Source organism: Phodopus roborovskii, unplaced genomic scaffold (genome assembly GCF_943737965.1).
Source record: "Phodopus roborovskii unplaced genomic scaffold, PHOROB, whole genome shotgun sequence".
Lineage (NCBI taxonomy): Eukaryota > Metazoa > Chordata > Mammalia > Rodentia > Cricetidae > Phodopus > Phodopus roborovskii.
In genome coordinates, this window is record NW_026126602.1 from 1,844,885 (window position 1) to 1,982,916 (window position 138,032).

Sequence of the window (138,032 nt, forward strand, 5' to 3'; positions counted from 1 at the left end):
TCTGTGTGTGGTTCATAACGAACATGTATATCCCTTACTTATTTATTTTGCTTCGCTGTCCTAATTGTGTCTTTCTTAGAAACCAGAAAGCTCGTTTGGAAATTGCTTTCTTTACCTCAGTAGGTAAATTATTTCTGTTTGAAGTTCCCAGAGGTGTAGGAGCTTGATTGGCCGGAGGACACGGCAGGGACCTGTCCCAGGAGTGTTGTGTGGGTAGCCAGGTGCTGAAGAGTATTCACTGGTCTACCAGCAGCAATACAGCCCTGTCCCTCAGCTCAGCTGCCCCGCCGCCCCCACCAAGTTCAGGGCTCCTGAGCTGCAGAAACCTGGGCACAGTAGGGAGTAGTAACACGATACACCTTGATCTTCTAGAATCCGAGCCCTGCTGCGGAGCTCCTGGCGGCCGGAGGCGCTGCAGCAAGGCTGCACGTCCCTGCCAGTCCGCGTCATGAACACCATCGTCTTCAACAAGCTCGGGGGAGCCGTGCTTTTTGAGGACCGAGGCACCCCAGAGCGGGAATGTGGCAGCCGGCCCTATGGTGGTGTCCTGGACAATCCACACACACGCCCGGAGGTGGGCATTCCAGATGGCCCGCCCCTCAAAGACAACCTCAGCCTGAGACACCGGAGGACCGGGTATGCTCAAGCCCTGGGGCTGGTGCCCACCCGGGAGTCCGGAGGGGTAGGGGCAGCGAGTTGCGGGGGGGGTGGATGGGGATGTAAAGTACAGACTAAGATCTGAGGATCAGGAGTCTGCAGTTTACCCCAGGAGGACAGCTCTATTCCTCCTGGACTGGTACGCCCAGTTCTTAAAGATTTACCTTCTCAAAACTGGAGGGATTAATTTCTTAGAACAGTTCAAAAGAGTCTTGGTGGAAATTGAGTTGGCGCCGAGTCCCTATGCCCAGTGCTGGTGTAGTTTCTTGCTTTCTCTGCATATCGCCAGAGCAGATTGAGCGCTGTGCTCTGTGACTGGATAAAGTCAAACAGACGGGCCCCAGGTAAGGCCTCGGGGGCTTCCTCTTCTGTGGCCAGAGGATCTCATCTTGGCCTCGGGGTTCCCTTGGCCTGAGTCTAGGTCGTTCCCGTAAGGCATTCCTGATGCTCACAGCTCGGCGGGGCCCGCGGCGAGCCCGGAGGAGTAGGCGGCGGACCTGCTGGCTTTCGGTTTCTGGGGGTAAGCGGGCTGTCGTCGCCCAGGAGCTCCGGGGTGAACCATCGGCTCCAGACTCGGGCCTTGTAGGGCAGCGTGCGCGTGGCCAGGTCCTAGAGGCTCCTAAAGGGGCCGACCTCCTCCTGAACCACAGCATAAGCTGCTTGTTTAGCCGCACTAATACTAACTAATGGAGACTAGGCTTCCCCAAACTGTTATAACCAGGCGGCGCGGCTGGAATTGCATTTCAAAGGGTTCGAAGAAGCTGACTCCCGGCAGGCAGGGACGCAGGCGCACGAGCGGGGACTGGGGCTTGGAGCGCTCGCAGTTGAGGGGCGACACCTCCCGGAACCTCTCGGGAGCGCATCACCCCAAATCGGCTCTAGAGTGAAGCCTGTTTTGCTTGCTTCTCTTGGAAGTCGGCTTTCTTCAGGGTCTTTTACAAACCTTTACCTGCTGGGACGACGTTTCATACTTTTCACTCTTCCTAAAGAGGGAAAGAGGTCCTAGACTGCTTTGTAGGGTCTGCTGTTTTCCTAGCTCTCCATAAGAGCATCATACGAAATCAGAGAGTTCAGAAACCTAGGCAACCATCATACTTTGCTTTGTTTCTGCAGTCCAGTGTATGTTCTCTGACCACTGGAGACTTGCAGCCCCAGGACCTGAGCAAGAGAAATTGGAGGGCGGCCCTCCTCCCGAGGCCAGGGCCGCTCAATGCCCTGGGTCACTTAGCTCTGGGTCCAGATCTGCAGTTTAGAGAACACTTTTCCAACCACGTGATGTTTGTCCCTACCCCTGCAACACTGCCTTACTGGGATCAAGATAACTCCCCACTTTCAATATAAATGTAAGGCTTCACTGGCACAGGACCCCAAGACCAGCAGGCTATTCGGAGACATGCACAGGAACCAGTGCTCCCACGGAGAAGTCGTGGAGTTTCCATTTCTTGCTTTGCCCCGACTGGGGGGGCTCTCAGAGTTGAGGTGCATAAGGACAGACACCCTGGATCGGTGGGGATGGGGTTCGCTTAAGCCCAGGTTGGGTGCTGACATCGCAGAAATGTGACCTATCACGGAGGTCCTTCAGGCCACCCAAAAGGTGTCACTAACACATCCCTCTCCTTTCCTCATGACCCAGGGCCCGGCAGAATGGAGGGAAGGTGAGGCACAAGCGACAGGCCCTGCAAGACATGGCACGGCCTCTTAAGCAGTGGCTTTATAAGCATCGTGACAACCCGTACCCCACGAAGACCGAGAAGATATTGTTGGCCCTCGGTTCACAGATGACGCTAGTGCAGGTAAGACTCTTTAAACCGGGTTCTCGTTTCGCTGCCAGCAGGCGAGGAGCAGAATCACCATGGTTCCTCTCACTAGGAAGGATGGAAGGATGGCGCTCAGCTTTCAAAGGCGGGTCCAGATTCTCTGCCTTCTGTTTCCGAGGAGGATGGGGGATAGGCACAGGTGACAGGTCCTGTGGTGCGTGGAAAAGAGATTTCCACCCCTATCAGTGCGAATGATTGGGCCGGAAGGAGTCTCAGTGATGCGCTGTTGGGGTGGAGGGGATAGAAGATCTGCTGCTATGTGAGAAGATGGGTAGGAATTTGGATTCAGGAGTCATGATGGGTAAGGATGGTGCTACCCACCGTGATTTTCAGTCTTTAGTGTGTATCCATTACCAGGGAGTCTACTTGGAGCACAGATTGTTGCACCCTGCTCTGCTCAGCTTTCCTGATTACGTAGCTTTGGGGCGGGGCCATAAAGTGCATTTCTAACAAGTTCCCAGGTGGTGCTGAAGCTGCCTCTTCAGCTTTGAGAAGCCTGGGCCTTCGGTGCTTATTGGACCCAAGTTAAAGCTCCCCATACAGATTAAGTAAAAATAACCATTATTCAGAGGTAAGCCAGAAAACAGTAAAGGTGGCTTTTAAACGCTGCCTCCTCCCAGCACAGCTGGAAGCCACAGCGCATCATTAGTTTTCTCCTGGCTAAGGAGAGAAGATCCTAGAATGTGAGCGGCCAGTTCACTTTGTCAGCTCTAGAGAAATCATGCCAGCGTGTTTCTTTTGTAGTGAACAAACTCTGCTTTTTATTTAATTAGCTTTTCTGAGCACAATCATATTTGCTATTCCCCCAAACCGTCGGTACAGAGCAGTTACTACCAGTTTTACCGAGGAGCAGGGTTGCTGAGGATAAGACCTTGGTAGAATCAAATGCTTTTCCATCACACCAAAGTTCTCTTTACTGAACATAGAGATATAAAGCTTTGTGTAAACAACAGATTCAGAAAGAGGAGGTCACAGGAGAACCTGGAAACTCCATATCCTACAGTAGCACAAGCGAGAAAGTTTACGCATTTTGTCAAACAAACAACAAAAGGACACTTCGAGATCCAAGATAAAATTGCACTCGATAAAATAAAAATCTCCTTCCAGAGTATTTGCAGTTTCATTTAGGGATTACTGGAAAGTATGACAAAGCATTGTGTTGACTTGTAGCAAGGCCCCACAAAGTTCCAACATGTATTTTTCTGCTCATTTTCAGAATACAGTTTTAGAGAAAACCATCTGCTTTTTCTTCCTATCAACAGGAAATTGTAATAACGGTGATTTGCCACAGCACTGGAGGCAAGAACTAGTTCTGTATTCTTGGCTTGAGATCTGTTTAACACAAAACTCTGAACCTTACAAAAGCAGTTTCTATTTAGATTGTAATAACTATTTAGTTATTACAATCAGAAAAACTTGACTTATGAAAATAAATGCATATGCTCCAATGTTAACTTAAACAGGCCTGTTACTTATCCTGGATATATGCCTGCTTGCAGAGGTGCTTGGATACTACTAGTAAGTTCAACTAAAAAACAGTACTTTGCTTGATCACGTGGCTTTGCTACTGCTCATATGTAAAGCAAGTCTATTTTACATGTTTTTAAAAACAGTGTTTGGTGGTTAAAAAGCAACATTTGTAGTTATATGACAGAAATTTAAATTGTTATATTTTAATTATTAGCTTGAGTGACCTGAAATACAGTTATACTTTTAACTTAGTTATATAGTTACTTGCCACTTGTAATGACAGTTTTCTATATAAATAACTGCTTTCACACTTATATCTTGGTAATATTATTACATTTTTCTAACTTCTGTGAAATTACCATTTAAAATTTTTATTTTATAGCATTCAGAGCATAAAAATATATAATTCTTAATTGTAGCAAGGATTGCAATAAAAGATGATACATGTATAACAATGGCTTTTCTATTATTGTCAGTAAGATAAATCTCTTAAATTTTAAAATGATCAGTGGAAAAACTTGAAATGCATAAAATTACCACCCAGGAACTTTAATTATAACTCATCTTGGGTTCAGTTATTTTCAACTGTACACAATGGCATATGCAAAAGATGGATGTAATATTCGATGTATACCCACACATGCATTTATATAGGAATTTATATAAGTCAAAAATGAATTAGACATCCAAAGCATATTCCAGATTTATGGGAACTGCATAAATTATGCAAATACTTTACACTTCTAAAGAAAAAGCATAGAGCTGTGGTATGAGTCAAGCTTTTGATTCTTGCAAATTAGACTCCTCCGTGTCCTGAGTCAAGCTGTCCCTCTGAGTCACTTTATCCTGTGGAGTGAGCTTCTTGAGAAGAGTGGTCATGTCTTACTCATGGGGTTCACCCCATAGGATGACTCTTTCCATGTAGCACACTAGCCCTACATGCCTGTAGATCAAATAGCTTCCTTCTGGGAAAAGGCATCCGAGTCACACATAGCTCTCCAGAATGTCTTTCTGACAATTACAGGATGTCTTGAACTCTGGTTTTAGTTTCAGAACAGAGCAGAGAACACGCAACTTATCAGCTCCATCCTGTAGCATGAGTGTTCAGAACATGCACAAGTCTGTCTCACTTTATTTTCTAATTGTCTACCATATATACCATACCAATGTGTGTGCCTGCAGGGAGATGAGAAAAGCTGCCCTTGCTTCTGTCTGAGCTCTTGATTCTCGTTCACTACAGGGTCTCCTCTTGTTTCTTCCTCACGGTTTATTACAGCAGGCTGTCGCCATAACTATTTTATTCCTCAACAAAAATATCTTAAGTTTGGGTATTTATTTTGCATTTAACATTCCTGTGAGTATGTGTCAAACTTTTCCTAGACTGTACTTTTCCTTTCCTTTGCTCCTCTTAAACTGCCAAGAGAAGGGGTGAAACCTAGTCAGCAATCTCCCCTGAAGCATGGAAGTAAAAAGATGGAAATATGCTTTAGTACTTTTTCTGATACATAGAATCCCAGAGGACATTGGTTGGTACCTACAGTTTTTCATCCCTGAGAAAATGAAACAGAAATGAATGAACTGACTATGTGACTCTCATTTACTATTTATTATTCATTCACCTTAACAGTTTGGTTTTAATTTGCTATAATTGTGTTTAACTCTTACTGGCACATGCCATCTCTATGAGACCACAAGAAGCATTTTTATCAAAATTAAGGAGAATATTTCTGTGTGGCATGCTTTGATGTCAATCAAACAGGATCTTATGCTGGGCCTGGTTCCCATCACTAACACTGTTCATATAGAAATGTGCTCTGTACTCCTGAAATAGGAATAGCTTGTGTTGTCATGGAGCATTAACAAGTAATTTGAGGTGGAATGTCTGTATTATCGCCAAGGTGTGTAGGTTACCAAGGGACAATGCTTGAGTGTTGGTACTTCTGGTAACACAATTTTACATTCCTGTGATGTGCTTGTGTACACTTGGTAAAAATCACTGTATTACAAAAATTTGTTTCCAGTATTGGCATAGCTGTTTTGTTTTGTTTTTGGGTTTTGGTTTTTTTTTTTTTTTTGTAGTTGAGTATGAGTATTTATTCTGGAGTAATACTTGTTATACTTGTTACATATTCAACAATATCTTCGATGAGGCCTTATATGTCATTCCAAGTGTTATAAATACATAAGTAGATGCCCAATATTTACACTAATAACTCAGAGTATGCATGTTAATTTCACATGTTCAAAACTTCCTGTTCATTCCTTTGATTTCACACTGCAGTTTCTCTGTTCACACAACAAATCCAAGCACCTTTGGTAAAGATGTGTGGAAAACAGTTTTCTCTTCCAGCTCTTAGAGATTTGGCTCTTTCAGCTTTCACTATAAAATGTGCCATTTTAAACGCACTTCTGCCATTTAAATTCTGTTCCAGAAGCTTCCCTTGGTAAGAGAATGTGCAGGACAACATGGAGTCCATAGTAGATGTAAACTGTAGAAAATGTGTCTATATTTTACTGTCAGTGACACAAGAAATTTATATGAAATCAATGAGAAAAAATGAAAAATATACAAATTCACCAACCACTAGTATTTCTGTTGTTCAAAAACATCAATATTAAATACTGCAATCTAAACCTCACTATTAAGTTGTACTGTACGTTTCTGGTGATAAAATACTGGCAGTGTATGTATGCTAGTAGACTTGGTGTTGTTCAAACTTATGAAACCAGTTTAGAAAAAGCCTATGTTAATATCACTGACATTTCTGGAAAATTCTCCTAATGTCATTATATAATGGGTTGAGAACTATGAATATGTAAGACATTAAAAAGTAGATGATCTCTAATTGTGAAAAGCCAATTAATTCCCTGTGACATTTAAATGTTCTTCCAATTTTACACATTAGACTTATAGTGTACTAATGTTTGGCTTTTTTTTTTTTTTTTTAACTGACAGGCCATTCCACTTTGATTATATGAAGTGTCATGAGAATTGGGTTTTATACTGTTCCATATGGGTATAATGCAAGTTAGTAAACACTAGTTAAAATATAACTGATGCAATCTGAATTAAATGTTGTTTAGTAAAGATGTAACCAAAGGGGTTTGGTGCTGGGTCCTGGGAAATGTGTTATGAATATAGGAGCAGATGCAGGCTGGCCTCCTCTTTGTGAGAGGGGCAAAGATGGGCCTCACATGAAACTGATTTAGAAGGGACAGTGGTAAGAGTAGGAGGCAGGATGGACAGCTAGCCATATACAAAGGGATTGGCTGGCATGTAGACAGTGAAGGCTGTTTCACAGCTCTGTTTTTAGAGTTGATAAAGACGTTAGGAAATGTCTGATCCATTACAGCAGGTGAAGGAATTGCTGGTTTTTTTTTTCCATGCTGAATATCAAACCCAGATCCTTGCATGCGCTTGGCAAGTGCTCTACCACTGTGTTACATCCCATCCCCCCTGGATGAAGTACTCGGAGTTCAGGAAAAGTTGGAATGAATTAATTAACTTTACATGACATACCATATTTCTAGATAATTCATGATAGGAAATCAGGCCACTTTTCATTATACCAGAGTCACAGGACAGCAGGATGTTAATGATGACTTGAATAAGTAAATTGATTAAGTTAAAAAAAAATGCATCATATTTGAATTTGCTAATGGTTGTTAAGATCCATTTAAGAGAACAGAATGGAAACTAGGGAAGTTTGAAAGAATTTTTCAGTTCATGAAAATTTGGGCAGTGAGTTAGAGAACCAGAGGGGAGGGAGGGAAAAAGAAGAGACCAAGGGCTCCCTGCTTCCATGGAGGATGACTGCCCCGGGTATCAAATTATTCATGGTTATAGGGGTTCAGGTGTGTGTGTGTGTGTGTGTGTGTGTGTGTGTGTGTGTGTGTGTGTGTGTGTTGATATGGCCTTGCCAAGGCCTGCACATCACACCATAGCTAGTATACAATAGCTACTCACTGTGTATTCGTTGGATAATTACTCCTAGACATTGCCTATGTGTTGAGGATGGAGAGACTAAGAATTTGAAGCACTGAATCATAGTGATAGTAGTTCAGTTTAACTGCAATAGAAGTTGATGAAAACTAAGGTTTTTGAGGTGGTCTGGTACACACCGAAAGGAGCCATCTTGTTAAGGCAGAAGGGGGTAATATGAGTGTAGTCAATGATGACTTTATGTGAAAAAAATAACATGTTAGACAAGGAGGAAAATGTGGTTTCCCTTTTTAAAGAGCAATCAATATAGTTTTAATAATAATTAGATATTGGGCAATTTGCAATAATACTTCTTTTGTATTTATAACACTGACACTGTACTATAACTACCCTAAATATATTGATAGTATGACTAAGAAAGGAAAATGAAGAATCTTCCACTGAAAACATTGCCACACAAGCCATTATAGTAATAGGAATTTGTGTTCTGGAACAAATTCACAGAAAAAGTAATGATATTTATATAGTTCATATTTTTAAAAGCAAATATAGTCCTTTAATTTTTTTCAATTGTAAAAACTATATGCTATTGATATACTGATAGCATAGTATTTTAAGAAAAAGGACATTTTATCCTTTAGGAACTCAATGGCTCCTTGAAGAATGAAAATTATTCAGATGTCACTTCTTTGCCTTTACTGATGTGTTCAACAGTAGACTTTCAGTTTCAAGCAGGAGTCCTGGCCTCCCCATTACCTCTGACTGTACCTTCAATCATTTTGCTAGCTCCTCTTTAAGTGTCCAGTCTCCTTAAGTGGCTCCCAAAGCTTGGCTCTCAACTCTCTTCAGTTCATCTATTCACAGCTTAGCCTGAAAGTGAACCTCTAAGCCTGTAACTCTCAAATCGAACCCTCCCTTCCTTCAAGTCTTAGGTACACCTTTTGTTTTCCTGTTGGACCTTCATCTGTGTGCGTCTCTAGTGCCTTAGCTTAGATATTTCTCAAACAGGGCACACAGGCACATCCTCAGATTTTTCAAAATCTCAGGGCAATACAAGTTGGTCGACTCAACATCACCGTTAACTTTTCTGCTCATTGTGTTTGTGGGTTCCTGCACCATTCACCTCCCTCTTCCTTTACCCCTCCCCATCTCTTTTGAGGTGATGCTTCCCACTATTCCCCAAGCTGAACCCAAAACCTAGATTCTCCTGCCTCGTCTCCGAAGTACCTAAGACCACAGGTGTATAGCAGGAACCCTGGTTTTGGATTCTTTAAGAGAAAGTAATTGCGTAATCGCCATGTCTTAATGCTTTGTTAATTGAAAAACTAATGCCATTTTAGGTGTCAAATTGGTTTGCTAATGCTAGACGTCGGCTGAAGAACACTGTTCGTCAGCCAGATTTAAGCTGGGCCTTAAGAATAAAGTTATACAACAAGTACGTGCAGGGCAATGCGGAGCGGCTCAGCGTGAGCAGCGACGACTCCTGCTCGGAAGGTTCGTTCAGCTTTTTATTTTCCTGTCGTTGCTTTGCCATTGTAATAGGTCCACCCTAGATGCTGTCTTAGTGGTTGACCCCACAAGATATTGTAGTGTCACAGATTTGTTTTTTATTGCCCGAGGTAACCTCACCTTTACAGTTTTATAAAGCAACAGGATTATAGCCATTCCTCTGTTTATAGATTTGTCATGGGGTGGGGCGGGGGAGTGACTGAGCATTTTCATTAAAATTAAATACCCTATGGAACAATTACATAGGTTCCTGCTTCCTTTTACCTAAAAATTAACCTTATGTATAAAAAATAATCTTAAATATGGCATATGCTCTTGCATTGTGCATATTTTAATGACCAAGTGTGACAGTTGAGCAGCTGGGGAAAGTATGTGCAAGTACTAGTTGGTGATATTTTTTCCCCCTCAGATGGAGAAAATCCCCCAAGAAATCACATGAACGAAGCAGGCTACAGCACCCCTGCCCATCACACTGTGATTAAAGGGGAGAGCTCAGTGATAAAAGCTGGAGTGAGACCAGAGTCAAGGGCGGCTGAGGACTATGTGTCACCTCCCAAGTACAAGAGCAGCTTGTTGAACCGCTACCTTAACGACTCTTTGAGACATGTCATGGCCACAAGCACTGCCATGATGGGGAAGACAAGGCAAAGGAACCATTCTGGATCTTTTAGCTCCAATGAATTTGAAGAAGAGCTGGTGTCTCCGTCATCATCAGAAGCTGAAGGCAACTTTGTCTACCGCACAGGTAAGCCCGGGCTTTGTTGTAGTGACGGTGACCTGAGTGAGACAGACAAAAAACTGTGGCAGGGGGATTTATTATAACAAATACAAGAAAGCCGTAAGATACATTGGTTGCTGTAATTAATTCTGACATAAAGCTCTTGATTGGTTTTAAACTGGCAGTAGATGTATTTGTTAGAAGATGATGGTCTCAGCCTGAGATATTTTGCTCTGTAATAATTTGGATAAGAGTCTTCATTCTTACTGATACTTTTAATGATGGTGATGTGACAACAGAATAGATTCTTCACCGTGTATGGACCCATGTGTGCTGCCATGCTCAGCTTTATCCCCTTGAGATTTGGTCTCTCATTGGACCTGGATCTAGGCACTGGGGTTACAGGCACATGCCCCATCTTGCTTAGCTTTTTCATGAGGGTGCTGGGGATCTGAGCTCAAGTCCTCATTTTTGTGCAACAAGTTTTCTTTCCCTCTGAGCCATTTCACTTGCCTGATGATAACAATATTTAAAGGATGTATGTGCTCCCTTTCTGAGTAATCCATACAGTGGAGGATTGTGCTGGATTGTGGCCAGCCATGCAAATGTTTTATATACCACCTTTTCTTTTTACATACTTTGACTACTAGAAGTGATAGGAAATGAATACAAATTAACACACGTGCCAGCATTTTCAGAAAGAAAAACACAAACCTGGATTCACTTACTTTGGAAATTTCACTTTGGTTCCTGGAAAGTACAAGTAGGGCTGATAAATGGCTTTGAAATTTTTTATATTCATTCCAGAAATATTGAGCTGATTTCTACCTGTCCAAAGCATTCAGATGGAGTAGCACGTTGGCGAAGATTTCTATCTTGACTTTAGCTCAGAGAAATTTGCTTTTAAGGAGTATTTGAGCAGGGATACTTTGGAAGAAGGGATAGGTGAGATCTACATCTGGTATTGATGCAACCTGACTCCTGGGAACACCGGTGAATGAGCCTGATGTTAGATCTGGAGACAAGAATGCACTCAGCCTAGCCAGTTACACCACAGATGAAAACACCAACCAAGAACACAATGGTTCAGCATTGGCTGAACAGCACAGCAGGGTCTATACAAGAGCTTCCAAGAGGGGAACCTCTGCCAGAACTATGATTATATCTACTATCACCAGTAGCTATCCTACCTGCCTGTAGCTATCCTACCACCACCAATTATTGCCTGTAGTTACCCTACCATTAATCAATGCCTATAGTTACACCACTGTCTATAGTTACTCTACCACCAATCAGTGTCTGTTGTTATCCTTCTACCATCAATCATAGCTTGTAGTTAGCCTACCACCACCAATCATTGCCTGTAGTTATCTTACCACCACCAATCATTTCCACCATTGACAATAATAGTATTTTCCCCAAGAATTTGTTGAATACCATGTGCCCAACACCATGGCAGATGTGATATCCAATGATAACCTTAGAGAAGAATGAGGCAGATAATTTCCTGTCCCTGGAGACTTTTCCAGTAGGATTTAGTTCAAGTCTTTTTTACATTATAAAACTTATGTTTCAAGGTATATTATATGACAGGGATCAAGTTAGAAAGACTACAAGGTGAAACCTGTAGCTGAAGTGAATGACCTAAGTAATCTTCTTGGAGGACCACCCAGCACACGATGGCAGAAAGAGAAGATAGAGATCTGAAGGTGCTACCTATCCATCAGCTCCCATAATACATATGTGGCTTTTGTGTGGCAGGCTTTTCTCTGACTACTGGGCTCCTCTCCTTGAAATAAGGGTATTTGTTTAACTCTTACTGAGTAGTTAACCCACTATTCCCAGTCATTTACTGACTAGTGACAATACACTTGGCCTTGCTATAAGGACTACATACCTCTACACAAACTAACATTGTTGAGGTGCCTGACTTGGCAACAGTGGAGTTTTAGGAAGGAATCCACAGTTAGTACACTGAGTACTGCCTTCTGATTGATTAGCCTGAAATCTCCTCAAGTGTCTACAGATGTGAACAGCATTATCATCCCAAAAGTGTCAGGACATCCTTAAAGAGCTGAGTCAACATTTTCAATTTTCATCTCTAACTCCCACATAAAGAATCCCAAGCAGGCAGATATACAAAAACAGCCTCAGAAGGAGGAAATGGCTATAGGAAAAAGTTAAAATAAAAAGACACGCACATACACACACACACTATCCTGAAGTGCTGCGAACAATTGTTTGACAGTATACCATTTGTAACTGTGTATATGCCTTGATATTAGCCTTGAAAATAAATGATAAATTCATGAGTAAGAAAGTTTTATAAATGACAAATAACTGGAAAAATTTAGGTTTTTAGTGAATTTGGTGTCCCCAAATTATGAATTGATTTTTTTTCAAACTTTGAGTAACTAAGTATTAAGTTTAAACATTTTCTGGAACCTTTGAAATTATATCAAGTGCTTCAGTTGTTTTAAAAAAATGTAATGTAATTCTAATCCCAGACCAGATTAAGATCATATGAAAGTCTTTTTATGATACAGAGCACTGAGTGAGTTGGGGAGATTTTTTCAGCTCAAGCTATGCAAACTGCAGAAGCATGGCATACAGCTATGACAATACAAACATACACATACAGGTACAGCAAATGCAATTTGAAGAAAAGTGCAGTTAATGAGGTGAGTTAGGTAGCAACTGTTTATTTAGAAAAGTTTCTTATGAACACATTTATGTTACCCAGTAAAAGCAAGATCATATGCCTGTAAAATGCCCGATCATGTTGTTTGAAAATGTGTGCTCTTCAAAGGTGACAGAACGGTTCGAAGGAACACTGTGCCTGCAGTTGATTCTTTTCAGACTGAGATACTTGGGCTGTTTGTTTTTCTTAAACCATTCCAAAAGTACTTGGTCCATATTAAGCACCATTCTGTTCGCCTGCCAGCTCTCTAGAAATAAAGCCCATTCTCACTGACCCAGTCAGTGAGAAAGCAACCTAGACGCGCAAACTTTTCATACATGTGTGTAAACTCTAAAAGAACAGCCTGATTTTTTCCCATAATGTCCAAACTTAAAAAATTAAGAGAGAGTCCAAGGGCCTGAAAGTGCTGTGCAAAGGTTCAGGCCAAACAATAAATGGCTGTCTTCAGAGGGACTGAGGGATAGCACCCTCATAGCCAGGTTACCTTGAGTGCTTTCCGAGTGACCGCTGTGGCTTCCTGGCATCTGAGCCGACTCCAAATTCTTTCATTTCATCTGGTTATGTCTCTTTCCTCATCAGAACAGAAATGTTTGAAGTCTGATAATCACCCACACTCCTACCTCACCTTCTGTATACAAAGACGTTAACTCCATTTAAAAAAGTACACGCTAAGTGTGGTTGTTCTCTAGGCTCAGTGATTACAATTACATCTCCCTGCCTTTTTCCCCTTAAGAATATATACTTCATTAAGAATATGGAATCCGGAATTGAAGTGAAAGTTGGTGTGTGGAAGGATTGTGGGGCACCGGTGAAATTTTATTTCACTAATTCCTTTTAAGACAGAGCCTTTCTTTGTAAACCAGAGTGGCCTGAAACTCACTGAAATCTATCTGCCTGTCTGACTTCTGGGTGCTGGGATTAAAGTTGTTCACCACCACACCTGGCTTTCCCCATTCTTGTTAATCATGAGAGGGAGGAAAGAGTGTGTGGATTATTAAGCAGAAACCGTCAATGCATGAATGTTTTGCTGGTTTTTATGTAAACATTATTTCTCTGTATTTTGCAGACTTGGGCATTATGCCAAAGCCATAATAAATCCTCAGTAAATATTCACTGAAACATTTCCAATACAACTGACAAGAACCCCCAATGTTTTAAATACAATTAAGTGACGCTGGAGGCAGGCAGTCACTCAGTGTGTTCATGGGACGAAATTCCATGAATTAAAACGAGTAGGGATTTTCAGATGTTTGCTGGAGCAAACCTCCAACACAAAGTGGCACCCAAGTTTCTGGTGCTGAGGTGGTTCTGAGGCATCAGGATAAATGTCTCTAGACATCATTCTTCCTTATGCCTCTCTCTCTTCCTCATGTTCTCCACACAAGACCAACCAACTATGCCACCTTATAAAACAAGTCCTCATTAGGTCCTTGCCTAGAGGATTTAAGCCTGTCTTATGCCTCAAGACCAAATCTATTGAATTTTCTTCTGTACAGGAAGAGGGAAAGAAGTTTCTAAATGTTGTGATTAGAGGACATCAGGAAAGCCTAGAAATAAAACTTAAGGACTTCTGCTTTCCACTGCTGGGGAACAAAGGGTGTGTCTGTCTGTCTGTCTGTCTGTGTCTTTGTGAGTGTTCATAGCTCACAAGTGAATCTCTTTAGGAGTGACTGGGACATTCAAGCATTTTTCTGAGCCCACTGTCAGTAGATTCTCAGTAATTTGTCAATGTAGCCTTCTCCCAAGAGGCCAAGCATTTCAAGTTCATCTTGTTAAGCTGACTTAATTAGTCACATCTGTCCTAGAAAAACAGCCAGACCTCTGGGACTGCTCTCTGTGTGATGTGAATTAATCATATTTAGCCTTTCCTGCACTTGACTGAGGTGAATATCCCCAGTAAAGGGGCAGTTTTTGATGGACAGCGAAAAGAAACCATGTTCTTGGTACATGAGACAGACACTTTGAGATGTAGGAACTGTTTGGACTGCCTGCCATGGTTGCAGAGCTAGAGCCAAATGAGAGAGCTGGGCAGTGGAGCTGCTCAGAAATCCACAAAATTTTGTGGAGGATGAGCGCCAGCTGCCGCTTCTGGGCGTTTGTCTTAGCTGAAGGTGATGCTCGGAGGGCTAAGACATTCTTTTCCCTCTCATTTCCTGCACACTCCTGTGTGTTAGAATTTTAGCTGGTGTCTGTAGTAAGGTCCAGGTGTGCTTGTGAACCCTGAAAACTACTGGGTCAGCATAGGATGTATCCTCACTCCTGGTTTAACGTCTTGGGAGTACACTCTGAATCTGACAACTGCTGAGTGCTTCTCTTCAACAGCTAGTCTGTCCTGTCTGAGGGTCTCCTGTGCAGAGTCATTCCCACATCGGGTGTGGGTGCCAGGAGCCCTGTGCTTTGGCCAGCCACCTTCTGCTTTGGATGCATTTTTAGTTCATTATTATTATCATTATCATTATCATTATTATTTTGGTGTTGTAACTTGCCTGCTTCTTGTTGAGCTTTGTATTTTGAATTACTTAAAACAATGCTTTCCTGACAAGGCAGTAACAGTTGATAGACTACAGCAGAACATAGTGAGATCCAGCCAGTGGCATTTAAAGGATATTTTAAAGTTTACCCAGTTGTTTTTTGGCCTTATACCTTACTTATCAGACACCACTTGGAAAGGAGGTAGTCACCATGAGTGAACTTCTAAGATCACATAAATTTAAGGATAGATGAAAAACTACAGAATTGTCTGCTCCTCTGATATCATAGTTTTAAACACTGCATTCAGGGTGTGTTTTAAGGACTCTTCTCTTCTTACGTTTCCTGTCTCCTATGAGAGCTCCATTCAGTTCTTATTCAAGGCTAGGATCAAACCAAGGGCCTTTAGCAGTAGACCCCTGGGCCACACTCCTATCCCCACAATGCTTCTAAAAAGCCATTCTGATTTTTCTAGTCAGAACCCTTAGGGTTGCTACAACCCTAACTGAACCCTAACTTCTTTGGGTAAAGAGCAATAATTTCTTGATGGATTTTGAAAGTCAGAACTTTCCTACTTGCTAATTTCACAGTAATAATATTTCAAATGAGATTTGTAGAAATTGTGATCATTAGGTAAGATTATGACAACAGTAGATGATCTATAGGTTCTTAGTAAACACTCAATAATAGCCATCATTGCAAAACTTACAGACTCACAGAGCTTATGTGGGGAATTTTAAGCAGATTGGTATTTGAATTTATATCAACTTTATGGATTCACTTGAAAATAAAAATGGAGTTACACAAAGTGTCCCCCTATTGTGAAGAACTGAAAGAGACACAGGCAGGAGAGGGAGGGAGCAGGGAGAGAGGGAGGGAGGGGAAAGGGAGGGAGGGTGAAACAGACAGACCAACAAACAGACACAGAGGCAGAGAGAGACAGAGACAGACTGAGACTCACTCACTCCCTGAGTGATTCTTGTTGTCTCATGGGTACCTAAGAAAGCTAAAATGAAGATCTGAGACTCTCAGCCTCAGCAGCAGCATGACTTGCAGGTGAACACAGAAAGGCATTTTAGCTTGAAGAATGTGTAGGTTTTGTTAGAGCTGAGTTTGGTTCAGATACATATGTCTTATTTTTACATTATATTATTTATAACAGACAACAATACTAATTTCATACTTGTCTGAATGCAAACAAAATTTTGGGTGTTTTTAATAATCTGTGTGTGTGTTTGATTCTCTCCTTCCACCTTTATGTGGGTTCTAGAAATTGATGTATGGTGACCAAGGGTGACGTGCAGGCTCTTTTGCCAGCTGAGCCATCTTGCTGTTCACAGAGTGTTTTGAAATGCAGCCACATTCTGTCTGTTAGGTACAGATTCCCACTGCCTGGCGTGCATTACAAGTTCTTAGCGGTCCTGAATTGGTGCTGTATCGATTGAGTTTTTATAGGCTCACTAGCACTTCAAATAGTATTATATCTGCTACATAAATATTTCTTAAGTGAATTAGTTGGTGTCTTAATATGTTAAGCGTGTCTATCATGACAGACATTCAAATGTGCATAGGTGTGTACTGGTCTTTATCACCATGACAAGAGAAAGAAAAAGACCCAGAATAAGTTACAGTTAATAAAAACCTAGATTTTTGAAACCTGGCAAAGCTTAAATAAAATCAAGCTCAAAAGAGATTGTAAAATGAGAATAATTTGATTTTAAGTAAAAGAGAAACTTCCAGGAATTCGTAGGTACTTAGCAGGGAAGATTAGCTAGTTTGAAGAAAATCCATCAATGAAGGAACATCTAGCAGGCACATTTATCACAGAGAACATAGTCTTGTAGACAAGGCTTCAGAAACAAAGTGAGATTTTGACTGATTCATCGCTGGCATGAAGCCAGAACAAAGTTTTCCCTTTGTAAGAATGACTGTTCAGAGTTGAGAGTGTAGCTTAGAGTTCATGCCTCCCAGATAAAGATTTAGGGTCTGCCCACCCCTCACTCCAACTTACATCTTAGAATAGGAGGCAGTTATACAGAAACCTATGTGTCCTCTCTTCTGTGTGTAAGAATGAAGAAGCGAAACGTTTCCCAGGTTTTCCTACTAAAGACAGGTTATGAGTGGGAGACTTGGCCCTGCAGAGGCATTCTCTGTGTTTTGTCCTGATTCTTCTGCTGGCATCTATCAACAAATCCAGTGTGACTGGTTTCTGATGCTCAAACTTGCCACAGCAGCCAGTCACCTCCGGGGCAGTCCCTTGGATGTGCTTGTCCATGTTACTGTGTTTAAGACCGTGTCAGTGTTTCCATTAAGAGACTTTTTCATTCCCCAGGGTTTCTAAATGTCGTTAAAATTCAAGCCAAATTCAAACCTTGGTGTAAAAGAGTCTTTTTCCCCCTTCTTCCCCCTTCCTCTATGCACGAGGAATATAAGCCAACAACCCCCACTAATTCTAACTTTAGTTTTTTGCTTAAACTTTTTGCACACAGATAAGACTAAATAAGAGACATTGACGCCTCTGTGTAGCCTGAGATTGAGGAAGATGTAAACAGAAGATGCTTACTGACTCTGAAAATAAGATGTTCTGTTTAATGAACATGGAGGCGTGTGCTCTGCCCCCTTCCTGCCCCCATTCTGTCTGTCTGTCTCCTGCTCTCCGTCCCCATTCCTTGATTAGTTAGTTATAGGTGGTTCCCCTTCTGCTTCCCTACTTCATTTCTAAAATTCAACAGGTATTTTTCTATCTAGAATTTTCTGTGTAGCGAAGGTGTTACAGAAGTTTTACTCTGGGTAAATATGCACTTTCTGCAAGCCCTGAATAGTTTGGATCTTTGAAGTTTTCAGGCGTCATGTTCTTGTTGCCTATGATTTATTAGATTGTTGATAACCGTGAAAGCAAAGGGGAAAATAAATTTGTTTACCCTAAGCAGTTGCTTTTTTTGTTTGTTTCTCAGAACTTTTTACCTTGTTTTTCAGGTTGGGGGAGAGTGGCATATTTAAGTGGCAGTTGTGTACTGAACTGGTCCCCTGCCACAGCTTTGATGTAGTTTCTCAGTGTGGAGCATTAAAGGGGTAGGTGCTCATGGACTTTCCTAAAGGGCCCTTGCCAATCCAACCTCTTACTTCATGATGAGGAGATGGCTTTGTGTGCTACCAAGGGAACAAGAAGATGCATTTTAGAAGTGAATTGCTTAGTCTAATCGCTTTGAGTAATTCCAGGTAGTTAATTGATGTTTGCTTAAGAATTCTTGAATCATTAATGTTGAACTTTTGACAAACTAGAGTGAGTGTGTGCACATTTCTACCAATTTAATTGAAACTTCTAAAAATCGTGTATTATTATTCTGTGTGATAGGTTGTGCAAGTGTATTCAAGTCAAGGCATGTGTGTGGGATGTGTGTGTATATGAGTGTGTGTGTTTGCGTGTGTAGGTCAGAGGACAATTCTGTGGTCTAGATTCTCTCCTTCCATGTTTATGTGGCCTTAAACTCAGATAGTCAGGCTTAGTGGCAAACATGTTATTCATGGAGCCTTCTTGCTGGTCCAGTTTCTTTCTTTTAATGGCTGTTGTAGATGATCTTCAGTTATAATGAGGAAAAAGGAATGGTTTGTAGAAGATCACCAGTAGTTAACAGTGGTGGCTGCAAGTCTCTGTGGGGTGCACCCATGCACTTGCTTGTAGCAGCAACATATGTTGAGCATGTGGGAGAGTGTAGTCGCTTTTGAAATTGACCAGTACCATCTTCTATTTACCTTTACACCATGGGAGCCTGGGGTCACCACCAGGAAAAACTCCAGTGCTAATAGCATCCCGATTTGCTGCTACTTAGATGAGGCTTAGTCTCAGGTTTAAACATCAGCAGCATTCCTCTTCTGCCTCTAACAAACCTGAGACTTCTCAATCAGACAAGTGAAGCATGAACTTCCTTCTGGTCCAGTAGGAAGAAGCCGTTGAGGGCACCTGAACTTCTGGGAAGGAATTCCTTATGGGCACTTCCCCAAATGGAGAGTGCCCTATCAGGTCAGGTTAAGAACACTTTCCCAAGTCTGTTTGGGAGCACTCTGTTAGGTTAAACTTGGAACTCAGATTGGGGGCACTCCATCAGCACCTTCTAAGGTCAGGGTCTAAGAAAACAAGAATGAAGTTAAACGTCACTGGCTCAAGACACTAGGCAGCATCTTTCCCCCGGCCGTGTAGCCTTGCTGCTTTTTAGTATCCTCCAGAATTGTTGGACTGCAGACAGGGTTAAAAACTACCTCATGGCTGACATTTGGAACATTTTCGATACAGTAAGAGAAATAAACATTTCTGGTGGAAACAGTGTGTGGAGGGGGCGCACACACACGCGTGCACACACATGCACATTTGTGAGCACTTGTACAGATGAGTGTCATAAAACAAATTTTGCCTTTGAATAGTTTTCATTCAAATAAAGAAGTGAGTTATTGTTTAGCAATTGCAATGCAAAGAGGAGTGTATTGTGAATGTAAAAACTAAAATGAAACCACCGAGAACTCACATGAAAACCAAACATTTTAAACACTGGAACGTGGTGGGAGACGACCATCCACACAATGAGGTTTCCAAGGGACAGACTGCTCTTACATTTTCACATAGCCGCCTGTGCAATAAGAACGCATTGTCCTTTCAGCCGAGCCAGACTTGGGCGATGGTGGACAGGGCTCAGTATGCAGGGCTGTTTGGAGTAGGAATGCCCTGTTCTGCCAAGACTGTCATTATGACCCCGAAATTTGCCCTTTCCTGAAGGGCCAGAATTCAGAGACTGTCCTTCCAGCTTCCACATTGATTTAGACAGCAGATCCATTAAAAGGCAATGTGGAATTTAGAATCATTTGTCATATGGCTTCAAGGCAAAGGGAAAAAAAAAAAAAAAAAAAAAAAAAGAATGGCTATCTGGCCAGAGCAAGAATTCCTTAAGTGTTACTAGGTCCTCCATTTCTAAATGTAAAATCCCAGGCTAGAAGTCATTGGGTGCCAAGGACCTTTGCTGTGATGTCTCAGCCTAGTGTGAAGCTGATGGCTTGCTGTTGTGGCTGCTTGCGGTCCACATGGCTGTCTTGAGTTGCAGCTGAAGCCAAGCCTGAGGATATTATTGTTTCCCATGTGCACTTACTGTTCTGGTTCCATCCACAGAGCTTTGTTCCCTTCCCACCCATCACTCTCTCATGAGCTGCTGTTCTGTCTAGCTGGGGTGAAGGTCCTGTCACGGCGGTGTCAGGAGTGTAGCTGCTCTCATTTAAGTTGTTGTTGAGCCTCCTGGGTTCCTTTGTTTTTGACCTCTTAAGATATATGGCCCCAATCCAGATTTTTTTCACATCTGATGGGAACCACAGTTTCTCTCACCTGTCTCCTTCTTTGTTCAGAAGATTTTTCTTTAAGTATACTTCCCCCCCTGCAACTCAGCTTGGAAATATAAATATAAATCATTTTGAATAGTAACGGTTAGTTATGATAAAAGATATTTCAGGACTATTTTACTGTGTTTGAAGCTATGAAATTACATTTATATATAAATAATTTTCCTCTCATTAGAGAAAAAAAAGTACCAAAGCTCATTGTTGTGATTTTGTGACCTCTTACCCACTTTCAAATGCCATTCCTACTACCACCTGGGGACACATGAAGTCTAAGGCATTCCAGGAGCCAGAGAGGAGCCCAGAGAGCAGGCTCAGCCAGCACCCAACCTCACTTGTCCCTCACTTTTATTAAATGGCAGTGTACACATTCCAAGTTGAATCGACATTTTTATTGTAGTTAAGACGCCTTTAGCCTCTGCTAAGTTTTGGAAAACAACATCCCAAGGCACAGACTTTCTCTCCTGCTAAAGGCTCCTTACTTTATATGAACCAATGAGCTGATTGTAGGTCACAGACTGCAAGAGCAGAGGTAATGTCTGAGGCTAAGGACATGTGTTCTAAGGTAAGCCTCCTTATTAACCCAAACCTTCAGTTCCTTTTGCTGTGAAGTGAAGGAACATGATGATGTAATCCGTGAGTGACATACCCCTGAAATCTGTGGCCCTGTGGTAGGCATAGGAGAGAAGGAAACACAGAGCTCAGAGAAATGCACAGGCAGAGGCCTACCACGTCACCCACCCTGGGAGGACATGCGGCCCCAAGGATGGCTTAGGGAGCTCAAAGGGCTCAGTGGTGCCTGTCTGTCATGGGGACTCCGTGTGATGTGTCATTTTATAAAGATCTAGCCCGAGTTTAGACATCTGCTTCTATGTTTTCTCTAATATTTTAAATATTAGATAGCTTATACGCTATCCTTTGAATTTATTTTTGTAAATTATATGAGGTAATGACCTGACTTCTGTGTTTACTCTTTTATTTATTTTCTGGGTTTTTTGGACAGGGTCTCACATAATTCCAAACTCTCTCTTGCCTCTTGCCTCTCGCTCCCAAGTGCTAGTATTTAACTTGTATTTTCTCCCCCACACAATTGACTGACTACGGCAGCAGTTCCTAACTGACTTGAAAGGCTACCTTTACTATATACTAACTTCAGTAGGATGCCTATTTCTAGATGCTATTACATTTGACCAGACTTAATATACTCAATGTATAAGAGCAGACCACCCTCCCAACTTTGGTTTCATAGAGCATTTTGACGTCTAAGAGCATATGTCCATTTTTGTTTTTCCTCCAGATATTATCATCTATCTTAAAAATTACTAAAATTTCAATTTCCAGCTGAACTTTTTAGTAAATTTGACAAGTTCCCTTAAGAAATATATTCTTTTTAGAAATTAAATTTGCTATCACTGTGAATATTAGTCTATTAGCATTTAGTTTGGGGAATATTTTTTGTCTTTACTATATCAAGGCTTCCCACTAAGAAATGTTTATTCTGGTCAACTTTTATGACATTCAACAAGTTTTCACACTTTCCATTTACTTTGCATATTTCTCATGAAGCTAATTACTAGATGTGTTGTGTGTTCTTAATTGTTTCATTATATGTAGTTTTTACCAGTTACATGTTATAGTAGTTAACACTGACATGTAGAAAAGCTATTGTATTTTGTACAATTTTCTTACAGCCAAGTGGACTTTCAAAGCACCCTGTGCATCTTGTTCAGATACCATTTGGTATGTACCCCTCCTCTCCCTCCCTCCTTCTGTGGTGTCATCTTGGCACTTCTACAAAACGCCATTGAATAGCAAACATTAAATGTCAATGTTCTTGTATTTTACCATTAAGTATGTACTTGCATACAGAATATGGAAATTATTGAGTAAAGGAATTCTTCAGTCATTCCTAGAACAGTTAGTAGGGGAACCCCCTTCCCCCCCCCCCCCCGTCAGCAAACACAGTGGTACATGTTCCATTTACAGATTGCTACCTCTAAAGTTTTCTCTAGTTATCTTTTGATCTATTTGTGTTGTTACTTTAAAAAAAGAAATTTTTCTATACTGAAATGTCCTTGGATTCTTAGGAAATTTTTTTTCAGCTCATCACAATTTAGCATTCTTTCAATATATTTCTGAATTCAGCTTCCATTGTATTAGTAAACATTCAAGTTATTGATTTTATATCAAAAACCTCTAATGAGACTTGCCCATAATTTTATGCCATTCTGATTTTCTTATGCAGCTTTAGTAGAAGAGTTATGTTCATCGTGTGGAAAGAACTGGAAACTATTTTGCTTTTTTTATTCTGAAAACTTGTAAATGATATATTAGCTCTTCCTCATGTCGTGAAAATTTGAAGAAATTTACCTATGAGATGACACTGGCCTGTGAGTCACTGACATGGCCTTGGGCTGTGATCTATTGGGATGAGCTTGGCCTTGAGTCATTGAGAAGAACTTGGCTGCGACTCATTACTGCTCTGCTTTTCCTCATTCATTATTCATCTCTCTCCTGTATGTCCTCAACAGTTTCATAACTTGATCTTTTAAGTTTGGGCTCCAATCCCATCCCCATTTATTAACCAGCTTTATACTGAAGTTGATCTTTTCTATTTTAGTATCTTATTTTCATTCTCCAAGAATGTCATCATCTTTTTAGCTTCTGTTACTGTGTGAACCGTAAATTCCCCTCAAAACTCATGTGTCAAGGTGGGGCCACCAGCCTAGGGGAAAGGGTGGGACTTTTCGGAGATGAGGCACAGGGAAGGAAGGGAGTTGGGCCATTAGGGACTTCCCTTGAAGAGGCCTGGTAACACTTTCCCTCTTTCTCTTGTTTCCTTGCCTCCATGAGGTGAACAAATTTGTTGCTCGAGGTATTCCCTGCAGTGATGTTCTCCCTTTGCACAGGCTGTGAACCGCCAACCAACCTCGGATGGAAACTCTGAGCCACACAAATCTTTCAGCGTTTGAGTGTGGTTTTTCTTCATGCATTTTATCTTAACGATAAGCACAACCAGATATTATCATATTTTCATAGCAGTTAAGAGAGCAGAAGTTACTTGAAAATATTTTCAATCTCTCTCCCTATCTCTTCCTCCCCCCCTACTCCCTTCTCTCCCTTTCTCCCTTTCCTTTTCTCTCTGGTGATTGAACCCAGGCCTTCACACAAGCTAAGCACATACTCTACCACAACACACTGCCCATATGTAACTCTTGATGGTTTTAAAGACCTTGTGAAGAGTTCTTGCCTTTTCAACAAGTCTACTGATTTGCTTAAAGACTGTTTGTGGTCAGGTGACCCTTTAAACTCTCATTGAGTCAAGAAGGCAGAAAAGGCATGGCCTTCTTCTGGTGAGTGTCCTGTAACTAACAGGTGACTCTCCCAATCCCACTTGCATTCCCTCAGTTCTCTTTAGGAACTGCTGACCTGTAGTATATTCTGCGCTCTGTTGGGAGAAGCCGCTTACAGCTTGTCTACCTGTTTAAGTAGTAGTGCCCTATTTAGATTTCTGCACTAATGTGATGCTGTACATATCTCTTCTTTCATGAATTTATCAACTTCTCTGACTTGACAACAATTACTGTGATTGTTTTAATGCACTGCTATGTATATATTTGATTTTAAATATACATTCTATAATATGATTTTAATATCATTTTTAAGGACAAATGAGTCAAACATTCAGTGCACTAACTTAAAGAAGAAATCTGTAAGACAGATTTAGTAAAATGCTTTTATTATTAAAAAATATGTTTTTTATTTCAGGTAGTTTTTAAAGTGAGACATTGGACATGCTAACAATTGTGCATACATATGCAATGTCAAGAAATAATAAATTCAGAGTAATTGTCTGAACTATCACAGAATTACTAATAGGGGGACAGTAAAATGCCTCAGCTCATGAAAGTTCTTGCCAAGCAAGCCTGACATCATGGTTCAATCCCTACAATTGATGTAGCCACTGACTGGTGGTTCAGATCAGTAATGCCAGCACATCTATGATGAGACAAGAGGTGAGAACAAGAGAATCATCTTGAAGCTTTAAGCAATCAAGCCTGGGGGATGCAGCACAACAAATAGCAGGGACCCTACTACATCCGGGTGGAAAGAAAACCAATCTCCAAGGTCCTCCGACCTCCACACATATATCACGGTACACATGTGCCGTGGCATACCCCATACACATGCATAATAATAAATGTTTTTAATTAAAAGTTTCCTGGAGAGAGGAGCTTAGCTGTTCCCATTACTTGCTGCTATTCCAGAAGACCCAAGTTCTATCCCTAAGAAGAACCTAAGTTCTGCTTGTAACTACATGCAACTCCAGCTTTAAGAAATCAACACAGCCATATACATGTGGCACATGAACACACACACACATATAAACTCACACATACACAAACACACATACACACACACACATCATAATACACACACATACACACACACATGCAAACTCACACACAAATACACACACACACACACACACACACACACACAGATAAAACCATTTTTATCCTTAAAAACATTACTGATAGGCTTCATCTGCAAATGCATGGCTTGTTCTGATATCAAAGACTTCCTAATTACATTATTTCTATAAAAACTAAGTATAATTGAATTAAATAGACATGCCTATAGTTATAGCAATGTTTTGATGTGGGGCTTCTTGGCAGTAGCAGTACACTCCTTGCAATGCTACTGAACTTGGATGGACTGTTCACTCTGTAGTTCAGCATGTGTTAGGACATGCTAGGAACTCACTTTTCTTCTTGCCTTTCCATGGAAAACTTTAAGTTCTTTGAGGGGAAACTGGTGGGAACTTTTAAGTGAAAACAAGGAACTATGAATTCCACTGCTTTTTGCCAACATTTCTTTCAAGCAAAATGATAAATAAATGGAGCATTAAATATCATATGCTTCAAAATGTTTTTTTACCCTTTTGTGCTTGAGTTACTTTTATGATTTTAGCTAGTGCTGTGAGTGTAGCTGATAGAATGACACAGAGAAAGCAATGGAAGGGAAAGAATTGTGGTGCGTGAAAGCATTGTTTGAACTATGTGGTATGTGTGCTTGATTTGTTTTGAAAATGACAAAATTAGATTTGCTTTCCATTAAGACTTATATCACTTCTTTCTCTTCCTCCCCTTTTTTTCCTGACAACAACGTGCATTGTGTCTTTCCAGAGCACCTATGCTTAGATTCCCCTCTGTTGGTTGACTGTGAATGGTCCAAGGAAGTATTTCACAGTAATTCTGTGTCTATCAGCAGTGATAAATGGGTCTCAGGATATTTTTCGGTGTGTTTTGAGTCTCCTTCTCTGTTAACACACACAGCCACAGCACTGCTTGCAGTTTCAAATAGGCCACTGTCCCCAGTTCTTTCTGAGACTGGCTCTTTCTTCCACTTGAACAACTGACATTTCTAGTGCCCTTTAGCAGTGAGACATTGTCATCTTTTAGTGGCATGTGTTTTATCAAAGGAGTCTTTCCCTGAGTTACATTGCTTTGGTTCATCCTTGAAGACTGATGGCGCCCAAGGACTTTGCATGTCCCATCTGAGCCATTGGTCACAGCACTGACTCACACCTTTATAAGGTACAATGTTAAATTTGATACATGTATACACATGGTACAATCAAATCATGCTCACAATACACGTATTACTATTATAAAGAAATGTTTACTATTTCTTTGTGGTGAGAAAAATTAAAAATCTCAACTCTTCTGACATATACTGCACATTATTACTAACCACAGTTGATTCTCAATCTTGGAATGGCTGGATCTCATGGTAATTCTAACAAGGCCTTTTTTGGACTTTCATGCTGTTTTCCCTGATGGCTGTAGTCACTACATGCCTACAACAATGCACAAAGGGCCCCTTTGTCCATGGTGTCTCTGATTTTTATATATATATATATATATATATATATATATATATATATGAAGGGATTTCTCTTGGCTTTAATCTTATGCTTAGGAGATATTGAACATTTCTTAACATTTCTTAAAATATTTTTGGCCATTTGTTTATCTTCTTTTGAGAAATTACAATACAAGGATTTTGTTGTTTGTTTGTTTTTTGTTTTGTTTTGTTTTGTTTTAATGTTTCATGGATTTGTTTTCATATGGTTGAGTAGTTAGCATTCTTTCCATACTTTGGATATCAGAATTTTATCTGACATGTGATTTGAGTTTTTTTTTTTCTTTATATTTATGATCTGTCTCCTCCCTCTATTGTATCCTTTGCTCTGTGAAAATATTTTAATTTGCAAAAAAATCCCAAACTGGGTGGTGGTGGTGGTGTATGCCCAGATTTTGAATTTGAGAGGCAGAGGCAAGTGGATCTCTGTGAGTTCAAGGCCAGCCTGGTCTACAAAGAGTTCCAGGACAGCTAAGACTTGTTACACAGAGAAACCCTGTCTTTAAAAAAGCAAATCAAACAAGCAATTAAACCCCACTTGTTTAGTTTTTTTCTTCATCGTCTGTGCTCTAAGGGTCATATCCAAGAATCATTGCCTCAATATGTCATGGAGCCTCCCTCAATTTTTTTCCTCCCAATGATTTCATGGTTTCTGGTCATCAGTCCTAAAGGGTTTTCTTTCTCAGTAACCCCACACACTCTTTGTTAGAGATGCTGCTTGGCCATGGCACATCCCAACATTTATCTTAAAAGAAGAGAAAAATAGATTCCCAAACCAAGAAGAGTAAGGAAAATGCCAGAGGCTAGTTTCAAATCGTCACACACATGTCGCCAAGAAGAAATGGCTTGCGTGACATGAGGTAGCTGAGGATGTGAGGCATTGTGTGTTACCTCCATAACAATGTGGGGCTTGTGAGTCTATTTACAAATAAAAGCGCAGTGTGTGGCTGAGTGTTAGTTCTCTACTTCACATAGTAAGTTCCTATAGACATTATAACTCAATGCCATTGTATGACATCACAGTTCTGTAGGTCAGGAACCTGACAGAATTACTGGAGTCTCACTCCACTCAGGGTCTCACAGGCTAACTAACATCAGGAGGTCAGTTATTTGGCTCCTGCTGGTAGCACAAGCAAAGAACCCACTTACAGAGTTATTCAAGCCATTGGCAGAATTCATTTCCCTGTGGATGTAGGACCAGGAAACCATTTCCTAGAGTGTTCCCTTGCCCCCTTCTGTGACTTCTTGCTTTTTTTTCAAACAGCACATGGACTCCCTGCCAAGTGTGAATTTCTCTGACTCACCCTTCACATTTATCCATCAAAACCTTTGCATTTACAAGTTGCCACCACTATTCTGAACCCACCTATAGGACCAAGAAAAATCGGTCTGTTTTGGGGTCAGCTACTTGTTCATCTCAATCAAATCTACAAAACCCATTCTTCATATAATATAACATACTCATGTGGCACCAAGGACAAAAGTTCCGAAGGGCAACATTTTGCCTTCCCTAATGTAGAACACATAACAAGGAGATTTTGAAAGGTTGGTCTTATCCTTCCTCCAATGTACAGATGATAAATATAGTATTATTAGCAACTGAGGCCTTTTAATTATAAATTGTCAATAAATATGCTGCTTACATGCTTTAGGTATGGACAATCTACAAACTGAGTAATGAGAACCCATCTAGATAAGGAGATACAAATTTATATTTCATTCATTTGTGCTCATTTATCTGCATAAAAGCCCCACCTCTCATCCTTATGTGCTTTCTATATATCTGGCTCATTTGACTTTATTAAAAGTTATATACTATCTCACACCATAAAGTGGGAAACTGGACATGCAGTTGAGCACCGGGCCATTAACAATGTTCTTCTGAGCAAGCTGGATAGGTAGTTGTGGTGGCCTGAGGGATGCTGAGTGGTCAGAGGAGTGCTGACTTGCACCTTCGCCCTAAATTTAAGAAAAGCCCAAATCTTAAGAGTTGAAGCTTACAAAACATTCAAGTTGAGACAGGCTGATCATAGGACAAGGGGCTTCATTGCAGGGTTATTTGAAAACATTATCTGTACTGGCCTTGAAACTTAACCTCATTTAAGCTTTTCAAAGGTTTGGAATCTAATTTTGATTTGTAGAGAAGGGCATGGAAGTTTTAAGTTGAACCTACAAGCAAGACAGGAAGCAAAGCTCTTGGCCCCGGGCCTGGTCTGTCCAGGCCTGCCCTGGGTATCCTGTGGCCACTCTGAGAAGGAAGAAATACCCCTGTAGGACAGTCCCTCAGCAGACTTGCAGTCCCTTGCAGATAAGCAGTTGCCCTTCTAAGGAGCCCGGCACTTTGATCTCATGTGATGGGCACCTTGCTTATTTATTTTCTTCCCTGCTTTCCTCACAGTTTTGGACCGGATAGTTCTCTGTGGAACTGCCACTGCAGGCAATCCCCTCCCTCTGCTACTATTTAGGGTAAAGCTGCATGGTCAGCTGTCTTCAATTACATCAGTCACTGTGTCAGAGGTAACGCTTGCTAAAACTTTACATCCCAGGTTTAAAGTGTGACAGTAATACAATACTGAGTGGATAAAGTATGGTTGCTCTAGTTGAGAAACCACGGCAGGGTTGTCTCCTTGTGTGCTGTGTGTTCTAAACTCAATCCTCCCATATCAAGGACCATGGTTACTTTAAGAGGACTAACTTTTTAAAATTCTGATGCTGTTTCCAATGGTGAGACTCAATAGCATTCCTTTGAAACTACTTTCACTCTTAATCTATAATTAAAACCAACGTTTTCTTTTGATTTTAAAAGCTTGTCCTTGAACCAAAATAACACGGAACATTTTAAATCAGGGCTCAAGCAGCTGTAGATACATTTCATTTAAACCACAGAGACTGCAGTTAGATTTCTCAGTGCCAAACAGACTACAAATTATAACTGCAGCCGAATCAGAAGTGAATGAACTTCTGGATACTGTAGGACTAGTGGGGCTGGTTGAGATTTTTGGAGTTGTCCCTACCTTTGGGTGGTACCCACGGATGACTGAATCTTTGCCTGAGAGCTAATGGCATGTCCTTTGTCATATGGGGAAGCATGTGTAGTCTCCTTTGCCCCTCATCCCATCCTTCACAGATGATGTGCTCACCTCCAAAGGAAGAGGCTATGTGGAGAAAGCTACCAGACAGAAGTTGAAAAGTAAGGCCAGAATACACTGAAACTCCAAGGCTTGGATGTGTGATAAAAATATCATTTAAAGAGAAGTTGGTTGCTTACCATGGCAGGAAAAGGGGTTACAGTCCATGACTGAACTGTAGAAATATTTTTACTAAGTTTGTTTTCATACTTACTATTCTGGTATTTGATTAGCAAATCCTATGCCAGATTAGGTCTAATAATATCTTATATTGTGTTGCACTGTGTACTGCAGAGTGCATGAACATCTGTTATTCTATTTGATCCTCATTATGACTCTATGAGGTAAAAGTATGGATAATTATTCCCACGTTCTGCAGAGTGGGAGGGAGGGATCTGCTGCAGCTACTTAACAGCAGAGCCAGAAAGAGAAGTGAACTCTCTCAGCGCCTGATCTGGGCTCTTTCCGTCCAATTTTATGGTGTTTTCCATCCTGGCTAAATGGACTGAAAAATTAATAATAATTTGCAGAGAACTCTTGAAAACAGTGACTGGGAGCTTATCTGGAGGATTTTGGTGATGGTGTGGGGGGGGGGTAAATGGTCTCCTTTGAAAGCTTGGTAAGAGGTTCCAGAAAAATGCACAGCTACCTCCTGTCCTGCACTTACAGCTTATGCAATGAAAGTGTCCCAGTGGCGTCTCCTGACATAGTGTGGGTTCGTGCTATGGAGGGTTTAGGGCTGTTCTGTAGCATGCTGATCCAGAAACAAAATGAGTCTCCTTTTCCAAGTGTCAGGAGCCCCTACTCTCCAAGGTAGGCACACAGAATAGTGGGCTAGATGAACTACATGGAGAACATGCATAAGGGTTCCTCTAACACATCCTCCTGCCCTCCACCCTCCCCTGTGCTTGGGATTCAGCAATCTCCCACAGCCTAAGCACATGCTAGACCAGTGAGCTGCATTCCATCCATGCTCTTGTCCCAAAGTGTCTTTTAGTCTTCCTGCACAGGGCGCTTGTCCTCTCTCTCCATCCCCACATAGCCTCACAGCATCTCATTAAGTCTACTCTCCACCCCTTCCTTTCCTTTACACCCTGTTGTCCACTCCAAGGGTGTGGTGGAGCGAGAATAGGGGGTCTGGAAGTCTCTGAGTGTCCATGTGTGTAGATCTGTCCATTCTCTTGGGCAATCAAGAGATAGAGGTAGTATAGAAACTTCTAGTAAAAAAAAAAAAAAAAAAAGAAAGAAAGAAAAAAGAAAATAAATAAGACCAGGCAGAAATAACTTTGACTTATCCTTATCAGTCTTGTCCTTATCCTTTATTTTAAAAAATGAAATATGCATTATAAAGAAAATGAAACTGTTACAGGAGTAGAGAATGGTATAAAAACATGACATGGACAGGGAAGGCTATAAAGTGGCTTTAAGTTTTACTGGATATTTATTTGAAAAATTAAACATAACATTTTAACTATTTGAGGTTTTCTACATTCATATCATGTATCTTTATCATATTTACTCCCCCCACGCACACTTTCCCCTCTAATTCCTCCTATATCCACTCCCCCACCCACCTTCCCTTCTTCATGCCCCCTTTGTTTTTCTAATAACCCACTGAGTCCAATCTGTGCTGCCCAATTTGGGTATATGGGTGTGAGCCATCCACTGGATAAAGGTGACATACCAGGGACCACACCTGGCAAACAGAACAGATTTTCCCTCCCTCCTCCAGTGGGTATCAACTGTCAATAGCCTCAGGTAGGAGTAGGGGCCTATAGAGTCCTTGCTATCCATGCTGGGATGTAGACTGGATTGATCTTGTGCAGTTCTTGCGAAGACAACCTCTGGAAGACACTATTACACTCCAGTCTTCCCTGTCTATACCACAAGGAAGCTTCTCTGCTGAGGTCCGAGAGCTGCGTTAATATATGGATATAGAGAAATGAAGTTAGAAGGCAGTTTGATGCTGTGTCCATTTAGCAAAATAATATTAGTAGGTACACCCCTGGATCCTATGAGCCCCCTAACCATTAGTTCTTGGCCAGATATATAGTAGCAGTGCTTCTTCCTGCAGATTTAGGACTCAGACCCATTCAGAAAGTAGTTGATTACTGTAGCACCCACACTATAATCTGTTTCACTAATAGGGTGAAAGCCTAGAGATTTAAATAAAAGACAAGCACCAGGGTCATTCATGCAACAGGAATGCTGGAATGCCGAATGCCATTTATTGAGGGGAAGGTGCAGGCTTATATACTGACTCACAGAACAGTGGAAAACAATCAAGGGTCAAGAGTGAAAGCTCTCGGGCTTAGTTCCTCCCCAGCAGATGTGTGTTAGCAAATCAGGAAGAGTATCAGTAACAACTCTGGGGCAAGATGTTCCAGCCAACAGCTTCAGGCTTGCTCAAAGTGCCTCAGGGGTCCATGCAGGGCCCTACAGATTACCTCCATAATATTCATTTCACTATTGCACACACGGGCCTCTTTGGCCAGGCTGGTCATTGTAGCTCACAAGGTTCACAGCTGAGTAGCACCATCAGGTACTGTGGAAACTACCCAGCAGGGAAACAATTTTTATCTTGTAAGTATGAAGTTGATTTCTCTTTGTCCTGTGACCAACTTATTTTTTATCCTCAGCAATAAGGTCTGATAATCAAGTTCTGGTGGGCAACCAGGAGCAATGGCACCAGCCCATATTCTTCAATGATGGATGTCTTAGACAGCCTTAACCAACAGATACCTTAAGGGCAGGTATACCATACTGGCATTGGGTGTTTTATTTGGCAACTTATGCCTTCTGGGAGGAACAATCTCCCCTGTAGAGTAACTCCAATTAAGGTACTTTATATATCACATATATATGAAGCTTACAAAACAGAAGGTTTCTGTGGGAAACCCTGCAAGCTCTATTGCTTGCAGCAAAAGAATCTGATCTGCAGAGAGGCAAGAAGGAAGGCTCTATTCAACTCAACTTAGTTAGCCAGGCTGGATCAAACTTCTGCAATCTGACACCAGACAGTTTATTTTAGACATGTTTATTTTCCTGATAACAATTATCCCAATCCATGTGCACAATAAAGCTTAAGGTGTGACTACATCAAAACTCTTTTGCAAACTATGAAGTTTGTAAGCAGAAGTTTCCTGTCCCAAACATGCAGTCCCAAATAACCACTTTGAGGCTAGTATTAATTATAAATGCTCTGCCAATAGCTCAGGCTTGTTACTAGCTAACTCTTACATTTTAGTTTAAAGTTTAACCCATATTTCTACGGGTGGGGGGTGCTTTTTTTTTTTTTTTTTTTTTTTTGAGAGGGAATTTCTCTGTAGCTTTGGAGCCTGTTTTGGAACTCACTCTGTAGACCAAGCTGGCCACGAACTCTCAGAGATCGACCCCCCTCTGCCTCCCAAGTGCTGGGATAAAAGGCACACTCCACCACTACTCATGTTTTTCCACGTGACTTTACCTGTCCTCCACCATGTCTTTCTCCCTTGGCATCTCCTGGCAACTCCTCTGACTCCTCCCATCTTCTTCCTATCATTCTCAGTTTGGCTCTTCCACCAACTTTATTCTGTTCAGCTACTGGCCAGTCAGCTTTTTTTATTAAACCAATCACAGAGGCAAATCTTCACAGTGTACAAAAGGATTATTCCACAGCAAAGATGGGTCCTATAGCTTAAGGGCCTAGCATCTGGTGTGATCTCTGACCCAGATAGTATAGCAGTCAGCAGACTGGAAGTTCATGTGACATCTCCCCTAAGGATTGGTCTTACTGACTGAGAAACAAACCAAAGATAAAGGTCTGGGGAGGGACAGTCTGGGATGAACATTCTGGAAGATTTGGGTGAGGTCTGGCTCTACAAATAGCAAAGGTCACCAGGTCATTAATATCCACCCCAGCCTTCTGCGTGGAAAACAGGTATTCATTTCTTCTGTTGAGAGACAACCCTGCATGACTAACATTCCTGGTTTCTCTGGCGCTTGTCTGTGAGCACTCATGTCTTCTATGGGTTTCCAGGTTGCTTTTCAAAGTGCTGGTCCTGCACCACCCTACCCTATATCCCTCTCCTCATTTAATCATCTCTCCCCATTACCCTCCTTCCTCCTTTCACACTCTCTGAGGTTGATATTGGTTTTTAATTACATTTGGTTTAAGTGTGAGATGTTCTTCTAATACAACTTCCTTCCTCAGCAGTGAGAATCTGTCCTAAGAGATGCTGCGGCTTCATGTTTAGCATTACAGAAAGATCACCATCATCCTGTTTGAATAGCATTCTTGACTAGCACCTGTCACATTCTGAGGGAGACATTTAGAACAGTGAGGTGATTTACTGATCCAAATGCATCTTAAGAACCTGGGTGACTTGTTGTCTAACCTTATGCTTCCACCTCTGCCTTCTCAACCCCTACTGATAATGGGTATCAAAATAAATTAGGAGGACTTTGTTCCTCTGTTGCAACACATAGGGCAACATAGTTCACAATTATCCAGTTAGAATTTCCGAAGGATTAGACGACTCTGAAAATGAAGCAATGGAAAGAAAACAAATAGTAACTATCCTAATTTGACCAGAACATGCTACACACCTGTGTTGATATATCACCACACCCTATAAATAAATACAATCATTACTTACACATACTGTGTTAGTTACTTTTCTTGTCATTGACAAAATACTTGACGAACACAGTTTAGTGGAGGAAGGACTAATTTTGGCTCATGCTTTCAGGGTATTTTGGTGCAGTGCTGGAGAAGATGGGGCGGAGTGGCTGTGGAGCAGTGGCTTGTTCACATGAAGCAAACAGGAAGCAGAGAAGTTAGCTAGAACCAAGGATAGGTCTGCAGTCCCAAGGTCCAACTCTAGCGATCTACTTCTGCTAGCACCGTCTTCTAAAGGCCCCATAGCCTTCAAAATAGTGACACAAGCTGGGGGCCAAGTCAAAGCATGAGCTAGGCGGTCCACATTATTATTAATAATAATAATACAAAACAAAAGTCAACAAAGGGGAGGAAGGAAAGAAGCAGGCAGGCAGGCAGGAAGGAGAATGTAGAGAATTAGGGATAGACAACAAGCATCACACAATTGCAGGTTCTGAAGTTGAAGAGGTAGAAGTAATTGAACTGGAGTTGGGTTCTGGCCCTGCTTTGGAGTGTGCTCTGGAGCCCTTGGGGCTTTGCTGTGTGCAATGGCTGTGCTATTAAATGCCAAAGCATCCCGGTGATTTGCAACATAGTTTGTCTGCTGTAGTGAACTTATGACGATCAGATTCATCTCTTTTATTTCTTCCCAAGAAAACTTAGCCAGGGTCAAGGGCACTGGATCGTCTCTTTATACCACTCAAATACCACTGAGCATTTACGTTTGGGTAATTTAGGAAAATTATGTGTCATTTTCTTTCCTGGAAAATATGGGGTGTTTTCATCATCGAGTATAGGTCAGATCAATCTGCCTTGATATTGGAGTTGGAAGATCTGACCCAGGGTGGTGGTGCATGTCTGTAATCCTGGCATTCAGGAGACTGAAGCAGGAGGACTGAGAGTTTCAGACCAGCCTGGGCTATGTCATCAGACCCTCTCTGAAAAAACTAACAGAAAATTTGGAAGATCTGATTTTGAGACAGAACAAGCCAGAACAAAGCATAAGAGGTAAATACAGTTACCTGCAAGTTGTAATACATGCTGGTAGCTCAGAAATAGAAAGACAGAAGAAACATGATGGGGAAAAAACCCCAGAGTTGGGAAGTTACAGCCTCTTAGTGAGGTAGAGAAAAGTGCATTTGAAGAGTTGACTAAAGGAATAAACTAGGGAAGAAAAGGAGAAATGGGAACCGGAGAAAAAGAAACTTTAGGGATTGGTCGTCCTACATGGTAAGGATCAGAATGTTTAAGTACGAGGAAGTAACCATTGAGAAATGGGGCGGAATGGGCACTTGAAGGACCTGCAAATTCCATGCTGAGGAGTTCTGGGCAAGTCCTTCGGTAGGATTGTCTAGTGCACAGCAATATAATGTCTTCGTGTAATAGATACAGTATTTTACTTTAATACTATTCTTTATTGAGTATATGGTGCTTTCCATAAGCACTACACAGTCTTCTCCCAGAGTCCATGAGTAAAGTACATAAAAGGGAAACCATGCAGAGGTGTACCTTTAGTTGGCTCTGCTGGGAAACAGCTCTGTTCCTCTCAAGCATGAGCTAAAGGTGCAATGTCAACGTAGGTAATCGAGGCACTATGAATCCAGAATGAGAAATTCTTTCAAGACCTAGTTGAAGAAATGGAGAGATAAGGGCTGGCAAAGATACTTGCCACCAAGTCTGAAAACCTGAGTTCAGTCCATGGACCCATGTATTAGAAGCAGAGAACTGTTGTGTGCCAGCTTTCCTTCGGGTCTATTTCTCCATCAAGTTAAGAAAAACAGGATGAGAAATTTGCAATCGACTGGACACAGGATTTATTGCAGCAAATAGTCCACCCACAGCACATACACAAAGTCAGAACCCCCTGAGCAACACAGGGGTGAGGTGTGTGTGTGTTGTGTTATGTATGGAGCAGAGCTTGGCTCTATTTTTCCTGCCAGAATGCATTTAGATGGTTAGGTCATGTTAAATGACAGCAGGAACCTGACAGTAAAAGTCAGTGGTAAGGAGCCTTTGAAATCCCCACTAAGACGAAAGCCTGCCAAGCCCACAGCACAACAGGGATAGGGATGGGGGTAGGAGAGTTAACCTACTGCCTGGGAGTTAGCCTGGAAGCCTGCTGGAGAGAAAGGGGCTGAGGAAAGAGAAGAGTTATTTTGGACAAGAGTCGGGGTGAGTGTTCCTAGGATCTCCCATCTAAGGTAGGAGCATTCACAGGTTAGAGGTCAGGCTGATCCCATCCTGAACCTCTTTCCCCAACTATTTAACTCCTGTTTTTCCCCAGAACCAACTCCTGCAAGCTGTCCCATAGTACATGCCACCCTCTCCAACAAAATAAATGAAAATGTTATTTTAAAACTCTTCTTAAAAGTGGGACGCTATGTGCATGGCACAAATCAAGATGAACCAGCTCTTCCATTTTTCCATTACACGGTGAGTTCAGAAATGTCTGATTCCACAGAGATGCTGTATGTAAAAGATGGCAGACCTTCCTAGAGATTTCACTTTATAAGACAACTCTTATGCGGTTCTGTGAGTATAAAATGTCTGGAGTAATCAAATTCATAGAGACAAACAAACTGTTGCAGGGCCGAGAGACAAGGAGCTATGGGGAGATGTGTAATGAATGTGGACATTCAGTTTGGGAAATTGAATAGCTTCCTGAGATGGATGGTGGAGGTGGGTGGATTATATCAGTGTTCTTAATGGAACTGACTTGAACTCTTAAATATGGTTAAAATGATAAATGCTGTGTCAAGTATGTTTTACGCTGAGAGGGGGGAGGGGGATATTCATCAAAACTCTTCCTAAGCAGTATAAGGAAGAGCTAGAGTCTCTCCTCTGATTCAGTCCTCTTACTCATAATCAACAGGTAAAGAAAAACTGGTGATCACAGGTTGTATTGCATCTAGATATCAACAATAAAATGATTACTTTGTTTCCCCTGGAGGTAGCCGCCGGTACTTGGGGTATGTTCATATCGTGTAAGATGGTGGCCTTGGAACTTTAGTCACTGTCTACGTCTACTAAGATTGTGGTTTTTGGTTTTGAAATAACTGGGTTCCAGTTTTCTGCTATTGTTTACTAACTATAAAACACTAGCAAGCTCATCTAACTTCCCTAGTTTATGTGTGTGTGTGTGTGTGTGTGTGTGCAAAAATAAAACTATCTCACAAAGCTATCATGAGGGTCAAACATGCTTAAGGCCTTGACAGCTAGTACTAAGATGTGCTGTCTGTCACATTCTCCCTCCTCCCCTATGGATACCTCTTTTTCTGGAATTGTAAAAGCTGGATTCCCCGTTGTGGCTCTGAGCCTTTCTGTAATTGTACTCACCACCCGGTTTCTACATGCACTCCAAGTTTAGAAGGAAAAAAAAATGCTTTTTTAATGAAGAGTGAATTCTTTTGCTGACGTTTAACCAAGACATATTCCAAACCTGAGGCTTCTTGTAAGGTTAAGAAAATGTTGGTCACCTTCTTGTAAAAAGGTGAAATAAAATGTGTCTGTATCTCAGCTTGTGCTTGGTGAGCTGGGACCAAGTGCACTGGGGGTTGTTACTTTGTGGTATTTCAAAATTCTGGGAAAAACAAAACCAGAAAATAGAGGAGATTTTTCAAATTTTTGTTGGGAAGCTTTTCCTTTTTTTATTTGTCTTTTTCTCTTCTCTTTGATTTTGTTTTTGTTTTATGGTGTCTTCTCCAGCATTGCTTAATCCTATGAAAGTCATAGACCTCCAGTTGCACGCAGATACTGGGCAGACTAATTCTGGTTACTGATTCATGCCTTTTTCTTCTGAATTAATGGTTTTAGAGAATGAACTGGAGTCTTTTTCCTGTCTGAGACACAATGCTGATTCAGGACAATTTCAGTGAATGGAAAATAATTTGCATATATAGGATTTTTGTGTTTCCTGTCATGAGTGAGTGAGTGTCCATATCAGGTTTCTGTCTGGAGTTATATGACCTGATCCAGTTTGGCCAGCCAGCAAGAGGACTCTTCACTTTTTTTTATTTTACTTTTATTTTATGTGCATTGATGTTTTGCTTGCATGTATGCCTGTGTGAGGCTGTTGGAGCTCCTGGAACTGGAGTTACAGACAATTGTGAGCTGCCATGTGGGTGCTGGCTTCAATTTTTTTAAGAAAGTAGTTACATAGTTTTGCCCATCACTGCCTTCTCAGCCCTCCTGGCAAGGTGAGTGACCACTGCTTTGCCAGTCCCCATGTTTCCTCCCCAGTCATGTTACTCCCTTGAGACAACCCCCAGGCTGTCCAGCAGAGCTGTAAAATTGAGTTTTTCCAGAGAAGCAGCCTTGTTCCTGATGGCTGGCTTCTTCTCAGGGCTAGGCTTTGGGAGAGGAATTCACATACCCTCATTTTCCAAAATCTGGTTCTGTGACTATAGTCAGAATCTGAAGAATCTTCTAGATCTGGGAAGACTTCAGATCAGTTTTACATTAAAATCAAATGAGGCCTCACTGCATTGTTGCTCAGAAATGGGCATGGGTATGATGTCCTTGTCTTCCACATGTGTTGCAGATTTGTTTGCTGATACTAAAGGCAAGCACACAGGAAAACACAGCCTCTTTTATACAGGGGCATGTATGATCTTTTATAGCCTTATATAGTCACATATAAAATACTGTATTTTGCTATCTTATGTGTATCATATATATGTATATACGTATATACATATATACATGTATATTTGTATATATAATCCTTATACATCATCGTATATGCCAGTTCATCTATTGTGGACCTCCGAGCAAAGGCATGGGGGAAAACAATGTGGGAATGTGCTGTGAGACTCTTTTGGAAAGCCTCTGTGATTGAAATGCAACAGCAGTTGCTCTGGAGTAGCAAGGCTATTGCCTCATTAGCCCAATTTACAGAATGCTTATCTAAGCAAAGTTTGCAAATTAGGGTAAAAGTCAAAGCCATCAAAATGAACCGTCAAAAAGAATCAGTCGAGATGCAAAGCTTCACAGCTGTGGTCTGGATTACCAGAGCTGTAGTGGCTGTGACCACCATTCCACAGAATGGGCTTTGTTCACTCAATGGTGTAGCAAGTGTCAGGGAAGAGAGGAGTTTCTGAGGAGGGTGGAGGAGGGACCCTCTTTATAATTTTAAAATTAAAATGAACAACCAAGGAAATGATGGTCTGTGCTCAGTTATGACTTCTCCCATTTGTTATGCTTCATGCACTCCCTGTCTCCCCGTGTTGGTGTTCATGGAGCGAGCTGTTAACAATAGCAGTGCGACATGTCTGTTGATTGATGGATTTGTTGATGGAGCACTGGGGAATAGAGGCGCTTCCACCTTGTCTTCTGTCTCAGTTTGGAGGGGGAAGTGTGCAAATCGTTTGGTGTACAGATCTGACAACAGGCAATGTAAATATGATAGACCAGAGAAAAACATCTCTTCTAATTAAGAACAGAGCCTATGCAAAGGAAATGGTTTATGTTACCGTAAAAGCAAAAATCTGCCTTTAGTGTCAGATACGCGGTAAGACCTGGAGCGTTTGCCTTCTGCCCCTAGTGTAAACATGATTCCAAGATGCCTCTGGAAGTCATTTTCTCAATTCTTATTTCATATGCATGTTCTGTTCTGGGGCTTGGTGCAGAACTTGATGGAAAGTTATTTTCTTTAAGTGACAGCTTGTTTACAGAAATTCCTTGAAATCTGGATGGCTATTGAAAAGACTGAAATAAATGTTGCTTGCAGCTGCCTGCAGCAGAGCTCCACCACACCTTCCAAAGTGGTCCCATGCCTCGCTAGTAAATCATCTAACATCCATAAAGGTCATGGAGACGGCTCCCTTTGTAATATGAAGTATTTATGTTTCTTTTACAGAAAATAAAAAAAAAACATACTGTGAATCATTTTGGTGTTTTTAGGTTGAGGGTACATAGTAAATTATTCCAAAATTATGGGGGCCAAATGCCATTCCCTCCAAAAGTTTGTGTAATATCTATTTATCTGAGGGCAAATGACTGCTCTGGATAACCAGTGGCAGACTTTGTCAAGTTAAGTCTAAGTAAACACAGCTGAATGTAAGCAAGTTGGAGTACATGGATTTCTTGAGCTTTGCCAATAGCATATGATCTTGGAAAATACTGGGGTTTTTGGGGGGGGTTGTTTTGTTTTGTTTTTTTGTTTTTTTTTTTAACTACAATCTGTTTTCAGTGAAAAAAGGAATTCTTTTTGCTTCAAATTAACAAGTGATGATTAGAAGCTTGTTGTGTTCTAATTTTTAGATGCAAGACAAATGAACATGGGTACATGCACCGAGCAGAGCTGCTCTCCTGGGGAAAGCTGTCTCCAGGCGCAGAGTATAGCCAGGATAGCTCAGCAAAAGCCAGCCAAAATAAGTTTGTCTGAGAAAGTGAAAGGGGAGCGGGACCAGTTTTACTTGTTTCCTTTAAGTTTTTGTGCCATTTTAACAGATTAAAATTGTGGTTTCCAAGATATGGGATGTGATGTGTGTGCGTGTGCCTGTCTGTCTGTTCGTCCGTCCATCCGTCCATGTACATGCCACATCATCTTTGCTGAGGTCAGAGAACAACTTTCAGAGTTGGTTTTCTCCATCAATCCAGTATATATCCTGGGGCTGAAACTCACAGGTCATAAGGCTTGACTGCAAGCACCTTTACAGGCAGCACTGTCTTGCTGGCCCATTTTGTTTTTTTAAGAAGCACCTGGCCTCAGTAGCAAAGGAACCTCTAGTTCCCAGCAGCAATTCCCATCATTCCTTTATACTTTGATTGGGTTCCTTCTGTGCTCCGTTAAAACAGTAATACATGTCTCTTTGCAATCGTCAAAGGTTGTCATTTTTTTCCCATATAAAATGGAATCCAATATTTTTTTTTAAAAAATGTAAGAGCATTTTGTGGTGGAAGTTTCTCATATCAAAGGTGGGACTTTGAGTGAGAACTGAGGTAAAGAATGGATTAGTTGGCATTTGTCTAAAAACTTCTGGCCTGGATGCCAGCCAGACAGCCTGCTCTGTCTTTCCCTCCTTTAGGAAAATGGTTTCTTTTGCCTTTGCTTGCCCTTTGAGTGTGTTTCCTCCTGAGGGGGGAAAAATGCAGAATGTATGAAGGGTGTGTGACTAGTACAGATTTTAAAATAATTCATTTTTCAAGATGTTGGTATTTTTTATACTTAAAATCACATGTTGGATAATAGTAGATTTGCATATGGAAAAATGTTCATCTTTTTGTGCTAATGTACTATTCTGCAGTTAAACTCTTTACTATTTACTTATTCATTAATCCATACATCCACCTTTTCCTTAAGAAGAATATTTTCAAATATGTTGCTAAGCAGTCTCACATCATCGTCAGTCTCTAATGGTCCATCCTCACCTGCACTTGAAGATCAAGGCACACCATACTCTGGATGTACACAAGGCACACCATACTCTGGATGTACAGGAACCAAACACTGTCCTGGCTGCTGTGGAGGGAACCCTAGGTTCTTCCTCTCCTCTCCAACTCACAGAACTCTATCACCAATAACCCACTCTCCTGAGAAACAATTTAGAGCCCAATTCATTCCACTCCCTCATTTAACAGCTCCCCAGCCTATCTTTACCCGACTTTCCAACCACACTGCTACTTCTAGGTACCCACCTCCACCCTACATCTCCCTCAGGTCCCTGCAAAGATCCTCCCTGACTCTTTGTTCTTACACCACAGCAAGAGGAATCTTCCAGATGTCCAAATATGATCCCACTTAAACATCCATGGTGTCTCCTGGTACCTTTCAGAAGAGAGTCTTCATTCATTGTGTGCACACAAGGCCATAACTTTGGCCTTTGTTAATTCCTCTTGATTCACTTTCAGCTGACTCTACTCATCTGTAATGTGAGAGAGATCCTCAAAGGGGTCATGACATTGCACCTTCACCAAGTCCTTCTCTTCCTATGGTGTGTACTCTGTCATCTTTGTCACCTAAGTAGCTGTCTTCAGCTGTACCTCAGTGAGTGCTTTCGTACTTTTGCTGTATCTTGGCACTTGGATAATGACGTCATTGGCTGGGTACATGGCTGAGGAGAGGAGACTGCTTGCTACTCAGGGTTCTGTAGGGTATTGTGCCTCTGCTACACGAGCATCATCCTCTCAGGACCCTCATTGCTCCATCCTTCCACATCTTTCTTGGCACTACCGTAAGTTCCTGTCACTCATTTACCAAATGGTTGCCAGCTCTGGGATGAGATTCTTCTGGAATTATTATTTCTAGAGTCTGTCACCATAGATGTACACAGTAAGTGTTTGCTGAATGAACCAATGAACCCATGAGTAAAAATGACTGAAGACAACATAAAGAAAATTCTGACGCACCTGAACGAACACTTGGTGTCCAGTTCTATTGTTGACTGACAACTGACCCTTGGACCTATCAGAGAGCTTTTCTGAGTTTTATTTCCTACAATGGGAAATGGAAATTTCCTTCCATGTTTAATCTGTCAGTGTGCTCAAAAATAGTTAAAATAAATCATGTAGTTACAAAGTGAAATGGTTCACAAACTACAGGGTTTTTTTTTTTCTCACAACAGAAGATAATTTGCTCTTCACTCACGAAGTTCAAATTCATTAGAATATAGTTATATATTTTCTTCCAAAGCACCAAGCATCCAAAGATGGGAAAAAATTCCAAGGGAAGTCAAACTTTGTACCTATTATAGGCAAGGTGAGAAAAAAAAAAAAAAAGAATGTGGACTGTCAAGTATATGACATCAGGAGTATTTGATAACCAATGCACTCCTGCTGCAGCCAGAAAGAAGACCCAGAAAGAAGAACTGCAGCTAGAAGCAATGGCACAACTAAAGCTGTTTAGCTTTATCTGTGTATTTTGCATCATAATTGTGAAAGGCAAATATAGTACTGAATTAGATCCTCATACAAACTCTTAAAAAGCATCTGTTCAAAAGTGGGAATTCGCAACTGTCATACTCTTTCTCTTAGGTAAGTTTCATAACTGAAACTTGCTCCAAGCAATTCAAAATAAAACAATTATCCGAGTATAGCTCAGTAGTAAAGCTTACCAACATTCATGAGGCCCTGTATCCATCCAACTTCCAGTGTTTGTTCCGTTTTTTTGTTTGTTTGTTTGTTTGTTTTTTGTTTTTGTTTTTTTGTTTGTTTTTTGTTTTTGTACAACCTTCTAACATAGTGATTGAATAATGTGTGTGCAAGGTACTAGTGCAAAGATTGCTTCAGGATGGGACCAGATAGTGACCAGCAGATTGGCAGCTGCCATGGTCTGTTATTTAACACACCCGTCCTCACTGTCACTGAAGATTCCTTCATAATGTGTTGCATATTGTGGCTGTTCACCAACTGAAGTGACCTTCTCCATGCTGTTGCAAAATTGAAGCTCCCATAATTATGCATCGTGCCCTTTTGAGAATTTTCCACACTTGAGCTGCCTAGACATAACATGGCTTAGACAGTTTAAACACAAACTACAAAGAACCGTTGTGTTTCTTGTTATCTGTTCCATTTCAAGGTAAGTCTTCAGTGGTCTTCAACTTTTGCTACAAAAACTAGCAAAGGCAAGTGTAGAATTGTTTTTTCTCATTACTGGGTGCTCAGTGGCTTACAGAAATCATTTCTGATTTCTATAACCACCCCAACTGTGCCTTTGTTCACATTTTAAAAGTGAGACCAGTGTGATTAAGCCACCTCACTCAAACCTGCAGGCCATAAGCAGGAAAGCTGGGGATGGGAGCTGGGCTCCCTGGCCTCCTCTGTCCTCCTTTCAGTACATCTCACTGTTACAGGAGTACAGTACAGTGAGTGCGCCTTCATAAGAGTTTGTAGTTACTATCAGTAAACAGCTTTGTCCCATTCAAGACATGCCAAGCAGAGCCTTGGGTCCCACAAGGTAGTGGCTTTAGAAATCCAAGTCATTAATAATGTCTTCCTCTGTTCCTCTGTAAAGATGAAATTAGTAGAGTTTCCGTTTGGGTATGTCTTCAGTTAATTCTAACCAGTGGCTCCCAGTTCTTAAATGCAATAGTCCCACCTTCCTTGTGTAGAGTGTGCTTAGATACACACTGTATCTAACACTGTATCTAACACATGCTGAGAGCATGTGTTCTACACATGCAGATGTAGCAATGATAAAGCTTAATTTGTAATTGCACAGGAAGAGATTACTATAATGACTGGATAATTATGATATAGTGGCAAAATAAAAATATTATTTCACCTTTAAAGAATAATTTAGTCTTTACATTTTGTTTGCCCATGTGTGTGGCTGTGGTATATTTGTATGTGGTGTATGTGTGTGTGTTCATGTGTGTTCCTGTGCAGAGGCAAGAGGAGGGCATCTTATATCCTACTCTATTATTCTCCACCTTATTCCTGAGACAGGGTATCTCACTGAACCTAGAGTGGAGCTGACAGCCAGCAAGAGTATATAGAAATCTGCCCCCTATAGTGCTAGGGTAGCAGGTGTGTGTGCAGCTGTGTTAGGCTTCCTTTTACATGACTTCCAAGATGTAAACTCGCGTCCTTATGCTTACACATCAAGCACTGTTTCCCAGTAAGCCTCTTCATCACCCCACTTTTGCTTCTTCCTCTTGAAAAGCTCACTTGGCAGCTTCTCTACACATGGTATATCCGAAACCTCAGTATCAGTGCTCTTACAGAGCACTATAATGCAAATAAAGGTTCCTGGAGCACAGTGCTGTGTGACTGGACGATCTGACACCATTGGCAGTTAGACAGTGCAGATATCCTGGGAATGGGAGCCATCTGCCTCCGGTACAATGGAGTGACATAGCATCGTACTGTTGAAAACATTATATACTTTGACCTACAAGTGCCTATTTCTGGAATTTTCTAATTAATTTTGGGACAGTGAGACTAACCCTGGGTAACCGAACCTATGAACTGTGAAACCATGGGTAATAGGCAACCACTAAATACTGTAACTCACTGGTGGATGCTTTCAACACTTACTCCACACGAACTCCTTTGTTAAACTCTTCTTTTCCTTTGTTATGTTTGATGCATCTTCCCAACCAATTTGTCTAATAACCTGTGTCTTCTAAGATGACTTTCCAAAACCTCTAAAAGTGTACTGTAAACTAGTTAAATAATGGACCTAGTTACCTAGGGCTTGGGAAAGATGAGACTATTTTCCCCTGGAAAGCCTCGCTGTCCACCTCCTCTCTCTTATTGCTGTTCTTGTCTTATGCAGACACAGAGTAACTGAACATAAGTGATGCCCTGAGGCCTGAACAGTGGCTTGCTTCTGTGGTTTTTTTTTTTTTTTTTAATGTCTTGTGTGGGACTCCCATTGTGGGTGGCCTGGGAAGGAGCCTTTCTCCTGTGTCTGGTAGATGCCTTCGGCTTTGTGGACTCTGCTCAGCCCACATGCAAACATTTTGCAGAACAGTGGCACACTCCTGCTGGATGTCAACTAGGGGTGCATCTAACTAGCAGGCATCTAAGCTAATAGAGACCATCATGAGCAGTGATGCTGTGGATGTTTCTAGGTTCAGGATCTTCGTAGCTCTTGATTTCTTCTGAGAAGCTATTCAGTCATCCTGGATTACCTGTACAGGCCATTCTTGCTTCCATCCTCTGGATGATAGAAACATGACTAAGACAACCATATTCTATGAGGAGTGAGGCATATCCCTGAAAAGGCTTTGCAGTCTTGCAAAGAATGTATGACTTTCCTGGCTGTTACTGCACACAAACACAAGACAATTTGTTTGTACTAATGTGATGAAAATATGTCATCTGTTTACTGCTGTGTGTGACAGCCAGGCTCTTTTGTTTAATAGTTGATTCAAGGGAGTGACTTCTGTTGGCTTCACATTGATCACTCACTACTTCTGGATGTCTTAGCAGACTTCATGGATTTGGATCTTCAAACCACTTTAGAGTATATTTCATCACCAGACCCCAAAAATATGAGTAGGTGGATCTGATTTGTCCTGAAAATATATTTCTGTCTCTATCTCTCTGTCTCTCTGTCTCTGTCTTTCTCTCTGTCTAAATTCTGATTTATTCTGCCATATACTCTTGGCTCTATGCCATCCATTGGAGCATATCCAACCCATAGGAGCCACACCATTAAGGAAAATTGATTCTTCCTCCAACAGCTTCTCTCAATTGCCAACATCTCCACAGCTAGGGGTGGGACTTCATGCCACATCCCCTCTCCATGTTGGGGTTCTGTCTCACTTGAACTTGCATAGGTCTTGTGCATGCTGTCAAAGCTGTGTAATTTTTTTTTAATGTTTTATCACCATACAACTCCCCTCATGGGTTAGATTCTTAGAGCTGCTCTATAGAACTGTATGTCAGGGTTCTCTAGAGTAATAGAACTTATTGAATTGTGAATTATCTATATAGAGACAGAATTTATTAAAATGACTTACAGGATGAGCAGCACAGCTAATCTAACAATGACTGCCTATGAATGGAAGGTTCAAGAATCCAGTAGTTGCTCAGTCCACAAGGCCAGATGTTTCAGCCAGTCTTCAGTATACATGGGAATCCATAAGAAGTAGGCTTTAATGCCGATGAAGGAATGGACTTGCTAGTGAGAGCAAGAGCAAGCAGGCAAAGAGCAAAAGCTTCCTTCTCCCATGTCCTTATATACACTTCTGGAAGAAGGTGTGGCCCAAATTAGAGATGTGTCTTCCCACTTCAAAGTAAGCAGAAATTCTTAACATGTGAGTCCCTCCATTTGGGAGTTTTATTTAATTCCAGATGTAGTCATATTGATAACCAAGAATAGCCATCACAGGAGCCTTGTTGCAATAGACTTGTGTCTAATTTCTGGTAGACCATTGGAAGAGATGGTCTGAACACAGGATGACCCATTTGCTCTGGTGGATGAATAAATTCCACCTACCTTGAAGGCCCGAAGAGTCACTCAGATTTTAGCCTCTGTCTCTGAAACCTATTATAGGGGCTTTGCTAGATTCATTCTCAACAATTTGACAATTTGGTCACAGATTGCAAAGAAGATAAGTGTTTTTTTTTTTTTAAGTCCCACCAGCTGGAATGTTCTGTATCCAGGCACTGGCATCTAGTGAGGGTTGTCATGTAGCACCATCCCATGGTAGAATTCAGGAGGGTGGGCAAGAGAATATGACAGAGAAGAATGAAGGGGTGAACACATCTTCTCTGCAGAAGCCCGCATCAACCATGACTAACCACTGGTCCATCCAGGAGGACAGAGCCTTTGAGACCTAATCAAGGCTTAAAGTCCCCATCTGCCCGCAGAGCTACAATAGCGGTTAAGCTTCCATAGTAGGAACTTGAGGGATTGTTCAAACTATTGCAGTGCTCAGTCCTTTGGTTCCAGATGATAGTAGCTCACTCCTCAAAAATGAGCAGCAGCCTGTGTGGGAACCACGCAATCCACCTTCACAGCCAAATCTACTATCTCAATCCCTCTTTGCTCCATGCTCATGGCTTTAGGCTCCATGGCTGCCGAGTTGATTTCATGGTGCTGCATGAACATTTCCCGGGAAGGATATGAACAAAGATCTACTCATCCGGTACCAAAATCCAAAGTAACAGTTTCACCAGAGTCCAACTCAGTGAATCAGTGAATTTATTGGGTTCCAAATATCAACTATTAGGGGTGACTTAAAGGCGTTGGATGACCCCCCAAAGCAACTACATCACCATGGATGGATGATGACTTCTCTGTATTTGCATGGATAGAACTCCTCCTCCTTTTTACCCTCCACCACCTATATTTCTGTTACCTTCCAAGCCACAGGGTCATACCCAGCTGGGGTTGAATTACATACAGCTGGAAAAGAGATGTAGGAAGGAATGGATTGAATCTCCAAGAAACAGGGGAGTGTTAAATGACTCCTTTTATGAGAGAAGATCAGCAGTTTGGCTGTTGAAAGTCTTTCAAGAGTAATCAGAGTTGCCCTGGTTGCCATGTGAGCCTGACACGTTTAGAGGACAGTGTTCTACAACACAGGGCACTTCCACCCTCATTATCTTTCTCTCTTCAGAGACCAGATAGTCCCAGCTACCTGTCAGGGATGCCATAGAAATGAGAGACTAAAAATAGCCCTGTTTGGGCTAAAAGTGCTTGCTGCACACACATGAAGACCTCAGTTTGAATCTCCAGTCCTCACATTAGAAAGCCAGATGTGGATGTGAGTACCTGTAATTCAGTGCTGTGGGGACAGGAGACAGGAGGCTCTCTGAGGCTTGCTGTCTACTTTCTTAGCTCTAAGGATTCAGAAGGAAACTGTCTCAAATGAAGAAAGCAGAGACTACTAGAGCAGGAGAGCTGATGTCCTCTGGCCTCCACACACTTGTGTAGACATGTATACCCACATGTGGTATATCATATATACCACACACACACACAAATTAATACAAACATAAGTCTTTTTAGAAAAAATAAAAATAGCACTGTTTTCAGAGCCTTTATCTTGGTGTCAGTAGAAAAAAAGAAAAACACAGTGTTCTATTCTTTGGAGAAAGGGCCAAATAAAATAGTCAACTGAGGGCAGCAGAAACAGTTTACTTTGGTTTACAAAAGCCGATTATCTTCCCTAGAAAGAATGTGTATTTGAAGATCCCATGTGGATTTCTGTCTGTTACCCTATTTTCCCATAGGAAAGATAAAATAATAAAATGGCAGACCTATAAAAATAAAATCCCCACCATCATTACAATGTGGGCCAATGGATTTCATTTCAAAACACGAATATAGACTTTACAACAGTCTATTACCATGACTACACCAATTAGAAGACCTGTTCTGTAGTCTAATGATAGCTTGAATTCTTTGATTCTTAAATGTGTGTTACTAATGACTTCCTGTGTAAGATATTATAGCATAGAAAATTTATAATAGAGCAAAAGTTACACAAAGAGAATGGGTTGTTTGCCACAAAGCATTTCCTCTGTTCCCACTCTTCATGTCTAAGCAAAGGCAATTGTGAACAGGTGTCTTTACCATCCCCTGAATATACAAACTTACACAAGTGTCAGCAACCTTACAGAAGGGTTGCAACAATTGCAACCCACATGAAAGCAAAATATCAGGAACACAATGCGTTGTGAGAACCCACTAATGATTTTTAAAATACTAAAGAAATGCTGCCATGTCTTGCCACACTTGAAAGAAATGTTAGGAGCACTTTCCCTCCAGCCTGGTCTCACAGCTGCATCAGGCCCAAATAACACAGAGACACTGTATTAATATAATGCTGTTGGCCAATGGTTGGAGCTTCTCATTGGCTAGCTCTATATAAAGTATTAACCCATAATTACTAATATATGTATCTCTACATTGTCTTATCCTACTGAGAACGCCAGACTTTCATCCTCTCCTCCTGAGATCACATCACATTTCCCAGAATCCTCCACCTCTCCTAGTCCCACCTATCTTGCTTTCCTATTGCCCAACAGTGCTTTATTCATTAACCAATAAGAGAAACATATTTACAGAATGACATCTCCCATCATCTCTTCTCTGTCTAAAATAAAAAGGGTTTTAATTTAACATAGTAAAATATATAACAAAACAATTATCAAATAAGAACTATAGTTAACAATATTTAGTACATAAACATTTAGCAAGATTTAAAGAAAATATTCCATAATATATCCTATCTTTGTGAGTCTAAAGTCTTATATGTAATTTATCTTTAGTCTTAACTAAGGAAAACTATAACCATAACTGTCTTCAACTCTGTCAAAGACCACAGAAGGATAGTATATAAACTCTAGAAATGACAGAGACATTGTGCTACCTGCACAGACATCCAAAGTTCTTCTGTAAATTGGTGCATCCATCTTTGGCCCATAGGCCACAGTATATTTGGCAGACTTCTCAGCAAAGCAGGAAATTTCAAACTGTGTTGGCAGTTTCTCAGTCATTTTTCTCTGTGTCCTGTAGAATGTCTATAAGACTCTTCCATGAAGCAGGAACACTGTTCATTGTATATCAGCAGTCACTTTCCTGTGAGTCCTGCAGCACACCTACTTTATAAAGCATATAGTTAGTCTAGACAAGAGCAGTATCTTGCCCAAATGGCTAGTCTTGCCATATTGGAAGCAAACTCCATAACAAGTTTCTTCGATATCCATCTTCCCTTCTGATGCAGATGATGTTGCTAGTTGCAGTTGTGCCTCAGTTAAGAAAAACCCTAAATAATTTTAAATGACATATTCTGTAGGTCTTTCAAAGTTTTGAAGAATGCCTATCTATTTTGAAATATATCTCTCTACATATATATAGAAAACCTAACCAACCTAACTATAAGCTTTGACTATCATTGGTAACTATCTACAATCTGTCCTTAATTATACATTCATTACATTTTTAAATGAGCTATATAAATGCAATACTTAAGAAATATACTTATCACAAAATTGACCTTAAATTTGTATCAATAAATGAAAATCCATACCAATGCAAAGTATTCATCTCTATGCCATAATCCCCTTTTACCTTTAAAAAAGAGATTGGTTGTGATCATTAACCATTTATAACCAACCACATTTAAATGAAAACAAACATTTATAGACAATATTTTTTAATTTGGGTGTCGTTCTTTCCAAACTGCTTTCTGCTGGTTGGGGACCCTGTAATACCATGGGGATACTAAGAAGACCCAGAAATCCTGGCTGTAGTGGTCTGCAAGCCTGCCTTGTCCCAGCTGTTTTGAATGTTGGATCACTTAGGACATTGCGTGAGGGGGTCTTGCATCGTCAAACCATATTAGTCTGGAAGGAATCCACAGCTTTTCATTTTCTGTGGAAACATAAGTAAACTCTCTTTTTTAAAGTAGCATATCCTTGTACTTTAATTTTTAAGTCAAGACGTTTTTAAAATATATAAGTTGAATTAATCTAGCAACATTTTTAGCAGTTGTTGCTATTTCCTCAGCAAACAATTCAAAAACAACACAATAGCAAACAGTATCCAGACTGTATATTTTCCATCATAATGTGGCTTATTTATTATTAACATTTCTTTTACTTTTATTTTTTTCCTTTTATGAGACAGGGTTTCTCTTTGTATTTTTGTCTTTCCTGGAATTCACTCTGTAAACCAGGCTGGCCTTGAAATCACAGAGACCAGCTTGCCTCTGCCTCCCGAGTGCTGGGATTAAAGGCATGCACTGCCACACCCAGCTAACTCTATTTCTCCTTCTTCTTTTTAAACATTTTCATCATGTTTCTTTTTTTTCTCACAAGCCTATGTATATTTTTTAAACATGCTGTAAACCTTTAGAGGTTTTCCTTTTTCCTCTGAATCTGTCTTTACTATAAATCTTTATAATTTTTTTTTTTTTTTGGCCATGAGTCTTTTATCTGCTAAATAGCATTGCTAAAATTAAATCCTCTGCTGTTTTAGCTGCTGGCTTTCCAAGATGGCAGGGTTTGACTAAGAGCAGCATGCTCTGATGGCAGTACTGGTTCCCATGGGGCCACCATTTGCCTTCTGTGTCAGGGCTCCTGATCTCTGCCCTGTGTGTCAGGGCCCCTGAAGTGTTTCTCCCTATCAGAACCATCCGTCCCCAGAGAGAAAACCCAGGAATCTGTCCTTTGGAGACACTCCCACCCACCCCTTGTTGCTGGAGTTTAATTCTCAACAAAATTCCACGAAATGGACTAGAGCCACAAAGAATGCAGAGGAGACCCAAGAGTAGTCTTGGCCCCTCCACAGATATGAGGTAGCCCTGCCCCTGACAAAGCTAGCTACAGTGCGGTGCGTAAGAGAGAAGTCGTAACACCATAGCCCTAACTCCGTGCCACACCTGTTCAGGAAGCTCTGCCTGTCTTCCAGCACTCCTAGGAGTGAGATGCTACCATCACCCCATTATACAGATGAAAAATGCAGGCGCGGCATATGTCAGTAATGCCTGATGTCACTTGCTTGGTGAGTCTGCTCATTATTTTCCTGTGATCCCAGTTCTTACCCTGTGCCTTACACAAATTATTGCCAAGTGTAAGGTTTGTTACTCAAACATTCTCTTTGTGGAGCCAGTGAGTAAAGGTGTTTACCTCCAACCTGATCACCTGAGTTCAATCTCCAGGATACACATGGCGGAAGGAGAGAATTGACTAGAGTAGTCCTCTGACCTCCACATGTGTCATGTGTACATATAAACACAAGCGTGCATGCGTACACACACACACACACACACACACACACACACACACACACACACACACAATGAAAATGTTTTGCTTTTCAAGACCAGCTTGTTAGGTTAAAGCAACTTACTTCCTACACTGGTTTTTTTGTTTTTTTTTTTTTTTTTTTTTTTTTGGTAGAAACTCCCTATATTCTAAATTTAGATGGTAATAATGAGGTAAGCTCTGTATACCATCTGTAACTTAATAGATGTCTTGATTAAAATTCACTTTTTTGTTGTTTTTGTTTTTGTTTGTTTGTTTTTGTTTTTCAAGACAGGGTTTCTCTGTATTGCTTTGGAGGCTGTCCTGGAACTAGCTCTGTAGACATTGAACTCACAGAGATCCCCCTTCTCAAGTGTTGGGATTAAAGGCATGTGCCACCACTGCCCAGCCCCATTTTTGTTTTTTAACTGGCACACAAAAACATAAGGATTTTATCTTTTTAGGGTGTACCACATAGTGGTTATGCTATTTTGTAACTGAGTAGGACCGAGCACAGTCAAAATGGCTGCAGCATCTGTTACCACTTGCTAAGTGCAGCTTTAGCCAGAGGAACAAGGTGTCTACCATAGGAGTGCAGGAGTGGCTCTAAGTTGCATGGAGATGCTCATCCCTTCTTTTATGGAGACTTTTGTTTCTCCCTGGTTTGAGATGTACAGCCCTGGGCAAAATTTAGAATGGGTCCCTCTAGGTAGACAGACTCAAGGTAGGAAGGATTTTTCAGTGTTCTGTTAGTAAAAAATGGGTCACAGAAGGCTACTTTATAGAGGCTGCCTGACCTCTAGCCCCAGCTACCACACAAGGATGAGGCAATGACCTCACCTTTATGCATGGCTTCTTTTCACATCTATCTTTTAGTGATATCAGAAACAGTTTTGGGGTGGGCATCTCCATAGCAGTGTAGGCATGATGGTCAGAAAACAACCTCGGGGATCAGCCCCCACCTGCTGCTTTGTTTGACACAGGGCTTCTGTGCTGTGTGCTGTTCTGTTTAACAGGCTAACTGGCTCTTGAGTTCTGGGAATTCTTCTGTCTCCATACCTCCCTTCTAGCCATAGGAGTACTGGGATTACAGATGTGTGCTGTTACACCCATCTTTACCTGGGAATTCTAATTGTACTTTTCATGTTTTCATGGCAAGTACTTTTTTATATGGCCCTTCTTTTCTATTTCATGTGTACCTTCATCCCTGCTCAGGCTTTACACACTGTTTCACATTTAAAAACTAAAAAGACCAGACCCTAAAGGTCAAAAAGTGGGAACACAGATCGCTGCGGGGCTAAATTCAGTTTTGAATGATTCAAGTTTATCCAGAGAGTTGGTATGCACTTGGAATGTAGAAAGACTGGTGATAGAGTCCATCTTGTGTCGAAGACATATTTTTTCTTCTGTAATAAATATAGCAGTTGAACTGTAAATATAGCACAACTGTCATTTGCTATTTTTCTGAAAGAGCCAAGATGACTGTGAACGTCGTCTTTTTATTGTGTCACTTCTGGTGTTAATGCAGTCAGACAGGTTTAACCCCAAGATCCCGCAGTCTGAAGTATCATTTTTGGAGATGGTGATGTGAGGAATTTGGACACCCTGGCAACAGGGCGAGCCAACTCCAAGATACACTGCAGTTCGTATATCAGAGGAGAAATACTTTTTGATAGCTTTTCAGAGATACTGCAGAGTTTGGAAATGCACAGAGGGAGCCAGACGTTCCATCCCATTTTCAGATTATTACAAGTGAATATTTTTCCATTTAAAAGGTTTTTATTTTGCTAAAGAAAGCCATATTAGAAGTCTGTAGCCTAATGCCATTCAGCAGTGTGTTTATTAAACAGCATTGCCCTTCTAGGACTGCAGTGGGCAGCTGTCAGCTTGCTCTTGTGGGAACAGTCTTCATGCCACAGAAGAGCATAGAGGATGAAGAACGGTGTTAATATGGGGGAACAAAATTAAGAGCGTGAAGGTTTCAGAACCCGTTGCCCAATTTGTATGCAGGGTGGGTGCTTTTGTAGACATCAAGCGCCCCTGTAACGTGCAGGCACACAGAAGCAATGCATACAGAGCTGGGAAGTCATTTTCTGAGACTTGGCTGGAAACCTAGTTTTCATGCATGAAGCATTTTGGGTAGTATCTCCAATATTGCCCTTGGGAAAATGAAGTAACAAAACCCTTCAGACACCCGAGGTCAGCAACTCTTTAATGTGGCTCCAGGGCTCTTTGTCCTGGCGTACTGGGGTGTTTTGGCATAAAAGAGCAACGGCGGTGCCATCTTTGTCTTTGAAGATGATAGATTCCACACGCTTAGTTCATTAATCTGAGTTGATGGGCTTTGCCTGGAGTTAAATATACTCTCCTTACATGGTGGCTTTCATAGTACTGAGCAGTACTAATTTTCTCAGTGTCTGCATTCTACCCCACTTATAGATGTAAAAGAGTGAAGTGAGGTGGGAAGTTGGCATTTTTTAAAAATAAGGACCCTTATAGTAATATACATATGCATGTATATATATATATGTATATATATATATGTATTCAAATCTCTTCTGATGGTTTACAAAATATTGTCATGTGGTTTTTATAACCACCCCATGAATCTGTGATCCATTTTCTAAATGAAAAAGTAGAGACACAGAAAGTCATACAGCTGGTGAACCCTCAGACAGCAAGAGCAGAGCAGAGGTCCACCTATGCGATCAGGTGAGCCCAGGCTCTGCCTTGTGGTCCCCAGTGTCTCTGTGACCTCCTCAAGACCACCCTCATAGCTAATACAAGAAGCCAAGAGAAGTGAGTATCCACCATGTCAGGCCTCTGTCTGGTCACTCACCGGCTCCTCCCTCCCACAGACTGCATTCTAATCTTCAAAGCAAAGTTTCAGACTGGGAGCTTCCAACTTAGCAAGGGTGGAGCACCCTTGGAAGAGAGGACTGTGCAGAATAACTTTGCATCATGAACAATCAAAGTGGTGACTGGAAGGTTGCAGTGAACCAAAACTGTATCTTTGGGTGACATTCTGTTCATTTTCTGAAGTTACTTTGAAGTCACAAATCCCTTTTAATCCACCAGTCCCCACAGGTAAGAGCAAAATGCTGTGCATGGGAGAAGAAAAAAAGACAACCAGGAATAATGGAGCCAGCACAGAAGCATACAAAGATCTACCAGCAAAATCCCATGTACTCAGATCGGTAGTGAAAATCTGTTAAGGCTAGTGTTCCCCAGTAAGGGGCTAAGCAGCACACTTACAGGGCTAACACAGCCTTGGTTCTCCTGAAAGGAGAATGATACTGTGTGTGGCTGCTAATGGCTATACTGTGGTCCCTGGAAGTTTTGGCAAGTCAGTGTTGCCCATCCAGATAAAGAGCTCTTTACCATTGGCCCTGCATAGTGGAGTGCGGCTTCTAATTTGTATATTCTGATGTGACCTAAAGGGGATGATGCATTGACAGAAAGGCTGCTGAGGTGGGGATCCTACAGATCCAGGACATCTGGGCATCATTAGCCTTAGCTGGAGCCAGCCCACATGAGAGGTAGCAGGAAGGAAAAGAATGTTGGGCCAGATGTGGAAGCCATGCTAAGGGAAACACTGGCTCAATTTTTGGAAAGATTTTTTTTTCTCAAACTCTTAAATGATTTTGGAAGCCACCTAATAGTGGCCCTGAGATGAATAATTTAGCTCGAATATTGCAAGACAGGGGCGGAGAGGGGTGAAGATCCATACATAAAGATGAGATTGGTTTCATTTTCTAATTCTCACTAATTAGAAGGTTTCCAGTGGGCCCATCCCACTGCTGGCTCACAAAATCCAGACACCTCATGACTCTTCCAGAGGCAGCAGACTTGCCAGGGACCCAGTGTCACTCCTCTCCTTGTCAACCCAAGTTTTAGGGGAAAGCTCTCTTGGGGCATTAGAAGCCCCCCAGGGACGAGCGTTACACTGGTAGAAGTGTTTTCATTCTTTCTCTTCCTTTTTGGTCAGATATCATATACTTTCAAATAATGTCCTTTGATTCTGCAAACCTCCATCCGTCCCCCAGAGAGGATAACCACAGACAGTATCTTCCATAAGTGGTAGAACAATGGCTCTCCTGCAGCGACTTAGCAGTAATTCTGCTCGGGCTAGAGAAAAGTGACCACAAGGCTATCAAAACTTCTCAGAAAACGTTGCTCCAATTAGAGCCCAGTAAGCTGTGGGAGATGCCTTTATCACAGATCAAACCATAGGAAGAGAGAAAGAAAGTCTTTGTTGTTGTCCTTGTGCCCCTGGCCTACAGGCCTAATAAAAAGTATAGAAAAAGATTTGAATAGTGGTGTGTGTGTGTGTGTGTGTGTGTGTGTGTGTGTGTGTGTGTGTGTTTGTGTGTGTGTGTGTGTGTTTGCTGTACTTGAGTTTTGCTGGTGCTGCAGAGAGAAGCATGGAAGCTGGGATTTAATTCATTTCTGTTCCATAGGCTTTCTGGCCTATGGATGCATTAGGCTCACCAGAGTCTGTGTAGGTCCTTTGATCCAAAGAGATGCTAGCATAGTGGAATTCTGTAGTTGCAAACATGACTTCAACTTCAGTGCTTGCTGACTCAGAGATGGGTCTCACAGTCCTCACTTCCCGAGTCCCTTGCAAGTTCTTTGAACCTTCTAAGCTGCAGTTTTTTGTGAATAAAGGTGTTGGTGCCCTGACTCAAGAGGTTATTGTTACCAGATAACCAGGTAACATTTGGAGAATTCCTGGAATAATGGCTAACATATGCATACGTGGTCAATAAATATTAGTTGTCGTTCTAAACAACTCTCTAACAATCGGGTTTTCGTTCAAGTTTAAATTGGATGGAGGTGGCTTTTCACCTCTTCTGAGCTACTTGTGTTTCTCCCATGTTTTGCACATCAGGGAAATATTCCTCAGAGTAACACAGGATAAGAAAAAGCAGAATCTTGGTGAGGAAGAGGTCTCTAAGACATGTACTGATGGTGCTGAAGAGATGGTTCAGTGGTTATGATCACTGACTGATCTCCTAGGGGACCTAGCTTCAATTCCCAGCACCTACAAGGTAGCACAAAACTGCCTGGAACTCCAGTTGCAGAGGATCTGAGGCTTTCTTCTGGTCTCTTCAGTTACCAGGCACATACATGATACAGACAAGCATGCAAGAAAAACACAAAACACATATGAAATAAATTACTTCAAAAAAATACATGTACAGATATCCTATTTAAAACAGATGACTAATGATTGCCTAGAAGGCCATCTATCCTATGATACTTTATTTCCTGTTACTGTTATAAATATCACAAACAAAAGCAATCTGGGAAAGAAAAGATTTATTTCATCTTACAGGTTCTATAGTCCATCACCAAGGGAGGACAAAGTAGGAAATCAAGGCGGGAACCTGGAGGCAGGGTCTGAAGCAGAGGTCATGAAGGAACACTGGTTCCTACCTTGCTATCCAAGCTTACTCACTTGCTTTTTCATACAACCTAGGACCTAAGGGGGGCGCCGCCCACAGTGGAGTAGACACTCCCACATAATCATTAGCCAAGAAATTCCATTGGGCATTATATATATATAATCTCCACAAGCCAACCTGATGCAGGTAATTCCTCAGCTTAGTTTCCCTCTTCCCAGAGGACTCTAGTTTGTGTCAAATTGACAAAAGTAACTGGTGCACAAATGTTACTATTCGGCCTAAATATTCTATCTTAACTGTTTTACACTCTTCCCCAGGTTTTTCTTTTCCTATTGCATTACTTTCTTATTATGCAAAAACAAGAAAAGCTGTTTTAAAAATTGTGCATGTTTGTTTATGTGTATGTCAGGTGAGGGTGGGAATGTAAGTACCGCAGTGCAAACGTGGGTATCAGAGGAAAACCCATGTGAGTCTGTTCTCCTTTACCCTATGAGTCTTGGGTTCTAACTCAGGTTCTCAGGCTTGGTGGCAAGCACCTTTACCATGTTGCTGGCCCAAAGCTTTTATTTAAAAGGAGAAAAAAGTGAAGCCACCATGGAAGCCATCTGTGTGGGGGATGTAGGGAGTTAGTCCAGCCAAGTACACTGATGTGAGGGAATAGACATCCTAAGCATCACAATGGAATAAGACAAATGGATGGCTGCTGCTTTTCCATAATGTCCTATTGTATTGAGCAGCGTTTCATATCCTCAGGGAGGAGTTCTGTCCAATCAGCTTGCTGGCTGAGTCTTGGTCTATTCATTCATAGTCCTACGCCTGTGAAAACCAGAAGCTGGTCTGGTGTCCCATGTCTCTAAGATGCACACACACTAAACCTTAGCCATGCGCAACTGCTCTCACCATCAATGGCTGCCAACCTGACCACCTTTGTGGAAGCCTACTGTTTAAACATTGGGATTTATGGCTCACTTTGGATCCTTGACATATGCCTCGAGGTTTTAATTTCCCTGCAAAGGCATGAGACCAGGTGTGATGGGTGAGATAGATACTGTCTTCCATCACCTTAGAATATATACTATAGCTTTCTTTCCCTACTCACCTAGTCCAAATGGCCTGCTTTGCTCTCCTCTGGGCAGAACAATTTAAGTGTTTCTCCTTCATTCTCCCTGCTTCCTACATCCCCCAGTTTCCTGTCTTTCATGTTTTCCATTTTAATTTAGAGAAACGTCTGCTATTTGAGTTTCACATTACTTAATTTGAAAAGTAGTCACATGCTTAATCTTCCTTCATTTTATTTACATGGTAATGGCACAAATACTCTTTCATGAAACACTTAACATTTCCAATCTGACGATTCGTTCATTAAATTTGAAAATGTATCACAAAGGAGAAAGGTTTGGCCATACTTGTCACTTTCTAGGCTTACAGATGCTATTTTGGGAATATACCTCCAAATTAGGATGCTTCTAAATGGCATTCATGAAAGTTGAAAGGCCCCTTGACTACTGAGCTCCAGGCTTAGACCGCCTGAATTGCTATGCAACTGCGTTTTTGTGTAATTGTTTCTTTGCTTAACTTTCTAAGGAAACAGACTGGGGATAGCCCTACCTTAAATTTCAGTATGCTTTGAGTTTTATAGCATCCAAGATTGTCCTAAGTGCCCACCTCTTTTTTTCTTACCTTTTCTATTTTGGTTTAAAACATGCTCTTGGCTGGTCCAGTAAGCAGTCCCTGCCAACCAATTGCTTTTATGGTAATTGACAGCGTAGCTGATTTTTGGAGCCTTAGAATCCAAAAAGGCATTTTAGCTTAGACTTTGGGGAGGCTGAGCCAAGCTACTTGCAGTATGAGATACCACTGACCAAATTTTGGTGGGCAGAACCTGTTCAGTACATGTTCATATACTCCACCAAGGAGCCTGCATCTGTAGCCCTACTGTCTTCTGACTTTCAGCAATATTGATTCTGCATCTTTACTTCTCCTGGTACTTCTACCAGAAGGGAACCCATAAGACCAGCTGTCATGGGTGGGCAAAAGACCTGAACATCGTGACCACCAGTGACTGGGGTAGGGAGGGCAACATCCCAAGGCTTCTTAAGTACTGTACTGACTGTAGACTGACAAGACAACTAGTTCAACTGGAAAAAAAGGAAGCAACAATTTGCTTTGAAGGGAAAACATAAAAATCAAGAAAGAAGCCACAGCATTTAGTGGCACCATCCAGCGTTAGCTTGCTTGCTGGGCTGTCCTCAGATGTTGTCAGTCTCAAATAGCTGTGATGCCCCTAGATTCCATCTCAACAAAATAAGTAGAAGTCCCCAATCTAGCAGATCTTTAGACTTCTTGCTTTCCAGAAAATGCACAAATGTTCCCAGGAAGAAGGAGTCTTCTGTGGGTCATCTGGGAACTAGACACATCATTCCTGAGTCTAGATCAGAACATCCTACTTGCACTAGGAAGCCCCAGTAATACCCACACAAAAGTCCTGCCCCTTTAACACCAGTCTGTTTTAAACTCAAACCACCCTAAGATGCAGAAAATCTTCCAAGTGATGACAGTCAGCTTTGCAACTGGTCTGAAATTCTCAAGAGTGCACTTTGGGACAGTTTTAGTCTTGATAGAAATGCAAGCTGTCTCCCAGCTGTTACAGTTTATACAGCCCTGACTCTGTCTTCAGAACCAGTCCTACTTTATGACACCAAATGTACCCACATGCCTCAAAATAAAGCGTAAAGTTCACTCTTGGGATTCATGTACCAGACGTCCTTGTGAGATCTGTTTAAAAAAAAAAAAAAGAGGGGGGGGGCTAGTGAGATAGCTCATTGGATAAAAGCACTTGTCATGCAAGCAGGGCATGAGTTCAAATCCTTGAGACTTGTGTAAATCCTAGGCACATAGTAGGAGCATCTGTAATACCAGTGCTCCCACAGGGAGATAGGAGATAGAGACAGAAGAAACCTTGGAAACTGGAGGAAGCAGCTAGTCAGGTATACAGGACAGTGAATAAGTGACTCTGCTTGGAACAAGGCAGAGCCAACACCCGAAGTTGCCAGTGACCTCTCCCTGTGCCCTGTGTAGCATGAGCATTGATACCCACAAATGTGCACATGTATCCAGAGTCATTGTACATACATACACACACAAACACACACACACACACACACACACACACGAGAGAGAGAGAGAGAGAGAGAGAGAGAGAGAGACTTGTGAAACTAATTAGAATGCCCAACCTGTAAAACACATTCATTTCTAAGTAAGCAGAATTTCATAATTTCCCAGCCTGCTGCTGGAATCTTCTTTCTCAGTGGCTTGACTTTAAGGAGCCAGCCATAGTGGGTGCCAGCAACATCTAGCCATTCTGGGGGCTGCAGAACACAAGGCTTCTTCCTCATCTGGAGGAACCCCATGTCCCTCTGTATACAGGCGACATCGTTTCAGGACTCTGCATCACGTCACATGTCTAACAGTTAGCTGCAAGCTTCCTGTCTGTAATCACCACCCTCAGCTGACCTGTCAGGTAGGAAAACACATTCCGGTCCCTTTACCCATGGGAACCAGTTCAGCTGTGACCCTGAGCATCAGAACCTGGTCTTCTCTTATTTCCCTGAGGCCTGTTCTTCGTAGAACATATTCTGCTTTTGGCAAATCTTTCCATTGACTAAAGATCCCATAACCTATTGCTTCACCTTTGGCAACATTTGTGGGAAAAACTGAGCAAAGACCGAAATATTAATTTTCTGTTTCTCTCTGTCTCTCCTCTCCTCTCTCCCACCCCTCTGCTCTCTCACTGTAAAATGTCCAGTGTCACCAACTTTCCCACCCAAAGGTCTTGACTTACTCTCTATTCTGGCAGCATCTTGTACCTGTAATTAGTGAGTGGAAACAGGTAATAGAAGAGACTTTGTGGGCACCAAAAAGACATGCAACTCGGTAAAAAGTCACTAAAGCTGAGGAGCTCAGAATGGGAACTCTGAGAGAGCTCAGTGGCTGGAGACACCCGCCACCTTACCTGAGAAGTTGGCTTTGATCCTGGGACTCACATGATGGAGGGAAAGAACATAATCCTGCCCTCTGACCTCTGAGCATGTGATGTGGCTTACGCATACACCCCATTAATACATAAATGTGATCTTTAAAAAAATTTTTTAAGAAACACTGAAAAGGCTTGACTCAGAAAGTTGATATAAGCCAGGTTTATTGAGTTCTGCAGGCTGAAAATTAATGCTATTTCACTCCATGTATGTGAGTTACTTTGTAACCCCAAATTATCCAACACAGCAGGGTGGGACTCTGACTGTCCAGGCCAACCTAGCAGGGTCAGAGGATCCCGGGCTCGTACACTTCAGACCCATGCATTTCCCCCAAAGTCTATGAAATGCTACCTGAATGTTCAGTGAAAAGAAACTAAGAGAGTACCATTCACACTCTGGGGTTGGGCAGGACACAGCTCATCTCATGTGCTCTTCTCAGCAGCCTGGGGGCGCTTCACTTAATACTTTCCGTTTCTTGCCTCCCGCCCCCCAAGTTCGTTGGCTCCACAGATTGTAAGTAGCTCACAGTAAGCTATATCTGTCTAGAGACCCTCATTGTTACCAGAATGGCCACCTTTTACAGCCATGCAGTTATTTTCTTGTAGCCATCTTCACCTTGGAAAGTGTTGGCCAGGCTGGACTGCATGTTCTTTCCCCTGAGCCTTCCTGGGCTCTGACTCTTAGAGCTCGAATTGGGCATTAATTGCACTGCCTAGCAAACCTTGTGCACAACTAGAAAACCCCAAAAGCCTAGGGAGATAGTGACTAGGAAGAAGAAAAGGCGAGAAGGACTGAAGCCAAGAAAGGACAGGTTTGCAGAGGCCATAGGAAGAGGAGGACTTAGAACACATTATGGGCATTTTCTGCTTCCTTTCTGTCCCTTGAGACTTCCTTAATGAGATGCCAGCTATTGCTATAGACACAGGTGGTGATGGTGGTGGTGGTGGTGGTGACCGAGGCTTATCCACCACCTAGATTCAGAGTCTGCTAAGCTTATGAGGAGACCCTACCCCTCTCCCACTCCTGACCTGGACATTTTTATCCCCTAATGAGTCAGCTTCTGTACTCCCCAGGCCATGTTCCTTTAGTCAAAGGAATGAATCAACACCCAGAGCCCATCTCATCTTTCATTATGTTTTCATGGTGTTAGAGACAGAGGAGCAAATGCACACCATGGGTGCAGGTGCACACACGAGCCATCCCCCCATTTCTCATGCACCTGGGTGAGGGTGCACACACGAGCCATCCCCCATTTCTCATGCACACCATGGGTGCAGGTGCATGCACGAGCCATCCCCCCATTTCTCATGCACACCATGGGTGATGGGTGCACACATGAGCCATCCCCCCATTTCTCATGCACACCATGGGTAAGGGTGCACGCATGAGCCATCCCCCATTTCTCATGCACACCATGGGTGCAGGTGCACACATGAGCCATCCCCTCATTTCTCATGACAGCAGGGCCAGTAGTAGTCCTTTTGGAGACTGAAGACTTTCTTCTGGTGTGCCAGGAGCATCATGGTACTGTCGACATTGTTGACTGTGCTCACATGAACACGTGTCAATCTCACCTCTCTCTTCAAGCTTGAGTCCCAGCAAATTGCAGAATATTAAAGTTGGGGGGGTGGTCTTATCAGCTTCTAGAAAAGTCCTTATTCTGTCATTGAAGAAAATGAGTCACCCTTACAGGTCATGGTAATGTGCTGAAAGTTGCTAATAAGTGAGAAATGAGCAAGAACATTGATTGGCCGAGTACACCTCCCTGTACAGCCCTTCCCCATGAAGGCTCAACTTCCTCCAGCAAATTAACCTTTCTCACCTTAATAATTTCTGGGATCTCCGTTTAAAAAAATTAATTTTCAACCATATTTCCAGATGAAATTTTATTCTTAGCAATTAATGAAGATGCCCTGAGATTAAACAGGACTGGAGGGATAGCTCAGTGTTCAAGAGAAGTTTCTGCTCTTTCAGGGTAGTTTCTGTTCTTTCAGGGGACCTGTATTTGGTTCCCGACACCCACAGCTGGTCACTCACAGCTGTCTGTAACACCAGCTGGTGTGTGTGTGTGGGGGGGGTTGATGACCTATTCTGGCCACCATGGGCAACTGCACACCTCTTCACACACACAGAACATACACAAAAAAGCAAAAGTCCAAGGGACAAGTGACTGAGTTTGTGTTTCTCTTTACAGACACTCTAGACATTGGATCCAATAAAGGCGACAGGTGAGCAAAACAAGTTTCATTTGCCATTGGTGCTTTGCTATAATGATGACTCCAATGCTCGCTATGATGGGTTTGATCCTTTCTCTTCTCTTCTTGCACACATGCAGTGCAGCTAACAGAAGGGGCCCGAGCAAGGATGACACGTACTGGAAAGAGATCAATGCAGCCATGGCCTTAACAAACCTCGCCCAGGGAAAAGAGGAAGTGCAGGGGACAACCAGCTGCATCATCCAGAAGTCTTCCCACATAGCAGAAGTAAAGACAGTCAAGCTGCCTCTGGTACAGCACTTCTAGTGTGGCCAGGGGTTGCTGAGCATGTCAGTGTTTTGTTTTTCTTACGTAAATCCTCATCCTAAGAGCCGAAGCCAGGGGTGAAGAGGGCTCCCATCCAAACCTCCTAAGTTCAGCTATCCTAAATGTATCAGTTGCTTCTACAAAAAAGACACGTAAATTATAAAAAAAAATTTAATCAGAAATATTAACTTATTTTATGTTACAGAAACTATGCATAAAGCATTTGCGTTACCATTACAGTAAGTGCCTTGCTTCCCTGAGGTAAGCTCCAACGTGGGCGCAGTGGAGAGCTGTGCCTCAAACAGCCGACGCCAACACTTGCTAGACCGCATCATTCCAAACTGGTGCAGGACCCAAGCCAGAATCACTGAAAACCCTTGAAATAAATTTGGTCATCACACATTAAAACTTGGAAATCTGTTCAGCCCAGATGAAGTGCTTTTGCTTTTCCCCCTCCCAGTAATGCCTATAGGACTGGAAACTGTTCTTTGTGCTTTCCAGGGTGACGGTGAGAATTTTATGTGTGGGTTTTGTTTGTGTATCTGATATGTTAGCAGCTGCCAAAATGAGAGGTGCAGCCTGCATGCGATGTAAACGGCTCATGTGATGTATACGTTTAAGAAGAGACACTTTCAAACTAGTAATTACAGCACAGAGCACACTGTAATCACAAATTATTTTCCCGAGCACTGTGGAAAACGTCCCAATACCCTTTACAGCCAATTTGGATTTTTCTTTCTCTAAAGTTTTGCAAAGAGCCTTATTATATAAATCGCTGATTTTTTTTCCTGTGTAAACTAAACCTATAGTTTAGTTTAAAGACCTAATCTTGTTTGCAATGGAGTTCAGTGTTCCTTTGTGAAGGAAGCTGGCTTCTATACAGAGTAACTAAAAGCTTTTATTTGGTTCATTTCAAGTCACAATTCTGATGGGCAATTTGTAATGCAATGAGAACAAGAAAATGAAGGGAAAATATCTGTATGTGGATATACATATACATGCAGAAAATTGACTTTTAAAATTTAAAACATATGGGAAACAAAACATGAACACTCTCTGGTTTGTGCCAAGTAGGACATTCAAATAAAAATTAAGTGAAATCTTGCATTGAAAGAAAGAACATTTTGTTTCTAAATGACACTACCACTGAGTGAGAATAATCACTATCAAGGAAGAAGAGTGTCTCTTTCATCTAACAGTAACATCTGACTCTGCTTGGAAAGACCCGAAGCATAAAGAAATGTGGACAAAGCAAATGTTCAACAGCAAAGTGAAATGACTGGGCTATTTTGAGATGGGATTTTTTTTTCTGGCTATGTAATCTACTTCGTAATTTTTTTTTTTAGACTGGAAAGCATTTTTGCAAGTGTGAATGACATCCAGTAGTGCAGCATGTGCTGACATTTTTCTTTATTTTACAAAATGCTTTTAAAAGCCAAAGGTTGCTGTGGTTGCTGAATGGACGTGACTGTCCCGTTGGCTATTGTAGGACACTTTTTCATGTATCATAGCATTGTGGGGTGGGGGTTGTCTAGTGTAATGAAGATACTTTGATATGAAAATATTTTGTACGTATATTTTTACTTTGTTTTCTTAAGTGCAGTTTGCAGTAACAGGAAGCCCAAGGTGAGATGTGTGCATGATGACTGTATGAATAGATGGAGTATTGGGTTCTTCTGTTGCACTCTTGATATTTTGAAATCCAGGGTGCAAAATGGAAATCACAACTCTGCCCAGATGTGAGCATAACAGTGAAAAACAAGGACGAATACTTCACTCTTTTTCATACTATTATAAGTTATTCTGGTATTAAATATTTTAATAAAAGTGTTTTTGTTTTACCATGTTGCAATTAGATAACTGAATGCTGGTTGTATTTTATTTGAAATTGTCATGTTCTACTTTTCTCATCTTTTGAGGAAAAAAAAACATCAGTGAATTTGTTCTGTATTAGGCGTGCAAACCAATGGCAGGACACTATCCACATGATTTCTTTAAAGTACCAAAGCGTGGAGTCCAGCCTGTATACACATCAAAAAAATTATCATTAGCATATCCTGAGCAATGTCTCCAATTATAATTACTTTTAATTTATAATTTTTCTTTCATTATTTTGTCTGAATTGTCTGGAACTCAGAGCCCCCTCACCCCTTAAAAGCACCTTAAACAATGCCGAGCCAGCAGCCGAAAGGCTGATGTAATTTATACTGGAGAGAGAGAGATCTGCCCTCTTTTTATTTTACAATTGTATTTTAATAAAATTAATAACTGTCGGGAGTTCTTGACAGATTTGAAATAAAAATTCATTTCTAGACTTCAGTGATCACATGGGTTTTGTTTGCCTTTGAGCGCTGCACAGAGGGAGGGAGCGGTAGACAGAAGCAGCTCACACTCGAGTCATGAAGTGGGGAGTGCTATAGTTGGATCAAGTTTGAATTCTATCACTTGAGGCCACCAACCCACCTGTTAAGACCCAAGAACAGGAGCACAACACGGACTGTTCAAATACTGGACTGAACTAAATTCTTTCTTTCCATAGTTAACACAATAAACATTCTCTTTCCATATTTATTCATCCATGGCCTTAAAACTTTTTTATCGGCATACAAAATAAAGGGTTTTGTCATGACATTTTCATACTTAACGTATTTTTATACTTTGATCATATGGCACCCCCTGTCCATTACCAGTGTGCTCTATACAGGAGAGGAGCTTGGCTCAGAAGCCAGGCCTATCTGCATTTGCAGTGCTAGCTCTGGCCCCCATGTCTGCAAGATCCAAACTCAGTCTTTGGGTTTTATAAGCAAAGTATGAGGAAGGAGCTAGCCCTTGTAGAGTTTGTGAGAAGCTGAAGTAATGGATAAGGTAAGGATTCGGGCATTATGCTGGCCAACCCATAGGTGGCATTATTCCTAACAGATGATGCATAATACAGGGACCAGCAAGATTGCTCAGTGGGTAATGACTTTGCTACCACGCCTGTAAAGTTTTGCTCTCCAGATCCTGCATGGTAGGGTAAAACTAACTCCTCTAAGTTGTCTTCTGATCTCCACACTCATGAAGTGGAATAAACAAATGTAAAAAACAAAACAAACAAATAAAAAACAATAAAATGCCTACTACAGTGGCTGACACATAGGTGCTCACTAAGTGGAAAATACTATCACATTGTAATTTGTCCGTGTGATGTTTGTAGAGAAGATGAAAGTGTAGGTGGAGTAGGAGACACACATACCTTGACGGAAATCTTCAAGCATGGAAAGATTCCTGACTTGAAAGGCTGCAGTGGTGACGCTGGTACCAGAGTTAAACCTTTGAGGGCGATACGATACACTCATTGCCATCACTTTTGAACTGCTACACCAACACATGAAGTAGGTCAAAGGTGAGGAAAAGCAAACACACCAGTCAAAGACAGTGTGTTTAGTCCTATCCTTCACTCAGGTGATAGGATTGCTCTTCCTTTGGTCCCTCCCCCCCCCCCCCAGCTCAAGATGACTAAACTCAAACCTGATGCCTGTGTTCCCTGCATGCTCTAAACAGCAGTGCTTAGCGCATAGCGCCACTGGCCACAATCCTCTTTTTAAACCCATCCAGTTAAGTGGCATAGCAGGCAGAGACTCATAAATAGAGTCTGTGCTGGTCACCAAGACAGCAGGTGACATGTTTTGCAAGCTGCACACAAGTGTGTGCCACAGGACTCCCATGGGTTGCTTCACAGAGAAACCCTGTCTGGAAAGAGAAGGAAGGAAAAAGGGAGAGAGGGAGGGAGGGAGGGAGGGAGGGAGGGAAGGAGGGAGGGAGGGAGGGAGGGAGGGAGGGAGGGAGGAGGAGGGAGAGTGTAGGGCTTTGAAAACAAATTCTAGTTCACAGTCAGTTACTGCACATTTGGCCTGTAATAATCTAGTATGGTTATTATACTTTGTCTTTCATTTTAATTGATGTGTAGTAGTTAGACAGATTATCAGTCGAGTGTGATAGCTATATATTTATGTGTTGTAGAATAATCAAGACAAAGCAATTAGGTATTTCTCCAAAGTTCCATTTCTTTGTGGCAAACATTCTCTCCTCTATATATTTTAAAGTATTTAAGTATTTTGAAGTTTACCATAAGTACATTATTACCAACTAGTGGGGGCCCCTAGAAACTATTCTTATTCTATCTTTGAACCCTATCTCTATTATCTCTCTGCTACCTCCACACCCACAATGCTACAATAATAACTATAAAACCATTTGGGGTTTTTTTTCTTGCAGGAGCCCTGCCAAATAAATACAGTGCTCCCAAATAGATACACTGAGACATATTCCTACTAATGAATGTCTGGCCTTATCTTGGCTTTGTTTCTAGCCAGCTTTTCTAACTTATCTCATTTCTCTTTAACTACCTTTTGCCTCTGGGCCTTTCCCCTTTATTTATTCTGTATATCTTTCTTTCCTCTTTATTCTGTGGCTAGCTGTGTAGCTGGATGGCTGGTCTCTGGTGCCCTTTCCTCCTCTTCTTACTCCCCACTCTTCTTGAGCCTAGATTTCTCCTCCTATTTATTCTGTGCCCACCAGTCCTTCCTATTCTTTATCCTGCCTAGCTATTCGCCTTTCAGTTTTTTATTAGACCAATCAGGTGTTTTAGGCAGGCAAAGTAACACAGCTTTCCAGAGTTAAACAAATGCAATATAAAAGAATGCAACACATTTTTGCATCATTAAACAAATAGTCCCACGGCATAAATGAATGCAACACATCTTAAACTAATATTCCACAACAAAGCAAACATGGGAACACATATGTCTTCAATGGGCTGTTTTCATTTCATTCACATGTGTATCCAGAGGTTATATTTACATCATATCGAATAGTTATTCTGAAGTGTTAAGATAATCTATTTTGTTTGAGGGGAATGCCATACTGATTTTCATAACTATCCTAACATACCTTCCAATAATATGAATGGGTTCCCTTCTTTCACATGCTTGCCAGCACTTGCTGTCTTATATTTTCTACAATGGCAATCTCTACTGGATTGAGGTGATGTCCCACAGGAGTGAGTCCTGTCTCAAAAATGCCTCTACCTAGTCTAGTGTCTTGAAATGTTTATTCAACTATTCCCATGGTTTGAGGTCTTATGCTCAATTTTTAAACTGCTTTTAGTTGGTTTTTATTTATTGTCAGGCAGGAATACACACACTCCTGTTTGCCTTACGTTTTTTATTATATAGGGTGCTTCACCCCATTTTTCCTTGTCCATGTTTATCTTTCCATCATTATGTGTAGATTTCATTTTTAAATAAGTGGGTAAGATTTTACTTTTGGATTTGTTGTAATTTGTTTACCAAATACCCACTGGTAGATTTGGGGGTTATTATTTGATACTCAGAGTTTTATTCCACGTTGAGAGAAGGCATTCACACCAAAAGATACATCAATGTGCTGTTTTCTCCATCTAGAAAACATTCCTATGACAAAAAAAAAAGAAAGGAAGAAAGAAAGAAAGAAAGAAAGAAAGAAAGAAAGGAAGGAAGGAAGGAAGAAAGAAAGAAAATTCAGGAAAACTCAGTGCCTTGGAGACACCTTGTTTACACTGAGCAAGGCTATCATAGGACTGGCTGTGTGGAAAGCCTAGTATTTCTGCATCTCCAAGTAATTAGATGTCTGAACTAATGGGCCAGAGGATAGGTGCATTGAGTTTCTTGAGAAATTATACCAAGTTATCATTTTACAATTCTACCTATTTGCATTTCCAGTGATAAGGTAGGTGTTCTTGATTTTCTTCAATCTGGCTAGAACATTGAAGGGAATAGAACTTTCCTAGATTTGACAGTTCAGTGGGTCAGTGTTCTGTCTTCAATTGTATTTTTGAAGATGGGTGTCCCTAAATAAAGTTAATGGCATTTCTTTTTTGTGAACTGTTTGTTCATAGTTTTTTTTTATTTTGCCTTTAACTGTCCATTTATACATGACTTGTGTGTGTGAGTGAGTGTGTGTGTGTGTGCTTGCACCTAGTCTGAAATGAATATGAATATTTTTCTGTTATTTTAAGTTTTAAACTTCGAATAGCATCCACATACACATCCAGTTTTTATGGGGTGGCAGCACACACCTGCCCTTAGCATTCAGAGCACAAACCACAGAGCCACCCTGCTGAGAAAGAACCAGGGCCGCCCTACCCTGCTCACTGCAGCCTTGGACTTGACAGCCATGTGGCCACGTGACACACAAATCATCCTAGGAGCTGTTCCTTCTCATGAGAGGAGTACCAGCGCATGTGACGGTGTGAATGTAAAATGTTCCCACGGGCTCTTGAACTCAAACTCTTGCTCCTAGTTAGTTTAGTTGCACTGTTTCAGGGTCTTGGAGCCTTCGGATTCAGGATCTACCTTTGTTTTGCTTTGGAACTTGCTGATGTTAACTAGGGCTGTCTCTATAACTATGGGTTTGGAATGATCCAGTGGAGTCTGATGGGCTCAACCATTGGGGGCACATCCAAAGATGTTCACTGCCCCCTCCCTGCCAGAATCCATCAGTTGTCAATCGTTCATGGGGCCTCATCTGTGAGAGAGTGAAACTCCCCCTCCAGGCTGGGCAAGTCTCCCAGGCAACACTGAGGGACTCAAGTGAGGGACCGTATTCACCCTCTCACTTGATGTCTCTGTGCAGCTGACTAGCATCAACATCTTCAAAACACCTTGTTAGTTTCTCCTTCTCAGAAACACTTCTGGGCCACGGTAAAGGAAAATGAAGTCTTTAGCCCTACTTCCCTTTTTGTTTTATGCTATAAAATTAACCTCCTCTGGGACTAACTCCCTTCTTCTGTGATATGCTGTGACATAAGTCCTTGTCTTTGTAAGGAAGAGTTTACCAGTTGGATATATCAGGACACTTGTTTCACTTGTAGAGTGATACTTATCAGTCCTTGGTCTCTGTGCCTCCTAGAACTACCTACTCAGGAGTAGCAACACCCCCAGTGGGCTCTCTCAATCGAGGGTTCCTCTTCCTAGATGGCCCTAGCTTGTGTCAAGTTGACAGAAACCAACCAATATAGTACTCATGGAAATATCAAGCAGAGACAAGAGTAACTGTGAATTCCCCATCTTCTACAGAGTTCTCGGGAAAACTTATTATTTTTCTTTATTGTCCCCTCACTTCATGGTCAATAGTTCCCTCTCATACTTACATTTGTGTGTGTGTGTGTGTGTGTGTGTGTGTGTGTGTGTGTGTGTGTGTGTGTGTGTATGATTGGTGGATTTCTACTACTTTCTAATGATCTGTCTAGTTTCAAATTTATGTAGCCCAACAGTATCGCATTCCCTAGTAATGACCTCCTCCTTCACAGAGCTTAGGCCATGACTGCTGGAAAGCAGGAATACTCCCAGGTCTATAAAGATGGAGTCGCGGTGGAGATCTGATAACCTCTATTTCATGTTCACCTTCTCACAGGCAGTTAAGCTTAAATGCGCATTATAAAATCTCTTCAACCAGCAAGCCCAACCGTTAATCACTAAAGCCTTATCGACCTCTGCCTTTTGGATCTCCTAACTCCCCAAAGGACTGTCAATTTTACCATAACTACCTAACAACCGCCAAGCCAGACTTTACGAGCTGCTGTTGAGAGTTCAGCTATTTAAGGCTGATTTTAAAAATTATTGGCATTTCATGGCAATTGCTTGATCGCTAGTGCTGTAAATAACCACGAATCAGGAGAATTTATTTTCCTTTAGAGTATGGGCAAAGATTACCTTGACATCTTTCTCCACGTGGTTAGCTAACTCATTGCTCATTCTTCCAAGCCAAACAGGTTAAACAAGGTCAGCTCTCAAGAGGGGTACAGGGTTTCTAGGAAGGAAAGGCTGAAGGTAGGAGGCCAGAGACGCTCATCAGGTCACCTGAAGCAGAAGTTACAGACAGTTATAAGCTGCTCAAATGGGCATGGGGAACTGAACTTCGATCCTCTTATACCTCTGGGAGGTATAAGAAAGGCAGCCAAATATGAAGAGCAAACAGCAAGCACTCTTAACTACAAAGCCATCTCCAGCCTCTCTAAGCTTCATGCCTACTGTCCCCCTGTGCTAGAATTGTTTCTTTTGTAGGCCTACCTAATATTCAACATTTTTTTTTTGCCCCCAGCAATTTAATCTTCCTACTTTGAATACCTTTGAAACAACTCAGATTATGTGACGAGGTATACACCAAGCCATGGATGTGTCAATGGCTTTTCCAAGAGCCTGGGGTTAGTTAGTCTTCTTGCAGGGTGAGCAGGAGGTCTCCATTGTTCTCAGAGCCTGTTTCCCTTATGAGGTGTAATGACGTAAATATGAGTATGTCCATACAGCTACCACTTCTGAGACTTACCAAGACTCACCTGCTGACAGCCGCTGCACACAGTCTTTCTGGCAGACCACCGTGCTGGCATGAGTGCATATCACCCTCATGAAAACAGGAGTAGTCAACTAGCTTCCTGACTGACTGACCTTGGCCTTGAAAGGTCACAGCCAAGACTCCCACACTGCTGGGGAAGCATGCCAGGTCATGGGACTGGACATGTCAGGTCACCAGGTGGTGCCAGTAGATCTCCAGCCTAGCGCCAAATCATAAAGCAAGATAAAGGGTTTGCTTTTGCTCCATTTCCACAGGTGGAAACAGGAATGGGATGCTTCGAGAGCTGGGCTGGATAGGAAATGCCAGGCAGACAGCAGGAGTGGAGCAGCCCAGTTTTCCCTAATGGTTTTTTTTCCCCTAAAACACTGTAGATGCAGAGGCATGGACGGCTGAAACAGTGAACGCCAGCTCAGGAATGAAGTCTGCCAGGACAGAAAAGGCAGTAGGCAGGCTTATGCTCCTGTGTAAGAAAGAGGTGGAAACTGGGGGAATGCCTCCGTCTTTCAGGAAACTGGGCATCTGGGGAACTGATTTGTGGTGAGATGCTTTCAGGAAAAGGGTTTGAAACAACTCAACAGTCTGTGGTCCAGGGACCTGTGCCAGTTCACCAGCTTATTGTCAATGTTCTCAGAGTCTAGTGAGTGTTACACAGATGGAAGAGGAAAACCCCGGTGTGACAATATGTGTAGCATTATTTTACCTAGTTTTGATTTTTCAAAGTGTGTGTATGTCAGGTCCCAGAGTTTTGCTGCATGACTCCTGAAGATGTCGAATGTTGTTGCATTTATCATACAGTCATGGAGACTCACAGAGGGGCTCTCACAGGAGCAGGTGAAGCTGCTCATGACAGAGCAAGAGCCAAGGGGCAGTTAGACTTGGTGAAGCAACAACTGGACTTGCCTTATCTGCCTAAGGAAACATCATTAGGAGTTGGAGAGAGGGCTCTGCAGCTAAGAGAACTTGTTGCTCTTGCAGAGGACATTAGTTATTTTACAGCACTCACATGGGTCTCTAACAGCTACCTGTAATCCCAACTCCCTAAGATCTGAAACCCTTGGCCTTCTGAACCAATGTGTGCATGCAAGCACAAACACACATTCACATAAATAAATAAACCTTTTAAAAATTACATTTAAGTAAAAGGAAAAGAAAACATTATTAGGAAGGAAATATGTTTTCCCCAACCTGGCCCTTGGGAATATACTATGCATGGCTGAGGCAAATGCAGAGGAAATGGTTTTGTTAACACTCTCCTACTTTCTGTTGCTGAGATGAAACATCCTGAGCAATTAAGAAAATAAGAAGTCAAATGATCCCTTTGTAGATGATATGCCATTATATAGAAGATATCCCAAAAGCTCCACCAGAAAGCTTCTAGAGAATGTGGGGACTTTAATCAAAGTGGCAGAATAAAAAAACATCAATTTACAAAATCAGTAACCTTTAAATACACCCATAACAAACATGCTGAGAAAGAGATTGTAAGCACACTCCCATTCATAATAGCCTGGGGGTGGGGGGAAGATCCAAGTATAAACCTAACCAACGAGGTGAAACATTTACAATGAAAACTTTACATCTCTGAAGAAAGAAATTAAGGAAGACATGAGGAGATGCAAAGATCTTCCATTTTCATGGATTGCAAGAGTTAATTAATATTGTGAAAACGATAATTCTACCCAAAGAAAATTCAGTCAATGGAATCCCAATCAAAATCTCTATGATATCCTTCACAAAAATAGGGGCTAAAGCAGTCCTGAGTAAACAGAACAATGCTGAAGGGCTCACCCTATCAAGACACATTGCAGAACTATAGTTATAAAAACAGTATGATATTGACACAAAAATGCACAGGTAAATCAATGGAATGGCAAAGAAAACTCAAACTACCTGATATTTGTCAGGGGTGCCAAAAATACACACTGGAGGAAAAACATCTTCCACAAATGATGCTAGGAAGACTGGATATCTACATGTAGATTAATGAAATTAGACCCAGATCTATCACCCTGTACAGAAGTCAACTTGAAATGGATCAAAACCCTCAAGGTGAAACCTAGAACTGTTAGAATGAAATGTGAGCCATATCCACAAGATGCAAGTACAGGAAGGACTTTCTGACTAGAGTTCCTCAAGACTTAAAGTCAACCATTGAAAACAGGACTTTATTAAACTAAAAAGGCTTCAGTACATCAGAGAAAGCAATCCGCTACTGAAGAGGAAGCCCATGGAGTGCAAGAGAACGTTTGCCAGCTGTGAATCTGACAGAGGATTGATATCCGGGAGATACAAAGAACTCACAAACCAAAAGGACAACCTTTTAAACAGGCTATGGATCTGAAGAAGAAATAAACATAGCTACAAAAGTATTCATCATCCTAGTAATTAGAGAAATGCAAACTAAAACTAGAGATTTCACCTCATCCCAGTGAGAGTGGCTAGATTGAGAAAGCAACTGACAACAAATGCTGGCAAAGATGCAGAGAAAGGGGGAATCTTCATTCATTGTTGATGTGATTGCAAACTGGTGAGACCACTATGGAAATCGGCATGGAGAACGGTCAAACTGCTAAAAATAGATCTAACATATGACCCAGCTGTATCATTCCTCAGCATATGCCCAAATGACTACATAACCTACTAGAGAGATACTTGCTTTGTCATGTCTGTTGCTGTTTGATTCATAAAACCCAGTAAATAGAAGCATTGGGTATTAAACGAATAAGGAAAATGTACAGTTGAATTCTATTCAACTGTAAAGAAAATGGAATTAGATTTCCAGGAAAGTGGATGAAACTGGAAAATAATTTCCTAGACAGACAAATGTCCCATGTTCTCTCTTATTTGTAGACCCTAGTTCCGAATCCTTAGGCTTGGGTATTGTACTGGCTACTTTGATGTCAACTTGACACAAGCTAGAGTCATCTGAGAGGAGAGAACTTCAGCTGAGAAAATGTCTCCATAAGATCAAGCTATATACAAGCCTGTAGAGCATTTTCTCAATTAGTGATTGATGTGGGAGGGCCCAGCCCATTGTTGGTGGTATCACACAGGCTGGTGGTCCTGGCTTCTGTAAGAAAGCAGGCTGAACAAGCTGTGCAGAGCAAGTGAGCAAGCAGCACCCCTTCATGGCCTCTGCATCAGCTCCTGCCTCTAAGCTCCTGCCCTGTTTGAGTCCCTGTCCTGACTTCCTTTAATGATGAGCCCACTGGAAGTATAAGCAAAACAAACCCTTTCCTCTTCAAGTTGTCTTTGGTCATGGTGTTTCATCACAGCAACTGAAACCCAAACTAAGACAGGTATATAACCTGAAGTAACTGAAGAAGCCATCAAAATAAAAAAGGACAAGGGAGGGGGCAGAGAAGGAGCTTTAGAGACAGGAATAAGTAGCACCCAGGTGCTATGAAAGGGAAAGGGGTGAATGGGAGGGCTTGACTAGGGAAGGAGGGGAGGCAATGCAAGGGAAGGGGGAAAAGGAAGGGTGTATAACACAAAGGAAGCTTGAAAAGCCACAGGGAAACATTGTTATAACTTTACATATGAACATTATGACAAATATTTAAATGTAACAATTCCCCAAGAAGAAATAAGACCAACCAGATGACTCAGTTGGCACTGACTGCCAAGCGCAATGACCTGAGTTTGATTCCTGCAACCCACATGGTGGAGGGAGGGAGAGAGAACCAACTCCCACAAGTTGTCTTCTGACCTCTGCACTTGTGCAGTGGCACACCCATACCACCACTTTCAACACAACCTCTACACACACACACACACACACACACACACACACACACACACACGATATTTATTCTGGCTCACAGTTTCAGAGATTTCAGTCTAGGGTTGTCTCATTCCATGGATTTGAGTTTGAAGTGAGACAGAATATCATGGCAATAAGGAAATGATAGAAGATAGCCACTCACCTCATGGTGGCCAGGACACATAGAAAAGTAATTGGATGGGATCAAGGCTAAGCTATTCCCTTTAAAGCCACACCCTATGACCCATTTCCTCCAACTGGACACTACCTTCCATGGCCTCAACACATCCAAAAGTCTTCTCACATCTGACATCAAATTGGACATAGCCATCATAATCAAATTGTCTCTGGAAATGCCCACAAAGATGACAGAGAGATGTATTTCCCTAATCCCAGCGGCAAGCATCTCTCAATCTAACAAAGTTGACAATCAAAGTTCACCTTTATGGTAAAATTGAGAGAAGGTGGTACTTTTCTTGTCCTAATGCAGAGATTACTCTGGGATTACTCCTTAATGGCACCTATGAGACATGAAGAATATTAACTCAAGGCTGAATTGGATACAGGAGTGCCACATGGGACTATAACCTTTGAGTTACAAGTTACCTTGCAGGTGGTCTCGATTTTCTGAACATATCTCTGCATCTATGAATAATTTCTTTTTCCTCACAGAGTCAAGAAAGAACCTTTTTATCAAGCTGTATATATAAGTTTACAGTGAGTCCCCAGGGCCAGCTTGACCTAAAGCAGAGGAATTCTGGGAAACACAAAATTGGGGATACTCTGAACTGGAGAAGCCTGTTCTCATGCTAAGGTACTGGGCAACTTTAATTTGACAAGTGGGAATTCCTTTTATTATTATTATTATTATTATTGTTGTTGTTGTTGTTGTTATTGATAATGTTTTTATTTAAATTTGAAACAAGCTTGTTTTACATGTCAATCCCAGTTCCTGCCCTACCCTGTTCCCCCCACCAACCTCCATCCCATCTTCTTTCTTCTCTCCAGAGAGCAGAGTTCTATGGGGAGTCATCAAAGTCTGTCATATCATTTGGAGCAGGGCCTAGGCCCTCCCCCATGTGTCTAGGCTAAGGGAGTATCTCTCTATGTGGAATGGGCTCCCAAAGTCCATTTGTACACTAGGGATAAATACTGATTCACTGCCAGAGGTCCCCATAGACTTCCCAGTCTTCCTAACTAACACCCATGTTCAGGGACTCTGAGTCAGCCCTATGCTGACAGACTGGAGTCCATGAGCCACAAGTGGGAATTTCTTTTGCCTTTTCTTGATCAATTCACCTATGGCCCCATTCTTCCTTACCAAACACAGGTGATCAGTTATTAATTTTTGCTCAATAGAATGAACTCAGTAAGAAAGAAATTGGGTGCTCTTCTAACCAGCAACCTCCCCTAGCCTGCACCCCTAACACACACACAGATGCAAGTAGAGTACACCACCAGGTCATTCAGTCCTGTAACTCTGATATTAATCTAGTAGTTTACAAACCTAATCCTGACCATCTAGCTGTGCCAAAATGAACTAAGATAATTTTATTTTTCAAATACTTATTATTGGTCTCTGTCCCAGACTTAATAAATTCCCTAAGTATTGGATTCATGGAAAGTTTGTCTAATAGTTTTCAGGTAAATGTGAGTCACATCTGATCATCAAAATTCTTAATATAAACTCATATTTAAATGTTGCTAAGAATCCAACTCTTTCTCGTCAGTGCTGAATTGATTTCCTCATGTCCTGTGACCAATGTGCATGGTATCTTCAGAAATAGGGTAATACCATCAAGTTTTGGAGGACAACCAAAAGCAATGACAATAGCTTGTTTAGGGGGTCTCTGGGACATCTCTGATCAATAACTCAAAGGGTATATCCTGCACCCAGCACTGGGCTTTTTATCTGGCAACCCATAGCTTCTTGGAGTAGTACCACACTCTATGTAGGGTAACTCCAATTAAACTCTTTTATATAATATAAACACACACACACACACACACACACACACACACACACACACACGAAGTTTATATCTCTGTTGGCTTTTTCAAACATCCTAAGAATTAGTTATCCCTCAATTAACCCAAGATTCCTCCCTGATATCTATCTCTTATAATAGTTCAAGTGTTATACAAACTACTCAGGATGAGGATGGGGAGTCATGAACAGTCTTAAACAGTTGTGAGCATTGTGAACTGCAATGGTGACTGGTGTGGTGAAATATGCCCATACGTGGAATAGTGGCACAAATGCTATTGGGGTAACCAACCACTTTCTCATTGGATTTAAGATGCATTCCAAATGAGGAAACACATGTCTGATACTTCAAATCTGGCCCAAAACCTATGGTTGGGGAGATCACCCACCATAGGGGTGAGATCCTACTACTATTAATTTGTTAAGTGAACATAGTATCAAACTAACCTCTAAATACATGTCTCTCTGCCTATAGATTTGTTCAACTCTCAGATCCCATCTTATTAGAAAAGTGGATGATGGTTAACCCAGAAACTCACAATTGGTCAAAAGGCATAAAACTGGAGTTCTCTGCTATGAATGGGAAAACTCTACCACGCTTCTTCCCCAAAGCTCAAGGACCATCATGCAAGAGGGGATGAAAGAGGTCAGAAAGGATCTGAATGTATATAACAGGCCACTGCACTCACAAACACATAGCAGTGGTGTTACTCGCATAAGATCTGTTCAGGATCAATCCAGGAAATATTCTAGCATGAAATGGGAAGGAGGTTATGAGCTTCCACCCCTGAGGGGCTATGGAAAGTTTATGGGCTTTTGGGAGAGTTGTTTGTTTGTTTGTTTTTTAAAGGTGTAAATTCTGGTAGATCAACCATGCTTCATTGGACAACCCCATACCCAGAAGTGTATAGATAGGACAAATTGAAGTTGATGGTCTTCTCATTTTTAATGGCTATGCTCAAGAGGCAAAGGCAGGTAGGTCTCTGTGAGTTCAAGTGCAGCGTACTCTCCATAGTGGATTCTAGGCCAGGCAGGGATACAAATCCTGTCTCAATGAGAGGGAAAGGGGAGGATGAGGAGAAGCAAGCAAAGCTTGGTTCCCTCAGGATTCTCTCCAGACCCAGTGTTTGGGCCCAAACCTTAATTGAATGTGCAAATCTCAATAGGAAAACATCTTGCATGTTCTCCCTCATATTGTGAACCTAGACAATAATATATGTAAACAATTGTACATTCAGGTACAGAATAGCATGCAGAAAGGGAGTAAGAGTGGCTAAATAGATCAGGATTAGGAAGGACTGAGTAAGGTGATGGACATGAGTTATGAAAGAGGATATAAGTCTGGGCTAGTGGAGTATGTTTTTAATTCCAGCACTTGGGAGGCAGAGGCAGGTGGATCTCTGAGCTCAAGCCTAGCCTGGTCTACATATGGAATTCCAGGATAGCCAGGGCTACACAGAGAGACCCTGTCTTTAAAAAAGAAGGGAAGAAGGAAAGAAATGAAGGACAGAAGGAAGGAAGGAAGGGAGGGAGGGAGGGAGGGAGAAAGGGAAGAAGGGATATAAACTAATCGTTTTTCTAGTTCTAATTCTGTCATGAAGTTTTCATTTTGGGTGGTGGGTACGTGCATAAAAATATATTTGATAGTGAAAATGTATAACCCAGTGTGAAGCCCCACAGCTTCTGTTCTGAATGGCTACTCTAATCGTATAAAGGTTTCTTGTGTAGTTATTGGGTCTAGTTAATTTTGGTGTCATTTCCAATTTTTAATAATTGTTTAAAATATCTTTAAATGAACAGACTCCCTGCTGGGATGCTGTCCTGAAGGTGCGGTAGAGACTAGGTTAGCAGGATCCACTCTCACAGTACGAGGAAAGCATGTGGGCCTCCCCCATCTGACTGCTCCTGCCTGAGCCTCTATCTGGTCTGGGCAGCTCCATCACCACCCAAACCTTCCTTATTGAGTATAAAATGACTGCCAGTGACCTCTATATGGCATAGCTACTTTGGCAGGACTTCCAACCCAGCTATACTCTTTTTTTTTTTTTTTTTTAACCTTTTCCTGATACATCTACCTGATGCATTCCATTATGCCCAGCACTGGCCACTGCCCGTGAGGCACCTGGAACCACATTCTCCACTATGTCACATAAGCTGTATCGAAAGAAATAAGAGGCTAAGAAGTCTGAAGGCACACCTTAGAATTCCTTCCTTCTGTTATTTCCAAGAACCTGCCAGGTCTTCTCTTGAAAGTGGCCTTTGTGAACAGAACGCGCCTCACATTGATACCTAGACAAGGCTGCAGTAGGCAGAGGGTCCCTTGGTGTGAGGCGGCAATTTTGATATCAAGTGGGCACAGATGTAGCCGTGGTCTTGTGCAGCAGTCTTTTGTGGAATAGGCTGCCTTCACAGGAAGCTCTGCTCACAGCCACCAGCAGAGCTAACACAACTCTCCCTGAGCAAATGTGGTCAAGTAAGCTGTAAGGTTCAGTCTCTCTCAGAAAGTCTCCAGAGCTCCTGAAATGCACACACTCCAACTGTTTCATGGAGACCCTGCTCCTGGCACCTTTAAAGTGACAACTTTCCATTAGGCTGTGAACACTAAGGGATCAGCTTTTCACAAACATAACCTTCAACAGAGCAGTGGCTTGTGCAGCCTCCCTCACTGAAACTCTGTCCTCATTCCTCGAGGAGCCAAAGGATGTCTTGTGGACAGATGTGGGCATGCTCACAGGACCCCATCCTGAACCCTTTCCTAGGAACTAAATGGAATGTGAATTCTCAGCATCCATTTGTGATGTGAAATACTTTCTGGCTCTGGTTCACAAAAATATTTTCTAGAATGATAGTAATAATAGGTGAATACAGGTTGGCTGCTGGAATTTCATTTTTTTTTTCTTTAAAATGCCTTCTTTAGATGCCATAGGTTCAGCTACAGGACCACAGGTGCTGGAAATAAGAAGCCAGGTGGTGGGGCTGCTTTTGCCCTGATCAGGCTGACCTTCCAAAGGAAATGAGAAGCAAGCAATTACTTGAATGACACAGAGAACTGGCCAGAGCTGGAGAGGTTGGGGAGGGATGTGGGGATGGTGATGAATTTGTATGGAATTGTAACTCTGGTGTGTTTCTGTTCATTCTGGCTTGCAGCAGAGGCTGTGATTGAAGACCTTCACTGGAGGTGTACCCCTTCATCCCACTGCCTAGGGGCCCAGAGAGAATCAAAGGCAAACAGGACAAGAATGAAAGTGAATGTCTGTATTCCCCATTTGCTGTTTATTGTCCATCAAGAATTTCCTGGGCCACAAGTTCCCACCACTATGGTGTCCTGCCCAAGTACACAGGGCTATGTGCCCCAACTGTGGGACTAAACCCTGATAACTGTGATCCAAAATTAATCCTCATCCCTTAGGTTGTTTCTGTTGGTGTTTGGTCACAGTGACACAAGAGTTCTGACTACACACTGTGGATATGTGCAGATAGGTAAGATGTGGAGTTGTAGGGACCAGAGCACATGTTATTGTAGCCATGGTTAGGACAACTGGGTCCAGCCCTAGGAAAAATGGTTTGATGTTGGCCAGAGTCCCACAGGAGACAAGGTCCCTTCTGAAAGGAATGTAATAAAGTGATTGCTAAAAAAGCAAGTTAGGAGAACCAATGTGCATGTTTACAGATTCTTTGAAAATCAAGATGATTCTTAGGAATAAACCTAAGAAGAAGCCTGTAAAGGGAGAAGGAACAGAAACCATTCAGAGACCAGTCACTGTGATAAGAGGCAGCCCTTAGCTCCTCCTACTGCTGTGCTTCGGGTGAGTCTAACCAAAAGTCAGAGCAGAGGGAAGCCACATTATGAAGTCTCTAATGGTCGTGCTGCCAAGGCCAGGATTTGGCAGAGAGATGTGACTTGGAGACTGTGTGAAAGGGAAAATGACTTGGCTCAAATGTCCCTATATATTATCTTTTACCAAACAGTAATAGACCACAGAGAAAACATTCACTAATACCCATTCATTCCATTGCCAGTCACACAAATACCCAAGGCTCCTGGACAATGAAAATGTAGTGGGAACACAAGCTCACACTTGTGTTACAAAGAGTGTCATTTTTTCTTCTTGAAAATAAATGTTTGGTCTTCTGTGACAGTTGATGGTATATAAAATTGATATAGATATGTATTATACATAAATAATTTCACTAAGTTTACAAAGACTTTTCTAGGTTTGGTCCTGGGAGAGCTATGACAATGTTGAAAGTAGTATTCATATGATTTGATCTTTAGCTTACCAGGTAATTTCATTGAGTCTTTAAACATCCTAGTCCATCCACATGTAATTCTTTACCTGTTTCCTATGGCATGGTGGGAAAGGATGGAAATTCCCACCCCACAGTGCTTAAGACCATACCACATACTCTGCCACTGCCAGGCCTACACACACCTGCAGGACTGCTATGTAGCTCCTCAGTTTCTTCATCTTTCAAACAGTTGATAACAATGCAGGTGGGACACCTGGGATCTAAAATGTTTCAAAATGCAGAGCTCTTTGACCATTGGCATAATGGGAAATTCCACACCATGACAATGTTTTTTGTTGAAAATTGTTACAAATATTGCATATACTTCCCCTCAGGCTGTGTGTATTTGCTACATTTCTGTTGCTGTGACAAAAATTTCTGACTAAAAACAACTTATAGAAGAAAGGGTCTATTGTGGCTTATAGCTCCAGAGAGCACAGGAAATGGACTGAAGCTATTAACCCTCAAGAGGCAGAGATGTGCTTCCGGCAGCAAGGCCATGTCTCCTAAAGGCTCCACAGCCTCCCTCAAACAGCAGCACCAACTGGCTATGTGATGCAAGTACAAGAGACTATGGAAGACACTTCATTCAAACCACTACCCAGTGTGTATTAGTTACACATACTTGAATTCATGTTTAGACTTGCATGTTGTGTTAGTTTCCTTGTGACTGTAACAAAATATCCTGACACCAGCAACTCTGGGAAGAAGGAGCTTCATTGGATTCACAGTTGGAGGGTGCAGTCATCACGGTGACGGCAGGGCGGTAGGAGTGAGGTGGCAGGTCCTAGTGCATCGACAGCCAGGACACACAGAGATACATGCTGCTGTTGGTGTCACTTTCTCCTTTTTCTTCAGTCTGGGACCCCAGCCCATGGGATATTGCTGCCTGCGTTATGGAGGGTCTTTCCAACTCAATTAATGTCATTTAAATAATCCTTCACAGGCATTTCCATGGGGTTCTAGGTCTTGTCAAACTGACAATCCATATTGATCACCACATCCCCCAAGATATCATCACACACACTTAGAGGATGAAAGAAGGGAGAGAGAACGATTTCAAAATAATTTTAAAAGCTCAACAAAACACAGACACTTGTTCTAACTGCTTTGGATGTGAGGTATTAACTTGTAGCATGTGCCCTTTCATATTGTCACAAGAATTGAATCCATGTCATTTTCTGAAGGTTGAGAGCATCACCTGATCCACGATAAGCAACAAGAAGCTTGTCCCAGTGAGAGAGCTCCACAAACTAGCAGCATGCCTCCAACAAGCCCTGAAGAGAGAGAATGTGTATATAAACCACTGTAGTGTGAGGCACAAAGGGTAGAATGCCAGGTAAAGCAAATGGGGGGAGGTTCTAGAAGGAGCAAGCTATATGCTTTGAAGGACTCATTAGGTAAGTATCTGAGGATATAAGTCATAAAAGGTAGGTATCATGGGAGCTTAAAGTAAGAGAGTTGCATTCTGAATATTTCTAAGGAATTCAAAGGCAATTGGGCATTATAAGCCCCTGAAGTGGGACTCAGCAAACTAAAGAAATCCCTCTGCCTCAGTGCCTCCAAAGCACATTATTACCCATGTACATCTGACACATTCTTCTCTTGTGTTTTAGGCTACACCTTCTGTTTCACTCCCTCCAGAGTCTCTGAAATATACATTTTATAATTGTACCCACTGGTCATCTCTCATCTCAAATTCTAAAATCTTGTTGGAAAGAAAGTCAGACTTTATTTGGAACAGAAAAGGGGTGCCAATGAGATGGTCAGGACTCAAAAGTGTGCCACTAGAGGGGACAGGGGTAGAAGATAAAGGATCTCGGGCCTCAGGGAATGTCAGTGTGCTGGAAATAAGAAGAGTCTTGTGCAGGACTGCATTCTGCCGGCAGGCTTATTTGCAGTTCCAAGACCCAGAGTGTGTCCGAGGCAGCTCCACACTCATTTATAAGAACCAATAGCTAGATTTCCAAAGGATTTGTGAGACATTTGATAAATGCAACCATGGCTAAAAGTTAAAGTATACAAATTCATAATGGAAATTATATTAAAGATGAAGGTAGCTTAGAAGACTACTTCCAGAAGCCAGAACCCATTATATTAAATGATGTACTATTTGCATACAGCCCACACACCCTCCCATGAGCTTTAAATCATCTCTAGATGACTTATACATTACACGAAGGAAATGCTATGTAAACAGATGTCTTGGTATATTGTTTAAGAAACAATGACAAGAGAAAGCCTGTGCAAGTTCAACACAGATGGCAGTTATTTATTTTTCCATGTGTATGTTTTTTTTATTCTGGGTTGGTTGGATCCACAGTTGCAGAGTTCGCAGGTGGGAAGATGTGATGCCGGAACTCATCGCTTCCTGGTTATTTTCTCCCAGCTCTCAGCCCTGATCTTATGATTCTCACTCTACTGTGCTTGTGCAGCAGGAGGGTTAAATGAAAGCTCATGATGCGACACCACACTGTGTTACTGCACAGCCAAGGGACAACCCGTTAGCAGCAGTGAGAGGGGTGGGAACAGGGACCCTGTCACCTGTCACCCTGCCACCAGTCAAAGCTTGATTTGTTAACTATAGTTTTCTTTTAAAATTGTATCAGAGATCAACAAACTGTAACTTGAAGGCAACCTGCCACTTATTTCTGTGCAATTTATGAGCTAAAATTGTGTGGTTTGTTGATGTTGTTTAATGACTGGGAGAGAAGAACAATGATATTGTTTGACATGTAAAAATTATATTATGTTCAAATTTTCAGCACCTGAAAATAAAGTCTTTTGTATTTTAAAAATGTATTCATTGTTATCATTAGTGTGATCTCTCTCCATCTCTCTCTCTCTCTCTCTCTCTCTGTGTGTGTGTGTGTGTGTGTGTGTGTGTGTGTGTGTATGTGTGTGTGTGTGTGTGCGTGCGTGCATTTGGGAGCACATACCACTACTCACATTTAGAGGCCACAGGACAACTTTACATAGTCAGTTCTCTGCTGCCATCTTTATGAGGGTTCTGAGGATCGAACTTAGGTCATCAGGCTTGTGTGGCAAGTGCCTTTACCTACTGAGCCATTTCACCAGCCTTCAAACGAAGCCTTGCTGGAACAAGGCCATTCTGACATATTGTCTCCTGCTAATTGTGCTACAACAGCAGCGTTAAGTAGTTGCAAACAGGGACCATATGGCTTGCAAAGCCAAAATATTTACTGTGTGGTTCTTTAAGACAGAAATAGTTTTTTCTGATCTGGTCTAGATTTAAGAGAAAGAGAAAAAAAATTCTAAGAATTAGAAGATTCTTAAATATCAAAATTAAGGGCATGCTGTGTCTTGTAGCATTACATTATGAATAGCAGGCAGACTTGAGGGACTAGCCACTCAGAACCCAAGAGCTTTTACCCAAGTCAGCAAAGAAACCCCTCCCATTACTGACAAATCAGTGAGGTTCTGACAGTTTTTCCATAGCTTCCCTTTCTTTGTAATCAAGACAAATGGAAATGCCTGCGAGTCTTGTGATTCGAGTGTACTTTGCTCAATTAGATAGCATGCGGCATTTATTCATAGCCGTGTGTTATGACACTGTTGCTGGCAACAGCTATATGAAATCAACAGTGGGGAAAAGTGAGCAGGCAGGTACAGAGAGCAGTGCCAAGAACCCATCCCTCTAGACAACTGGTGGAATCTCCCTGGTAGAATTCTTTGGAACTCTGGAGTCTATCATTACCCTCTGAGAGATTTGCCTGGTAAATCCTGGTTAATGTGGGCCATTCCTGTAGATAGCATCACGACAGCTCCAGTCTCCAGGCCTCCGCCTCCAGCCCTGTGCTACTTACTCAGCATAGCTAGTGGTATCTCAGCTAACCAAGAGAAAGCTATTTCTTGAGTATCTGGATCTGGGTTTTGCTAAGTGGCTGCTGTGTCTGGTTGAACACTCCCTCTGCCAGGGCAATGGCTTCAGGGGAATGGAAAGGAACCTGTTTACCCCTTTTGTTTTCTACTTTCTTTCCTTTGGGAGTTGTGTATTTAAGGACCAGGGACATGCTAAGGCACACAGGGGGACCTTTAGAAAGTCATTACACAGGCCTAGAGGATGACAGGGGCTCAGAAAGACCCAAGGAGAACCTAACTTTATACCTAGGGCCAGTTACCAGGACAGACATATACTAATAGTTAAAACTAAATAAAAACAGCTAGAAAAACAGCAAACTCTGAGGCATATGATGACTCTAATCTCCAGAGCTGCCGTACCATCAGATTCAAATGTCCAGTTTTAAACAAATCACAAGGCATACCAAGTAGCAGGTCAGCATGGCCCCCTCAAAGGGGAAAAAAATCCAAGGTAATTCTCTATGAGGACTAGCTCACTACACAAACATCTGAAACTAGCTATCTTAAAAGAGCCAGGTAAGGTATGGCCAAAGCCAGGATCATAGTGCAGCAAAGTAACAGAAACCTTAATCACAAACAAATGAATCCCGGAACTGGGGATTGGGATGGCGGAAATAAAATGCTCAACAGACAGGTCAGAGGCAGATCAAACAGGTGAAATGATCGGCAAACTCACAAGTCAACTGAGGTGCTAAATGTAAAGCAGTGAAGGAAGAAAGACAGAGCCCAAGGAAATAATGGAACATCATCAATCGTATTGATACAGTGTGACGGTTTCAGGAGGGGGTGGTGATGGGAGAAGCAAGGAGAGGGGGCAGGAGAGGAGGTGGAGGAAGAGGTGAAGAGAGGGGGAGAGGAGGGGGGGAGGAGGAAAGGGAAGGAGAGAGAGGAAGGAAGGAAAGGGGGAGGAAGAAGAGAGGAAGGAAGGGACTGAAGAGGGAAGGGGGGGAGGAGTGGGTGGGTAGTGACACAGGCCTACAATCCCAGCACTACAATCCCAGAAGGCTGAGGTGAAAGAATCATGAATTAAGGGACAGGCTGAGCTTTGTATGCAGAGAGACCTTGTTTCAAAATAAGTAAGGAAATAGTCAACCCAAAGCTATAAGCCACCCATTGTCCAGCACTGAGGGAGAGGGGTAGCTCAGGGGTGGAGGTAAGCAAGCACACTGCTCTGGGGGAGCCATCAGGAGAAGACTGGCTTGTAAAAGCACACCCACACCCACAGATCTTGTTTCCTGGTCCCTGAGCTCCAGTGGGCACTTTGCTCTCTGATGGCTACATTGCGATTTCTTAAGTCTGTTCACTTCCCACACTGTTCTAGAAAACCACTCCATGCTTCCCTCTCCCCTTCTTCCCTCACAATGAACGGCCTTCATTATTCCCCAAGAGAGCAGGAGCAACCACAGCAGTCTTCCACAAGTTCCAGCCACCACACCCATCTGCAAAACCTCTTTGGTTTCTGGGTTTTCACTAATTTGTCTGCCTGAGGCCAACCACTTTATGTGCAGGCTAGGTATATTGATGACAGCCTCACAGCAGGATTTCTTTTCTCTCGGTTTTGCTCTGTACCAGTGGACAAGTAGTTTGCAGGCCAGAAAAAAATGCATCTAAGGAAACAGGGCCCCTGTTAAATGGTTCACCTGTGTACTTGGGCTTGGTAAACCCCAGGAGGATCCGATGTCTTTAGTCAGATCACTGAGCAGGGATTCCCTACCTACTTGAAAAGGGTAGCCATTTCAAGACTTTCTTCAATGACTCTACAAATGAGGACAAAGAGGAGATGACATTGGCAGACAATTTGAAATGGTATTTTGCCATGCATAGTGTAGTACGTGCCTATAATGCCAGTACTCAAGAGGTCAAGCCAGGAAGAGGGTTAATTCAGGGTCAAAAAAAGAAAAAAATAAATAAGAGGAGAAAAAGAAAAGAGGGGAGGAAGGAAACTAAATTGGTGTTTTAAAGATTTAGCTTCATTTTACCCGTGTGTTTGTACCCACACAAAGTGGTGTAGGAGCCTGGGGAAGGCAGTGGGTAGCTGATCCCCTGAAACTGGACTTGGCAAGCTACAGCCACAAGCTGCATAATTGTGGTGCTGGGAACCAAACCCCAGTCCTCTACAAAAGCAGCAATCTCCCTTAACTGCTGAGCCATATTCCCAGTCCCTAGATGGATGTTTTCAAAATGCCTTCTCACTTGTGCTGGGATTCAAGGAATCAGTGAGGGTTAGCACACATCGGAGAAAACAGAGCAGGGCGTGTATGGGGTGGTGGTCTCTCATGTGGGGTGAAACTTTCACTGCACGCAGGAGCCAGGAGCGACGCGCCAAGCGGGATCCAGCCTTTGGTACTTTCGGTGCAACCAAAGATGACAGGAGAACGCCTGGGCTGCCCTCAGCACATACGTTTCGATTCACAGAACCACAGTGCTGAAAAACACAAATGAAATCAGTTCCAACATTTACTGAGACAAGGGGGAAATTGCCAGAAAATGTGGAAGGAACTACCCTTCCAGAGCGAAGCCAATCATCTCAAATCCTCTGTGAGGCTCTTCTAGCCCCGACTCACCGCAGAAATCCCTGCTGGCCTGGAGCCTGCCTCTCTCAGCTTCCAGGCACATCCTCCTCATGTGCCTTTCCTCCTCTCTCCTCTCCCTCGATGGGCTTAGCCCTCTCCACTTTGTGTTCTCAGGAAAAACCCTTGTCCTCTCCAATATAAACACTCCATCCTCTCCTCTCCAGCAGCAGCTTGGGGTGCAGTTGCCCCAAGTCTGCATTACAAAACCCCAGGGTCCCAGACAGCAGAATTCTCTTTAGAGAGGCAGAATACAGGAAGGGCTGGGACCACAGAACATTAATGGTTTTCTCCCATCACAGTAGAATAAAGTCTCTTTTCCCCCTCTGCGTTCCAAGTGTCTTAAAATATCTAATTTCAAAAGGAGAAGGGAGAACACCCTTGCAAATACAGAAACACTGGTGAAGAGAGAAATCCCTCTCTCTGAGTAGGGACAGCAGCCCAGGGAGCTGAAGAGCTGGGATTCTTTTCAGTCATCCAGGCCACAAAATGTAAATGAATCTATTTACTTAGCAAAATATTTCCTTATTACATTTCAAGTAATTTCCCATTGAAAACAAACGGTGCATGTCAAAAAGCTCCAGGCGTCCCCTGGGCCCCTAAGGTGCAAGACAGACCCATTGTGGCCATCTTTCATCTTCTTTCAAGACAGAAAGGCAGACGTGTTTATTTTTGTGTTTGTCCTGATGTTTTGATTTAGCAAGTGCCACTGCCCAGTTGAGCTTTGGAAAAAGACAAACAAGAGCTACTACCACCATCCCTGCTTGAAGTGACTCCCCCGTGAACCTGGACAGAATCTAGAGGACAACTGAAGCCACCTCTGAAACAGCTTAGCTTCCAAGGTGGCCTGTGTTGCACCCTTGGGATCAGTGCCCGTGTGTAAAGGAAAGGTGTTATAAAGGGACCATGGGGCTCATAACCTCAGCCAAGCCCACAGCAAAATCTGGACCTAGAAGGATGCACCTCAACTGTCCTGTGTAAGCTCGTCTGCCTTTATAACAGATTCAGCAGTCAGGTATGGCTTGCCCTCAGACCATGTGGTGTTCTCTCTCAGCGTGAAGCAGCTGACAGCTGAAGGCTATAGTGTGTATGTCTGTGTGGAGGTGGACACGTGTGTGTGTGTGTGTGTGTGTGTGTGTGTGTGTGTGTGTGTACATGTTGGAGTGTGCCTGTGGAAGGCTGCATTTGCCTGTGTATATAAAAGTCCCTTTGTGTGCACACACTTGTATAGTTTCTGTTTGAAGGTGTGCCTGTGAGGGTAGATGCACATGAACCTTTGTGTATGGGGACAAATGTGCATGGAGGCCAGAGGTTGGCACTGGGTATTTTCCTCAAACATGTTCCACCTTAATTTCTTAGAAGACTTTCTATGAAGCTGCAGCTCCCTGATTCAGCTAGGGCAGCAAGGCCAGCCACACGGGTCTTCCTGTCTCTGCCATCTTGTCTCTGGGGTTATAAGCATTCACAGCCATGCCTGTTTCTTTATTTAGGTTCTGAGATCTAAACTCGGGTCCTCAGGCTTACATACCAAACATTGTACAGTCCGAGCTTCCCTGCACCCCTTGTTTAATCTAACATTAAAAAAGCCTTGTTGGATGCTCTATTGGTGTTTTTCACTTTGCGTTTGAATAGATCTATCTTTTGGCTATGATAGTATAACTGTTCAATACTTTCAGCCCTCTGACATCACCAGAATGGCAAAACCATTGACTCTGCTGACCACACTCAATGGGAACTCTTCTCCAAGCTCCTGGCTTAAGTTTTCATGGAGAGTTTTACTTCTGAAGTCCTGTGCACCCACAGCTTCACACCAGATCAGGTGTGTTCACTCCTACAACTTCACACCAGATCAGGTGTGTTCACACCAGCAGCTTCACACCAGGCCAGGTGTGTTCACAATTTTTTTAAACACCCTCTGTAACATCCACATCACCCCAAAGCTTACCCCAAGCTTTGTATTGTCTCTAAGTCTTCTTCAAAGCCGAACTGAAGACTTGTCATCATGAAGGAACTGTGAGTCCAAGGCACAGGAAAGGTAGAATCAAGGATGCTGAACCCTCCCTTGAGTGTTCTCTGGTGATACTTGGGTACTTACTAAACTTACTATCTTAGTGCTAACTTTCTCTCATTGGACCCCCAACTTTGGCGCAGACCTCATTTTATCTCTCACCCACTGTCCAACTCTACCCCATGTATGCACACCCCAAATCTGATCAACACCCCATGCCAGAAAAAGATACATATGTTTTTTAGACCTTATGCTTACTAGTTCCTGTGACTGGATTTCAGTAAGTCCCTCACCTCTACATACTGAAAGAACGAACACAAATAGTTTTATTCTTGCTAACATAACTTACACTCCATTTTTCTCTAGCTTGTTCTACAGTAGGCTGCCTGCCAATAGTATTCAAGGGTCTATAAAGTGCTGGTCACAGAAACATTAGGACTTTAGTTCACCACCCCCCCAACACACACACCCAGAACACTTCCAATAAAAAGAATTAAAAAGCCATAAATGGTTACACACACTTGTAATCTTAGCACCATGGAGGTAGAAACAGGAGGGTTCCAGATACTCACTTGCTCAGTTCAAGCCAGTGAAAGAGAGACCCTGACTCAGAAAACAAGGTGCACATTGTTTGAGAAGTGGCACTGGAGGCTGAACTCTGGCCTCTACATGCACCCACATACATGCGCACACACAGGTACTTCTACACCCATGTGAATATGTACCCACACTTACACATCGACACACATTAAACGTTATCTTAATAATGCACCTAACCAGGCATGGTGGCACACACCGATATATAATCTCATCATTCGGGAGGCCAGCTCAGACTGAAGAAAAACACATTGTCACAAAGGCACAGTGTGAAGATCGTAGCTCAGTAGTAGTTGCTTAACCTGCAAGATGCCTTGAGTTTGACACTGCAAAAATGTCCCTGACCTCATCCAAGCAAAATTTGTGGTGATTGACTGTCATCCCTGCAGCTCCTCCCTCATGTAAAACATGTAAAACAAGATGCTAATATGATTATCTATAGTTATTGGCATAAATAACATCGATTTACTAAAGTTATCTTTATTCTTAAGAACTTCACATGTGTGTACAATGAAATATGATCATATGTAGCTACCACCCTCTAGATCTCTCCAGCACCTGCAGTTTTTCCCTATTTGTCCTTCTGTCTTTGTTCCTGGCACAGACCCTGCAATGAGTCTGAAGTCACTACCCTTTTTGGCTAATAAATGTTTATTCCATGAAGGGAAATGTTTGAGTATTCACCCAATCTGCTCTTATTTTAAAATTCTGAAACATGTCTACCACATAACACAGACTTTATTCCTAAAACTTTGTTTAAAGGTGTTGGGGGCAGGACAGTGTGTGGTGTGGTGTATGTGGTGTATATTGTGTGTGTATGGTGTACGTTTATGTGTGTGTATATGTGTATGTGTGAATGTGTGTGTGTGAGAGAGAGACAGAGAGAGAGAGAGATAGTAATTAGATGCATCAGCAGACTGTTATTTAACAGAAGCTTAGGATGAATTTGTTTCACAAGCTTTTTTGCAATAATAATACACTATCCCAACCCATTTCCACCTCCTTTTCCCACTAACAAGAACACCCCTTAAAAAATCTGCTTCATAAATTTCTTAATAGTAATATTTCATTTAAAAACCAATTAGAAACATCATACATTGTACACCATGGTTCATCTTTCTCTCCATTTCAGAGCTTGCTGTTACTTTTCCAATGCTTTCTCTTTGTTTTTGTTTTTTATGTTCCACAGACTGCACCAATGCATGAAGGAGCTGAAACGAGATGTGAGGAAGATCAAACAATGAAGGTTATGTTTTTTTTAAAAAAAAATCAAGCATTTTTTTTCCTTATGTATACTCTTAATTGTTCCTCCTAGGCTCAGAACACTTCCATGTTCTTCCCATTGCTGCCTCCCCCACTCTTGGAGTGGTGCACTAGATTTTAGTAGTGCTCTCCCCAGCAGTATGCCCTAGCATACTTACTAAGGATGGCCTCAATGGAAACTTAGAAAACCTTGAAAGAAAAGTCAAGCTTTTTCATTTGTTCAAAAAGCCCAGGAAAGTGGCTGCTGTGGGTGGTGCTTGGGGCTGAACTGTTTCTGGTGATTGGGAGAGGGCCTGGTGGGATTTGTGTTGGAGCTATTAGTGGAGTTTCTGATTATGCTATGACAAGTTCAGCGCCGAGTTGTTTGGTTGCTCTCTGTAGTTGCAACACACATGGGAGGCACATGTGGCCTTGACTGGAGATTTTCTACTTTAGAGGTGTTGATAAAACAGTTTTGAAAATGTAATTCATGAGCCTGTAACATTCCTCAGCTCTACACGATGTAAAACCTCCTCCTAGTCAAAAGACAACGCCTTGGCAGAGAACCCAACTGCCACCAAGATGCTTCTACTTCCCCAAGCCAGCCCTGCACTGCCTAGTCCTGACCTTGACTTCAACCTGGGCGGTTTGCTGGGACCCTGCACACCACAGTGGATGTCAGTGGTCAAGAGAGTGACGCCCATCTGGGGCTTGCTCTCATCCTGTCCTCTCTGCTGGTGGGGGGTTCTTTTTACTGGGACCAGCCAGGCCACCAGCAGAGTCCCATGTTCAAACCTTAGGAGTCAGTATAGAAAAGGTGAATGGGCAGAGTCAAGGTCATCCAGTCCTTGATTGCCCTCTTGGAATTTCTTGCGCATATGGGACCTAACAATCTTTGTTGCCCACGTCTTGCCTGATGACTGTTGTCTTCACCGGCACAATACCATCGCCACCCCCAAATTCTCTAGGCTTCCAGTGTTACCATTTTCAAAGCATGTCTGTCTCCTACTGTGGTCAAAATGACCTTTCTAAAAATGCAATGTGATCGTGTCTTCCCTTTTCAAAGTCTGTCTGTCCCTGGTTCCTCAAGCCATCAGGATTAAGTTCAGGTTTCTGGATATAGATTAAATAGGGTGTTATGCGTTGCCTACAACAATCATGTTTGAGAATAAAGAAGAGCAAGTGCACAGGCATGAAAAGGGACCATCCAAAGCTATGCCGGACACAAGTCACCCAAGGCACAAGTCTGTGCCTTTCAGCCCAATCCCAGCAAGGTCCCACCCCCAGCCTCATTGCCTAGGCAGTGCCCATTTGGACCTTTCATGGTTTCAAAGGCACATGTTGCAGGCTTGGTCCCTCCGTGTTGCAATTAGGAAATAGTGGGAATTTGAGGAAGTGGAGGCTACCGTAAGGAAGTTATGTCATTGGAATTGTGCCCATTAAAGAGACATTGGGACTCCGTGCCACCACCCCTCCCTCTTTTCTCCCTCCTTTTCCCTCTTTATCTCCTTCTTGGCCACCATGAAACAGGAAGCTCTGATCTACCGAATGCTTCCTGCCATGATATTTTGCCTCGTGCCAGCTCAAAACCATGGACTAAGGTAACCAAACTATGAGCCAAAAAAGAAATCTCTCCTCATAGTTAACTTGACACTTCAGGGTTTTTGCCACTGCTATGAAAAGCCAGCAGAGGGCTCTCTCTTTGTGTTGCTCACTGCCTTGGACTCCATTCCTCTCCACCCACTCTCCACTCACCCTTGACAGCTCTGAATGCCATGTTCCTTTCTGCTTCCTTTCAGCTTGCTGTAGGAAGCTGCCCCTGAGCTCTCCATATGGAGCTTACTGCTTCCCTTTGAGGTTTACCCATCTACTGTGTTTGTCTGCCTTTCCCTTGCCCCCTTATAGAATGCTAAACACTTCCAAGGAGATCCATCCTGCCGTTGGTTGGCTCTCAACACATACAAGTGAATCAATGAATCCTGAAGGTCCCTGGGGCATGGAGAGGGAGAGCACTAGAGGAGTTTGGGAGAGGCTGGGTGATATCAGTAAGTCTGGGGATTGGGCACAGTGGGGGGGGGGGCTTTGCCTAGGGAGGGCACTGGTTTCCTGACACAGTGCAACACTAAGGACTTGGGTTCACTTTGTCCCTGAGATGACAAAAAAAAAAAAAAAAAAAAAATCATCATTTACATTGACTGACCAGAAAAACATAACTATGGGACAAAGAATGTGAGTAACAGTCAACTATGGGACAAGGAACATGAGGGACACATCTAGGATGCCATGACTGTTTTCTTATGATCCGGACACTGACTCCACAAATCTGTTCAGTTTGAGGAATTCTCTATATGTGTATTATAATAAGCTAAAAATATAAAGTGGGTAAATCATCTTCCCAGACTGGATAACAGGGTCTCACAGGCCGTTGAATATAGAAAGCCTCGATGTCAGTCCTTCCCAGCTACAGCCTGAATCTGGAAAGCCGCCATGGAAGAATAGATGTGTCTGCGGCTCTTCAGACAGCCAATACACAAAGATGCGGAGTAAATACCAATGAACTAGCCTGTTTACTGCCAAGGTGCAAGTTTAATTCTTCTGAGAGATGCTTTCATTTCTGTTAATCGTGCATGTGTCTGCAGTGAACATTTCAAATGTGTATTTGGGCTCGCCACTATTTCGGAGAGGGTTACAAACACACTACAATATGCCCTGTGTAAACGCATTAGCATGCAGTTTGAAACCCGCCTTGCCAGACATGCATATTCATGATCCTGCTTCCCTGTTCATTGCACCCTTGGCCCTCCTCTCTCCAGCTCCAAGCCCCTCATTTCCAATTTCGTTTCCCCCCCCCCCTCCCCTCCGCCCCAAGGCTGACTTGCCTGGAGATGCCTGGGCTGTTGCTGGCCCGGTCCCAGTGGTTTTAAAATGACACCAATTGCTGACATCCAGTGGCTGCTTGGCTTCATTACAGATGTATGTTCCCTCTGCTTGGCTCACTCTGGCCCCTGTGTGCCTGCTTGAAAGGAGCCCTGTCCTGAACCGCCAAAATGACAGCAGGGTGGAGCATGACGACTGTTGCTTTGTTGACAGCTGAGTTCTGCCATATCTTGGGGTTTTCCATGCTGCCAGACTCTGGGGAATAAGTTAAAGGCCTGGTGACCTCTGTCAGTGAAGGAGGCACAGCACACTTCCTGACCTAACCTCCTGAGGCTGTCTCTACTCCTCCCTCCTCCTTCCTGTCCTCTGCCTTGCCTGCCTCTCTGCCACCTTGAAGACCCAACGGCTAATCATCTCCTCGCAGAAACCTGAACTGTGAAGCAGGAGCCATTTTAAAAGCACCCGGCTCGCCATTGCCATAAATTTTTCCAGAGAAAACAGGTTTTGCCTTGGCCGGCCTTGGTGCCACGGTAGGATATGACTTGTGACAGGTCTGAAACACATTCAGAACAGTAAACACAGGGCCAGCCACAGCCCCCTAATTTAAACCGGGGGCCCGGCAGTGCAGGCCGTGTTTACCACGCTCGGGAGCACACGTGGCTCCACTTCAGAGAAAGGCATTCCTTTGAATCCGAGACCAGGACAGAGAGAGACTATAAGGAGGGAAAAAGTTTGGTTTCAATATGTGAAATTGGTGCCCCTGGAGGAAACTTTAATTCTTGTCAAATGTTTAGGGAGAATGCAAACGGGAAAGTTTCCATGTTGCAGATGTACCCCTTGGCGCTCCGGCTTAAGTCTCTGCGCAGAGGCCCCTGCTGTCAGCTGAGGTGCTTCTGAAGGGTGAGGGTGCTGGGTTGGCCTAGAAAGAGGAAACAACTGATGCCTGGCAAGATGGCAACATGACCATCCTGCCACAGACGAGATGCCTTGTCTGTCAGCGGGTTATGGTGGCCCAAGCCTGTAACCCCAATACTGAGAGGCAGAGAGGCAGGGAGCTACGAACTGAGCTACACAAGGAGACTCTGTCTCAACAAACCAATAACAATAATCATCATACTTATTGAAAGCCATATTCTGTTTTTGTTTGTTTGGTTGGTTGGTTGGTTGCTTCTTCTTTGTTTATTTGTTTGTTTCAAGACAGGGTTTCTCTGTATATCCTGTGTATCCCTAGAACTTGCTCTGTAGATCAGGCTGGCCTCAAATTCACAGATATCCTCCTGCCCCTGCCTCCTGAGTGCTGGGAATGTAAGGATAGAAAAATTTAGCCTAATTTTCCCTAGACTCTGCCCCCTAGCAGTGAGTAGGCAAAAGGTCATTCTTGACTGTTCACGACAGGGCAGTTCACCTGTGAGTGAATGAGAACAGAAAATGAGTCGTGCCACACTACCCAGAAGCCCTAGCAAAAGCAGACTTCCTGGGCTAAGCGCGGGCTTGAATAGTTCAAATTGATTGGTCCACACTGGATGCTGGCTTGGATAGTTCAAATTGATTGATCCACACTGGATGCTATGAGATGATTGGTTTGTAATGCGCGGGCTTTGTTGTAACCCTATAAAAGCTGTCTGAACCCTGTACCCAGGGTTCCCCAGTCCTCTACCCCACGTGGAGTATGGCTGTGGACCCCAGTGCACTGGAATATAAAAGACCTCATGCTTTTGCATCAAGACCGCTTCTCGTGAGTGATTTGGGGGGGGCACCTTTCCTGAGACGGGGCATGAGGGTCCACGCCCTCCGAGGGTCTTTCAGGAGTAAAGGCATGTGGTGCCACAGCCCAGCTGAAAGTCATATTCTTAGCCCTAGTATCTTGGAAAACCAGTGTCTCCCAAACCATTAGAACTTTCAGTCTAGCCTAAACTGTACAGTGAGAGCCTGCCTCAAAAGACAGAAAAAAAGGGGAGGTAGAAAAGAAAAGGGAAAAGGAAAGGAAGAGAGACAAAGTATTTGATGCAGCCTGAGGACCAGCAGCAGGCAGGCCTTGGGGCAGGGGTGGGAGAGGGAGCAGGGGCGGGCTCAGAGCATGAGCAAATTCCTGTCAAGTGACTTTAACCTTCCTTCCCCGGCCTACCGGAGCCAGGCCAGGATACCTTGATCCTTCCGAAGCAGGGAGGGTACAGTGCTCTGCATTGATCTACCAGCTACATAAATGGAGACTCTGCAATGGCCGTCAAAAACACATTTCCATGCCCTTGGGAGGGAAGTTGGCAATTCTAATCATAACCTGCAGCTCTGCCTTTCTGGGCATAGCTGCTGTTTGGAAGAGGAAGGGGAACTCTGCGGGTAGGGCTGGCAACTGCTGTGATGGGACCAAAGCACTACAAACATCTTTTCCCATGGAGCACAAATGGCCCTGCAGTTAGATAAACACTCTGGGTAAACCAAGGCATAAGAACCCCCCAGAGTCTCAGTCCAACTAGGACTTTCCCAGATGCAGACAAACCCTCAACCTTGGGAGCATCTACAAGAGCTTCTGGGACCTCCCGCTGGTCCCCAGCAGCAGGTAACCCAGCGGGAACCACCCTTTCTGTGTCAACTTCTGCACTTATGGCCCCGGCTGAGCAGTCCTTCCAGTGACCCAACAGGAAGTACCACTGTATACTTTCTAGGCAGAACGAGAGTCAGCCAGGGCACAGCTTCTGCCTGGCTGCTGGCCTCCGAATTCATGTGGCTGCCTCCATCCACTACATAGTAGGTGCTTTGTGCCTCCATTGAAGGAACTTTTGGCCCACTGCTGGTAAGGAGAAGGACTAAGTAAAAGCCAGGGGCAAGAAGAGAAGGGTACTGGGAACGTGGCTCAGTCCCTGAAGGGTTTGCTACACAGGCACAAGGACCTGCTAGATCCCCACAATCCACCACCCAAAGGCCAGAGTGCTGGTCCATACTTGTAATTCCAACACTGGGGAGGTAGAGACAGATGGAATCTTTGGAAATTATCTATAATCCTAGCCTACTTAGCAAGTTTCAGGGTGATAGAGACCCTGTCTCAAAATCACAAACACAAACAAGAGAGTGGAGCAGACAAGAATGACCATCGAGATTATCATCTATCCTCCACACATAAACACACACATGTGTCACACAAACACACACGCAGAAGAGAGGGGGTGAGGAGAGAGGGGGAGAGAAAGAAAGAGGAGAGAGAGAGAAGAGGTGGTGGGTTTTATGGCCTTAACTTGCCTAAATTGTGTTAATGTAATTTAAGATTAAATACATAAATAGCTTTGAAGGCAAAAATTCCTTGAAGCCATCCCTTGCCTCTCTCTCTCTCTCTCTCTCTCTCCCCCTCTTCCCCTTGGTCCCTTCCTCCCTCCCTTTTTATTTAAAAAGTGAGAAGTAACATGATGTTTCAATACATGAGTAATGATTGAACCAGAGTAAACATCTACCCAAACATTTACAATTTCCTTGTAGTAAAGATGTTTAGAGATCTTTGTTGTTGCTGTTTTGAAATATACACATTGCTAAATCACATCTGATGCAGCATACACCAAAATGTTTTGCCTGTCTAGTTGTACTGTGGTGCTGCTGACTAACCTCTCTCCATCCTTCTTTGCTTTCCTTCTGTCCCTGGTTTTTTGAGGCCATTCTCAACACTGGCTAACCTCAGGCCTGAGTACAGGAGGCACCCCCATCCTGTTGGGGGTGGGTGTGATCATGTTTGCTAGTGTTAAACTGTAGGGTTGGGGTGGTCATGGGTACAGAGTTCATAGAAATAGTGTTAGATGTGGAGCAGGCTGGGGCGTGGCAGGAATGGAGCGCTCACCTGGCATACACAGGACCTTGGGTTTGATCTCAAGGCAAAGAAAATTGGAAAGCCGCCATTAAAAATGGAGGGCTTTCCTCTGAGAATAGACTAAAATGGCCCGAGGTAGTGAGTTCAGATAAACATTTTGCTCTTTGAACTAATAGGAAAAGAGTTGCAGGGGTCAACCAAAGAGATGCCACAACTAAAATTCAGAAGGCTTCCTTTCTGTTTAGGAAACAGTTGCCTGTGGTGCTGCAGTAGTTTACTGTGGACACGAGAGTCAGCTCCATCTTTGGCCTGGTCTCCAGGTGGGCAGAGGGAACCACAGTGGACAGGGTACGTGCTATTCGGCAAAGCGTGCGGCAAACATCTAACCATGTCTTCATAGAAAGAGCATCCGTTCCGAGGAGATCCCTGATAGAAGCAACCTAAGGAGCTGCTTGTCTTGTGGCAATAGAGACAGTTAACTAGTTCACTGAGATGTGAGCAGGCGTCAGTGGCTCACATCCGAGTCCCTCTGCACTCAAGGGGAGCAGAGCAGTCAGGAAGTGGGGCGGGATTAGAAAATCCTATAGGCTATCCCCACAGGCCCACTTCCTCCAGCTAACCCCATCCCTATCCCCACCCCTACCCCCCCACCCCAACCCATCCCACACCCCACACCCCCACCCCACGCACGAGCATTTAAAATGCTCCAAAATATCACTACTAGCTGAGGACCAGCAGAGCAACTGCATCGGTTGTGCAGGAGCCTGTGGGGAAGGGCTTGTATTCAAACCCCAACAGAAGCACAGGGAAGTGTGGGCTGGGTTGGAAGTTGGTGAACCTTCACGAGTAAGAAGTGATTTGTAGTCTCATAATGGAATGGAAGTGAAATGTGAAGTTCAACCTTTTTGTTTTAATCGATGACTATTTTCGAAGACCAAAAATACAAACCATGCCTTGAGGACAAAGGAGTCAAGAGACAGACAGTTCTCTAGAACATAGGTGAAGATTCAACCTTTCAAAAACACTGCGTCAGATGTTACAGACTGGCTACAGTCACAGAATGATCCTCAGTAGGGGAAGAAATGTCGTTTCATGTCTCACATTCCCAAGGTCAGCCATAAATGAAGGAATGTGATGGCGAAGAACACTGGGGCTGGTATACGATGACTTGGAAATGGCACACTGAATGGAGAACATTCTGGAAAATGTGAGAAAAGACTGAAGAAAACCAGATCTATCAAGAGTATAAACTAAAGTTGTCCAAAAAGAAGCTATGTGTGAATTGAGCCTTCTTGAAAGGCTGACTTATTGACTTATTAGAACCACAATGGACTGTTGTTGATCCAGAGTTAATCATGATTTATCTTGGGCTGGACAGTCCTTGCCCACTTGTGTCTGACCTAAGGTCCTTGTGCCATCATGGGAAACGTTTTGGTGCCCACCAGAGGGCACCAGAGAGCACCTGACAGCACCAGACACCTATAACAGGATTTCCTCACTTTGCTGTAGTCTACTTGAGGTGTCCATTAATGTATTTGAAAAGTGTGACTTATAACTTTCTTTTTCAGTTACTATAAAAACTTCATGGAATTATTAACTCCTTGAAACGTGGTACTTGAAGCAACCTGAACCTGTGTTCCAGGGCCATGGTCACTTGTATTTGACCCTAGAATAAACTATTGCTGTTTTTCACTTGAGGTGAGAGCTGTGCTCTCTTGTCGACAAAGGGACAAGAACGCTCTTGCAGGAGGGAACATGCCGAAGCCAGGAAAGCAGTCTGGCCAATTAGTGACCAGTGACCGCTGCCTAACCGCTCCACAGGCTGCCTTAGGGAGTGGTAAGAGCAGCGACATCTGCCGAGACACTCCAGAACATCCAACAGTGTGTCATCAGGAGGACTGAGAAACCAGACAAGCTCCATACAAATGCACAGAATACAAGACAACCCGGGTGGCCACAACAGTCTGAACATGGATGTGGAGGAAGGTGCCACTCTGTGGACAAGAATAATGAAATAGTAGTTTGAGATACTGGGCAGCAAGTGAAGAAATTCCCTTAGCTCTCTTGCCAGGGGTTCTGTGGGGACTGGCCTCCCAAATGACTTCCATGTACCTTCTTAGCATTTTGACCCCAGGCCACCACTCTCTTATTGTGTTTCTATCACTCAGTCTTGTGTGACTTTTTTTTTTTTTTTTTTTTTTTTTTTTTTTTTGCCTCACTTGACTCAAACTTCACTTTGGCTCACTTGACTATAATGTTTCTCAAATCTCCTTTTCTTCCGAGGTCTTGGTCCACTTTTTAAAAACTCCCTTTTTTTCTCCTTAGGTCTTGGCCAGGACATAGATCATTAGACCATTGAGTTTTCTCTGTGAATCACTCTTAGATCAAGTGTTTGCTCAGCCATGTCATAAAATATCTCTTCACTTATAGCCACAAAGGAATCCATTGTAAACACCGAGATCCCGGCCTTCTCTTTTGTTAAAGGTCCCAGGAATGGTCAGTCAGAGAAAGACCTGGGGAAGGGGGGGAGAAAAAGGGTTCCCATAGTCTCCAGCACAGAGCTCCTCTGGGTAGGTCTCATTCCATCTGTCTGGCTGGCCTCGTGAAACATTCTGTTTTGTACCTTCTGGGGCTGTTGAAGAAGGCAGAGTGTAGATTTATAACAACCACTGTTCATTCCAGTCCAAGCAGCTTGGCACCAGCAGGAGCTGTATCCCTCAGCACAGCTTTTCCACATTCCTGCCTGAGCTGAAACGCATGACAATTTCAGTTTTGAAACAAGCAGATGTTTTTGTCAGGAAAGAAATAGATGGCCCAAAGGAGATGGGAAGGCAAGCTCCAGGGCTGGGGAAATGGCCTACTGAGAGCTCTCATCTCACAGCGCCGATCAGCCTCTCGCCACCATTAGCCTGCTTGTCTGGAAGCCAGACTCTACTTAGCTAAGCGTTTTCCTTTCCAAGGATTCCTCTCTGGCTGCAAGGAGGCTAAAGTTTGAGGATGGAGTAGCCTGCCGACTCCTGCTGGAAACTAGCACAGAAGGGTGCTCATGGCTGGGAAGCTGCTCCTTGTAGCAGAGCTGGCCTGTGGGAAGTAGGTTGATTGGGCCACAGGGTGTGGTAGACATAGTGCTGGGCTAACCCTATCGGTGTCTAGTCCTTTCCTGGAGATGGAGGAGGCCATGCCTTTTGTAGTCCCTGCCTCAGTGATCCCTGTTCTGCTCTCTTTACAAGCATCTAATATGCTGAACTAACATCATTGTGATCGGCTTTGGGGGGAAACATAGACCTTTTCTCAATAAAGATGTAATTTACTAATTTAAAAATCAAAATTGCTTTGTTTGATTCATTGAGTTAAGCCTAAATCATTGAGCCATGAAAGCTCAGCTTGAAGAAAGACAGACAAGGGAATGTGTATCCCAATGACAACCCAGGCTTTATTCTGGGAAAGGCCTGCAGAGAGGGTGCTGGTGTGAGAATCAGAGTGGTTGGAGGGTAGGGGCTTTGGGGGCTGGTTGCTAGGGGCAGCTAGGGAATAAGGTTGACTGGTGAGTTAAGAAATGTTGCATGAGCCCTAAACATCTGGAGGGGGAGGAGCATTCCTGGAGCAGGGAGAGCAAGAATCTAGAAAAGCTAGTCACTTTAGCTCTGGAAACCAAATTAGCTTAGTTTCAGGAATTGTCATTGTTTAACAAAACTGGGGGAGCTTTGCAAAGTGGTACCACCTTGGCTAGCACAGAGTGGCAGATCTTTCGAAACAATCCCAATTTCAGAAACTCCATAGCACTGTCTCACAATGAGTCTAACTTTTAATTAAGACAATATGGTCAAGGATTTATACATAACCAATGGGTGATGGAGAGGTCAAAGAATAATAGAACTTCTATTTCATACGACAGGGCTTCTGTGTCATTCCCTCACATGACTTTCCTTGTGTCCTTAGAGACAAGTGTTTGTTGAGGACCTTGAACAATAGCAACCCCGGAAGTCATGCACTTCTTCTTTGCTGGTCTCTAGAATTTCTCTGTCCTCTTCCTTGTACCCAAGATGTGGGATACCCACAGCTGCTATAGCCCAGCACGAAGAATGTCAGACTTTCTAACTGATGTACCTAACTATAGGCTAGAAAATAGGAACTCAGGACAGGTGGGGAGGGGGGAAATGAATGAAAAAAGCTAATTGGCAGGGGGGAGACTAAAAGCCCTTCCTCAATGAGGCTACAAGCATCAAACTGAGCATGCTCAAGAGAAGCCCTGGTATACAAAGGTAGGAAAGGCCTGGGCTATGTAGACAATCTATAGAGGACCACACCCCTTCAGGCCCAGGGGTTCTCAGAAGTATGCTTTACCAAGCTCATTAGTCCATGCCATTCTAAGAAGTGCTTTCCCAATTTTAAGAAAGTGTCATTCCCATTTCTATTTCTAACCATGTGTGTCTGGTTCAATTCTTCGCCCTGGGACACAAAAGGCTGGAAATGTCAGCAGGTGCCCTGGGACTCGATTCCACACCTATGACATCACTGGCTTGGGACCTGCTCAGTGTGCTTCCTCTTTGCTTCTTCCCAACTCTTCCTTTACTGTAACAGAGGAAGGAACTTTGTAAAGAGGAGGACACTGAGAATCAGGTGGCCAGTGGGTACCAATGCTTCCAGTCTTCCTCAGACCCACCACATGCCCCAGGCCACTAACCGCAGCCACACGGAGCACCTAGGGCTCTTCTCCACTTGTGATCCACAGCTCCCCAGGCTATCCCCCCATCTCTGAGTGCCACCAGCACCTGGGTGATTTGTTTAACATTACTCTTGTAAAGTTGCTGCCTCTCCTCCAGCCGCGTCAGCATGCCTCCCTCTTCTCCAGAGAGCCAAGAGAAACTATTAAAAATGTGTTTGAAATTACACATTCCCCCACTCTCCTTGACAGAAGAGCTTTGCAAAGCTCGTTAAGAGAGCTGGAGAAAATTCCTCTGCACATTTCTGGGCTTATGGTTATTATTCTGCATGTGTTGCCCAGCTAATAGAATGTGACGCTGGACATCATGATCCAAGGGAAAATGGCTGCCTAAGTCGTGGCTTTAATTCTAGAACAGCAGACGTGGCTACCATTTTGGCCAGTTGCAGAAGAGATGAGAGCCAAGGGGACAGAGACAAAGAGGGAAGGAACACATTCAACAGGCTTTGGAATGTGACCCCTTCCTCCTCCCTCTCCTCTTCCTCTGCTTTCTGGTCTCACTCTCAGAAGCTGGATGGCTGGATTCGGCTTATTTTACAGCTGTGCTCCAAGTCTGTAAAACTGAGCTCCACCAGAGCTGGACTGCGCAGTGTGTAAATAATCTCCTACAGGAGCCTCCCTAAGTGGAAGCAGCCTGTTCCGTTCTGTTTTCTCCCCTGATTACCATCAATGACCTCCAGACAGCTCAATCCCTTGCATAATCCCCAGGCAAGCACAGCCTCTGCTTTGCCTCTGTTGGAGGGAACGCCACACTTGACCTTCTCCCTTGCTCATGTGCTAACACAACCCTGTGAGAAAACAGCCTGACTCTGGGCAGGAGCCACCAAGGGAAACTCCAGGGCATGGTTTCTAATCTTCTCCAACAGACTTGAATTCGTGGAGACCATACTTCTCAGCAGACCCATTAGGAGTGAGCTTATCTGCCCTCATGGAAACACACCTTTCACATAAAAAACGGGAAGTCCTGTAACATTTCTGTGACACAAAATCCAAAGCAGCACCATTTGACATTGGGCCATGTAAATAAGTTTAACAAGCTTAGAGAATGCTTCTTTAAGAAGCATGTGGGAGATCATCAGTGGAAACTCTAAAATCATTTAAAATTCCTGATTTACAGGACAGTATACATTTCTGCAATAGAGAGTAGAGGACTAACCCCAGCGCTATGACTATGACTTCATCTTGATTTGAAATGTCACTGCTAAATGAGCTGGCTTCTGTAGAAAGGGTAGACTGTCTTCTCACAGAGAACTCTGGTTTCTTTAGACTAAAGAAACTGGAAGAAAAAGAAGATATGCTAATATTTCTCTTGGTAACATAAATGCTGAATTCTTTATGGGACATTATATACTCTACTAAATGTTAGTCACACAGGTCAAGGGTTAAAGAGAAATTTCCAGAAAAGAATTCCAAACCTCTGTCTGCCCTTCGGAAAGGACTGTTTCTACCAGTCTCTTGTTTTTCTTTCCATTTCAACTCCTTTTAAAACAAGAACCAAACTTGATTCACAAGACATCCTTGGCAAGATTTTTTTTCCCTCCTATTAGATGTTCACTCCCTGATTTCTAAGCACACTCACCCACACAATGCAAGCCTTTTGGCTCTGACAATTATTGCCTATAAGACTGACCGTTATATATCAAGAAGTTGTCCTAAGACCCCAGACTTCAAACACTGGACGGGTGAGCATCGATATTGTAACTTCACAGCCTCCAATGAGCCCTCTGACTGTACCACACTCACTAAGACTTGTTTCCAGGCACCAAAACAGTCTGTGGAGTGGACATTTGTCCTTCTGCCTCCTCTGTTAGCTTACAAATGACATGAATGTAGGTGAGTGTCAGTTTAGTTGAGGGTCAGCTTCTGCTCCCTGTCATTTCCAATCCCCAATACAGTGTCTGGCTCACCCATTCAATCATTCATGCTTGCATCCTTGCATTCATGTTCTCCACATGAAGGTTTGTTTGGGTTTCTTCTGTTGCCATGATAAAATAATCTTATGAAAGCAAATTAAAGGGCAAAGGGTGTATTATTCCCACAGTTAAAAGGTGAAGTTCATCATGGAGGAGAAGCCAAGGCAGCTGGAGCTTGAAGGAGCCGGTCACATCACATTCACAATCAAAAGGCAGAGAGCGAAGAATGCATCTGCTGCTTGGCTCCCTTTCTCTTTATATGCAGGCCAAGCCTTCCCTCCCCACAAGGAACAGTACTGTCCACAGTGGGCATGTCTTCCCACCTCAGCTAGGACAATCAAGACAGTTCTTTCTTCAGGCATGCCCCCGGACCCATCTCCCAGGTGATTCTGAGTTCCGACAAGCTGCCCATGTTAATTAATGGACAGCAAGGATTGGGTAGGAAATGCTTTGTGTGTCGATGTCTCAGTCCCCAGCTGCTGATGCTATTTTGGGAGTGTAGGACTTGAGGAAATGAGACCTGGCTGGGGTAGTAGTCATGAGCACTTGTTCTTGGAGGATGTGCCTTGTCCCTTGCTTTTGCCTTACTCTACTTCCTGAATGAGAAATTTGCCCACACACTAAGGTCATCGCCTTACTTTACCCCAACAGCAACAGAGCGGGCCAGTTATGGAACCCAGCCTCTGAAACCGTTAGCTGTTTCTCTTGTCTGTGAAGTGCTAACACAGCCATGCTGCTTGTGTAGCAGGCACTCTCTACACAGTAGGCTGCTGCACAGAAGAGGGCAGAAAGGGCTCTCTGCTCTCCTGGTATTTTAATTCAGGGTGCAGGAAGGGAGTTGGGGGAAGAAATTTCTTATCGACTGTTAAATGAGCTAGACAACTTTAGACACTGCTAAGTTTTGTAAACAAAGTGGGAAAAAAAATGGTATGTTTCTGAGTACCACTCTGGGGCAGGATAGTTGGTGGGAAACAATCAGAGGATGTTTTTAGAGTAGTCCCCCACAAGAGAGATGCATGACAGGGATAGGAGTGGCTACCTAAAGCTCAAGCTTCCTAAGCAAACATTGAGACACCTAAGGCAAGGAACGTTGGCTCAGGAACAAATGAGCGAGTCCGTGAGGGGAGATTGGCTGGCAGGTCACCATGGTAGCGCATGCCATGGTCATTCCTGGGCTCTGCTCCTGGACCATGAGAATCATAAGAGATGATGAAGTGCCCAGAACAGTGGTATGCCTTAACTGCCATTTAAAGGGGGACATTTTGTGACCCTGCCATGAGAATCAGTGACATACTAGTTATAGGCTGAAACCTCACAGCAGCTCAGCCTCTAGCCTGAGGAGGGGACCCTCAGGGCAGCTGTTTCACCTGGAGATGAACGGAGAGCAAGTGTAGACCTGGTGGTCAGAGCTGTCCTTCAAAAGCCTGCAGTCTATACCTGACACAGGCCCAAAAATGTGGGGGCAGCCAGCCTGCCCAACAAATCTAAGTTTGTTTCAGGATGTAGAAGTTGTGAGATATTTGTTATAGTGTATGTGTGTGTGTGTGTGTGTGTGTGTGTGTAGTATGTGAGTGTGGGGGGGTGTGGAGTGTGTGTGTGTGTGATTGTGCATGCACTCACATGTGTGTGCCCCTCCCCAAGGCCAGAAGAAGGTGACAGGTCTCCTGGACTTATAGCAGGTTGTTAGCTGCCCAATGTGGTGCTGAGAACTGAACTTTGGTCCTCTGAAAGAGCAGCAGGCACTCTTAACTGATGAGCCTCATCTCCATCCCCCAAGGTTTAGAAATTATAACATTTAAATGTTTTACCAAGCAAACAGCTTTAAATTTTTGTAATAATTAAATAATTTATTATAGTAATCACGAGGGAAAACCCATACATTTTGTGTGTATATACATATACTTTCTCAACCCTCCAGGAGGTCACAGCTCGCCTGGTTATGTAACCTAAGACTGCTGCTCTGCAGCAAAGTCTATATTCATCAGGAGCATCAATGCTGAGTTCTACATCTGTTTCCATTGGACAGACTTCTGTTCTGGTTTAATCATGAGAAAAACATCATAAGTTGTGTATCAGAAGTGGAGGACAAATAGGCTGCATACCCTCTAAAATCTGTTTTGGTAGGCTGTTCAGGCAAGCCAAGCAACTTTTAATGTCCTACAAAATCAGTGATAATTCCAACTTATTGAACCAATACCATGATCCCAGGCAAATTCCAATCCCCCATTAATCTTTTCGGAACTTCAATTAAGGAAGAGCCCTTGCTTTTCTGAAATCTCTCAGAAACTTTACTGTTGGGACAACACTCTGCTTGCTAGAAACACACACACAAATATATATATATATATATATATATATATATATATATTCATGTATGTATGTATATACATATACATACATATACATACATACATACATACATACACACACACACACACACACACACACACACACACACACACATATATATATATATATATATATATCCATCCATTTCTCTTCTGCAAGAGAAATGGGCCAAGAAAAAGTACATAAAGCAGAGGTCAAGGTAACCATTTACCAGCAATCCCCAGCCCAGATGGAAGCCTACGCCCTATGCCAAGGGCACAGTGGTTGCTGAGGCTCAGGCAGAACTCTCCTTAAGAGACTCTTGCTGCCATGAGGATTTGGGGTTTAAAAGTAACAAAGGCTTCGGGGGGAAAAGAATAATCTAAGCGTGTCTACACGCAAGTGTTGTGGTGCAAAAAGCAGTCTAAGGCTGTCCACATGGCAAAGGAGTGGAAAGAACACTCTAAGACTATCTACACAGCACAAGAGTATCAAAATTCCCAATTCGAGGTCATTAATCTTTTTGTGTTAGGATGACAATGAAAAAGACCACACAAGCACAAACGTACAGGCAGTGGATGCTCACCCGCTCTGAGTATCAATTCTAATTTATTTCTTCACTGGAAAAGGGAGACTGAGAGCCAGCTGCAGTTCTAAGGGGAACCTCCCCTGACTCTTTTGGCCAGACAATGGTTTGGATGCTGTGGGGACAAGCCAAAAAGGAAAAAAAAAAAAACCCAGAAGACTTTGACTTCCTATGGTGAGCGAGGGTTCACTGGAAGAGTGGGAGAGGAAAGAGAACAAACCTCTCCTAGAGTGACCTAGTTTGTGTAATTCAAAAGGGCTTGGCACATTCAAGCCAAGCACCAGAAAAAGAAACGTATTTTTAAAAAAGAAAGTCAGATTTACAATAGGCTGTTGGACCCATGAGAAGAGGACTTGGGGGAGACACAGATGTTTTTGCCAAAACAGAGACATGTATATAAATCCACACACAATTCAGAGTGTAGGAATTGGAGTGTGTGATCCTTGCCCTTATGAATGGGAAGAGTGTCATTGGAGCATTAATGCCAGAGGGGACAGGAATGGCACGTCCTGAACACTCTCCCTGAAAACAAGTGAATGAGAGCCATGCCTGTAGGGCTGACTGCTGCCCTTAGATTCAGCAGTGTTTAATGTAAACTGACTGCCATCTTTCACTCAGTGTAAGGTAGGAGTCTCAAGTCAGTGAAGGGGTTTCACTACCCTAGGGAGATTCTGGGGCTGACATGTGCTTGTAGCCATCATCCTACACAGGGCACTGACAGAGTTTGAAGATAGAGCCAAATTGTGTGCCCAGCTTGCCTATCTATAGAGTCATCCAGAAAGCTGCTAGACGTCTGGGGTCAACTTGGGAATTTTATTTCCTGACTGTCTTCATCTAGGAATTGACCTTTCCTTCCTACTGACTGTTGTTCATTTACAACAAAATGATGTAGGACATATATGCTGCTTTCTTTATGTTAACTTGACCCAGCAAGCATCACCTGGGAAGAGACCCTCAACTGGGAAATCTCTTCATCAGATTGGCTTGTGGGAGGGCATGTCTTGGGGTCACTTTATTAATTAATGACTAATGAGGAAGGGTCCAGCTCTGGTGGACAAGGCCAACCCTGGACAGGCGGCCCTGGGTTGTATGTATAAGAAAGCAAGCTAAGCAAGCCGACTAGAGCAAGCCAGTAAGCAGTGTTCCTCCATGGTCTCTACTCCTGTTCCTGTCCCCAGGTTCCCATCGTGAGCTCCTTTCCTTATTTACTTTCATGATGGATGGTGGTTTGGAAGTGTAAGCCCAATAAACTTCCATCATCTTTTTGGTCAGTGATCTATCACACCAGCAGAGATAAAACTAAATGAGCTTCAGAAGCATGAAGTAGGTACCTTACAGATGCAAACCAGGTGAAACCAAATCCTCCTGGCAGCTGGAGCAATGGGTGAGCAGGGAAATCATCACCCTCTCACAGGGCACAGTCAACTTCCTCCAGGTATGAGGGACAATTTGGGGTGGAGGTGAAATGGCAGGTCTGACCAGGCCACTCCTCTGGTGTCATGAGTGTTTATCATGAGCTATTGTGGGCCATAACACAACTACAGCTTATAGAAATTGATAATTCAGATGTCAATCCACCAGAGAAATTGTGGTCCTGCAGGGCCATTGACTCTGAAAACTGTGCAATAACAGCTATGATGTCTCTCCATTACCATGCATTTTCATGTAATGTGTACATGTAATCTCATGATTACATCTCAGTCTTATGGCACATATATCTGTGGTAGTTAGGAAGATGAGTTTTCTTTTGTCTGTACAATTTTGTATATACTAGGACATGCTTTATAACTAGATCTATTTGTCCCATGAGGACTGTAGACACTTAGAAGCCTGCCTTGTTCCTTTTTTAAGACTAACTGCACACAATTAGCTCACTTTTACCTCAGAGAAAGTTCAAACTAGACTAAAGGCTTTTTATAAATAGATCATAACTTTAAAACTTTACAGCTATGCACAAGGTCAGAGTCACAGATGTCCATCCAAGGTTGCTACACAAAGCAGCCTAAGAAATGCATGTCAATTCTTTGCTTACCAGTCTGCTGACAATAGACCTATGTCTCAAAGTTTGTCACTGGGCACTATGCCCCTGGACCCAGTCTGGTCAGTCTTCCTCCTATAACCTTGGAACCTTGTGTTGCCATGACAATGGCTCAGCTCCTTATCACTTACCCTAGGAATGTGCTTCCGACCAATGAGAGTTAACTCTTGTAACTTATTTGTTGCTTCGAGGCTCCTATAAGAAGATGAGTTTTAGGAGCCCAGAAGAGGCTAGGAGAAAAAGCTAGACGGAATTACAGGAGGATTAGAATAGAAACAGAAGAACAAAGAGACTTGTTTGGAACAGCACAGTGTGTGAGAAAATTCATTCACCCTCAGATACCCTACAAATTAAAAGTTCCTTTCACTTGCCTTAGCCTCCGGTCTAAACCCTGAAGAGAATCTTAGGGCTGGACCACAAAGGCTCTCTATACTCTGGGTATACAGCCTGCTAGCTGGACTTAAGGGCCTTGCTTTCCCTTGCTCTTTTCCGCATAGGAAACTGAGGGAGAGCCCTCATGTGACAGAACCTCTGTCTTTCTTGTGAGATCCAGATGTCTTGATACAGGGCTGTGAGAGAAGAGGAGGAATAAATATAAATGCACATGTGTTTATGTACATATCTCTGTTCTGGCAAAATTATCAGTGCACTTGAGCTGGGTTATGTCTTCTCTAAGTCCTCTTTAGGTAGGTTCAACAGCCTAATGTAAATCAGACTTACTTTCTTTTTTTTCTTCTTCAATTATTTCTTTTGCTGGTGTTTGGTTTGAATGTGCTGAGTACTTTTGAATTACACAAATTAGGAGGTGGTAGGAGGAGTCCATTCGCTTTCCTCCCACACTCTACCAGAGAACTCCTATTCCCTGTAGGAAGTCAAAATCTTCCTGTGTTATTCCTACTCAATTATCTGGGGAGGTAGTTACCAGGCTTTGCTAGACCACCTGTCCTTTCAGAAAACAAAGCTTCCAAGTTAACTAAGGCCCGTCTGTAGCACCAGTGCCTAAGGCCTTCTCAAGATACCAGTGCCCAAGTTCTACCCAGGACATCAGTGCCCAAGTCATTAGATGTCATAGTAACTTGACAATATGAACAGTTTTGCCTTCCAGTGAACCCATCATGGATGGAGTTAAGACTCCAGATCCAAATCTCACCTGCCTGGCTATCTGGGGTGTACATGCCAGCCTGGCCTCTTTGGCACTAAGAAAACCATGTGAGGAAGATGCCTCAAGCTACTTTAGAGACTCCTATATTTTAGATAATATAGACATGATCCAGCAGCTTCTAAAATTAAGCTTTCTTGGTCCAAGGAGCCTCCGGGAAATCTGAACTTTGAGACAAGTCTCCAGGTACAATTTGGTACTACTTGCCCACAGAGGCTTGGCTGAGGATGCCTCACAACCATGAGGAGCTTGAAGTACCTGCTTGTTGTCTTTCCTCTCAGTCTGGGAAGTGTAGGGGGGATATGAAGGATGACTCTATACATCCCCACCACCAAATGCTCACATACAGGCCTAGAAATCAGCTATTTCTAAGAGTTCAGCCTTCCTCTGCCCTGTGTGCCTCTGCTCATTTATTGGGCTGCTGTCACAGTGGGCTGCTGTTCTAGAGGAACCATCATAGACCAAACCAGAGGACTGGAGCTGCCCAGGTGGTGAAAACAGTCAGGGACTGTGCACAGTCAGACAGTGCTGGATTTCTAAGACAATTCTCCACAGGAGAAACAGTCTGTAAGCAAGTGGAATGCCGCAGTTGTCTTCAGGCACAGAGACAAGTATTTAATGAAGAACACAGAACTATTGGCCAGAGGATGCTGCTGTCCCATCTACACAGCAGCAAAATCACGGGTGCAATGTGACTTTCCTTGGTGGCTCAAGGACAATATTTCACAGATATTATTGGGAAACACATATAATTTTGTTTTATTTTTAATCTCCACCTACCTCCTCCCCCAAAGATTTTCTTAAATCATTGAAAAACAAACAAAAGCTTTTTAACATGTCTCCATCCAAGCAGTCACATTTCTAAGTGTCTGGGGTCATGCTCACCTGGGTCAGTGGAACCCACACTGGTTTGGTAGAAGATGATGCCATTTCCTCTGTCTCTCATAGGGACAGGAGGAAAAGCTGTGAACTTGCTAAGTGTATAAGCAGGACCATGTGGGTGGTCACTAAGAGGAAACCTGTTTTGCTACTAAATAGGGGATCACAAACACAGTGTTCTAGAATATTATCCCAGTTTAGCCAGCACTGCAATGCCAAGGGGATTTCTAGAGAACCATAGAGCAACACTTTCCAAGCTGTTGAGAAGTAATCTTGATGAAGAGCCTCCACTTTAAATGGGGATATGGTGGGTGTTCTTTTTAATTTGGGAAGATTATTCCACAATGGCATGACTCCATTCATTGTATGGTAGACATTCAGGTTGATTTCAGTTTTCTCTATTATGAAGTCACAATTGGAAAAAATGTGTGTGTGCACAGCAGAATGGAGGAAATATTTACAAACTGTACTGGATAAGGGGCTCATATTCAAAATATGCAGGAAGCTCATACAACTCAGTAGCAACAACAAAATCTTCTGAGTTAAGCTATGGAAATGACCTGAATGTAGGGCCCTGCATGGACCCCCAAGGCACCTTGAGCAAACCTGAAGCTGTGGGCTGGAACATCTTGCCCCAGAGTAGTTCTTGGTACTCTTCCTGATTTGCTAACACACATCTGCTGGGGAGGAACTAAGCCTGAGAACTTGCACGCTTGACCCTTGATTGTTTTCCACTGTGCTGTGAGTCAGTATATAAGCCCACTCCATCCCCTCAATAAACCACATTTGGCATTCAGCATTCCAGGTGCAAGAATGGCCTGCTCTATTGTCTTTTATTTCAATCTCTAGGCCTTTGTCCAATTAGTGGAACAGACTGTAGCATGGGCGCTACAAGTGGAGGTCCCACCAAGATGGGGAAGAAAGGATCACCTAAGAGATCGCCCTTGGAGGCCAGTTGGCAAAGTGAATGAGGGTGTATTGAAGAATGGGTGCCAATAACTCTAGGATATTCTCAGTGAGAAATTAGTGGCCCTATTGAAAAGACAGGGCACCAGGATTAAAATTAAGACAGCTAAAACTTTCATTGCCATAAAACATAGTCCCTGGTTTGTACACTCAAGAGGCTTGAACATCCCTGATTGAGAACAAGTAAAAGGAAATCTCAAAAAGGCTTATAAAGAAGAAAGGCATGATAATTTCCCTATTGCCATCTTTTCCCTTTGGCATCTAGTTAAAGATGTGCTCCTGCGCAACAAAGTTAAAGTAAAAGAACAAATGGCAGAGATGAATAGGATTTTTGAGGAAATACAAGATTTAGAATCTATAAAATCTATCAGAGAACAGGAGGGATCCCAACTGGGAGATGATAGTCCTACCATAACTGATGAAGAAGATACTTTGGAAGCAAAAATTGAACAATTAAAACAAAGAATTGCTGAAGCTGATGAGCACAAATGCCATCCACTGAGGCCCAACCCCTTTTCTTGTGATCCCTTTAGTAGGGCCTCTGTGTCTTGAGGGATAGAGGAGGAGGTCAAAGATTTAATAACCAAGGTAGAAACATTAGGAAAGGAAAGACAGCTTTTTCTGTGATTGAAACAGTGGATCCTCAGGATAACAGGGTTAGGGAGCGCAACCCACTAAACTTCAAGGACATAAAACAACTTAAGGAGGCTGTCACTGCTTATGGGCCCCATGCTCCTTTCACTCAGGCAATTTTTGATTGGATGCAGCTCTGTAGAGTCACACTGAGTGGGGGCCAGGTACTAGCCATTACCTTTTCTTAGAAGGTTCTCAGATGCTCACAGGTGTGGCCCTTTTTCTGACCACTAATTATAGTTTGGGTAAAGCAGTTATAAATTTACACTTTCAGTCCAAGTGATAAAAATTTCACCTTCATTTCAGGCCCTTCTTTTTTGTTGTAATTAATGCTACTAATTTTGGAGGAAGTCTCAGTTGTTCTCAGCAGGTCTGTGAAGGTTAGCTGCTGGATATGTGAAACAACAGCTGTCGTGGTTCTTGAGCCCAGGGAGGCACCTATGCCAGAGACCTCCTCTACAGATGACCAACTTGTGCAGCAGAGAGGAAAGGAGATTTCAGGATCACAGCCACCAGTACTGCAACAGTTTCAAGGACAGCCCTCTCCCAATCTGTAAATACTGCAAGCACAGTGGATCAACTATCAGGTGAATTGACTGAAACCTTAGCCACCCAAAACACACTCAATAATCTAGTACAAATTGGCATTTTGAAAGTAAATCTACAAACTAGCCTCCTATAGGAACAATTGGATTTATTGTGGGAGGCCCGTATGGCTTCTTGTTCTTCCTCTTTCACACATATCTGTGTTACACCTGCTAAAGTTGAGACTGCATCAGTTGTAGTTAGGTTTCTCCAGGGGTCCTGGAGTGATCAGTCTTTAAATTGTACACATGCTTTAGCCATACAGATCATTAACATCAATGAAACCCGAGTACCACCTGCCAGTGCAGAAGACCTTTTACAAGGACTTCAACTTGCGGGCACATTAGAGAATGGGTAAGCTCTCTCTCACTGGGGCTGATAGCCTTTGCCCTTGGTGCTACCTGCCTGATCTGCCTACACCACCACAGTATTAGACAGGCCCAGCCAACTTTCAAACAAGACAGGTTCTACTGTCTATAGCTCAAGAAAAGACTTCTGCCCAAGTATGGCTGAACTTACAGATGAACTAATCACCAGAGACAGGTAAGGAAGAAGGGGACAAATATCCAGCCTAAGACAGGAAGGTTACAGGCCTGAGTGTCCTCTCCAATAGCGGGTAAGGAATTATGCTGACGTACTCGGCCGCCTAAGACAAGAGTTAGTTTATATTAAAAGAAAGGGGGACCTGAATAGACTTTTTTTTTATTCAAGAGAAAGATAGAAACAGCCAATTGGTAAATGAAAACATGTCCAACATCACATCCATCAGAGAAATCTGGCCCAAAATGTGAAGCAATGTCACCTCACACCTACTAAGACCATTCCCCAGAACAAGATGGAAATGCTGGCTAAGCTGCTGAGAGAAGGAAGGTCTGCAGGCATTAGTGGGATTTAGAACGGTGTAACCATTGTGGAAAATAGTATGTGATAGCCCCCAAACATTGGAAGTGAAACTGCCCATGTGGGCACATGCTTATTCATTGCAGCATTATTCAGAATAGCCAAGATGTGGAAATAACCCAATAATCCGCTGACAGATCTATGGATAATAAGAGTGCAGCTCACACACATGTCATGGTGGAATATTATTTGGTCATTAAATCAAAGGAAATGTGATATAGTTCCACAATGATAGAACTAGAAAACACTATTGTAAGTAAAGTAAGCAAAGAGGCAAATACTGGGTGAGCACACTTCTATGTCATTGAACTCATAGATGCTGAAAGCAAGGAGGATGCCAGGCTGGGGTGGAGGGGAGGTCAGGATCACAAACTTGAGTGAGCCTTCTAAACAATCCAAATGTAAAGAGCAGGCAGAGGCAGGTGTGAGAAGAGAATATGAATGTTGACCCATGCAAACCTAGCAGTGTATTTTAAAGGCACCTCCTGAGTTATGGTCAGCATGAGACCCTTGTATAACAAGTATTTATTAAACTGCACAAGGTTGCTCAACAAAGATGACAACCTGCTTCAAGAATGCAGACTCCTCCAGCTTGTGAAGGCTCGGATCTGGGGAAATAGTTCAGGACTGTTTATTGTGTGTAACGATGTTATTATTGCACTCGGCATAGAGGCTGTAAAGTGATTCTGTATGTTGGTTTCGATGTGTAAATGTTTCTCTTATGGAGTCTTCATGCACACTGACCATGAACATTTCATTTTATGGTATTCTTGAATTAAATCCTTTACAATCAAAGAAGGCATTTGAACTTAGCACAGCTGTCAATATCCTGAAGCCACTGGGCAAGGGATTACTGCTGTTAATGCCAGAGAAACACAGACATATAACCCTGGAGCCTTAAGAAGGCCACTCCTTGAACTCCAAAAACATTACAACAGATGCAGGATGAGTAATTAAGACCTAAGCAAACAAGCCATTGGAAGGCTTCAGATGTATTTAGATTCAGACGTATTTAGAGTATGAAACTGTTGCAACTCACATGTGTGCCTGGACACCTCCTTCTCTAGTATTTACCTCATTCCCCATGAAATTAAGATCACCAGGTTTATTTTCTCTGTAGCCTAAAAGTTAGGAAACATTTGCTTTATCAACTTTATTTGTCTTGTGGGAATTATCTTTATATGCTAACTTGGCTGAGCCATAAGATGCTCAGGTGCATGGTAGCACATTACTTTGAGGCAAAGTGTTTTTCTGAGCAAAACTGGCTTTTAAATAGATAGACTGAAGAAAACACTGCCCTGTGTAATGAAGGCAGGCTCATCCAGTCAACGGAAGACCTGAACACAGCCAAAGGCTGATCTCACCTGAGTGAGAGGCTTCCTCCTGCCTGAATGGTCTTCTAACTTAATGTAGCCTGCTGGCCTTTGCATTCAAAATAGGGCACTGGTTCTACAGATTTAGACTTTTCCAACCTCCAAAATGGTACAGTTACTTCCTTACAATAAAACAAATATACTTTAAATACACACACACACACACACACACACACACACACACACACACACACTCCCAAGGAAATGATACAAGGCAGGCACTGTGATTTGGGCCCAGGGAAACATATTCAGGACTTTTGGCCTTTTCCACTATGAGAAAATGAATGCATATGTTTGTAAGCCACCAAGTTTGGGATAATCCATCACAGTAGCAACTGGGGTGAATGTCACTTGAATTTTTTTTTCTTATTTTACATAGAGATCCCAGTTCCCTCCCTCCCATCCTTCCATGCACCCCATCCCATTCCCCTCCACTCCCCAGAGAGGGTGAGGCCTTCCAGGAGGAATCATCAAAATCTGTCAAGTCATTTGGAGTAGGGCCTAGGCCCTATCCTCCTATCTCTAGGATAAGGGAGTATCCCTCCATGGTGAATGTGCTCCCAAAGTCCTTTCATGCACCAGGGATACATCCTGGTTCCACTGTCATAGGTCCCTTAGACTGCCCAGGCCATCTAACTGAGATCCACATTCAAGGGGTCTGGGTCGGTCCTATGCTGTTTACCCAGCTATCAGTCTGGACTCCATGAGCTCCTCCTTGTTCAGGTCAGCACTTTCTGTGGGTTTCTGCAGCCTGGTCTTGGACCCTTTTTTTCATCACTCCTCCCTTTCTGCAAGTGGATTCCAGGGTTTTGGCTCAGTGTTTAGCTGTGGGTGTCTGTTTCCGTTTCCATCAGCTACTATGAGGGCTCTATGATAGCATATAAGGTAGTTATCAATCTCATTATCAGGAAAGGCATTTAAGTTAGCCTTTCCACTATTGCTCAGATTGTTAGTTGGGGTCATTCTTGTAGGTCTCTGGACATTTCTCTAGAGTCAATTTTCTCTTCGAACTTACAATGGCTCCCTCTATTATGATATCTCTTTTCTTGCTCTTATTTATTCCTCTCCCCACTCAATCTTCCTGGTCCCTCATGCTCTCCTCTCCCCTCCTCTTCTCCCCTTCTCTTTCTCCTAACTCCCTCTCCACTTACTGACCCCACCCCCTGCTCCCAATATGCTCAGGGATCTTGTCCCTTTCCCCTTCTGTGGGGGACCTTGTATGACTCTCTTCGGGTCCTGCTTGTATATTAGCTTCTCTGGTGGTATAAATTATAGGCTGGTGATCCTTTGCTCTATGTCTAAAAGCCATATACGAGTGAGTACATACCATGTTTGTCTTTTTGTGACTGGGTTACCTCATTCAGGATGGTTTCTTCTAGTTCCATCTACTTGCCTGCAAACTTCAAGATTCCATTGTTTTTTTTTCCCAAACCTTCTTTATCCATTCTCCAGTTGTGGGGTATCTAGGTTGTCTCTAGGTTCTAGCTATTACAAATAATGCTGCTATGAACATAGTTGAACAGATGTCTTTGTTGCATGGATGTGCATCTTTTGGGAATATGCCTAAGAGTGGAATTGACAGATCCTGTGGTAGACTGATTACCATTTTCCTGAGAAACACCATATTGATCTCCAAAATGGCTGTACAACTTTGCACTCCCACCAGCAGTGGAGGAGTGTTCCCCTCTCTCCACATCCTCTCCAGCATAAGTTGTCATTGGTGTTTCTGATTTTAGCCATTCTGACAGGAGTAAGATGGTATCTCAGAGTTGCCTTGATTTGCATTTCCCTAATGGCTAAGGATGTTGAGTAGTTTAAGTGTCTTTCAGCCATTTTGGATTCCTCTATTGATAATTCTCTATTCAGTTCTGTACCCTACTTTTTAATTGGATTATTTGGTGTTTTGGTGACTAGTTTCTTGAGTTCTTTGTATTTTTGGAGATCAGCCCTGGAGTTGGTGAAGATCTTTTCCCACTCTGTGGGCTGTCACATCAAATGGACCCAAGAAGCAAGCAAGTGTAGTTATCCTAATCTCTAACAAGTTAGACTTCAAACCAAAATCAATCAAAAGAGATGAAGAAGGTCATCACAGGAAAAATCCATCAGTACAAAGTCTCAATTCTGAACATCTATGCCCAAATACAAAAGCACCCACATTTGTAAAAGAAACATTACTAAACTCAAATCTTACATAAAACCTCACACACTCATAGTGGGAGACTTCAACACCCCACTCTCCTACTAGGCAGGACCACCAGACAGAAACTTAACAAAGAAAGAAAAGAACTAACAGAAATGTCCCAATTGGGTTTAACAGACATCTACAGATCATTCCATCCAAACACAAAAGAATATACTTTCTTCTCAGCTCCACATGGAACCTTCTCTAAAATCGTCTGCATACTGGGCAACATAGCAAACCACTTGAGTTTTTTAACATAATATTTTATTGATTCTTTGGGGATTTCACATCATGTACCCCAAGCCCACTCACTTTTCCCAGTCCCTCAATATCCACCCTCACCCCTGTAGTAATTAAAAAACAAAAGAGCAATTAAAAAATCACCTGGAGCAGGATAGTGGTGGCGCACACTTTTAATCCCAGCACTTGGGAGACAGAGGCAGAGGCAGGTGGATCTCTGTCACTTCAAAGCCAGCCTGGTTAACAAAATCAAGTTCCGGGACAGCCAGAGCTAAGCAATGAAACCCCGTCTCAAAAAGCAAAACAAAAAAAAATCACCTCAATCCTCCACCTTTCCTACCTCTCCAACACCTCTTTATTTGTCTTAGTGGCACTGGCATTTGGGTGCTTGAGTGTGTCATGTAGTATACTCTTTGATCCACTCAGGTTTACTTGCAACTGTTCATTGCAGTGAATCTTTGGTCTGGCTTCTGGCACACCATCACTGGACCCTCACAGAAACTCCTCTCAGATATCCTGTAGCTGCCCAAAGTCATGGATGTCCTATGGCTATGGTTCTGCAGACCCAGTTAGGGTAGATATTGGGGTGAGCCAACTCAAAACCCTGGATGTGGGTCTGTATGGTAGCTGATTTGGTCAGTACAGGCTGCTAGAACAGCTCCCTCAGGCAAGGAGTGAAGCCATATGTTCTAGGCCCATGCCTTCTTTGGGGCCAGCTGTCTCACTCCCATGGTGAGGGGGTGGGGCCATCTGTCTGGGGCCAGGTCTCCCAGGACCAGCAAAGGCCAGGGGAAGGCTCAGCATGGCCTTCAGATTTCAACATGCATGGTTCCTATGGCCTGCTATGTATGGTAACATAGACCATGAAGATCAACACAGACCAAAGCTTGGGCCTGGATGTCACAATGGCCCTGCCCTGGTCATCCAGATCAGTATGCCCTGGTGGCAGCATGGCCCTAGGACACCAACCTGACCTCAGGTAGCTGACCAGACCCCAGGTATCAATACCATCCTCAGTGGTAATAGGAAACAAGGACATCAATCAGCCCAGGCCCTGGCTGCTATAGGTGTTTATGCATCACTTGTATGATGTGCCTGATGTCCATGAAGGCCAGAAGAGGGGGGCGGGTCAGATTCCCTGTAACTGGAGTTACAGAGGTCTGAGATTTGCCAATGTGGGATCTAGGAATCAAATCCTGGGTCCTTTAGAAGAACAGCCAGCACACTTAACCACTGAGTCATTTCTCCAGGCTCCAAACACTTGTTAATATTTAATAATAAGTTTTTATAAAAAGTAATTAAGGACAACAGATTATTTTTCACAAAGATGCTATCAGAGCTTGTAAATTTTTAACATACATAAAAAAATAATGTTAAGTCCAGCCATGCATCTAATAATGATGTTTGGACCCGTGATGGACTGGAGAGATGGTGGTGGCTCCACAAGGCGAACTGTCCCTTAGTGATGCTGACTTCCCTTTCCTCCCCCCACCCACCCAAGACACTGTAGTTATTCCTTGGCAACATAGTTCTATAGCTCTCCTGGGCCCTTCTCACTTGCTCCAAACCCTAGTGCCTGCTGCAGGGGTCCCATGACGTCCCAGCACTCCTGGCATTGCTGCCACATTCAACATGACTTGATACATCCCCCCAGACTGCAAGAATTAGGCTTTCTTTAGGGGTGAAGAATATCAGTCAGCTCAGTGGCCTTAGTTTTCTAATTCTGCTAAAAAATAACCACATGATCATGTAATTTATTTTTAAAGTATTTTATTTTATGTGTGTGCTTTGTCTGTGTGTATTTCTGTGTCTCATGTGCATGCCTGGTGCCCACAGAGGCCAGAAGAGGGCATCAGACCCCTTGGGACTGGTGCCACATGAGTGCTGAGAACTGAACCTGCTCTTCTGGAAGAGCAGCCAGTTCTTTTAATGGCTGAGCCAGCTCTCCAGCTTCATTTGTGAAACTTAAAAATAAATTTTCCTAAATTTATTTAAAAGTGAATAATTATTAATTTATTGGGAGTGGGTGTGTTAAGAGTTAAAGGGCCTTGTGCATGCAATGCAAACCCACTAAGCCATATCCTTAGCCCAAATGCCATTTGTTTCTTCCCAGTGTTTTCTGATGAATTAATTATAAACTATCCAGCACCTTAGCCAGGCTGTCACTGACTGTTTATTTGTTTGCGAAACTGGGATTGAACCCAGGGCCATGGACATATTAGTCAAGCCCTCTACCATGAAATTACACCCCCAGCTCTGTTTAAACAAAGCCCTGTTCCTCCATCTCACTGCAAGCCTGGCCTTACTTGAGCCCACTAGAATGTGCCTCTCTCTGCTTGGGAGAACTGAGGGGGATCGGTGCACCATGGGCTACACTCCAGGGATCCTCTTCTTGCAGCTGTCACAAATGGAGTGAGGCAGTAGCATCCAGATTGACAGCTGGAGTTTACAGTATTTCTTCAGTTAGAAAACATCTCATTTCTTGCCCTTTAAGGCATTTTTGTTGTTGTTGCCACTGGAGAAAATCCCTTCCTTGTGTCTGTTCTGCTGGTCTCATGATGGCAGTTACTCCAGCTGCTTTTGTTTTTAAGTGTTGTGCCCAGGCAGTGACCCTCTTCAGAGACAGATCCCAGAAAAAAGTAAAATATTACTAACTAATGAAGAATATATTGCCCAAACTGGAAGAAGTCCACTGGCTCTCAGGAGTGGAACATAAAAGCAAGTAAATGTGCCAGTGTATTCATTCCCTCCTGAGCTCTCAAAACACCCAAGTAGGATCAAAAAACAGGAACCCTGCAGTCATGGTCTCTTATTTTTCTGTAGCTATAACCGGCAGTGACTTCACACAGAGGGCAGAGATGACATTTCACTACTGTTAAGATTCTACACAAGACTCAGACTAAAACCTTCAAACTGCAGAGTCAGAAAGAATACTGAACCTTTCCATTTCAATTCATACATGCAATAAAAAAGGTAACATTAACATGCAAAGCCATTGGTAAGATGACTCCAAAATCCATGCGGCATAAAGTAAGACAGAATAGAAAAGAAGGGTTTGTTCTACTGGGCTTTCTGGGAAGATGGGCAAGCCACACCCACATACTTGCAGTACAATGCTGGAGAGAAAAATATATCTTTGTTACCTACACACCTGTGTTCTTAATTCTTAAGATGCATTTGGAACTGGCATTCTTTCTCAGAGGAGAGAACAAAGAAAGGAAACCAAAAACAGAAGAAATGAAAAACAAATTGCAAATGACATATCTGTATGCAAAGATATTAGTAAGTGTACTAAATGTAAACATAAAATATTATTCAAGTTAAAATACAAAGATGACCAAACTGCATTAAATAAACTGAAACCTAATTATGTACTAGGCAGCACACAAAAGACACAACAGAAATGCAAAGATGCCAGAGAAAGGGGGACGCTAAAGACGGGGCACAAATCAGACAGACCGAAAGGAAAAAAACCACTAGGATAAGGAACTTTATAAGGAAAAATATTTTCAAAGTGCCTTTCACAAGCCTAGAGCTTTAAAAAAAAAACAAAAAAACAAAAAAAAAGGGGGGGGGGGGGGGGGGAAAAAGGAGGGGAAAAAAAAAAAACACACAACAAAGGAAAATGACCCCAGCGCAATGAATAGATGAAAAAAAATCTGTTGTGCTATAGAACATTTATTCATGAGCCACACTTTAACTTTGCCTAATTTTAGAACATAGTCACCCAGTACACAGGATAGTGTCAAACAAAGGGTTAGGCTTGAAAGCTGGTTTAGTGAGCTTCAGAAGACTGAATTAAGAAGAAAAATATAAAATCTCTACATATTTGGAAATACACACATTATTTATTTATTTATTTATTATTGTTTTTTTCAAAACAGAGTTTCTCTGTATTGTTTTGGAGCCTGTCCTGGAACTAGCTCTGTAGACCAAGCTGGCCTCCAATGCACAGAGATCTGCCTGCCTCTGCATCCCAAGTGCTAGGATTGAAGGCATGTCCCACCAATACCAGGCTTCACACTTTATTTATAGGTCATAATGGAATGCTTCTTTTAGTCCTCTATCTTGCCAATAATGAGATAATCACGTTCCACTTTCTCACACATTCTTCTGTAGATAGTCTATACATTTCAAAGTATGTATATATCTGTTCTTGTTGCATAATGCAAGTGTATTGCTATATCCTGCTTTCTTCAACACCTCGTTTGGAAGTTCTTCACATAATTCTATTTACTTAGTGATGGTTCCACTGTAATTGTATGGCTGAACCATGTAATCAATTTTCCACTGATGATTATGTGTTTTGCTACTATCAAAAGGGTAATTTCTGGAGCCAAAGTGTGTTTGTATTTAAAATGTGTTCTAAAATTCCAAAAAAAAAAATCACTTTTTTTAAAAAAAAAAAAATGTTTTTATGTCTGTGTGCATTCCATGTGTGTGCAGGCGCCCACAGGGGCCAGCAGTGAGTGCCAATTCCCATGGACTTGAAGTTACAGGTGCTGTGAGCCACTGGACATGGATGCTAGAACCCAAGTCCAGTCCTTTGGAAGAGCATGGAACACTCATTACTGTTGAGCCATCCATCTCTCTCCTGCAAAACACTTTCTTCTAAGTTGTACCTATTTGTGTCCAACCTAAAACATCTGACCTTGTATAGCCCCCTTAACATGTGAGTCTGAGAGAGTCTTACAGAGGGAAGGTTAGTTATCAGGGTCTTAGTGTGATGCAGCCACTTGCACACACCACTACCCACTCTATGCAGAAGGGCCTTTGGGTGGTCCCCTGGCTATAGGAATGTGGGGCTGCAGGAAAACAGACCAGCATGTGTTCTTCATCTCACACATGGCACTGACCTCGCCTCTGCCATTAAATTTGGGAGTGAACTCTGCCTCTTCCTCAAACCCACAATGCCTTTCTGATCCTTGAGGTGGGGTTTTGCTTTGTAGTCTAGACTGGACTCAAACTTATCCTCTTACCTCAGACTTCCTGGTACCAACACACCCAGCTTGCATAATGTTATTTATTGATGTTCTGATTTAGCTTGCAATGAAAATCTTAAATTTGGCTCAATCTTCATCACAGGTGGGATAAAAATTCAAGGGAAAAATTCCAGAACTAGTCTTGGCCTTTTTTTCTGGAATGTTCTCTTCTTCCTGGAGGACTATTCTGTCAATAAAAGTGAGTTGTTTTAAGTCCCTGATATGTAAAATGTTGCCAGTTTGATTCCAAAGGAGATGCTGTGGGCTATTACTATTGATATCAGTATTATTGTAACCAATAGTTAACTGCTGAGAGAAGTATATTATGATAACCTGTAAACATGAATGTAAATAGTTTTTTTTAAAATGGGAAACTGGTGTTTATTTCCAGTTAAATATTTGGTATTACTGATTTCCTTGGTCTTATTCCATATTATAATACAGTCATGCTGTCTAGCATATTTAATTATATATGTATCTGATTTACTCTCAGGTTAAGAATACATGAACCACCTAAATCAGTCTGCTATGTACCAATAAAAATTGTTGAAAGCACAAATCCAGGATCTAAAGTTATAGTAAAGAAAAGCAAAGAAGGTGGGTAGCTTCAAACTATTTCATAATTATCCATAATCCTTGATTAAAGTATGGTTCCTTTAATTGTGTATGTAGGCAAGTCAATATATAAATGTAAGAAGGAAACCAAGGCAGTTCATATGTAAAATATAACTACTCTTTGTTGTAATAGTCACACAGTGATCAGGGAAAAAGGGATACAGTATATGGTCCTCTCATGAAGAGGAGTCTGTGGGAGACATTTCCATAAGAATGGAGTCTACACAAAAGAATATGGTTAGAAAAAGTTTACTCTAAAGCTGCTTTAGAAAATTATCAGTAATTTAGGTAGTAGGACATGGGAGTATTGGGTTATAAACAGAGAGACACTAGAAATTTCAAAAAATCAATTAAAGTAGGAGATTTTAACAACCTTCCCCTTTTGATAGGTCAAACAGAGAAGGTCTTTATGACACAATTACAGACCCAGACACATGCATGGTTACTCACCAGCTGCACAGCAAGTAACCAGGCCACACACCCTAAATCCTAAACCATGCTCTTTACCACAGTGTTATTGAATTACAAATTAATAATGAAAAGTATGTATCTATCTCCCCACAAAAATTAACAGCCTGAGTTGGAAAACTAAAAAGTCAAGTAACTAATAGTTATAAGGTAAAAATCATGAAGTATGAAATTTAAAAGTAATGGCAGGGAACATGCACCATGTCAAAACATGTGGGAATATGCTGCTATCCAATATTTTGCCTTAAACATCAGCAGTTTAATTCAAAGGGCTAGGAAGAAGCTGGAAGGGTCACTTTAAAAAGTCCAGAGGTAAAAATCTTTCTGGAAGCCCATAAGCTTGGAAGCCAGCACACACAAGCACAAACAAGAAGGGGAAAAAAGCAGTAATTTTTTGCAGCTTTTTAAAAAACAGCAAAACACTGCAAACAACTTCAATACGTACCATTAAGAAATAAGTGAAGGCAATGTGGGTATATTGGTGGTGTGGAACTAAGAGTCGCCATTTCAAGGACTGAATCCAGGAGAATGTTAGGGGAACTTTTATAGCAACGAGGATACAGACCATGTTATAAAATGATGGCTACAGTCGAACACCATTGATAGAGCATTCCAATGCCAATTAATTCTACTTATCTGTATGGCTGGGGAGAAAGTTCTCAAGTTCAGAAAGTATGGATGAGAAAGAGATGGAGGTGAGAGGGACAGCAAGCTACACACTGAAAGAGGGCCCCGCAGAGGGACCTGGAAGGAGGCTCTGGCCAGGGCTTTCTCCTACCATCCCAAGGAAAGTGCTGAGATTTGTTAAATAGGGCTCTTTTAGCACACAGCTGTCTTGCTTAGCATTTTCTGTTCGCCAGAGGTATTCTATAAGTAGTAAGACTACTTTATAGAGTAGAATATCTTGTTTGAGCCACTTATCTACCATAAACCACCTTCTTTGTTGTAATTTTTGGCCCTACCTCACCCACTGGAATACTAGGGTTACAAGTGTGAGTCACTGCCTGGATTTCTATTGGCTGGCATCCACCTGAAATATGGGCTGGAGGAGGGGCTCAGAGATAGATAGAGCACTTGCCTGTTTCAGGTGAGGCTCTGGGTTCAATCACCAGCAGAACAAAGTAAACATAATAAAATCAGATGAAACTTTAAAGGTATGATTCACAAGCTTGCTACCCGCTGCTGCTATGCATGGTACCTGTTCAGTTGCTAACCTGTCCTTCTCCTTTTCTCAAAGCACAATGTGGCACAAAGCACGTGGCAAGCCTGATGGCACTTTGCAACTGTGGAAGAGGAACAGAGTCTTCAGCTGATAGGCTTTTAATTCTATCAACAGCTCAGGCTAAATAAATTAAATGCAGGCTCTATTGTCAGATCTCCGGCCCAAGAAGGCCTCTGCTAATACGGAGAAGCAGGCAACGGCTGTGGAGCTGAGGGTGCCCCCTCAATAGCCTAGCAGCAAAGCTCAACCATGTGGTTCCCATAAAACCCAGGAGGGTGCTTTGCATTGTAATCTAAAGAGACGAGCCTAGATTAAATGCAGGCTCCACACACAGACAGTTCAGGACGCAACAGACGTATTTCGATTGTATAACACATGTAGTCATTTCTGGTACATAAATTGGATTTTTACAAGCCTGTATAGAAACCATAAAGAACCCAGCCATTTTTTCATTCCCATCTTGGCAAGTCTTTGTATGGAAGTTGACATTTACCCACTGTGTTGTATGAACGGCTATTGTGATGTCTGACGGTCTATAGGATGACTTGGAGGTACTAGGGTCAAGATCCATCAGACAATCTATCCTGGCCTAGGAAACCCCACCATCACTGCTGGAGACCACCTACTACTGTCTTGCCTAAGCAGCCCAAAGAGAGCTCCTGAGAAACTGCCAGCCCAACCCCAGAGCAGGGACACATGGTTTCTTGCATGGCAAAATAGACTTTTCAGACTGACTTAGTTGTGGGTCTTGAGAGAGGCTCATGGCCATGGTTTAGCTTCATGAGCCAAAGTAACCTCACGGCCAAAAGGCTCTTACTCAGAGGAGGACATGGATTACAGCAGAGGAGGGAGAAGGGGGAGAGGAGAGGACATCTGAACACAAGCTCCTAGCTTTGAAGGCAAAGAGTAAGGCTCTAGGAATACAACCCTGCTACTACTTGTATTTTAGGATGGCTGGCCTCTAGAACTATGCTTTAAGCCATTGAGTTTGTGACAGTTTGTTACAGAAACAGGAAGCTGATAATCACTCCCATAGTGAAAAGTTCCCAAGTGCTCTGTAGTTCTCAATACCCACCCCCACCCCCAGCCAAGCCCTCGAAGTTAGTATGATGGGGGATGTGTTTCTGTACATATTTCTCTTATTGGGTGATGAATGAAACACTGTTTGGCCAATAGAGGCAGGAAGAGAGGTGGGACTAGGAGACAAGGAGAATTCTGGCAGAGGGAGACCAAGAGGATAGGATGCATCAGGCATTCTCTGGTAAGATAAGGCCATGTAGAAATATATAGATTAGTAGTTATAGGTTAATAATTAAGACAGAACTAGCCAATAAGAAGCCCTAGCCATTGAACAACAGTTTTATAGTTAATATGGTATCTGTGTGTTTATTTGTGGCAAATCAGTGGCAGGCCCATGCAGGAAAAGAAACTCCAACAATATTAGTATTTTGGTAACTAGCCACTAAATGACTATGGGAAATCTTCTCAGGTTTTATTATGCCAAATGCACATTACTCCAAACTAATTTTGAGACCTGATGTGAAAGTCTCTGGGACCATAGAGGGAGATGATATCACATCAGACAGAAGCCCTGCACCCCCATGACAAGGTTACCTCACCCAGTGAAAGAAGACCATCCTCACTCTACCCTTCACATCTGCCTGTTGATGGCCTGCCTGCCTCCCTCCACCATCCATGTCTTCCATCCTTCCTTTTCCCTTCCCACCCCTCTTTTAAGACAGACTCTCAAGTAGCTCAGGCTGACCTCCAGCTCATGTTGTATCTGGAATAACCTTGAATTCCTGATCCTTTTGCCTCTACCTCCCAAGTGCTGGATCACAGGTGTGAGCCACCATGGCAGGCATCTTCCTTGTCTTTCCAGAACTTCCTTGGGACCTACATTCTCTTCAAACTAGCACAAAAGTTCAGACATCCATATGAAACACATCGGAGATCCACTAGGTTTTGGAGGAAAACCAAGGCAAGAAAGAACATTCAGGGGGTACAGCTTGCAAAGGAAACTAATATAACTTGGCTAATGCCTCAGATAACCTCAGAGACACTCGATGAGAGCAGATCACAGCAAGTGAGTAAGCTTCTATATGTGAGATATAGGAAGGAAATGAATGAAGGGTAAAGCAGCAACCAGGAAGTGTAAGTGGAGGGATTCTCCACAGTTGATAACAAAATGATGAGAAAGGGTGAGGGTGAAGAAACCAGATACACACACTAAAGCCAGGTTTGTCGGTGGAAGGCAGGGGCAGATGTGCTTTATTGACATTTTTAATGAAAGTCAAGTGTTTCAAGTATCAAAGAGGAAATGAGAAAGGAAAGGAAGGGGACATGGAGGGAGAGAGAAGTAAAGGAGTGAGAAGAGATTGAGAGTAGGAAGAGTAAAGCATAAAGTGGATAAAGTAGATTATCTACTGTCTTGTAGGTTTCATTGCTGTAATGAAACACCATGGCCAAAAGCAAATTGGGGAGGTAAAGGATTATTTGGCTTACACTTCCACACCATACTCCATCACTGAAGGAAGACAGTACAGGAACTCAAACTGTGAAGGAACCTAAAGGCAGGAGTTGATATAGAGGACATGGAGGAATGCAGCTTCCTGGCTTGGTCAGCTTGCTTTCTTGTAGAACCCAGGACCATCAACCCAGGGATGGCACCACCCACAGTGGGCTGGGCCCTCCCTCATCAATCACTAATTAAGAAAATATCTTACAGCCAGATCTTAAGAAGGCAGTTTCTCAGTTGTGGTTCCTTCAGGCATCTCTAGCTTGTATCAGGTTGACATAAAACTAGCTAGCACAACTATAAACAGCAAAGTGGACTAATGTGCACTAGCAAGAAACTAACCATGCAGCAATACTCTCTCTAAAAACAAAAAAGGGCTAGAGGTATGGCTCTGTAGTTAAGAGCCCTGGTTGCTCTTCTGGAGAGCACAGGTTCAATTCCCATCACTTACATGGCAGCCCAGAGTCATCCTTAACTCCAGTCCTAGGGGATCCAACACCCTCTTCTGATCTCCACATGCATTAGGTATGTATGTGGTACACAGACATGTAGACAAAACAACCATATATATAAAAATAATGCTTTTTAAAGGAATCAAATGTAGAACCATACTATTATGTACATTCTACCCTCTAAACATTTATGTTTCGTATGTGGATGTGTGGATATGTGCAAGTCATGACATGCATGGGAAGGTCAGAGGACAACTTGCAGGAATGGGTTCTCCCCTTCCACAATGTGGGTACTGGGAATAGAACTCAGGTAGTTTTTCAGATTGTTCAGGTTATGAGCTAGGCATGTAACAGACACAGGTTTTCAATGTTCATGCAAATATAAGTGTACCAGTTTCAAGGAATAAGATATGTAGTTTCCAAAACCCAAGCATATTTTAAAAAGGACCAGAAGCATGAGGAATGGAAAAGAAACAGAAGGACAAAATGAACACACTTCATAGATGGACAAGAAAGGGCAGTTAGTAGAGCAATGGGCATCACACTACACAGTCTGCTGATACAGTAATGATAAATGGGTTAAACCCAGAAAATAAAAGACAGATTCTTAGATGGAGCTAAACAGAAACAGAAATGAAATCAATTCTATGTGGTTTACAGAACATATAAATCAGAATGACAGAAGAATTGAAAGCAGTAAGTGGGAACTGATAAACATGAGAGATGTTAGCACATGGGGACTATTAATGTCATAAACGATATAATTAAAACAGTGAATATTTTGTTGGAAGTCTACAAAAGAAGTGCTTTCTTTATAGTAGGAAGAGACACTCTCCTAATTGCAGTGGACTCTAAATAAAAATTGTTCTTCCATGAAATGAAATTCACAAAAGGATAAGTCATATAGCCTTGCTAGAACACTAAGAAAACCAATGTGATGGCTGGTGGGGGGGGCAACTGGAGAAAAGCCACTGCCAACTATGCCTCACTAGAAGGCTACTCTAGGCAATTCTATGTAGGAAAGCACAGAATATAATTTAAAAGATCCTCCCTCTCTCTCTCTCTCCCTCTCCCTCTCTCTTCCTCTTAAGTGTCTGTCCCCCTAGGAAGCCATAAGAGGACACCAAATCCCCTGGACCTGGAGTTATAGGTGATTATGAGCCTCCTGACATCATTGCTGGGAACCAAACTCTTGTCCTCTGCAATAGCAACAAGCACTCATAATGACCCAGCCATCTCTCCATCCCAGGATGTAGGTTTTTATTGAGGTAAAACCTGTGAGGATGGAATACACAAATCCTAAGTGGACAATTTGACTGGTTTTGGAAATGTTTTTCCATGTCTTCTTAGTTCACAACCTCCCTAGGCAATCAGTACTCTGATTTCTATCAGTTGGTTTTTCCTTTCCTGTGCTTTTACATAGATGAAATCAAACATAGAGGCCTATTTCGTTCACTCAACACTGCCTTTTAAATATGCCATGTCCACGGGTCATTAGCCTTTCCTACTTTAGTGCTGACCATGCTCCAGCATGTGTAAAGTTTTTCAGCTGTTCTCCTGGGAATGGGCTATTGCAAACACCACTGTGAGTATCCATGTACAAGAGCGTCTGTGACATAGAGCAGATGAATATTGAACTCCCTTAAAAGCACTAAATTTTTCCCAAATAGCTGTATATCCAGGCACTGTAACCTGTGTGGCTGGGACCTGTCCTAACTAGGGAATGACACACGCAGAGAAAAGCTAGGGTCAGGTGGACTGTGGTGAATGGAACTTGGAAACTCAGCTCTTCCATTATGTACAGCACTGGGGTAGAGCTACCTAAGAAGATGTCCCTTGGGTGAACAGCCCCAAGCTGTAAACATTTGGGAGGAAAAAGTGCTGTTTCTAGTTTTTACACATACTGGCTTTGCATTTTAAAAGTCCTACTTGGATCAGAGGAAGGCTTTGCCATGTAAATTCTGACCCGAGGAAGGCTTGCCTCTCCATGACTCTGAGGCAAAGGGTCTTTGACATGATCATGCCTATGTCAACAATATACATTCACTCAGGACTTCATCCACTCCTTACATGTTCACTCAAGGCTTCCTCAATTCCCCACATCCAAGAAAAATGTAAGCTTTTTCTCCACAGTCTGAGAGCTTCTTGCATTAGACAGCCTAGTGAGCTCGAAATAGTATTTTATTGTGATTTTGGCTTTCACCTGAGTTAACTAAATACTACTAAGTATCTTCCATGTGCTTATCAAGCACTGATCCATTCTCTAACTTCCTCATCCATTTCCTCTGACTGTCTTTAATTGCTAATGTTAGAATTTTAAGCTTAGGAGAATACGTCTCTTGTGAGATGTGTGTACTATAAATGTCCTCTTAGTCCGTGGCTTGTATTTCTATATTCTTGCTCTGTCTGTCTGTCTGTGGTGTATATGTGTGTGTGTTCCTCATTCTCCACCTTAAGTTTTGAGACAGGTTCTCTCACTGACCCTGGAAATAATTGATTCGTCTAGATTATTTTTGGCTAGTGAGCCCCAGGGTTCCTGATGTCACCATTTCTCCAGGTTCCTGGCTATTTAGTGAGTATGTGCTGGGTATGCAAAATCAAGTCTGATTGAACTATCTTTCCAGCCCCATGTTTGTATATCTATGTCATTTTTAGTAAACAGGTTTTAATTCTGATGGTTAGTACCATTTCTTTGTTTAGCTGTGTGGGTGTACCTGTAGATAGGCATACACGAGTGTTAGTACATATGAATGGCATATGACGATCTCAAGCACTATTCCTCAGGAGCTGTCCACTTTGCTTTTTGTGATAGTGTCTCATTGTCCTCAAGCTTACCAATTAGGTGACACTGGACCATGAGAGCCAGGGCGCCAGGGCTTTGACTGTTCGGCTTTTTTTTTTTTTTAATGCGAGGTTAAACTCAGGGCTGCAAGCACTTTACCAACTGAGCCATCTCTCCAACCCTGTTGAGTGCTTTTTGGATCCTTTCTCAGAAGTCTTGGATAACCCAGAGGTTACAACAGTATTCCAGTACAACCACATTCCACACTCTTGTAAAAAGCTTTAGTTTTGCTCTTCTGTTTCTGATTAATCTGTTTCAAGGTAACTATGAAAATACATTTTACAAACGGTTGTGGAAGGCCTTCTTCTGTCTGTTCAGCAGATGGTCTTGGAGCCTTTCTTTCCACAAGCCGGTCCAGGGGCTTCCCTAGGCCTTCCAGTTTGCCACAGAAGAGCATTTTCTCTCCTTACACTTACACTGCGTTCCCTTGGCTTTGAAACCATGCTTAGCTTGTGTTCCACCAGTAGGCACCCTCTCACTGGTAGCATGTTTGTTTTGTTTTCAACAAATCTAGGCATTTTCTTTTGCTATGCATTCAGTGCATTTCATATAACTTCTTTAACTATCCTGTAAATGTTATAAAAATGAAGCCTGTCGGGACTCCTGTTTGGATGGCTGTAGCTGTAGCTGTCCACTGGGGAGAACTGGCATCTTGGGCGATCCTGAGCTTCCCACGGTCACTTTCCATCTATTTGTGAGTCTGCCTCCCATTTTCCTTAGTGATGCCTGGCAGTGTTCAGTGTGAAGGACTTGAACGTCTTCTGCAACATTTATCACTAATGCCGATGGCTGTGGTAACATGAACTGCTGGGTAAGCAGTCAACACTTCATTGCCCAATTGTTTGCTGCTAGTAAACAGAACTAAATTTGATTTCTACACACTGGTGGGATCTTGTATTGGGTCCCAGGTTTGTAAATAATCTATATAAATGTTGTCTGTAAATAAAAAGCAGTTTTACTTCTTCCCACAAAATTTTTATATCCTTTCCCCACCAAGATCTCCAATATAGGGACCACAGAATGTTCCCCCACTACTGATTTTACAAGGAAGTGACTCCCATTGTTACTGAGACATACCTATATGTATCTCTTGAACTCTCCCTACTGCCCCTGCCTCCTCAGGTCTGGGAATTCAGGTGTGCCTCCCACATCTGGCTATCTACACTGTGGTGTGAGTTTTAGAAAACTAAGGTGTTCCCATCTGCCATGTGTAGCAGTGCACACCTTTAATCCCAGCACTCAGGAGGCAGAAGCAAGCAAATCCCTTTGAGTTCTATGCCAGCTTGCTCTACATAATGAATTCCAGGCCAACAAAAGCTATACAGTCAGACTCCGCCTCAAGCAAGCAAAAGCATACCTTCTCCTATCTCCTAGCTTGCCTTATAGTGCTGTGATAAACAGCACAACCAAAAGCACCCCAGGGGAGAAAGACTTTGTTTCAGCTTGTAGTTCATAGTCCATCATTGAAGGAGGTGAAAGCAAGAAGCTATCTCTACCACATACACAAAGGAAACTGCTTTGTAATCTTGTCTTTCTCGGTTTTTTGATATCAGGATTATGCAGATTAAAATGAAGGCTTCTGGAAAGCAATGGATTGTACTCAACCTTCTAAAAACATCTCATTACATTTAGTTTAAGAAATTATTCTTTAAATATTTGATAGAAATCAATGAAATTATCTGGGTCTAAGGTTTTCTTTATAGGGATATATTGTATTAATTGCTTTTGTGAATACAAGGCATATAATTATACATAACTAAAAATACACTATTTTTGAAATGAAGAAAATACTCTTCTGTTCCTCCTGAAAAGCTACCCACCACTTGAGTGCTCTTCATTCCGTCGCTAACTCCAGGTTTCCACCCATCATCACCTGGCCTCAGAAACTTCCTGTAGGTATGCCAACAGAAAAGTCCCTGCCTCCATTTATACCAAAGCTCCTCTTTTTAGCTTGTTTAAATGTCACTCTAGGTGGATATGTGATGTCACTGTGGATGGATATATAATGTCACTCTAGATAGATATATAATGTAACTCTAGATGAATATACAGTGTCACTCAAGATGGCTATATAATGTCACTCTAGATGATATATGTCACTGTAAATGAATATATAATGTCACTGTAGATGGATATATAATGTCACTCTAGATAGATATATAATGTCACTTTAGATAGATATATAGTGTCACTTTAGATGGCTATATAGTGTCACTGTAGATGGATATATGATGTCACTCTAGATGGATATGTAATGTGGGCTAGACATATTTTTAAGTTTTTTAGTAGCTCTTTCATTACCTCTGGCATTTATCAACTTGATTATTCATTATGTGGTTTTGAAAAGATTTTCTTTCTGGATTTGGGGTTTAGAATGGATTATTACACATCTATGTATGGCTGTGTATTTTACCTTAGTGAAGCTCTCTGAATGTTCGTCTTGAGGTTTTGTTTATGGACACTAAGTTGATCGTTACAGTGTGTCATAGCACTGTCTACCTTTCTCCTTCCTTGTTCTCCTCAGTTGGGACTCAGATCCCATATACATTACTCATGCTTTATCCTGTAGGTCCTTGCCAGTCTGCTCATCTTAGGACTTTGTTCTTACTGTTCCTCAGATTGACTCCTTCCTACTGGCTTATCTTCAGTGCACCATTGTTTCTTACTCCTCATATAATCCATGGGATGCCTGTTCAGAAAACATCCTATTTCACACTCTCTATTTCTGGAGCCTAATTTGCTTCCTTTTATCATTACAAACCTTTCATGTAGTGATCATCTGTGTATTTACTATAAATCTTTTTCCTTTAAGTCTTTAAGTTAGAAATAAACTTAGGCCAGGAATGGTGGTGCACATCTTTAATCCCAGCAGTCAAATCTCTATGAGTTTGAAGCTAGCCAGATCTACATACCAAGTGATAGCCAGGGCTATGAAGAAAGATCACCTACATAACTATAGCTCACTAGTTTTAGATAAATGCTATGCAATTAAAAAATATCTTCTCAAGAAATGGCAACAATTGAACATACATGTGGAAAAAATGGTTGTAGACACAGACCTGATATCATCTTGTAAAATTATTTATTATTCTCTTATATATTACAACCCGACCGAAGTTTCCCCTCCTCTGGGTCTCCCCCTTCCCCACCTCCTCCCAATCTCCCAAGATCTATGCCCCTTAGGAAAGAGCAGGCCTCCCAGGTACAGCAATGGAACATAATATGCTACAATAAGACCACAGACTTGACAGCTTAAGAAAAGTTAACTAAAAATGAATGACAGACCTAAAAGATATGAAACTTCTAGAGATGTCATGGGAGAAAATACAGATGACATTTGATAGAGTGTACAAATGACAGCATTTGTGAAAGAAAAATATTCTAAACTTCATTAAATTTTTCCTTCCTGCAAGAGAAACAGTAGAGAAAATGGAAAGACAAGGTCAAGAATGAGAGAAAAATCACACAAAAAATGCTCAGGTAAAGAACTGTTATTTAAAAATCCTCAAAGAGCTGTTACAACTCAATAATAAGCAAACAATACAACAGAAAAAAAAATGGCTCAAAATGGTAGTGTACGTAAAGACAATAGGCTAATAAAAACACAGTCAACATGTTATTGAAAAATGTAAATTGAAATAATAAGGCAGTACTACACATCCACTAGACTGGCCCTGTGTTAAACACTGCAGCCTGACAGGTATGAAAAGCAAAAGTCCTAGTCTCCTCCATTCAGTGACAAAACAAAATGCCCAGCCAGGAGGATGACAGTTTGGTCTAGTCTAGTGTTCCTCCAAATGAATTAAAAGCTTCATTCATGCATGCTAGAAATCTGGAAGCATAAGACATGTTCTTTTGCAGGTTAGCAGATACATAAAATGTGGTACAGCTGGGGGATGGGATATGATAGGTTGAGAAAAGATACAGAGAACTTAAAGATAGATTACCCAGCAAGAGGGGCCAATGTGGAAACATGACATCGCCACCATCTCAGGGTATAGTAACAATACCTGTGGTTGCCAGGCATGGAGGCAGAGTGGAATGGAGATGGTTCAGGACGGTGCAACTATTCTGAATGATGTTATAGTAAAAGATAGATATTAAATACTTCTCAAAGCCCGCAGAAGTACAGCATTGATACCCAAGCCTAATGGAAACTGTGGAACTTGATAGATAAGGATGTGGCAGTGTGGGGCTCACCAGTTACAACAAATGCATCACACTGTTGCGGGTGGAAACTGCTCTTGCAGCCTGATTTTTCTATGACAAAACAAACAAAGCCATGAAGTGGGGAGGGGAGGTTGTAACTAGTCATTGCTGATGAAAAGTTCAAGAAGTGGAAGCATCAACAACACAATGTAAACTTTATCAACAAACCGAGTTGTTTTCTATCTTTAAATTTTTTTTCATACAAGGTATTTTAATCATATTCTTTGGCAAGTACAATAAAGAATGCTAGTGGTGGGTCAGACCAGGTGGTACACACCTTTAATCCCTGCAGAGGCAGGCTTATCTGTACTATCTGGTCTACATAGTGAGTCCCAGGCTAGCCAGGGCTGTATATGAGAAACCTGTTTAAA

General features: G+C 42.5%; 1 protein-coding gene across 1 annotated transcript; it reads left to right on the forward strand.

The window, feature by feature from the left end:
• Positions 1–434: 434 nt before the first annotated feature.
• Mkx (mohawk homeobox) lies at positions 435–64,633 on the forward strand. Its single transcript, XM_051205614.1, has 6 exons — positions 435–636; positions 2,291–2,450; positions 9,228–9,381; positions 9,806–10,141; positions 64,142–64,175; positions 64,283–64,633. Exons 1-6 carry the CDS (start codon positions 449–451, stop codon positions 64,467–64,469), a joined length of 1,059 nt encoding a protein of 352 aa, XP_051061571.1. The 5' UTR covers positions 435–448; the 3' UTR covers positions 64,470–64,633.
• Positions 64,634–138,032: the final 73,399 nt, after the last annotated feature.

Coding starts and splice junctions, on each gene's coding strand:
- Mkx (XM_051205614.1), top strand. CDS start 449: ATGAACACCATCGTCTTCAACAAGCTCGGGGGAGCCGTGCTTTTTGAG. Junction 637..2,290: donor CTGAGACACCGGAGGACCGG/GTATGCTCAAGC, acceptor CTCATGACCCAG/GGCCCGGCAGAATGGAGGGA. Junction 64,176..64,282: donor GGATCCAATAAAGGCGACAG/GTGAGCAAAACA, acceptor GCACACATGCAG/TGCAGCTAACAGAAGGGGCC.